At 46.5% G+C, this 144,179-nt stretch overlaps 1 protein-coding gene and 2 long non-coding RNA genes across 3 annotated transcripts; 1 reads left to right on the forward strand and 2 right to left on the reverse strand.

Annotated features, from left to right (window-relative positions):
* Positions 1-8,017: 8,017 nt before the first annotated feature.
* LOC125353496 lies at positions 8,018-88,613 on the reverse strand. The gene is made up of 3 exons (XR_007211340.1): positions 88,523-88,613; positions 8,457-8,594; positions 8,018-8,091 (listed from the first exon to the last, which is right to left on the reverse strand). It is a non-coding gene; the product is annotated as an uncharacterized LOC125353496 (long non-coding RNA).
* Mafb (MAF bZIP transcription factor B) lies at positions 59,498-65,152 on the reverse strand. Its single transcript, XM_048349200.1, has one exon. It carries the CDS (start codon positions 62,429-62,431, stop codon positions 61,460-61,462), a length of 972 nt encoding a protein of 323 aa, XP_048205157.1. The 5' UTR covers positions 62,432-65,152; the 3' UTR covers positions 59,498-61,459.
* A 36,524-nt stretch (positions 88,614-125,137) lies between the features above and the next one.
* LOC125353577 lies at positions 125,138-134,685 on the forward strand. The gene is made up of 4 exons (XR_007211342.1): positions 125,138-125,926; positions 126,181-126,244; positions 132,850-134,524; positions 134,561-134,685. It is a non-coding gene; the product is annotated as an uncharacterized LOC125353577 (long non-coding RNA).
* The last annotated feature ends 9,494 nt before the right edge of the window (positions 134,686-144,179 follow it).

Raw genomic sequence — 144,179 nt, forward strand, 5'->3', positions numbered from 1 at the left:
TAATTGAAAAACACCAAAAACAAAAACACAAGTAATGAGGAACTTCTATACATATGTCATACAAAATACTTTTACACAAATGTTCAGAGCAAAATGTATGTGTACACATGCAAATTTGTGTGTGTGCGTGCATGTGTGTACATCTGTAGTAGGCCTTGAACTCAAGGCTACCCATTCTTACTTGGCTTTTCCACTCTACCACTTGAGTAACAGCTCGACTTCTGACATTTTGCTGGTAAATTGGAGATAAGAGTCTCATAGGCACTTCTGCCTGGGCTAGCCTCAAAGGTGACCCTCAGCTCACAGCCTCCCAAGTAGCTCAAATTACAGGCATGAACCACCAGCACTCAAGCACAAAATCACAACACAAATATCCATCAACAGATGATGAGTAAAGAAGATGTGTAGCCATACAATGGAATATTCATTATTTAGCCCCAAGAAACGAATGAAATAATAATGTCATAACTTGGGTTGACAGTGCAAACAATCACAAAATGCCACCTAGGTATAATTATATTTGGATGCAATGGCCAAAATAGGCAAATCTAAAGAGATAGAAAGTATATTCACATTTGTGCAGGGCTGAGGTAAATGATAAGATGGGGGAACATTAGTCAAAAAAGTGCAGAGTTCCTTTCTGAGGCCATGAAAATGTTCTACAATTTATGATGGTGGGTGGACAGAGACAGAAAAAGAGAGAGAGAGAGAGAGAGAGAGAGAATCTGAGAACTACTGAGAGAGGTTGGTGGATATACTTAACAGCCACTGAGATTACATCTTGACAAATCCATCACAAACAGAAAATACAGTAATACACAGCTTTCTCCAACATTCGTAACAGATTTAACATTCTAATAGCACTATCATACACTGCGGGGTTTTGATGGTTCTCCCACAAGATGGTGTGGCTGACTGGAAGCAGAAACCCATATTTTGAGTTTTGACTTTTAATCTCTTCCCAGGCTAGTGATCTGTTGCTGAACTATATGTGTGGATTGTCCTGAAGCCTCAATCCTCTAGCTCTCAGCCTCCCAAGTAGCTCAGGTGACAGGCAGGAGCCACTAGTGCCCAGCTTCAATGAGCTGTTGTTGTTTATTTGAGTGTTTTGAATTACCTACTATGCCGGGCATTTCAACAAGATGCTGAACTAAAATCTAGTTCAACTCAATCATCGGAATGTCTCTTCTGTGTAACATTCTCCTTTGGTTTTTAGAAAATGAAAAAATCATGAGAACGAAGAAATGATCCAGAATCTTCTCCTTCCAGGGTTAGTCACTGTTTTGATGTTTGTGCATTTTCTGTCTTCTGCATTTGAAACGCTTTCAATGCCTCAGATACCAGTTCAACTATCTTACCTACCAAACTAAGGACTGAAATAATATCAACAGCTGGGCACAGGTGTCTGACACTTGTAATTTTACCTACTCAAGAGGCCAAGATCTGAAGATCGAAGTTCAAAGCCAGCCCAGACAGGAAAGACTATGAGACAATTATCTCCAATTGACCAGCAAAACAAAGTTGGAAGTAAAGCTGTGGCTCAAGCCATAGAGCATTAGCCTTGAATAAAAAGACTAAGGGACAGCTTCCAGGCTTTGAGTTCAAGCCCCAGGATTGGCACACACACACACACACACACACACACACACACACACACACACACACACATCAACAGAATGAAACACCACCATGTGTACCATTATCCTGAGAAACAATCAGAGATTATCAAATGCTTATGAAAATATTCACTACAATATTATATTCACTACAATATTATCTTCACCAGCAGAACAAGAGAAACTCAAAAGTATCTCCAAGATGTTTGGGGTTTCTTTTTTCTTTTATTTATGCTGTAACTATTTCACTCATTATGAAAGATTTTTACAAAGTTATTGTTTGGGTGTTTTAGTGAATTATATGTACAAGTCTTGTTAAACTATGAAAGCTTCCTACAAAATGAACCATTTAAATTCATTTTTAATTGTTGAATCTGCATCTAGTAAGGACACTAACCCCCCTGCCATATTTAGTGTAAATATTTTTTTTCTAGTTTGGGTGGTTTTATTTTATTGTTGCTTACAAGGTTTTTAAAGACACAGATTCTCTTTTTCCTATATCAAATACATGGTTGTTAAACCATGCCCTGAGCCCTTTGCTTTTAGTTTGTTTCCCAATTCGGAATCTCACATTCTTTGCCAGGCTGACCCGAGATGGATTGCAGTCTCCTTATCTTGATATCCCAAGTGTCTGGGACTACACAAATGTACCACCATACCCAGATGTTGCTCCTCAAAGGAATTTTTAAATATCACCAACTAAAGTTTCTTTGCTAGTATAAAGATAGCATCAATTTTTGCATAATTATGAGTATGTGTATGTTGGTGTGTGCTTATGTGTCAGTACTGGGGCTTGAACTCAGTGCCTGTGGTGACTTTTCCTCGCAGGGCATTGATATTAAGGCTGCAACTTTTTGTCCTGTCATTTTATCTGAAAACATATAGATGAGCCTAGTAAAACTTGGCTGCCCTAAAAAGCAATACTCACAAACTTGACAGAGAGCCATTCAGCTTTTTCACCGTAGCAGTCAGATGTCTCTAAGCCAATGCAAAGGGAAAGCGAGGGAAAGAGTGACTCTTCTTTTAGGCTGGTAGACCAGGCTGTTCCTAGGCCTTCATTAGAAAAGTTAATTGGAAATCATGAGAGGTTGTGTCTGGGGGCCTAACTATAGCTAGCCATATGCCTATGTAACCTTGAAGCTAACTGGGTAGTTTCTTTGAAAATCGACAGTGCTTTGCTCTGCAGAGGCATGCCGGAAGTCCCTGGCATATATGTGGCACATTGAGGTTCATGATTTTTCTGCTCCCCCCCCTCCCCTGACATTTTTCCCATCACTCTCCAACACAGACTCACACATCAGGGCTTATCATTCTTTCAAGACAAATTGTCTACATGTCCCACAGTGCAAACGGGAACCAGGTGATCACATTCAGATAGAGGGGACTCTCCTTAAGATGAGAAAGATTCAGCATGAATGGCCTCATAGTTTCAAAATCTTCTTCAGCTCCTAATTATTACAATTTTGTTTGGGGGTGGGTTTGTTTGCCTAAAAATAACAGGCTACTGAATTGCTTCTACCTCCTGTGCCCTATCAGGAGTCAATTAAATTCTGGATATGAAATGTCTATAAGACTAGAAAAGCATGGGCCCTGGACTGCTACAAGTAATATTCTCAAAGACATACAGTTATTGATTAGCAAAACAGTTTTTTAAACAGGTATGTTCCAAAGAGTCACAGATACCTCACCTGAACCAAGATGCTTGGTTCTTTCCTGTACTGACTGAGAGTCTCTTAGGTGTGAAGCAACCTGCTCATCACTCCATCGTATATAATCACCACAGGGGTATAAACTAGATGATAAACATATTACAGAATCTGATAAAGTTGGCATCGTTGCTATAGTACTTAATGTACAGAGATAGCATCCAAAGTCGCACAGGCAACAAACACGTGGTCGAGCAGGATTAAAAGTAGGTCTGCATGATTTATGAAACCTACGCTCAATTGCTGAGCTACAGCATATGCACAGATGCCCTGAGGAAAAGTGCTGGGGTAGCTAACAAGTTTGTAGATGACTTCCTGGTAGCCCAAGTTGGCTTTTGCCAACTGCTGAATTCTCCCCATAAGGTACTGTCTTGTCTCTTCTCCAAGAACAATGGCAAATCAGTACAAGAGGCCTGGCTGAAGTCAAGCTGTAAGGACCAGAAGGGGTCCCCCATTCAAACAAGGTATTCTCATAGGCTGCAGGAAAAGCAATTACCTCTGTAAGTCAGGAAGAAACTGAGCGAGCTGGATTGGCCAGTCTGGCACTGGGAAACAGACACATTTGGTTTAAACGGGGAAGTGAAGATCTTCTAAGACAGGTGAGACATAAGCTTAGAGCACGGAGGCCTGAAGCATGAGGCCCTTCCCTGTGAGCTTCTCACTATGATCTTACAGATTCAGTCTAATACCAGTGGGTAAAATGGGTAGCCGAAATTCCCAACTAGTCCTTTAAAGAACAACTAGGCCAATTATAGCTATAATGTCAACACCAAGACAAAATTGCCAGAAGTAATATTTTAAAGCAGGATGAATTTTGTGATCGTTTACAATGATTATGTAGTGTCAAAATAAAATAACAAACTCTTTTAAACAGATGTGCAGGAAGGAAAAGAATTCTCTACATTTCTGCTCTGCCGGGGATTAGCCACTAGCTAATACAAGCTTGAAATGCAGCTAAACCAACTTAACATTGGTCATCAGTATACAGTCAAGCCAGATTCCAAAGATGGAAAATAATTTATCAATAGCATCTCATCTGGATTGCATGTTAAAAATGCTCATAGTCTAGATTTATTGGATTGAATGCAATGCAATCATATTGTTACTTTTTCTCCTTTTTTAATGTGGCTATTAGAAAACTTCAAATTATATTTGTGGCTCATAGACTACGTCTACTACAGACAATTAAAATATGGCAAGGTAGGCAAAGTTCTTAAGCATGTATATTATTAGCTCACTAGAACTGCTGGACTCAGGTCTTACATGCCAAACGACTTAAACAACAGAAATGGTGGTAGTCAGTGGGATTGGTTCCTATTGATGTCCAGTCCTCTCTTGGGCTTGTAGATGCCCTTTCTGGGTATTCATGCCGTCTTCCCTCTGTATGTGTACGTGTGTTCTGATCTCTCTTCTTCTTTATAAGGGCACCCACTACATTGCATCAAGTTCCATTTTCATAATCTCATTTGAATTTAGTTACTGCAGTAAAGGGCTCCATTTCCAAATACAGTCACATTCTGAGGTACTAGGAGTTAGGACCTCAACATATGAATTTGAAAGTTGAAACTCAGTCCATAACAGAGTGACATGACCCTACATTTCAAACTCTGTTTGGCCTTAGCTGGCCATGTGGTCAGAACAAGAGATTTCCCCTCTGTGTATCTGAAATTTCTTTCTTTTAAAAAAGTGATTATTCATGGATCACACAAATATTCTTTGAGTTCTTCCTAGGTAATAAAGCAAATACTGGAACTTGAATACAATGACTATTAGTATAGCTTAAATACTCCAGATAGAGGAAATAGATAAGCAGTAACAATGTGATAGGACGACTCAATGAGATTGCAGGTTTGATATAAACAATCCGAACTCTTGAAAGCTTTGTGAGCCTTTGACCCTATCTAGATAGCTAGGTACTAGATTCATCTTTTTTCAAAAAAAATTGTTAGACACTTTTCCTACATAGGCCAGGCTGGCCTTGAATTCATGATCCTCCCAAGTGCAGGAATTACAGGTGAGCACCACCACACCCAGCTTCATTTACACCCATCAACTTGACAACCACAATAAAGAATAGTAATACCTAATTCTTACTAGTATATATAGGGGAAATGGATTTTTAACACTCACGTTGATAAACAGATATAAAAGTCTTTTAAGGTATATCTCCTTTGGCCAATCAATTCCACTTCTCAGAGTTTATTGAAGAAATAACCAGAATATAAATAAAGACCTATATTCGAAGTTATTCACTATATTAGCAATAGTGAAAATTAGAAATAATTTAATATGCCCTAGTAGTCCATCAGAAATATACATGTTGGTATATCTATCTATAAAAATGTAAAACATGTAACCCTTGAGATTCTTATTATAGTGAGATATTCAAAAGCTGGAGGAAATGCTCATGATAAAATGCTGAGCAAAACAAATATGATAAAACCATTACTCAGTATGATCTAGATTTCCGTAAAATATATGTGAAAGATTATTGGTTGTTATTTCTGAGTGCTAAGATGATAGCTGTTTTGTGTTTCTCCTTTGTATCTATTTTGAAGGAAGCAATATTTAAAAAAAAACTGGTAGCCTTTTCATAAAGACAGAAAGTAGAACTTAAGTAGTACTACAGTTTTTTTACTTTGAAATACTCTTTGCAGAGATTATAGTTTATCATTCTTTAGATAAAACTGCCTGGTACTCAGTATTCCACAAGGCCCTTAGCATCACACAGATACCACGCATAGACACACACACACACACACACGTACACACGCACACGCGCTCTGGCTCTGTGTATTTCAAACATGGTTTCTCAACCATACTTTAAGTACCACAGGGCACGTTCATGTCATGACACAGCTTCTCGACTCAAACCCACAAGTCACACTACTCCTTTGTCACGGGTGGGTCCTTACAGTAGGTGGTACCAGTGTTCTTGGAAGTGATTTCCACACCAAAGTGACTAGCAATGACTTAACTATACTTAAAAGCTACTCACTTAACCAGAAGCAAAAGTCACTAACCCTAAACCCAAACTAAGCATATACCCAACATAACTTTTTCTTAGCCAAGTCTCCAAAGACCCTGGGGCCCACAAGGACAGTGCAGCGGAGTAGGAACAAGACACACAGCAAAGAGGCCAAGAGAGTAGCCTTACCCTATCACAGCTTCAATACCTTTTTGTGAATTTTGAAGAACCAATTGACCATAGGGACACAATGGCAGACACCAAAGCTGCCTTGGAGAAAGGTGCTCATGGCTGGGTAATGTAGGGAAAATAGTCAAAACCAGACTGTAGAGGGCTTTGAAAGTCAGATGAAGAACCTTAGTCCTAAGTCTCCACCAAGGGACAGCTGTAACAGCCTTCTCTCTTACAAAGAGAACACCATTATTTTGTCTTAGGCGGGGATATTTCTTGCAACCATGATTGTTTGGGAGCCTATTGTTTATTTAAATAGTTATTTTAACTCATACCATTTCTTCTGTCCCCTTAAAAGGATTTACATTTTTACCTAAGGTTCTATAAATTGAGAAAACTATGTAGAAGATATTGAAGGTAATTTTGAAAAGAGGCCCAGCTCACACTTAATTAAGTCATTCAATTCTGTAAACCAATGCAGGGGTTCAGAACATGGATTGCACAGTAAAATTCTTCATCTCATGAGCTGGCTTCCCCACTTGCTAACTCTGTGACCCCGGGTAGATTATTTAAGCTCCGTGACCTCAGTATCCTCATCTGTAAAATAGGAGACATAATAGAAGCTGTGTGTGGAGTTATTGTACTTACTTCAAGCACATGGCACAGTTCCCAACTCAGTGTTAGCTGGGGTTATTATTTTTACCTGGTCCTTTCCCCAGACAGATATGTTTTATTGAATCCCCACCTTGGTAGGGTCCCTTTCATGGTCCCTTATCATTATGACAGTCATTAAAATATTCAGAGCCAAGCTAAACATTCCACTTGAAGCAGCAAGTTGTGTCGCAGCCTGTTTTGGAGAGGAGGACCCAGGGGGAACTATAAGGTGTCGGGAGATGAGTCACTCAGAAGGGACACAGAGAGAGAAAGAGAAGCCAAGACAAACTGCGTTAGTCAGGACTCTTTGGGTGTCAAGAGACAAAAGCCCAACTCAAACATAGTTAAGAACAAAGGGACAATATTGGCTCCTGCTCCCTAAGAAAGATGAGGGAGGTATGCCTCAGGCACAACTAGATCCAGGAGTTGAAATGAAATTGTCAAGTGTTGCAAGTTTCCTCTCGGTTTTATTTACTTCTATGTGTCCCCCCACTTCTCTTCTAGCTGTCATGATGCAAGGGAGATAGGCATGACACCTCTACCCCAAACCCCAGACTTACTTCATTCCCATTTAGCAATCCCAAAGCAAAAGAGAGGGTCCACACCTACCACAACTGAAGCAAAGGCTCTTGACTTGAGTCACATGGCTGAGGAATGGTAGTTCTCTGTCCTTGGCAACCCACCAGAAGCCAAAGATGAAAGAAAGGATGGGGGTGATGATGTTCTCAAGTAAAGGGGTGCCAGTATACAAAGCGGATGATGGTAGATGGCTGCTTTCACAAAGGTCATCAAAGTTAAGGTCAACCATTGGGTCTCCCATTTGTGACAGTCAACTTTTGGTTATTGTAACAAAATACTTCACATAATCAACTCCTAAAGAGAAAAGACTTATGAGGGCTCACCATTTTGGAAGCTCCGATCCATGATTGGTTGGCTCTGGTGGCACATTGTGGTAGGAGCTCATCATGGTGGAAGCCTGTGACAAAGCAAAACTATGCAACCCATCATAATCTAGGAGGAAAAAGAGTGAGGAGGAGGACAGAGACCCACATTCCCCTTCAAGGACAAGGCTTCAATGACCTAAAGACCTCCCACAAGGCTCCACCTCCTAAAGGCTTCATAACCTCCTAAGAATGCCACCTTGGGGGCCCAGCCCTTAATGAGCGGGCTTCAGGGGACATATCTACACCTCCAAAAATTTCAAGTCTAATTTCAGGCCTCACTTCCCATCCACAGGATGTGGTCTTCTTAGAAGCCACAGACATGGAAGTCTTTCTTCCTCCCTGCTATCCCTGCAAGAGGCCTGGCTTAGAGGTCTGGGCTGTTGCTGTAGCCACTAACCAGCCTAGGCAGGCACTGCCATGTGGTGGGAGGCTGCTGAGTCAAAGAGCCACAGGCCAAGGCTCAGGCTGCTCATCCTGCTCTCTCAGATGGGCGGTTATTGAAAGATGGCTCAGGGCTGCTGTGCTTGTTCAGTAACTGGAGATGGTGATGGTGAAACACTCAAGAGGAAATTCAGGTGTCAAATGCTTCTCCTAGAGGTGCATTAAAAGTGTCTGGTAATTGAGCAACTCAAATAGCAGACTTCTCTGGGGAGTTTCCCAGCAGGGCCTCAACAGATCGACTCCCTCCTCTCATGGGATAGAGAATCTTGGCACGCAGACACACCCAGATTTGCCTCCACCTCTTTGACCTGCAGACTCTTAGCCAGTTTTCTTTATCTCTCTGAGTATCCCTTTCCTTGCTCATAAAATAGGAAATTGTACATTTTATAAATTTAAACATATATAAATCTAATACATAAGCTTGTATATTATATAGTAGTATGTATTATTTATATTTAAATTTAAGTATATATTTAAGTATTTATGCTTAAATATATTTAAATGTATACATATATTTACAAAAGCACATGTATTATGTATAAAAATAGATATATTAAATGTTATATTAAATATCTATTATATTAAGTATTACATTTACAGTATTATATATACATACATATATAGTTTTTAAAGCTATTTTACTCATGGTGTATTCTTATTGTTCACTTAGAACAACTCATAGTAAATTATCAAAAATTATTGGAAAGTAGATGGATGCTGCTGGCTCACCCCTATAATCCTAGCTAATCGGAAAGCTAAGATCAGAGGATCATGGTTCAAAGCCAGTCGGGCATTGACACTCTTATATCCAATTAACCAGCAGAAAGCAAAAAGTAGAGCTGTGGCTCAAGTTGGTAGAGTGCCAGCCTTGACAAAAAAAAAAAAGCTAAAGCTAACCCAGGCCCTGAGTTTAAGCCCTAGTACTGGCACACACACACACACACACACACACACACACACACACACATACACACACACACACACACATACACACACACACACACACACGTTATTGAAAGGCAAATAGGAAGATAGAAGAAGGGGCTGATGGAGGGAAAGCTGAAGTTAGGGAACTCACCAAAGGAACCTTCAGTGGTTTAGCCACAAATTGAAAAAGGACAATTCTGCATCCAGTTAGAGTATCAGAGATGTAAAGCATGAAGCCATATCCCCAGCCCCAGTCTGAAATTCTCAGAGGAATTGTGGAAATATCTAAACCTTAGGCCTAGACCTGCTCCTCTGTGTTCTTCTTCCATACGTGCCAATCAAGTACCTATTGCCAGCTAAAAAAGGCAGCAGAATGTCCTGGCAGGTGCCTGAGCTCTCACTTGGAGATGGCAGGTTGGAGGTAAAGGAATAAGATGAGTGATCAGAGCAGAGTTTGGTAAGGTGTCTAAGTTTGGTCAGGTAAATGGACAAAATTGGCAACAAAACGGACTACCTTTCCCATCTGTATCCCCCTTAAACTGCTTACTCATACCAAAGAATCCAACATTCATTCTTCAGCCTCCATTTCCTGGCAATGGAGTGACAATGGCAGCCAGTATTCAACCTGGCTTGTTACATACAATGTACTCCACCCTCTGTCACGTTCTGATCCATGTGTCTGTTTCAGTGTTCCCAACAACCCTGAACCCTGAACCCTGAACCCTGAACCTGTCAGCTGACTATAAGGTTGAAGGTTCATTTGGTCCCCTTCCTTTCAACTACACTAGGATCTACACTTCCCAGAGTCCCTTCTCTGCTGATCTCCTGCTAGCTTCAACAAATGGGAAGCACTAGAGGAAGATGGGAAGGGAGAAACAGTGTCCTCCCACCCTTCTCTCTGCTACCCTCAGCACCTCTAGCAGAGATTATATCTCCTCCAGGGTGTTCCCTCCATTGGTCACAAACCACCATGGCTTTAACTTCTTGGGACCAGGATCTGGTTATAATACTTCCTTTCATGCTTATTCTAGCCTAAAGGGTAACAGTAGCTCCCTGCTCTTGCTAGAAGATGGGTTACCTCTCAGTTACTTCCATCACTTAAGTAAATTCCTGTGTTGAATTCCCTCCATTTGAAATACCTAGAGAAATTCATGGCTGGAAATTGACTAATGCAAACCTAATTTTATAGACTTCAGGGTCTCCTGAAGTGAAGTTCGGAGAAGTCAAGGAAGAAGATATGGAAATATCAATAAAGAAATTACTGGCACAATGCCTGGAGTCAGGTCCTACTCTAACATTTGCTAGCTCTAAGATCTGAGCCTCAGTTTCTCCACTGGCAGATGAGGATGATGGTAACAGCCACTGTAGGTAATACTTACTAAGGAAATCAGCCATCATGTCTAATATTTAAATTAAACAGGAAGCATAGCCCATAATCACAGAATTAAAGTTGGTCGAACTAGGATCCAAATTTCCTTTTCTATGCTCAGTGTCCTGTGCCAAGAAGCATAGCTCAAGTTGTTCATGAATTAGACTCCCACCCTCCCACTTCCTATCCTAACTTTGCAGAGTAGATTCTTTCCTTGGACATTTTCACCTAGAAGGTCTCTGTCTTCTCACACCACTATCTCCTTTAGCACTCTGGACAAGCCTAAATGGCTGTCAGGCTGGCTTGCCCTTCTCATTTCCCATGAAGGACCAGCCTTCAGCCATAGCTACAAAAGGTAATTCAGCTTCCCTGACTCTCAGACCTCAGGAGGGCTGGCAAAGAACCCAAAACCTAACCCAAAGCCCTTCCGCCTTCAGCAGCCACCTGAGCCAGCCAGAGATGTAATGAAGAGAGCTTTAAATGAGAAATCAGCCTGGAGTGGGCTCTTCTCACTTGCAACATGAAGGAGCCAATGTCCCTGTGAAGATCAGATTGGCCACTCACCAAGGAAGAAAAGACTAAGTATGGAGTTTTGAATCTGCCCTAGCTTCCTTGGGTGAGATACTCTGGGTCAAAGACTTTGAGCTTGGTTCCCACTGAGTGGCTTCTCTACATCTGTCCTCTGGGATAAACACTAGCCACCGGTGCAGAAACCCCTACCAAGCACTACTCAGTTTCAGGAATAAACTGCTGGCGTTTACCGATCTTCCACCCAAGAGGATTGTACTGATGGAAAACTCAGCTTTCTCCACCCAGGACATTGTGGCTCTCCTCCTGATGTATTTCTGTTTGGAAATTATAGATGGAATACAGATGGAGTATAGAGTATTGCTAAGTCAAAAGAAACATGGTCGCTGTCATGGACATTCATTCAGTCATCAAAACTGTCACAATTCACCAGTGGCTCACACTTGTAATCCTAGCTACGCAGGAGGCTGAGGTCTGAGGATCATTGTTCAAAGCCAACCTGGGCAGAAAAGTCCCCCTGTGAGGGATTTTTCCAATTAACCACTCAAAAAATGAAAGTGGTGCTCAAAGTGGCAGAGGGCTAGCTTTGTGCCAAAGAGCTCAGAGACAGTGCCCGAGCCCTGAGTTCAAGTCCCACCACCAACAAAAAAAAAGTTATCACAATTTCCACACCATTTCCCCTGTAGACTGAAAAAAATATACATAATTCTATATCTAGCAGGCAGGCAATAAGGAAGGCTCAAATTTGTCCTTCTGATCAGAATAGTTTTTATTATTTCTTGCATCTTAAAATTATTCTAACCATCACATCCTTGTAATGTAGCAATTTTATTAGAAGATGATAACACCCCTTAACTTGGCAAGTTACCTTTACATTAATATGCTATGAAATTTTCACTATATTTGTAAGACATGTATAAGACCTGAGGAAAAGCCTTGTTTTATTTTAGATAGGGTTTTCTATTGTCTTGCAAACTTCGTGGAATTATATCATATAAATGATTTGACAAATTTCTTTTCTCACTCAATAGATCATAGATAGCACTTTGGATAAATCCTTTTATATCTTTTTCTTCCCAAGAGTTATATCATATGCCATATGCCAATATGTTCAACCATTGCCCTATCAGTGAGTGAAAAAATCTCTTTCACAGGGAAGGAGGATTATTTGTTACAGCATTTGACACTGCCCTAACCCATTGGTTCTCAGAGTACGGCTCCTAGACAGGCCGTATAAGGACTACCCAGAAACATGTTACAAATGCAGTCTTGGCTTAGTTCCAGAAACTCTGGAGATGGGCCATAGTTACCAGTATTTTAACAAACCTATCAGTGATTCTGACGCACGTTCACGTTGGCGAACCACTGCCCTAACTTGCACAATGTCATCCACAGCCCACAAGGACCGTATCCATTTGATTTCCCTCCGCAAACAATTGCAATAATTGGAGCTGGGTGCCAACTTCTTTGCAGAAAGTGTTCTCTGTCTGTAGGAATCCAAGAATTTTCTAGATAGGGGCAGAGTTAGACTGAAGTGTTTGAGCAAGCTACAGTCACCAATTCCTTTATGAATCAGCTCATTCATTCATTCTTTCAGGATACTTGGAATTCAGAATCACAGACATACAGCAACACATACTCCTGTCTTACAGATTCATGAAATATGACTGATAACTTTTCCCTGAATAGCCTAGATGCCTGATGTAATTCTGTGGGGGAAGGGGTGTGCGTGTGCCACATGCGTGTGCCAGTATTAGGGCTTAGACTAGGGCCTGAGGTTTTGATTTGGTTTTTCCGGGGGGGGAGGGGTTCCCCACGCTAGCACTCTACCCACTTGAACCACAGCTGCACTTCTGGTTTGGGGGTGGCTAATAGGAGATAAGAGTCTCACACACTTTCCTGCCTGGGTTGGTGCAAGCCATAATCCTCATATCTTAGCCTCCTGAGCAATCTACTCTCAACATAATTATCCCATAGATGTGAAGAAGTTGCAACTGACAAGTTCTTTCTACAAAATACCAATTACCCGTAATTCCAGGAAGAGTAGAAGTATTGAGAATACAGCAAAAATGTGGATGATGGAAAGAGAGAGACTTGAGCTTATACCCTGCTGCCCCCCCGCCATCCCTTCTCATCACCCCTCTTTGAGCACAGTAACTAGCACAACCCTATATTGTAGCACTATTCACCATAGCCAAGGTATGGAATCAGCCTAGATGCCCCTCAATGAACAAATAGATCAAGAAAATATGGTGTATATATACACAATGGAACTTTACTCACTCATTAGAAAGAATGATATTGTACCATTTATAAAGAAATGAAAAGACCTGGAAAAAATTAGGCTACATGAAATAAGTCAGGCCCAGAGAGACAAGTAGAGATACATATTTTTTCCTTATATGTGGAAGCTAGATTTAACTTATAAGTGAATACACTGGGTATTATGGAAGCATATACAAATATAGTAACTGAAATCTGGTAGATTCAGGGGAGAACTCAAATAGCATAATTCCTTAGAAAGGCAAAATCATAGTTCAGCAAAATAAAACACCAGGCAGTATGTAACTGAAAGAGGTGGGGTAGGGTTAAGAAAAAAGAAGTAGACATATAATGAGGAGAAGAGGTGGGAAATGCAGTCAAGAATTCAATCTATATCCTACAAAATTAAGAAGAGTAAGAGAATGGGTGAGTAGAAGACAGATGAGTGAGAATGTGGAAAAGGCAATATTGACCAAGATACATTGCATTCACAAACTGCTTTGTTAAATGGCAACTCCTTTGTACAACTCCTTGAAGATAGTAATAAAAAATGTAAACTTAAAAAAACTATGATGATAATAAAACTGGCTTACAGGGCTGGCGATCCAAATTGTAACTCCTCTGGGGAAATCTGTTGCTCGGTGTGGCCTTAGTGCTTTCATTGTAACTTTCAAGAGAATGAAAAGGTGAGGAAGGAATTCATGAACTATTCCAGGCTACATTCATGTCAAGAAATAGTTAGGGGCTGGGAATATGGCCTAGTGGCAAGAGTGCTTGCCTCGCATACACGAAGCCCTGGGTTCAATTCGTCAGCACCAGATATATAGAAAACAGCCAGAAGTGGCGCTGTGACTCAAACGGTAGAGTGCTAGCCTTGAGCAAAAAGAAGCCAGGGACAGTGCTCAGGCCCTGAGTTCAGGGCCCAGGACAGAGAGAGAGAGAGAGACAGAGAGACAGAGACAGAAACAGAGAGACAGAGACAGAGACAAAGACAGAGGGAGAGAGGAAGGAAGGAAGGAAGGAAGAAAAGGAGGAGGAGGAAGGAGGAGGAGGGAGGGAGAGGAAGGAAGGAAGGAAGGAAGGAAGGAAGGAAGGAAGGAAGGAAGGAAGGAAGGAAGGAAGGAAGGAAGGAAGGAAGGAAGGAAGAAGGAAGGAGAGGAAGGAAGGAAGGAAGGAAGGAAGGAAGGAAGGAAGGAAGGAAGGAAGGAAGGAAGGAAGGAAAGACAGAGAGAGAGGAAGGAAGGAAGGAAGGAAAGAAAGAAAGAAGAAAGAAAGAGGCACTGGGCAAGGTGGTATAATCTAGTAACTCAAGCACTTGGCAGGCTGAAGCAGAGAATCACAGATGGAAGGCCAGCCTAGGCCACATAGCAAGATCTTATCTCATAAATATGAGTATGTATATGTGTATATGTACACATAAGTACATACATGCATACATACACACATAGGGAACAGGTATCCCTTCTGCCTTCTGCTGGAGACCTCTGGAAGATAATGGTGGGGCTGGGGATGAAGGTGGCTTTAGAGAAGAATAGGAATACATCTGGAGAGGTCCTGAGCCTGGTGCTCCATTCGGAAGTTATGAATGAATTAGTGATGAGGCTGGCAGAGGAGATTTCAAGCTTAAGTGTGCCCTGGAATCTTCTGGAGGTTGCTTAAGGCTCTAATAGATGTGCCTCCATAAAGACTTCACAAATCTGAAAGGTGCCTGAGAATCTGCATTTCTAACATATTCCCAGGGAGGGCAGACGCTCCTGGTCCAAGTGACTATACATGGAGTACTGTAGAATCAGGGTATTACCAGATTCTGCAGCACATAAACTCAGAACGGCCAGCGGCTTGTCCCAGTGAAGGTGATTTCCTCTCAAGTGCCTGTCCAATCCACAGGCTAATGGGAATGGAAGTTTCTGCTCTGCTGAGTCACTCAGATCCCACACTAGTGAGGCCTCTGCCATGGTCAGCACGTGTCAGACTTCCAGGATTCTAGTGAGCGCTGACATTCCTCCAGCAGATGAGAAAACACCTGGGGAAACTCTACGTGCTTCTTAAGCTCCATGGCTGGAAAACGAAGCCTATCACCTCCATATCTGCCCATGTGCATAAACCCTGACTCACGGGAAGGGAAGCGCAGTGCTCTAGTGGGAAGAGCCTTCAGCATGGCAAGACCCTCCTTCCCTGACACACAGAGGGAGCACAGATATTTAGTGTTAAGCTAACTGTCTGGCACACCTGAGGAGCCTTCACCCCATTCTACACCCCAAGTCTGGCTACTGGGAAGTAGGTTAGCCTGACAACAGCCCCGAACCAGATTCCTAGAGGCAAAAACCTACTTCCAGTAGAGCATGCTCTAGATGGAGCAGAAGGAGAAGCACAGTCTATGGAGGGATGGCTACCTGGGCCCAGACTCTACTTAGACCCATTCCCATGACACACATAGGCTTGCCTCCATATCTCCAGCACTAGATGTAGTATAGCAGAGAACCTGGGAATTCCACCTAGGTAGAAGAACCACTACTTACTAGAGAGAGGCAAAGAGGAGTAAGGGAGCAAGGGAAACTGACTCAAATGGAGAAAGTGGCAGGCAGAGAGGAAACAAGACAGTAAGAGAAAAGTAGCATGAGGAGAGGAGAGACAAAGGAGACAATGCATTAAAAAAGAGAAGACAACAGAGAACCAGAGACAGAAACAAATAGAAACAGAGTATAGGGGAGGCCAGGATACAAAGGAAGTGGATGCAATGGAATGATGAAAGAGACAAGGAAGGAGGGAAAGAAAGAGAAAAACTGTCAGGTTCTAACTCAATGCACAAATTTCCTCCTGGTACCAGCTCTCTGAGGTCAACCATAATGGGGCCCAAGTCAGCCTGTGGAGAGGGTAGTGCCCTGCTGAGCTGGACGCCAGCCACGTTTGACACACCACCAAAAGACAGACGTCCGCCTCTGAGTCAGCTCCTTTCTTCAGGGCTCTGCCTGCCCCTCCTCCTGGGCTACTGTTCCAGAGATAATTACAGAAAGCCTGCTGGACTGGAGATTTATGAGCCTAGGGAGAGCCTGACTCTGGAAGGGGGAGGAGAGAAGACATGAGGGGAGGCTGGTCACAACCACCCATGGGCTGGGCACTGAAAGTTTATGATACCTGTGCAGACGAATACCCAGACCACAATGCCAACTCTTCATTCAGGTAGCCTTCCTACCCCTCTACCAACCCTTCTTTCTTTCCACTAAGTGTTTTACCCACCTTTATCTTTTTAATTCTCTTTTCCCAGTGATGTAGCCACCTGCCTATACTTTCTGTTATCTGCTACCTCTTCCATTGGTCCTGACATTCTGCATTTACTATCTCTACTCATACATCAGTGCAACAGCTCACTCGTCTGTCCACCTGCCCCTCTACCCAGCTTCCACCTCCTCTTTATCCACCCATTCTTCCTCAAAGACCAGTTTCCTACCAATTCCTTTTGCCTCCTCCAAACCTTCAATATCCACCAGTTCCTCAACTCATCTACCAACCCTCTTCATCCATAAATCTGCCCCCATTTTTCACAGTCCTGTCCCCATCTGACATTCACTCCATCCAAACACCATTCTTCATTATCTTCCAAATACTTCCATCCATCCACCAACCCCTTCATACCCACCTGCCAACCTTTCTGTACATGCCTTTTCCCTTCCTCCAACTCCTCACCTGCAAGCCCCACGCCCTCACATCCTTTCCCAAATCCTCCATCTATCCACTCAACTCTCCCCACCTCCACTGATCCCCACACCTACACTTCCATTCCATGAGTCATGACTCCCCCACCCCCCATATATATATATATATATGGACAACTCTGTCAGCAGTCCTTCTGTTCATACCCAGCTTCTTCCTCCACTGTTAACAATTTGTTCCCTCCATGCACCTCACTCGCAACACTCCAACTACCTCTTAGTGTACTCACTCACTCCACAGCCCTCAGGGAGATTTCCTAATAGATTCGGAGAACTATACACCTGGGCGTGAGCTTGGTTCACAACACACTGGCAACGCAGTTGAATCCAGGGCTCCCTGGCCTGATCACCACTTTGGGAGGGTCCTCAAGGCCATGAAGGAAGCTGGACAGAGTAGAAAGGGAAGTAGAGAAAATGTCCTCTCACCTCTGTTCAGGACGCTGGTAAAGTTAATTACAGCCAGCTCTGTATCCTCCCAGCTAACTGGACAACACACAAGAAGCCTCACCCCGCTGATTTCTGCCCCAGCCTGTCCTGCCTGCCTTAATGGGCACATCCAATACAAAACATAGTCCCCTCCTTTGTGTGTACCCTGGGGTTCTGAACCATCTCCCCAAAAATAGTTTAAGCCACGTTAGACCAAGGCCTGGGCAAGTGTGTCCCGATAAGGTTGCAAATGACCCCAACTCAATCAACCCTATCTGGTCCTGTCCACCCTCTTAGGTATTAGAAAATCCCTTGAGTATTTACAGCCAGGTCAGCTCCAAGCCAGGTAGGTTGCAGGTAGCAGAAAGAGGAGAGAATGATATCAAACCCACTTATAGTCTGTGGAATCAACAAGAAGTGGCTGCCACCAAGAGATGTCTTCTCACTTAGACTGACTCTGGTGGCTAAGTCTGGTTTTCTCTATATATTAGGAAAAGAAAACATAGTTCTGCCCCAGCCCAAGAGGCAAGATGCCTGAATCCTCTCCTACCTCCTGAACCCCAAAGCTAAATCAGTATTTACACACACACACACACACACACACACACACACACACACACACACATGTTTTCAAGGAAGTTTAAATGCCTGCAAAATTTTCAAATGGACTGAAACTTGGCCAGAACCAGAAACACATTTCTTCTTCAAATCTCAACATTATCATTTAATATCCACCAGGCCCTGGCTCAAGCTGACAAATGAATGTGCAAGTTTCTGGGACTTACTTGAGTTTCCAAAGTGGCATTCAACAAGTGAGCCGTCTAATTGCTTTTGATATCTAGAAAAGCTAATTAAGGTAATAATACTTGGCACTTGTATAATAATAATAAAAATAATGACCCTTTATATGTAAAGAGCATCTTTCATCCAAGGATCACAAAGCCTTTACAAACATTAATTAATCCTCACAACTCACCTGTGAGGTGGCTGTAATTAGTCCCATTTTATGGCTGGATGAATTGAGGCACGGAGGGAGTAAGGGATGTGGTAGAGATCACACACTACATATCCTGCCAGGACAAAGGGGAGGTTCAGAAGGTTCCTGAAGCCACTCTCAGAGTTCTGGGGCCTCTCTATCTTCCTGCTTCCTGGATATCTCAGGAAATACTCCACACCAAAGAACCAGAGTTCCATGTTGCCCAGCCCCAGGGAAAAGCAGAATTGCTGGGCTTATCCTTGGCTGTTGGTCTTGAGCTCATCCCGTCTCTACTCTGAGCCTTTATTTCTTTCCTATAAACCTTACAGACTGGCTCTATAATACCCACATCCCCAGTACCAGACTCCATAGCCTGTCACTGATTTTTTTTTTTTTTTTTTTGCTTTACTGGAAGGTGATTTGAAGCCCACCAACTGAGATTCAGGCCCAGCAAATATCCCTGAACCAGGTAAGTTTATCAGGTTTCAATCTAAGAAGCAGTTAGTTTGAAAAAATAAACACCGTCATCATTTTTTAAGTATGTTGAATGCAATGTTTAGGACAGGCTTAGATTAAAACATAAATTGTTATTAAGCTGAAATGCAAATCTAACTGGGTGTATCTCACCCAGCGGCCTTGCTTATGAGCTATTCTGGACTGTACATAGAAGAGGCTCACATCCCAATGCCAAATCATCCTTCAACCCAGACCTGGAAGACAGGCACCATGAGTCCCCTTTTGCCACTGACAACTGACGTCTAGATCCTTTGAGTGACCTGCCCGGAGGCTCACATTCACTGTTTGCCTCGGTCTCCCTCAAGGCACTTCTGGCACCCCAACAATTCTGAAGGCCAAATCAAAACTCACACAACCAGTCTGTACCCAGCATCAACCTCAGGTCTCAACCCCTGGTGATTATTTCATTTGGAAGGAGGGTCTCCATCTTCTCTGAGAAGATGCCTACATGTCTCAGGTCTGGCTCAAGGTCACCTCCATAAGGAAGCCTCCTCCCAACCCCCGCCCCCAGCCCAAGAAGTCCCTCTGCAGTAGGACTTTAACCTCTTCTAGTCGTGTGTGTGTGTGTGTGTGTGTGTGTGTGTGTGTGTGTTCTCAGTGTTCTACCCTCTCATCACCAGCACAAGCACACCCAGTGCTGATCCTTGGCCCCAGGCCTTGGTACACACTATTCCCTCTTCCTGGAATTCCAACAAATTTGTTTTTCAGAATTCACCAAATCTTTCATTCCTTCAGCTCATGCTTATTAAATATGCAGTGTGTCCCAATTACTATGCCTCCCCCACCCTGATGAAATGACTTACCCAGTGTCAGGGTCATTCATTTTCCTATAAAGTTTCAGACAGTAAATCTTCTTAGGCCTTGAGGGTCACAGGGTCCGTGTCACAGCTCCTGGACTCTGCCACTCTGGTATAGGAAGTCACAGGAAGCGCATTCATACCTGGGTACCACTTGGTTCCAATAAAACTTTAGTTATGAAAACAAGCAGTGGGCACACAGATGGAGAGTAACTATAAATAACAAATTTCTATGGTCTTGGGGATCAACCCCAAGGCCTTGTATATCCTAGACAAGTGTTCTGGCAATGAGCCCTAGCCCTAGCTATTTTTCTTTTTTACTAGTCTTGGAGCTTGCACTCAGGGCCTGGGCTCTGTCCTTGAGCCTCTGTGCTCAAGGCTAGCGCTTTACCACTTGACCCACAGCGCCACTTCTAGCCTTTTCTGAGTAGTTTACTGGAGATAAGAGTCCCACAGACTTTCCTGCCTGAGCTGGCTTTGAAAAACAGTTCTCAGATCTCAGCCTCCTGAGTACCTAGGATTATAGATAGGCATGAGCCACTGGCACCCAGCATCCCCTTCTCTCGAGAGCTTTAAAATGCTATAAAACTGAAGATTCTAATTAAGCTCCTCCTCCCTGGGGTGGAGAGCCTGCATCAGAGACCCCTGGGTTTAGAACTCAGATTCAAGGCAAGGACTATCTTTCCAACTCGAGGCCTCAAGACCCACTGTTGATAGAGAACTTAATCACACAGGAGGCACTGCAACCGATGGGACTGAGATTCAGCAGGCCTGGCCTGCTGCCCAATGGGACCCCCCCCCCCCTTCCTGGCAGAGGGGAAGCTCTGCTCTCCCAGGAGCTGGTCTTATTGTCACTCCTTCCAGGTGCTCATCATTAATTACTAGCCAGGCTGAACTGGACTGAGAAGCATATTTAGTAGAGAATGAGTGCTACCATTTATATTTGAGTAGAGAGATGGCTTTTTTGGGGAGGGAGGGGGTCAAAGAGGAATAATAAAACCTTCTCTGGAGACCCCAAGGTCACCTAAAGAGCCAGATGGTTCCAGCATTGTGGGTTTCAATCCCCTTTCAGTAGCTTTAGCTTGCTGGGTTCCAAAATAGTTTTTCAGAGCTGGGTAACAATGGCTCATGCCTGCAACCCTAGCTACTCGGGAGGCTGAGAGCTGAAGATCAAAGCTATCGCAGCCAGGGAAGTTGGTGACAATCTTATCTCTACTTAACCAGCAAAAAGCCAGAAGTGAAAGCATGGCTCAGGTGGTAAAGTTCCAGCCTTGAGCAAAAACCTAAGGGCAGCACCCAGGTCCTGAGTTTAAGTCCCAGTACCAGCACACACATACAGACTCACACACATACACACATGCAAATTAAATTTTTAGGATATGTAATGCATACTGAAATTGTACCTCCTCTGCATCCATACACATGTGCTCAATACACAAGTTCCCATACACCTCAACCAGATGCATATTTACATACTAAGCACACACATACTAAGAGCATCTGCATCCACTCAGACAAACTTGGACAGGAACACAGATTCATAAGTCCCGTATTCTTGTTTTATGCTCATACATGTGTGTGTATGTTACGCACATCTGTGCACATGCCCACGTATTCTATACATTTATATACTGTGAAATTCAGTCCCACCACGTCTCGCAGGAGGAAGTGGCCCTGAAAATCCTCTTTTGGGTATTTCTGGACTCCCAGCTCGGACTGGTTCCTGCTACCAATCTCAGCTTTGAGGGCCACAGGAACTTCCCATTTCCCTAGCTGCCAAATTCCAATCACCTCTGACCCTAGAAAGACAGAAATCTCCCTAGCTTCCTGCAGCTGACCAAGTCATGTGTACCCAGCACATCTCGACAGTGGCATGTGGCATGAGAAGATAAAACAGGGCTTAGTGACCAACCAAAGGGGGGCCCACATTGTCAAGGCAGCTTCCTAGGCCTCCCCAGGGGCAGTGCTGGAATTCTGGGAAAAGACTCTAAAGGAGGACCTTGGGCCCCGCCCAAGGTCCAAAGTCCTCTTATCTTAAGGCCCTGACAACTTTCCTGCCTAGCTTCCCTTGGTTTCCACCACTGTAGCAGCCTTAAGAAGCTCACTGCCCCCCACACCCCCCACCCACAGCTCCTTTAACTCTTACTGTGCCTTCTGGCTCCAGGCCAGGCTGCTCTTTTGGTAGACAGCACTGGAGACTGAAGTAGCAAAGCCAAAAGTGACAGCACTTACAGTAACACAACCAGAAGTAACAGCGGCAGAGCTGGTGAGCTCTAACTCCTCGCTTCTCTGTGGGCTGATGGGCAGCATCCGGATACCCTGGAGATGTCCTCACCATGAACAATTCATTCATTCATTCATTAAAACACTTGTACTGAGGTTGGAGCCTGGTGTTGGGGGGATGGGGGCCAGTGGTTCAGACTAGAGTCACTGGTCTGAGTGGGTACAGGAAACCCAGGATGCCCTGTGGGTCTTCCTGCATGACATCTGCCTGGGATCTAGAAAGCCAGCAGGAAATGCAAGCCCTATATGACCAACAGCCAGCCCAAAGGGCCTGGTGCACAGGTAAGTGAACGGGAAAGTTCTAAAGGCTCTCCTGTGGCAGAAATGACATAAACTATGACTTACCAAGGGTCTCCCTTCCTGGTTGCTAGGATTCCACTTCTCAGTGAAGAGCTTCCTTGCCCAGCATGGGCTGGTCTTCTCCCACGGGCTTCATGATTTCCTGTATCCTGTCTCACCACACACCTACATGTAGACACAAAAATAGCCCCATGGACCACGGCTGCTGTAAATATGTGCTTATGGACACACCGTGCATATGTAAACCAACCATGCATCTACAATGTACAGTTCATGTCCACATGAGAATGTTATGATCCTGGGGCTTGAACTCAGGGCCTAAGCCTGGACACTGTCTGAGTTTCTTTTGCTTGAGGCTAGTTCTCTACCACTGAGGCACAGTTCCACTTCCAGATATTTTTTTTCTTGGTGTGTGGGGGGGAGGGAGGTATTTTATTGGAGATGAGTCTCATGAACTCTCTTGCCTGGGCAATCTTCAAACTGCAATCCTCCAATCTCAGCCTCCTGAGTAGCTAGAATGATAGGCTTGAGCCACCCACAACATGCTGACATCGAACAACTTTCATTGCCTTGCCCACAGGCTGGTTCTCTGCCTCTGTTAACTTACTCATTTCTGCCTTCTGAAGTAGGAGCTAATTTTACAAAGAAGAAAACCAAGATATGGAGATGTCCAAAGTCACAGTTATTAAGTAACAGAGCTGGGATCTTTAACTGAGCTATCAGAGCCCAGGGGCCATAAGCTTAACCAATCACAACACCATGGTCCCAGCCTCCTGCCCACCACCACCTTTCCACACCTTACCCAACACACTGGTAGTCCACCCACGCCCACACGGAGCTCTTAGGTCACCCACAAACTCACAGCTCCTGCCGCACTCCTCTCTGGCACACTCCCTCCTGTCTCCTTATAGTGCACATCTCTTTGTGGGATGTGATTTATTTGTTTGTTTTTGGTTTTTGCTTTTTGTGGCCAGTCCTGGGCCTTGAACTCAGGGCCTGAGCACTGTCCCTGGCTTCTTTTTGCTCAAGGCTAGCACTCTGCCACTTGAGCCACAGCGCCACTTCTGGCCGTTTTCTATGTATATGGTGCTGGAGAATCGAACCCAGGGCTTCATATATAGGAGGCAAGCGCTCTTGCCACTAGGCCATATTCCCAGCCCCGTGGGATGTGATTTATCACCTATTTACCAAACATGTGCTATGCCAGATGAGGGTATGAGGCTTGGTGTTATGCGTTTTACATGCATTTTCCCATTCTGCCCTCACTGAAGCCTTAAGGAATTTCTCTTGTTATTAGCCTCACTTCACGGATGAGCAAACAGAGGCAAAGGGTTCCTCAACTCTATAAGTACCTCACTCATCCGAGGCTACAAAGAGGCAGGGTTTGAAATCAACTCAGATTGTCTCTCCTTGTGGGCCTCAGGTTTTTCTCTCATCTTAGACTTTGTCCTGCTCAGGTGTGGCTGAGAGGAATGAATATCTTGGTGATGAGGGAACAGGAGAAGATGGAAAGAGAAAGAAACTACACACACACACACACACACACACACACACACACACACACACACACGCACGCACGCGTGTACATACACCGCGGCTGGTGACAGCTGTATATCCTACCTGTGGATGAGGTGGATAGCAGGATGTGTCCAGTGACCTTGCAAAGTTTTGAGCTTCATGCTCTTCAAAGTATTTTGAAAATATGGAAAAGATAAATGCAGTTTGTGGTAAGCACTTCCCTTGCCCTTGTTTGGCAATTAACATCTCCCATCCCTTCCTCTTGCCAGCCATGCCCCCATTTAAAATGGCAGACCATGGGCAGCTTGTGCAAATCTGAAGGGGTGATCAACTCAAGGGTCTTTGGGGGGAAATCACAGTGGGTGACCCAGGTATAGGGTTTTTACTGCGTCCAAAGAGCCCATATACACATACACATGTGAGTGCACACAAGCACACACACAAGAACACAATAGATTGGGGAAGCCCCAGGATCAGGAAGCGAGCCAGGGTCATTTGGTCACTGCTCTCCTCGCAGGAGCAGCCAGGCCCCATCAGCCCCATGGAGACCACTGGGTATACACCCCACCCCACCCCCAGCTTAGGGCCAAGCTGGGGGATTGGGTGTTCCCCTAATTGGCCTGCATGTCTTTCACCCAGCAGAGGAAACAGCAGCAGACTTCAGCCTCCAAATGACAGGAAACGCCATGGAGGGCTACTTGGGCAGTAATTACTACTTTGAGAAAAGAGAAGAAAAGCGGAGGGCGAAACAGTTCCAACTCAAATGAATCTGCTCACTGGGGGGATGTGGGGGGGGGCTGTTTCAAGGAAAAGACATTTTGAAAAGCTTTCAATCAATGTGACAAGCAATTATCTGCTTAGCTGCTGCTACAAATCCCCCATGAGGATAGTTGCCCCTCCTGGGCAAACAGAAACCCCAATCCCACCCTGTGCCCCCTTCTCTCTTCCCCTCCCCCAGGCCCATTATGACTCGCCTGGAAGACCTCAGCTTGGGCAGCCATGGTTGCCCAATTCTTCCCCTCCACTGTTCAAACACTCACATGTGTATACAATCTCTCTCTCTCTCTCTCTCTCTCTCTCTCTCTCTCTCTCTCTCTCTCTCTCTCTCTCTCTCTCTCTCTCTCTCTCTCTCTCTCTCTCTCTCCATGACAACCTGCCTGGTCCCATATATTGTAAAATAAGTCAATTTCAAGTAGTCTTCCCTTTCCTGGGTAACCATAGCACCTCTGTATTATTTATTCATTCAACAAACATTGTTCTTGGCTAAAGAGAATTAATTAGGATCAAGACAGGGCACACCCATGACCATCTGAATACAACTGAAGGAGGATGTCCTTGTCACCAGCTTTGTGTCTCCCAACCTCACTCAAGGCAGCAGCACAGGGGACTGGAGAGACACTGTCTAGAACAGGATGGAGCTGGATTCAGTCCTATAAACAAGGTCCAGGTTCTGGACCCATCAAAGCCTATAGGAAGCCAGGCTGGAGGTGGGAGTCTCTTCCCTCCTCTGCTTGTCCCAGCCTCAGCCTGCCTCTTCTGGCCACTTCTCCCAGGCTCTGAGCCTTGGTCTTGCTCAGAGAATCCTAGAACTGTCTCTGGTACCAACCACATAGATTAGAAAAGGGTACAGAGTTCTGGCCGGTCTCACTGGGGAGGAGTCTTACCCCTGCCTTGAAGTTCAGAGCAGAACTCAAGGGAGCATCTCACAGTGCAGAATGAGGCCTGACTGGCTAATGCCCCTGCTCATGGCCCCAAGCACCTCCTCTCTCCCCACCACCCCCACTGTTTCTCTCTATTTCTATCTCAATCTGTGTGTGTGTGTGTGTATATGTGTGTGTGTATCATACACATGGTCAGATTTCTGCCACAAACACCATCATTAACTTGCTTGAAGCCCCATGCACAGGCACCCCCAACACACGCAGAGACCATGAAGATGTCCCACTGTGGCTTCCATAGGTAATGTCAGTAGCAGCCTAGAGCCAGGGCCTTGCCCCAGTCCACATGTACAGTCATGCATCCTCACCCACACGTACCTTGACACAGAATGCTCTCTTTCTCTGTCTGTCTGTCTGTGTATATATCATGCAAATATCTGTGCCCACATGCATGCAGAGAAGACAGGAAGAAAGAATCCTCAGGCCTGGTAAAGCCTCCGAGAGGGAAATAAGTAAACACCCAAGTGTCCTGCCTTGGGCGGGTGCAGAGTCAAGTAAGTGTCAGGGAAAGCCCACCACAAATGGATCCCCTCAGCGTGAAAGATGGAAGCCCAGGTACAACAAGTGGTTGAGGAGGAAACTATGGAAAGGGCACCAGGGACTGAAGCTGAAGCAGCTAGACAGAAGCAGTAGAATGAGGGTAAGAAGGATCAGGGAAGGCTAGGGTACCTTCGAGGACATGGGGAATGACAAGCTTGGTGGAGTCTCACTCATCCCCCTGAGGGAGCCCCAGCAATATGCCTGCCCTGAGCAAAAGCACATTGTGTGGCTCCCCATTAACCTATATGGCACCAAGACTTGTCCTTACCCAGAAGGGTAAGCATGCTAAAGCTCAGACCAAAGCTCTATGGGTAAGCATGCTAAAGCTCAGACAAGTGAAGTAACTTGCCCCAGGGCACAGTTAGTAACTGAAGAGTTGCAGGGTAAACCCAGGTCCTGCTACCTCTAACATCCATGCATTTAACCACTGAGAAACAGCAACAGCTTGAAAGAGAGACCCCGTATGAAGGGCTGACACCCCAAGCAGATGCTCAGTCCTTCAGACCTCTTCTCTTTGCTATTATTGTCTTCTCTTAAGCCCCACACACAAGGGCATTGGCAGAGCTGAACCACTCTAATAAAGATAAAATGAGGAGGACAAAAATCAATGTTTGTGCAGTGTGCACTTGGACCTGGGACACTGATCAACACCTAAGGTCCAGGTACAGCCAGGCAGGTCCTGAAGACTGATCTTCGAGCAGAACGAATCCCGGTTCCTGATGCAAGGGCAGGAGGTGACAGGGCAGCCACACAGCCTCTTCCAGCACGGTGTGGGCAGCAAACGAGGACCCTGACAGGCCCCACTTGACACGGCAGCCCTGCTTCTCCTGGAGCCCGATGCCTTGAAAGACAGTCAACCCACTCCAGTCAGATGTTCGGCTCCCTCTAACCCCCACTGCATCCATAACAGCTACTCCCACACTCTGGGACACACAGCATGTTATCTCTCAAGGCCATCAGCTGGGAAGGCAGAAGAACGTGTGTGTAGACGGAGCAAAATGATCCTGCTCACCTGGTACAGGAGGGGAGGGAGGTGGCTGTTTGCTCTCTCAGGACATTTCATCTTGCCTTGTGTTTGGCAAGACATATCTGATGCACTGGTGGGCGGGCACATTCCTCGCTGTGTCCGCACAAGGACACACCTTGTGTTTTATGGCCAGAACAGCTCAGATGCAAGATCAACTTCAAGTTACACCCAACCTCCATCTCTTGACTTCACTAAACAATAGTAGAAGCTCCCCACTTGCAATAGAGCTGGGGTGAACATAGTCATCCGTCCTTCTACCCATCCATTCTACCATCCAACCATTCATCCATCCTACACTCATTCATTCCTCCAGCTATCCATTCTACCATCCATCCGACCATCAACCCATTCAAACAGCCTTCTATCTATCCATTCATCCAGCCAGCCATCTATCCATCTATGCATGCACGCATCCACCCATCCAACCATCTATCCATTCCTCTATTTACCTCTTCCATCTGCACTTGTTGATGCCTGCTTGTACCCAGCCCTGTGCTTGACAGTGAGCATTTAAGGACATATAATAAGAAAGATACTGCTCTTTCTCTTCAGAGTCAGAAGTCCAGAAGAAGACTAGAGAAGCAATTCCTTTAGGAGAAATAGCATGGCTAAGTAGGAACTTGAGCAACACCCAAAACTGGGGGAAGATTCCAGTGCTGTCCCTTCCCTGCAATGTGACCTTGATGAGTCACCTTGTCCTTCCCAAGCTTCAGACTCTTCCTGGTGGAATGAGGATCCCCTTGCACTACAAGGTTACATGGGATACTGCATGTCAAGCGCCAAGCCCGGGGGTTGACACACAGAGACTTGCAGCAAGTGTCAGGTATCACTATTGCCTTCTGTGAGATGGATATAATGAGACCCATCCAGCCTATCCACCTTGACAGGAAGGTCATATCCCAAGACAACTTGTGGTAAGACCATTTATAAACAGTCTTATTTATAAATGGGTAGTTCATCACTCACCCATTTGGCAAATGTTCTTTCATAGTCTGCAGCATGCCAAGGCCAGTGCTAGGAACAAGGTTATCCTGCGGCCAGGCCCGATAAAGGACACACAGACATGGCCACAGATGTGCCCTAGAGTTAGGCTCTAGGAAAGACAGCCACCTGTAAACAGATTAATCATCAGCCTGGTACCATAACAGCAGCAATAAAGTGTCCACAGAGGAGAGCAAAGGAGGGGTCAGGAGCCAGGGCTGGAGACATCAAAAAAGGCTTCCTGGAGGGAGAGAAATTAGTATGGGTCCCTCCAGGGATAAGTGGATATGGAGACATCACCATTTAAGTCTGAGTAAGGGGCTTGTAGTCGACGCAGAGAAGGAACCTGTAGTATCACCAAAGAGGAGTCCACAGGTAGAGTTTGCTTGCTCCCTCACCAGAGTACAGTCAAGTGTTCCAGGATCTCTGATGAGAGGAATCGGAGAAGCTCAGGAGCTGCCCTTGGAGTCAGCTTGGAACCAGGAGGAAGAAAGGCAGCCCAAGAGGCCATGCAAGCAGAAGCAAGGGGACAGGCTGTCAACTCTGATGGGCACAAAGACTGCAGCCTAGAGAGCCAGTCCAGGCCAGGAACCAAGGAGATGGGGCATGTGGCCTGGACTCCTGGCACAGCTCCCACAAACTTCAGCTGCTGGGATCAAGGTGAGAACCTGAGCCTAGTTGTTCTGGACACTCTGACACTTTATGTGAGAGACTGAGCAGGGGTGCTCACTTCAGGACTGAGCCCCTGCCATGCACCCCTGCATCAAAGCCTCTCAGTTAATGTCCTTTCCTGTGCCTCTGCCGATCCCTCTCTCACCCTGTGAAGTTGCTCAGAATCAGTCTTGCTACTGCTATAGAAAACCACACTCTTCCATCCAGAATCCCCCTCCTCCATCCCAGTTCTCACCCTTCTGCCCTCATCCCTCCCACCTTTACAGAACAAGTAGCCATTGTCTGACATCCACCTCAGGAAGCCACATTAGCCACTTCATTCATCAGGGTCCCTTTGGAGCTTTCATTGTGTGATGGAATCATCTGTTTATTTCAAGTTTGGAGGCAGCCCCAGTTTATTACAAGTATTACTGTCTGGCAGGGGAGAGGAAACACTTGTCCTTTAAAAGCACACCAATGGCAACTTTGCCATTGTTTCAAAGCATGAGATTTGTTTATTCATTACCACCAAAAATATCAGGAAATATTTTTAAAAGGGCTGAGCACTGGTGACTCATGCCTGTGAGATCTGACGATCATGATTCGAGCCAGCCCAGGCGGAGGAAACTGTGATAGGCTTATCTTCAATTAACCAGCAAAAAGACAGAAGTGATGGTGTGGCTCAAGTGGTAGGGCCAGCCTTCAGTGGAAAAGCCAAGTGAGAGCACACCAGGCCCTGAATTCAATCTGCAGTGCCAGCACAATATAGACAGAGAGACAGGTAGATAGATGATAGATAGCTACATTGAGATATATATAATGTGCATATATACATGTATATACATATATAACATGTATACATACTTCTTTTGAATATACAAATGATCAGAGAAAAATGAGTTACAACAAAATACAAAACAATAATACATAATGCTGGTAAGGCTGCTGCCAAAGTGTTAAAGGGGAGAGCTCTGCAGAAAGCAAAGGCAAGGGTAAATGAGCAGACCCTTTATGGAAAGTAAATTAGAAAACACTTCTCACACACTACAAAAATGTTCCTGTCCTGAGACCCACAGACTGACTTCTGGAAATAAATCAGTCCTAAGGAAATGAGACAAATAAAGAGAAACACTCTGGAGAAACAGAAAAAATAAAGCAGGTTCACTGAAACATTATTTTGAATGGGGCAGGGGAGAGGAGCTTGAAAGTAAAATTTAACAATGTGTGGCATCAATCTGATGAAGTCATAGGAAACCATGAATATGGTAATCAACACGTGTGGTACAGGATCTGAAAATGCTGTTGCATTACATTTGCCTCTCATGTTCATTGCTGAAACCAGCATGGTCAAACTCCATCTTAACATAAGAGTCATTGCCCTTGCAAAGCTAGGCTGATGACTTTGTGCGGAAGACTCTTTCTCCTATTTTCTAAACTTTCAGTTGGGTTTATATATTAGCTTTATAGTTTCTTTTAACTGGAGCTGACAAATGATCACACTTCACAGAAGAACCTCAAACAGAGCTTAATTAGACAGAGCAGCTTTCACAAGACCCTCTGTCTGTCTGGGCCTCATTTCCGTCTTCCTTAAGATCGTCTATCCCATAAATGTGTGGGAAGTAGACCTGGGAAGGCTTTTTAAGTCGTTAAGTCAAGTGCTATGCAAAAGAATGGGTTGGTCAAAATCCTGGCTAATAGTTGTCCAAAATTAATACTCATCTATTAAGTCTGGCCCTCCCAACAGTCCTAAGAATTAGATGGTGTAGGCCTATTTTACAGGTACAAAAACTGAGGGTTGTGAGATGAAGAGCCAGGATTCAAATCCATCTCTCCCCAGCTCCTGGCTCTGTAGTTGTCATGATTCTCAATCCATGAATATTTTTCTCAAATGGATATGTTTTAAAGGTTGATTCACTGAAAGAAGTTTGAAGCTGTGACCAGAAGGTAACTCAACTATCTGAGCAGTCTGCCTGTGAGGCCCTTCTGCCTTAGAAGAGAGTAGAGGGCCCAGATCTTGGCTAACTCTGTCTGCCTGAAAGAGAACAGACCCGGCCAAGGACTACAGAACCCACTAGATCCAAGTGACCCAAAAGAAAACATTCACTTTACCAAGAACATACCTCTCCTCAGCAACCACAGGAACAGGCTCCAAAAGAAGAAAGGAAAAAAGGGGGGGGGGGGGGACTGGGGAGCACTGATTGGCTCCTGGTGATGTAAGGCCCCAGCCCAGAATGCCTGTTAAAAGGGGGGGGGGGGGGCCTGCTGAAAACTTTATGGGGGCCCTGGTGTCTGCATGCTCGCTTGCTGGCCGCCAGGCCAGCATGACAGCTCCTGTCTACAGCACCCCACCCGCCCCCAACACATCCCCAGTCTCCTTGCCCTGAGCCTCTCCCAGCCTGTAATTACCCGCAGTGCCCAGCTTTTTATGGGCTCCAAACGGGGGGACTGGCGGCAAGTGGAAGTTCCATGAAAGGGACCCAAGAATCTTCTCCCACCCCGGCTGGCCTCTTCCTTCCTCTTTGTGCAGGGCTTTAAAAGCAGACTCAACCACATGAGCCTTGTCCTCCATCCGCGTCCTCTGGCTCCTGGGTCCTCCTCACTGACCCCATCAGCATGGCCTCTCCTGCTGACCCTTCCATCCATGTTTGGAACGAAATCCAAACTGTTCCCAGGGATCTCTGTGTCTCTGCATGGTCTGTGGATCTGCTTTCTCCTCCCACAATCCTTCACTCCACATTCACACAGGCACTGCACCTCTGGCCCTCCTCAAATCTTAGTCCCTCTCCTGGAGCACTTCTCTTTTCTCTCTCTCCCCCTCTCGCCTTCCCTTTCTGACTCTGTGATCTCCTCTCTCTCTCTCTCTCTCTCTCTCTCTCTCTCTCTCTCTCTCTCTCTCTCTCTCTCTCTCTCTCTCTTTCTCTCTCCCCTCTCTCTCCCTTCTTTTCTCTCCCTCCTCTCGCTCTCTCAAGCACACACACACACACACACACACACACACAGAGAGAGAGAGAGAGAGAGAGAGAGAGACTCCCCTTTAGCTGGCTGACTCTCACTTACCCTGAGCTCACCTCACTTTGTATTTTTCCTTCCTTCAAGGATCTTTCTAGCTCTTTACCCTGGTGGGCTCACAGAGGTCCCTGGGTTGGTCTGGAACCTCAGTTATTTGAGCTGCCCCCCTCTACTCCCCTGACCCAGGCAGATTCCATACCAAAGACTCAAGTGTAGTAAGTTCCCATAAAGAGCAGTGGAAGTGTTCAATGCCAGGGACACTGGGATTTCAACACACACCTGGGCTCCCTCCACCAGAAAAATCCACCCGTGAAGCCACCATGCCTGCCACTCACTGGCTACTCCTGATGGGTATCAGTTTTTTGTTTGTTTGGTTTTTTTTGCCAGTCTTGGGCCTTGGACTCAGGGCCTGAGCACTGTCCCTGGCTTATTTTTGCTCAAGGTTAGCACTCGGCCAACTTGAGCCATGGCACCCCTTCTGGCTTTTTCTATATATGTGTTGCTGAGGAATCAAACCTAGGGCTTCATGTATACGAGGCAAGCACTCTTGCCACTACGCCATATTCCCAGTCCCAGATATCAGTTTTCTTGCCTGTCATGAGCTCAGGCCCAGTGGCCTTAGGGAGGTAGAAGTCAGGGGATGAGCACTCAAGAGATGAGGCCCTGGGGTTGACATTGCCTACACCCAACACTACCCCTTGCATTACTGAGAGGCAGTGGCCTTTCCCTGCGGTCTCTGGAACAACCACAGGCTCGATGCATCCTCTCTGTCTCTGTCTTGTGTTATATTCACAGGGCCTACTTCTGGACATGAAGACTCATTTAATCAGTCAGAATTATGTCCTGTTAGGGGCAGGTCTCTGGGTCTATCAGGGGTCCAGGAGTCCTGTCAATGGCCCTCATTTTTCCAGATGGCAAATCTAAAGTCCAAGAGGCAGCAGGGCAGGAAGAAACTCAGAGTACCTCCCTTTGTCATGAGTGCTGACCACTCACCACAAGAACCACCTCACCTCTGGAAGATCCATAGGCAAGGACAACAGAGTCACAGCAAAGGCCTGCATTCACACCCCAGCTCTGCCAGCTCCTGAGTGTTCTCGGGAGTTTCTCCACCTCTCTGTGCTTTGGTTTCCCAACTATAGTAAAGTCAAAAAGTATGTACAATTATTATCATTATTTACAATGAAATCTTGGGTATACGTGATGCTAGGTTATCATTAAAATAATTCTTACCTTCTTAGCATATAAGAAGCAGCCTACACACACACACACACACACACACATTAGATTTTGCTGGACACTGGTGGCTCATGTCTGGGGTCACAGCTACTCAAGAAGCTGAAATCTGAGAATGTCAGTTCCAAGCCAGCCAGGACAGACTAGTCTGAGAGACTCTTATCTCTAACTAACCAGCCAAAACAAAAAGGCCAAAAATGGAGCTGTACCTCTGTAGCTCAATGGCAGAGCACCAACCTTGAATAAAAGGCTTTAGGGGCAGCTTCCAGGCCCTGAGTTCAAGGCTCAGTATGGGCACCAAAAAAAATTTACACAGTAGCCAGTCCTGAGCCTAAACCTTGAGGGTTATCTAGCACTGGCACAAACACCTATTCAATGCCAAGCTTTGGACTAGAGTTATTATGTAACCCCAGTAGCCCACCCACTAAGACCTACTAGCCTACAATAGAACTGCTGGAACTCGCACCCTCAATTACCACCAGCAACAGGAGACTCACCACACTGTAAGGGAACAGATGGCCTTTTGAGCAGCTCTAACTAGCTCATCCTGAGCCATGGGCTGCCTCTTACGAGCATGAAGCTCTTTGGGGCCTACAATAGCCCCTGAGAGATCTGAAGAGGAAGTCCTGCCCCCACTGGCATGCCCTCTCTCTCATGCTGGGTCAGTGTCCTCCTGTGACTTTAAGGTCTTAAGTCTTCAAGGTCTCTCTCCTTCCCTCTCCTGGATGGAGTCCAATGTCTGAGTTACATGAGAACCACCCCTAGGGTAATCCAACCAGCGCAGAACACAATGTGTGTCCCTACCCTGCTTGGGACACTGCGTCTGTGCATGCAGTCAGGAGTCGCTTTAGCATTTTGGCAGCTCTAACACCCCATGTGGCCTTGGGCAAGCCACTTAGCTTCTCTGAGTCTCAGTGTCCATCTATAAAATGGAGACAATACAGGGACCTAGCTCATAAAGCTATTAGTGTGATTAAATGGAATTACACATGAAAGCTCTTAGCACAGTACTGAATTCTATTAGGAGCCAGCAAAAAGCCATGGCTCTGCCTTGTTCATGTGAGGACATCTCCCACCTTTGGTTCTTCTGAACAAAGTCAGCAAGTTTTCATTGAATTGATATAGTGACATAGATATTGACAGAGTGATGTCTGCTGCCCAAGAACAGACCAGAGGAGATCTCTTAGTGTATCCATGCCTCCAGAATCCTTAACAAGTAACTAGCCCAAGGATTTCAAGCTCCAACACCAGCACACACACACACACAAAGAAATCCTATGCCCCTGGAACCCTACTTCCAGGAGGTCACAATGCCAGAGGCCACTGTAGGCTTCAGCTGCCATCCCATACGTGTCCAGCCTTAAGCCAGTCTAGGCCCCAGACACAGCAGAACAGAGAAGAGCTGTCCCTACCAGAGTTCTCTCCTAATTCCTGCCCTCAGAACCTACCAGTGTAGTGAAAGAGACATTGTTTGACACCAGCAAGATGTAGGAGGTTTGTTCCATAGCAACAGCTGCCACTGGAATAACTTCTGACAACAGAGTCCCTCCTGTCCCAATTTGTCTCTGAGTTTGACTGTGGAAATGGCACAGTAGCTTCCAAGGTCAGAAGCTCCATGTGGGCCAAAGTGCTAGCTCAGCCAGGGGTTTTGACTGAGTTAAGAGGCCAAGCCTTCAGTATCTTGAGAGTATGAGGCACGTTGCATTCAAAATGAAGATACAGGCTCAAGAACATTAAAATGTATCTGGAGAAAGGAACAGGCCCGTGATCTACAAGTGAGGGCCCGTGGGGCATAGAAGACAGAGAACTGCAGGCAGGAAAAAAACAAACAAACAAACAGAAGAGCCACAGCAAAGGCTAGGCTGAGAGAGATCAGAGCATTCAAGAGACAAGTGGCCAGCCATCATGGCAGAAGTAAAGACCATGAGACAAGTATGAGAAGATACACTGGGAATAGGGACTGAATGGTGAATCCTTCCAGCCTGTGTCTTCACCTAGTCCCAACTCCCAAGCTCTGGGCCTTCTCACAGCCCTGGGTGCCCTTCTGGGGTTCCCTGGCTTGCCTCCTGCTTCCGACTCTTCCTTTCCTGTATCTTGGTCATCTCTTTCTCTAGTCATTGCCAGAGTATGAGCCTTTCCTGTTCATAAGGCATTAGCAATTCTCAGCTGCCTGTACACTCTTCAGATAACCCCAAAATATTAGGCCAAACCATATTAATTAACCATAATTGCAATATTAAGCCACATTTGGATTAAAATTAAAACACCAGTAATTTCAAAGACCCAATTTAATTTTAGGTCATTGTCATTTGAAGAAATCTTGCAAAGTCACAATCTTAAAACATTCCTGAACACTTACTATTTTCTGAAGTTTGTCATTCTAAAACATTATCAAATTGTATCATTTCAGATAAAACCATGTGTAAGGCACACTTTGTATTTCGATCTACTCTTTTACCTGTCCCTACAGAGACCCTAATATGCCATCTCTTAAATATGAAACTCATCCGACTTTTTTTAACCAGTTGTGGAGCTTGAACTCAGAACTTGGGTGCTGTCCCTGAGCTCTTTTGCTCAAAGCTAGTGCTCTACCACTTTGAACCACTTCCAGTTTTCTTAATTGGAGATAATAGTCTCATGGCCTTTCCTGCCTGTGGCTTTAAACCATGATAACAGCTCTCAGCCTCCTGAGTAGCTAGGATTACAGGCATAAGCCAGCAGCACCCAGCTCAGATGTGTGTGTGTGTGTGTGTGTGTGTGTGTGTGTGTGTGTGTGTGTTGTTTTTAAGTTCTCACCCTACTCATCTCTTCATACTCCTCCTCATAACCTTGGCTTCCAAGGGTACTGAACATCATAGCCAGAACTAACAGGTCACAATGACAGAAACTCCAAATGAAATGAAGATCCAGATAATTCCAAGCATTGCTACGAATGACCTATGACAAGTACACAAGAAAATGTCTGAAAAGCCATTAATGGGGTCCATCAATGAAGGGTAGGTGACTTCTCTCCTCAGGAGACTTACATTCAAGAACAGATAGTCTCCCAGACAGAGAACTCAGCACCAAGCAGAACAAAGAGGTGTGCCCTGGAGAGGAAAAATATAGGGGCTCCTTGGCGGGGTGAGAGTCCGGGAGAAGCCACTGAGGAGACCACGATCCAGAAAGTTCTGAATGCCTTGAGTGGGATGAGCAGAGGGAAAGGCTTGAGAATTGGCCACACGTATTGAGAGGACGAGAGAACCATGTTAACAACTCCCTGGCCTAACCAACCAGCTATGTTATGGTTAGGGTTGCACATTTATTTGTGTTTTCCTTCTATTTTAAGCCATAGATTCAAACACTCAAAAATGTGGGACTCCCGAAACAAGTTGTGGAGTACTTGCTCTTGAGAAGAGAAATTATTTTTCCCTTTGCTCATTATTCATCTTTTCATATCTTCTTATTGATTTGGGCATTGAAAAATATTTATTTCCACATTTAAAGTCAGAATCTTTATGTCAGGTATCCAGGCACCAGCATGGGTAGTTAAGTTGCTTATAAAATATGTGACATGTTTTAATTTCCTTAAATCAATCAATCAATCCATCATTCGTGATGGCTTTGGCAGGGAAAAGATAGAAAACAGGCTTTTATTTTATTAAGAAGCTGAGCTTGTCAACATATCAAATGGGAGGTCGCCTGGCCCCCATTCATGCAGATTGTTTGGGGGGGGCTGTTACAGTTGCTAGCTCCAGAGCTGAGCCTGGATGTGGGTGTGAAGGAGGGGGGGAGAGAGAGAGAGAGAGAAAGAGAGAGAGAGATGGCTCTTCTATCCACAGGAGGTACCTTGGCCATGGGGCTGTGGGGAATGGAGAATGGGGCAGCCCATGCTTTGGTGAGCCCAGATGTGGATGTCTGGCCATCAGATTGCAAGGACCCAGTGACAGATAAGGACATGGAAGGGAAAGAAGGGAAGGGGCTTAGGGAACCCACCGGGTCTCTATAAAGCAACATTGGGGAGTTGGGGTGATAAGGAAACAAAGTGAAGCGAGGAAAGAAGTCTGTGGAAACTCAGGGCCATGGTGCCCAGGACAGAGCCTGACCTTGCTAGGTGCTCTGTAAGGACCTGCAAAGTGAGTAGGCTTGAACATGAATGAGGAGGCTCATCCTCCTTATTTCATTGAGAGCACCGGCTGCCCTGGAATTCTCAATCCTCCGCCTTCGTTTCCCAGGTCCTGGGACACGCACCACTGCACCAGACTCCACACTGGATTCTTTTCCTGTGTTCAGTGGTGGCCTTGTTGAAGTTGTTTCATGAATTCATTCAACAGGCAATGCAACTGAGGAAGGTGAAGCCACGGAGACAGTGTCACCAAACTGGTGGGCAAGACTGGTGGGTAGAATTAGGGTTCGAGCTCAACTGCATAGGAACTCACCGAAATTCTTTGTCTCTTGGGATCTTGTCTCAGAGGAAAGAAGTGCATCCCACTGGTTGTCTAATTTATGGATGTTGATAATATAAAGGCAAAAGTAATATGGGATTATAGTCACTCTCTTGCTTCTAGTCTTAAAGAAATTACATGTCGGGGCTGGGAATATGGCATAGTGGTCCAAGTGCTTGCCTCATATACATGAAGCTCTGAGTTTGATTCCTCAGCACCACATATATAGAAAACGGCCAGAAGTGGAGCTGTGGCTCAAGTGGTAGAGTGCTAGCCTTGAGCAAAAGGAAGCCAGGGACAGTGCTCAGGCCCTGAGTTCAAGGTCCAGGACTTGCAAAAAAAGAAAGAAAGAAATTACATGTCTGTGGGCCTCTAAAATACTATGGGCCTGGTGAGTAAAGCCCTATGCCTTCTGGGTGTCAACCCTGGTCACAGGAGCCTTGGGAAATAATCTCCGCGTCTAAGAAGGCAGTGAGGCTGCCTTCCAATTAAGCAAAGCTATTCTGGGGGTGTCACCCTTGAGGGTAAGGGGTTTACCCCCAGCACACACCAAGACTTCCTGTAGGTCACTCCCCAGACCCTGTCACATCTTCTTCAGACATTTTCATCCTCAACAGAATAAGGGGAAAGGCCCATTGGCTATGAGACTCAATCCAGGCCAAGTTCCTGCACACATAGGAAAAGCAGGGAAATGGAGCTTGCCCCAGCCCCAACTCTTGTCCTTTCTCAGCATAGTGGGTGGGCACAGGCTCCTCAGCTTTATCTCCCCCTGTGGGAGCTCTAGGGAGAGGCCAGACCTGGTGGGTGACCCTTGGAATTTCTATTTCATCTCTCCACCTCCCCCCACACACACCCATCACTCAGGAGCTCTTTCTTCAGGACAGTGGACGTGGGGGGAGGGGAGGGAGACAGCCTGGCTCAGCCCCTCTCTATTTCCCTGTTGACAGCATTCTGAAAGAAAGCATGAATATTGTCAACCCTGATTGTGTGCCCTGCTCAGAGCTGAACACTACACTTACCTAATACATATAACAGCTCCATAATGCAGATACTATTGCAGCCTTAAAGCCACAATATGAAGTCAACAAAAGAGTTAACTCCTGGTCACAGAGCTGCAAGTGGCCATGTCAGGATTCAAACCATGACTGCTGCTCCAAGCACCAGACAGACCATTCTGCCCCTCAGGCTGCTGCAACCTTCCAAAATAAATTTTTCCACGTGTCTAAGCCATCATGTGCTTTGGTTTTGTTTTTTTAATTTGTTTTTGTTTTTATCCTTGTTCTTGTCCTCCTGGACTTTTCTCTCACCTTTCCCTCAGCCTGGTACACCATTCCCAATTGGCATGTGTTCCGGTAGACTGGGCTTTGAGTTTCCATTCCATCTGACTGGGGTCTGGTTTGCTGTGACAAGTAGCCCAGACCCTGGGTGAGAGGTCTGCAACTCCTCAGACTCCTCCCCGGCCCACAGCTGAACAGATGCCCTGGGAAGGAAGAGAGCTTCAGACAGAGGAGAGAATCAGAATGGATCAGAAGTCAGGTGTGAGGTGATGGATGTGATGGAGTTGAAGAGTGGAGGGTAATCATAGAAGACAATTCAGGCTTCAACTGTTTCCATCATTAGCCTCGAAGTGGCTGCGCCAAGAAGAGTGGATGCCTTCAGCCAGATGGCTTTGTAGGTAGGTTTAGCAGTCACGGGATGCGGGGGGCGGGGGGGGGGGGAGGGTCGGGGGGGGGGCTCCTTTGCTCATTCCCCTCAAGGCACCTGTAGCTCAATAAGTGTCCCCAGTTACTCTAACTGGATCCAGTAAGGAACTTCAGGACGTAAGCCCCTGCACCCCCACCATGTGAGCTGCCTGGACTTCTCAAAGTAGAGTTTCTTCCCCATTCTGAGCCAGGGATCAGACTGGGTCCTTGCCTAAGACTTGGAGGTAGAAGAGGGGACCCCAGCGGGATCCAGGCCAAGCCCTGTTCCTCCTCTCCCCTTCCCCTTCCCTGGATTCCCAGCTACATTCCTGCCCTCTGGCCATCCTCACACCCTTTCTCCCTACTCCTCCCCATTCACCCCTCTACCCTACCCTTTCCTGGGGTCTTTCCCTCCTCCTCTTCCACCGGGTCTCCATTCTCCCCTCCCCCCCCAAACAAAACACAGGCACCAGCACCACCACCAGTAATAATAGCTTCCAAACCGGCCTGACAGGTTCCAGAAGCCCAGCCCAGCCCAGCCCTGCAGGCTGGTAAGGAGCTGGGTGTGAACCCCAGGCTGGGCTCCCTGAAAGCAGACAGCACCCCTGCAGTCCATCCCCAGACCTGCCCAGTGCAGAGAGGGGGAAGGGGCCTGGAGTCACCCAAATGCAGTCTGGGGACCAACCAGCTGGGGTGCCCCCCACTTCTGCAAGCTGAAGAATTCCCTCAAGCCTGACACATTGACTCTCATTTAATTACACATCTAATAAATCATCTGGTTGCAAGGGGTGGCATTTCATAAATGGAGATGTAAACTTTTTAAAAAGGGAACGTTGCAACCTTTTTTTTTCTATGATGGCTCTATTATTTGAAGTTTTGGTAAGACCCACCAGCAAAAAAAATAACCATAATAATAATTCCTTTTAGAGCCAAAGTTTCCAAGCTCAACTCTACCCACCTATCTGGTCTTCTTGGACTTAGTTAGTGATAAATAGGGCCTGGTGAGGGGAAGGGAAGAGGGCTAGGAGGAAGAAACACTGTTCAGAACTGTGTGAAGTGGGTATTAGAGTTGGGGGGAGGGGATGTGTGTCTCTAAAGTGTATGGATCAATCACTTTGACCGGGATGGCCTAGCTTCTAATTCTAGTTCTACTTTTTAGCTGTGTGACCTTGGGAGGTTATTCACCTACCTTTGCAGTTTCCCCCACTTGTGAAATGGGCAAAGGAAGAGCAACTTGCCTCCTAGTATTGTTCTGAAGCCTTATGAGTTAGAAAGGGCACGTGGTTGAAGTGTTCACTATCGTTAGCATCGGTACTAATAAGCTGGCATTCATTGTATTCTTGTTGTTATCATCATGAAAATCCATGCCCTGCCTGATAAGACATTCACCCTGGGTTCACTAACAACCTGGCCTGTGTGCAGACACACGTGCCTGAGATGACTTGCAGAAGGGGCCTGTGGATGAACACTTGCAGCTTCCTGGCTGGGTGGCAGGTCTATAGTACAGTCTTAATTGCAGTTCTGTAAGTTGAACGTTCCACACAGATCTCACTAAGTTCAAGTAGGATTCCATTGGTGCTACCTTGCCATTCTGGGGACTTTAGGGAAGAAACCAGTTGTTCCTTGCCTCTTCCAGCTTAGAAAAACACCCCTTTGGCTAAAGCTACCTCCCTTTGCCTGCAAAGCCAGCAGTATTGCCTTTCTCTAGCATGGCTTGCCTACTCTCACTTGCCTTGGATCCAACCACAGATAGGAAAAGTTCTCTACCAGTAAGAACCAGTGTAATGACACGCCCAGATAATCCAGGGTACTCCCCCTCCTCAGTCATTAACTTTGATCATACCTGCAAAGTCCTTGTTGCCACAATGAGAAAACATATTCCCAGGTTCCAGGGATTGATTGCAATGTAGATGTTTTTTGTGAGACCATTTTTCTGCCAATAGCCCAAAGGGATGATGGGAAAAGGTTCTCCTGGTTCTAAGTCTGTGGTAATTGGATGGCATCAGGAAGTTATCCATCCTTGGGCTCTAGGTACTGGGAGAAGCTAGGTCAACAAACCTGAAGGCCAAGAGGCTGGTTTAGGGAAGGTCAAAGACAGCTTAGGGTCACTGGACCCAGAGCTAGCCAGGTCCAAAGGGGCCTCAAGGTGCCCACCAGGGTCTGCCACTAACTTGATATGGATCCCTGGGGACAACTCTCCTTGTCTGAGTCTCAATATGTCCTCATCTGAAAAGCGCTCAGAGAACCACAGGCACAGACACGTGAGGTTCCAGTGACAGCACTGGGCATGCAGAGAGGCAGAATGGGTGTCTCAACCTGCCCTCCCCTCTGGTCTACAGCAGTAGGTGGGGTCTGTGGCAGGGAAGGCTCTCCTGGGTTCTGGGGTAGGAGCCTATAGGAAAGAGTATACATGTGTGAGAAGGAGAGTGGAAATCAGCATCTAGAATGGTAGTTTCCAGAACAGAAAACCCGGCTGTGTGCTCTTCTCCACCACCCAGAACCTCCAATCCAAGTTCTCTTGAAGGCTAAGGCCAATGTCAGCAGGCCCTGAGGTTCTGGGAGCCTGACTCCTGACCCCAGTGAGTTGCCTATAGAACATATTGTTTTAGGCCAGAAGGTGTTTCCTTTTGTCTTATCAGAAACGCAATGCTTCAAATTGCCAATCCCTGGGACATTGTGCAGTGGTTGAAAAGTGTGAGGTCCAGTTGTACAGGAAATGCAAATCAAGATGATACTGAGATTTCATCTCACCTAGGATGGTCATCATCAAAAATGCAAACGAGATGGGCTGGGGATATAGCCTAGTGGCAAGAGTGCCTGCCTCGGATACACGAGGCCCTAGGTTCGATTCCCCAGCACCACATATACAGAAAACGGCCAGAAGCGGCGCTGTGGCTCAAGTGGCAGAGCGCTAGCCTTGAGCGGGAAGAAGCCAGGGACAGTGCTCAGGCCCTGAGTCCAAGGTCCAGTACTGGCCAAAAAAAAAAAATGCAAACGAGGACTGAGGGGAATGCAGGAAAAAGGAACACCGTAGATGGGAATGCCATCCAATGCAACCACGATGGAAATCAGTATGGAGGTGCCTTAAAAAAACTAAAAATATATCTACCTAATAATCCAGTGGTACTGCTCTTGGGCATTGATCTGAAGAAACTTCAGTCCGGTTACAAGAGAAGCATTTGCACACCCACGTTCATTATAGCACTATTTGAAATGTCCAAGCTATGGAACCCGCTCATGTGTCCTACAGCTGATAAATGGATCAAGAAAATGTGAGATATAGATAGATGATAGATAGATAGATAGATGCATGCATACATACATGCATACATGCATACACAGACATATATACATACATACAGTGTGGTTTTTATTCATCCATAAAGAATAGAATTATGTCATTTGCAGGGATTGTGGGACTGCTTGAGGTTATTAAAGATGGAGGAGGAAAAGAGAATGTTGAGGATGAGCAGTACAGAAATATAGTTCACCTCTGAATGGAGAGGGCAAAATGGAATTCACCAGAAGCTGTTGAATAATAGAGGAGGGCATGGGGATGGGGAAAATGAGAGTAAGCACAGAGGTCAATCAGGTTGAAATACAGCATTTCCATGTGTGAATACCAAAGTGAAACCCTTTAAACAATAAGACACAAAAAAAGATGAATGACAATGGTTCCAGAAGTGAGGAGAGAGGGAATGAGAGAGAGTGGCGGAGAAAGGTGAGTCTGATCAAGGTACACTGTACAAATATATAAACATGTCAAAGTGAAACTCCCATGTACAAGTAATTGATGCTAATAAAAAATGTAATTTTTTAAAACAAAAGCCAAGAGATGGTGCCTCACAGCTGTAATCCTAGCTACCCAGGAGACTGAGGTCTGAGAGTCGCAATTCAAAGCCAGCCCAGGCAGGAAAATCCATGAGACTCTTATCTCCAATTAATCACCAGAAAACCAGAAGTAACACTGTGGCTCAAAGTGGTAGCGTGCTAGCCTTGAGCAAAAGAGCTTAGAGACAGCACCCAGGCCCTGAGTTCAAGCCCTAGGACCTCTAGGAACACACACACACACACACACACACACACACACACACACACACACACACATCAGCTATCAAACAAATAAGATGTCTAAAACACACTGCTAAACAAAAAAAAGAGAGAATTTCAAAACACCAGGTATAGACTGGACCCATTTTCCTTTAAAAACAAAGTACAGACCTTGCCAGGTTTCAGAAAAGGAATGTTTTCAAGGCACTGTGTGGGAAGTAGATGCCTGTTGGTCTCCAGGGAGGCCTTAGGGCTGTGTATACGCCTGCATAAAAACATACAGGTGCCAAGGTTCAAAGCATGCAGTTGGCCTTTGGTTTCTGCAATCTTTGGAAGGAGAATGGAAGGATGGGTGGAAGTGGGGGGCGGGGAGTGAGTCTGAAGTCTGTATATGTTGTACATATTGGATTGAGTTTGGCATTTGTGTGCAGGGAGCATGTATACATTCATGATGGCTTTTCAGTGGCACAGTAGAGTTTCACAGGCTCTGAATGCTTGTTTAGTGCTGTTTACATTGTCCAATCCCTTCATTTTTATAAGATTATCCAGGTCTTACTGCAGGTTTTTGTTTGTTTGTTTTTATTTTGTTTTGTTTTGTTTTGTTTTCCCACCAGTCCTGGAGCTTGAACTCAGGGACTAGGCACTGTCCCAGAGCTTCTTTTGCTCAAGGCTATCCCTACCACTTAAGCCACAGCACCACTTCTAGCCTTTTCTGTTCTGTGGTACTGAAGAATTGAATCCAGGGCTTCATGCATGCTAGATAAGCACTCTACCACTAAGCCACATTCCCAGCCTAGGTCTTCCTGCCATTTTAAGCTTTAAAACTATTATTGTTCTGACCTTAAAGTGAAAGATAATCTATGTGAACCACAGTGGTACCTCCAGAACAAAGGTACTGTTTGTCTCATGGTTCTAATATTGCTGAGTTTGCCTTGACACTGGCCTTATCAGGCAGGCTAGAAATCCCTGCTACCTCCAGCCCTAAGGACACAGCAGGGATGGCTAGATAGGCACTGATCTGTTCTGGCCTTAGAGAAAATCTAAAGCTAAAACTATGGGTGTTTTCAGGAGTTCTGCACACGGAGTTCTGGGAACAAATCTGCTTTCCTGTGCACTTGTTCATGTCACACCAGCATCTAGCCTCAGAGCAGCCTTCCTGATGCCACCAGCTCATTGTGACCTGCCACTTTTCCTCTCTGACTTGGTTTTCTCTCTCCATCTGCAAAGTAAAGGAAAAGTAAACGAGATGGTACATGTAAAGTACACACTTTGGTGCCTGACTTGTGATAGGTGCATACTAAATAGGGTTTAGAAAGAAGACAAACTGGATTATTAATACACACACACACACACACACACACACACACGCACACACACACCAGGACATGATAAATTATACAGGTCTCTAGGCATTCACACGCAGTGAGACCAAAGGAGATATTCTTAGGAGAGGAACACAAAGGTGGAATACCTCAGTGCATCTGATCATTTAAAATAATATTTATCTAAGTGAACTCTAGGAAATGGAAACAAGAGGGCTTTTTTTTCTTTGTTGCTGTTTCTGTTTTCTTTGCTTTTTGTCCTGGTTGTTCACTTATCTGTCTTTGGGAGGATAGGGAGAGGCAGAGAAATGGAGGGACAAAGGGTGAACAAATGTGACCGTGGTACTTACTAGACCTTAGGCTGAAAATGAACTCTACAACTTGTGGGTGGAGGCAGGAGAGAAAACCTGGGAGAGAGTGAGAGAAGGGGTGCCACTGTTCAAGAAGAAATGTGCTCTTTATCTGACCTATATAACTGTGATCCCCTCTGTACATCACCTTTGCAGTAACAATTTTTTTAAAAAATACACTAAAGAAACAAAGAGAGGAAGGGAGGAAGGGAAAGAGGGAGGGAAGGAGGAAGGGAGGGAGGGAGGGAGGGAGGGAAGGGAAGGGAAGGGAAGGGAAGGGAAGGGAAGGGAAGGGAAAGGAAGGGAAAGAAAGGAAAGGAAAGGAAAGGAAAGGAAAGGAAAGGAAAGGAAAGGAAAGGAAAGGAAATGAAAGGAAAGGAAAGGAAAGGAAAGGAAAGGAAAAAGGAAAGGAAAGGAAAGACTCACAATCCCTTCCCTGGGCTTCTGCCAGGTCAAAGAACGTCACCAGAGGCTCTCTGGCTGCCTGGAGAGAGCAGAGTCCACCAGCCTTATCAGGCTGGCCTCCCTCTACCCTAGGCCTCTGGCCTCTGCCCACTTAGATCTGAGTTCCAGGACGTGTGCCACTTGATCTAGTGGCCCTGAGGCTCAATAGGTCCTCACAGCTGGCCTGGGGAGGAAGCAAGATATTCCTTTTGTGCCAATGGGACCATTCAAGGTTTTGTAACTTCTGTTTGCCTATGTGCTTTTATTCATTCACTTGCTTACCTCACACTTAAATGGGATGCTAATGAGATGGGACATTGTCTGAGGCTTGGGGCTAGGGGAAACTCCAGTAAACCAGATCTCCTTCTGTGTCCCCATTGCCACTCCAGATCTTGCAATGGGAAAGGTGGTGCCCATCTGAACTTTCTCAGCAATTTTTGTTTTCATGACAGAGTCTCATTAGGTAGGCCAGACTGGCCTGGCACTGGGATTTCAGGAAGACACCACACACTTAGCCCTCACTAATTTTAAGTCAGAGGGTTTACATTTACATTTTATACTGTGCCTTGAAAAATTAAAAATGGCGGTTAGGAGTTGAAGATCCTGAAACAAAACAGTTCCCAGTGAACCAAGTAATCAGAAGGGGTAGGTAGGGTAAAGAGAGGTGAGGGAGAACAATAGAACAGGTGAGATTTGAGATTCATTGTACTCATAAACGGGCACATGGAATTGAAACTCCTCGGGCCAACTACTTAAAAGATGATTAAAATAAAAATAAAAGCCAAACAGTTCCCAGGGGATGGACTATGGGGGAAAGGCAATCTGAGCCAACTTTGGAGATGTGGGCACTAATGATGGCACAGAGAAAACGAGGGTCATTGTCCCAGGCTAGAAGCTTAGAAGCCACCTGCCTAGCAAAATCATACCTGAGCAATTACTAAAAAGAAAGGATAAGGACAAAATTCAAAGTCTATTTTTTAACTGTAAAATAGAGATGGATCGTGACCCTAACAAGACAAAACACTAATGAGTTTTATTCAATCATCCCATTCATTCACTGGCCATCAGACCAACATCTTGTCTACCCACTTTGTAGCAGGTGCCTGGCAGGCCTTGTAGCCTCACCTGACAGTACAGAATAAAACATCCCATACCCTTAGGATACACAAGTTCTAGCTGAGAGACAGATGTTAAACTAACTGCTTGTATTGTCAAGTGAATATCTGTTCCTGGGACTTGGGAGGGAAGGGGGAGTGCTGGGGCAGAGCTGGGTTGTGAGGGCAGAGATCTGAGCCCCACCCAAGGCCCAGATAGAAAGTAGCCTGGCAGAGCCTGGCTCTGTGGAGAAGGTCAGCTGCGGACAGAGTGGCAAGCCCAGTGGAGAAGCTGGGAGCCCTGTTGATTTCAGCTGGCATCCTGACAGCAGCTTGGCTGTGCCCTGTTCCCAGGGGCAAGGGGAGGAGCTGGCCCAAGGCAGGAGAGGGCAGAAGAGCAATAAAAGCGTTTAATTAAAAGGAGGCAGCTTTTGAAGGAAAGGAGGGGAGCAGGCTAGTCTTCCTGATCAGTTACTGGGTGTCTAGTACTGCATGGTCTCTGTCGGGATCACCTTCCTAACCCTGTAAAGCAAGTGGCCCCAAGTAACAAAAGAGGAAACTGAGACTCAGCCCAGTGAAGCAACCTTCCTAAGGTAACCCTTGAAGTTGAAACCAGTGTGACTCCCAGAAGGCACTGCTGCCTCCCCTTATCTCCTTTCCCAGCAAAAATATGCCCAGATACTTGACATACATTATGATTGACAGGGAATGGTCCAGATGCAAGTCTACTGGAAAATGATGGAGACACTGTCTCCATCCAGGGACATGTCTTTCCTACTTTGCAACCAGCAATGTTTATGTCTTTCTGAGCAATGGGATTCATTTGCCTTGAGAAATCCCTTGGACCTAAAAATTGACCTTTCCCTAACCCAGCCCCTCTTCTCACTGACTTCCAGGAGACCCACAGTCAACTTCCTTGGACCCCTCTCGACAGAGACTTCATTGAGGCCTCTTTTGCCTCAGTCTTTACTCATCTACTTTGCTTTTATTTCCGCTCTCTCTCATTTTTATGTTATTTTGCTTTTTATTTGTTGTTTTTACATACTTTTTGCATAATCTGACCCACTCCGATAGAGATTTGGCTTCATTAAAACTTCATCTTCAACTTCTAAAGCATCCTGTTTCATCACACACCTGCTTCATGGGCCCTTTCTTCAGAGCAGCTTTTTCTCTGGCTCTTCATACACAAGGTGGGATGAAGTTGCTTGCCCTGGCTCCTCATTTAAGCTCCTACCATAACCTGACTAGCACCCAGATACCAAAGCCTAGTCACTCAGGATGGTTGCTCAGCTCTGTCCTAGGAGCTGTGTGATGGGTGGGAGACCACAGCAGAAGCAGGGCTGCAGGTTTCTTCAGTCCAGAGCAATGCCAATCTCTTTATCCTAGCACCCAAGGCTCCCAGAGGATCGATGTGCAGCTACCCTTCCCGGATCCCTAGAGGACCCTTGCATATTAGGACATTTGACTGGCCCTCTTTGTGTTCTGGATGCTGCCTCAGTGGGTTTTCCCCTCAATACTTCTCCTCCTATCCCCTTTGTCTTTAGTAATGGCATACTGTCTACCTTCCTGATCATGTACCGTAAGGTCCCCTTGGCTCTAACGTCCTTCCCAAAAGTCCAGATTCTAGGACGGGAGAGGGACTTTGGAACCTGGACCCAACTAGGTGTCTTGAGGCAAGAGAATGTAAGTGTAAACCCTCCTGCAGTCACTGAGCAGGAGGACCCAGGCTCATCTCTGTCCATGGGAGTATCCGCTCTCAGTCCCCCGAAAGGACTCCGTGGGCTACCCGGAGGTCAGTGAGGTCAGGAGTGTGACTGGGCTGAGCATGAGCAGGTGCTGAGTGTGGCGTGAATGCAGAATGGCTAGTGGTGTACAAATTCTCACTAACCCACATTTATACTCCACTCTGAGAGGGGAGGACCTGACCAAGTCTTTTTGGCTCCCACAGGCATGGCTTTTCACCAGGGAAGAGCCTTTTTTTTTTGTGGCTATGCACACATGGTCTTCCAAGAGCTCATGTGGACAGGTACACGCATGTGCCATGATATGTCCGCAACAACTCACAGGAACACAAATGCCAAAAACAGCCTGTTACTGCCAGGTGAGAGGCCCAAGTCTGCAATGGAAGGACCCGGATGTTCTCTCTAGCAAGTTTGCATTGTAACTTTGGGACTGTGCCTCCCCCATAAAATGCTGGCACGCTGTCAGTCAAGGCTCCAGGGCCTGAGCATCTGGAGAAAGCCTGTGGGGGTGAGAATATTCGCACTCAGGGCTGAAACTCCGTGTTAGTTCCTTTGCAGCTGTAAAATCCCACTTCCCAGGAGCTCCTGCTGGGGTATTGCACCCCGCCTTCCAGGGCTTTCCCTGCTAATCAGCGTTAGAAGGAGATCCTGGCCAGAGGAGAACCGGTTTGACCTGCTTGGTGGCCTCAGCAGCTGCAATGGGGAGTCTGGGTTTTCAAGGTAATTCCTTCTAGATTGCTGCTGGGAGGATTTCCTGAGTTTGCACTCCTCCTTGGCAAGGCCTGGTCCTGGACACTGCGAGGGACCAGAAATGATTCAGACTGAGGAAGAATTCTGAGGAGACACAGGTATGCCCACTCATGTCAACCTTAGTCATTGTTGCCACCATTTATACACACACACACACACACACACACACACACACGTCCCAGACATCTCTGAAAGGCTCTTGCTGAAAAGATTCCTCCAGAAACCATAAATGGGTCAATAATTCACCATTTTATGAAAAGGCAAAGGTAGTTGGGGTTCGGAGAGGTGTCCTGACTTGCAAGGTGCCCTCAGCCAGAGAGGAGGGGCTGGGTTTCAACATCTGAATCTCCCGCCCCTCCAAGAAGATTTCAGGGAAGGAAGGAAGATACCCTCCCCTAGGAGAGTAATTTCTGGAGATGACCTAAAAACACAAGAATTGTAAGCGGCAGCAGCAGGAAAAGCTCAGGAGCTATGGAGGCCAGTGAACCCCAAGAGGGCACGCCTTTCACCCCAAATGTGGAGTGGAAAATGAAAGGGAAGGGGTTCGTGCCCCAGAACCTTGAAGGTTAAGCTAACAAATCAGGAATTGGGTGCTAGTGACTCCCGTGCCTGCAATCCTAGCTACTTGGGAGGCTGAGATCTGAGGATTGAGGTTTAAAGCCAGCATGGGTAGGAAAATCCATGAGACTCTTATCTCCAATTAAGCACACACACACACACACACACACACACACACACACACACACACACACGAATCAGGAAAGTGTCCTAGAGGCAATGAGCAGCTATAGATGACTTCAGAGCACTGCCAGTTGCCAACCTCTCTGAAGAAAAAATAAATTAAGGAAGTAAGTAATTAAAAAGCAGTGTTCCCCCAAAGGAGCGCATACAGCTTAAGAGGAAGATCCCTGAGGAGTCACTCTCTTCAGAGTCAGAGCCCACAGAAGATAATCCCAGAAACAATTTTTAGCAAGTTACAAATTTGCTCTACATCTCCCATCTGGACTCAGAAAAAAAAAAAAGGTTGAAAACAGACTCTACATTCGGATTGCCAGGACTTGAATTCCAGTACTATATTGCCACTTACAAGCTGTGCATCTTTAGGACACTTGCTTAGCCTCTCTGTCTCTCTCTCTCTCTTTCTCTCTCCTCCCTCTCTCTTCTTTCTCTCTCCTCTTCCCCTCACCCCCATTGGTTATTGTGAGGGTTTTGCAAGTTAGTGATTGTAAAGCATTTACAATAGTACCAGGCAAGTAGCAAGTATCTGTCAAATAAAGATCTTTGAATCCACAGTCCTAATCTACCAAAAATGCAAACAGGATGGGTGACACTGTTGAAGAGGGTGACATTGATCAAGAGGTACTGTATTCACAAACTGCTTTGTTGAATGGCACCCCCTCCTTACAACTACTTAAAAATAAAATAATTTTAAGAAGACATAGAACATTTTATGATCTTGAGAGAGTGGGAGAGAGAGGGAGAGAACAGGACAACCCTGATTGAGTGTTTGTAAAGATCTCTTAATAGATGCATTAATAGTCATAGGGTCCATTGCTATCTATAAACCATGCCTTTAGTAATATACCCTAGAATTTTCTGGCTCATTCATCCACAGAATGAATCTATGACCTATCAATAATCCCATGCATCTACATTTTGAAAGCTGGACTTTGGGGCACTTTGGTGTTCTGTGATCCTTTCTTGCCTCATGCAAACAGGGGTGGGGGGGGGCAGGGGCGGTGGTTACCACCAAGGGATGCAGCAGAGTCATCCTTTTCAGAGATCTCAAATAGAAAAAAAAAAAAAAAGAAGAAGAAGGTTTTTAGACACATGATACCTACAGTCCACATGATACATAACTATCCCACACTTCAAGGTGACCCTGCTGTTCTGGAAGGAGGCACTGTGGACAGGCCAACAAGCAGGCAAATCTGGGTCCTTTTCAGAAGTCATCTGAAGGCCAGAGAATCCTCCAGGGGCCTCTGCACTTAGCTTCTGCCCTTCTACCTTCCCCAAGTCACCAGGGTTTGATTGAGCTCAGCGAGTGCCAAAAGCACTGTTTAGGCAGAACTGAAATCAGGAGCATTGCTCTCCTCTGGGGTAAAGGCAGACCAATGCTGTTGATTTGCAAACAGAGCAGTGACTTGATTAGAGGTAAGGTTCTGAAAAAGGATCTCGCAGTGGGGAGACTTTCTTCTCAGCTCAGAAAGCAATTGGTTGGGGGGGGGGGGGAGTTTCGCTGTTTTTTGGTTTGTTTTTTTTGCCTGAAGTTAGAGCTGGAAGAAGGATTCATTGGGGGAGGGGACAGAGGGAAAATATAAGGGATGCTGCTTACCTGTGAGCCCTCAAAATCCCCAAGAGACCTTTCTCTCATCACCCCTTCGTCCGCTTGTATCAGACATCAGTCTCTCTCTCTCTTCACAGACATCAGAGTGTGTCCCACAGTGCACTCTAATAAGGTATGAGATTTCAGAGGACAGTGCACAAACCTATTTTCTAAACATTTTTAGTAATATGTATTCTTAAAGAGTTCTGCCAAACAGGATGGATAGATGTGACAGATGACAGATAGATGATAGATAGATAATAGATAGATAGATAGATAGATAATAAATTGATGATTGATAGATGACAGAAGGCCTGACCTCAATCCTAGACTTTCATTGACGTCACCTTTTCCTCTTTAAGTACATTTTATTCAGCATATTTTCATTCAACCAGCTATGAGGTTATTTTGGTCCTACTAAGTGTTAGGTACCATTCATGCTGCTAAGGTACATTTGTGAACAAAACAATTATCAGACCCTGACCTCACAGAGTTTGTATGTTGGAAGGTAGAAGTGTAAACTGAGAAACAAATGAATAAAGAATCCAGTATTCTAAGGTAATTAGTGCTATGGAAATAGAGAAGGGAGAGAAAAAGGAATGGAAAGACAAGAGTAAAGAGGAATCACACAGGCCAGGGGCCAAGAGCTATACTGGAGGAGGAAGAACAGATAAAAATCCATGGTCAGAATGACCTGGTGGAGCAGATGAGATATGAGCAGGCACAGGAAGTAGGAGAGGGAGTTGGCAACAGGATTGCTTGGGGAAAGGGGTTCAGCCAGAGGAAGCAGCTCCCGCCCATGACTTCAACAAGAGTAGTAACCAGTATGATCCAGAAATAGCAAGGCAGCCTGTATGGTTGGACAAGAAGGAGATGAGAACTCAGAGAAAGTCAGGAAGACCACAGAAGCCCTGATCACTTATCTGAAAGTGAATGGACACTGAATAAAACTTAAAATCCATATTCTCAGTGGCATGAGCCACATTTCAAAGGCTCAATGGCCACTCAGCATCAGGGCTACCTAATTGGATGGCATGAAGACAGACAATGTCTGTCGTCACAGAAATGTCCACTGGATGGATGATGCTTTTCTAGAATGTTTCCTGCTACCCATTAGACTGGGATCATTTCTATTCAGACTTTCGTTGCATCCATTCAAACATCACTTCCCCCACAAAGCCATCCTTGGCTGTTCCGTCTCCTGTGCAGCTTCATTGTCCTGTAACAGACAATGTTGTAGCAGGCATCTTTTTTTTTTGACACTGTATGCTCATCAATGGGCCCTGTGGGACCATTAGACTGCAAACTCCTCGAAGTCTGAGATGGTTTCTGCCTTTGCTGCTTTTGCTCGTGGCTGGACTGTCATTCCCTTAGAACAACACGTGGCACATGAAAAACCCCACCATACATATTTGCTTGGTGGTTGCACACGCTGTTTTAGGCAGCAGTGAGACTAGAAACAGATTCCTCAAAGCAGCTGTGGACTCTGCCATCCAGTGGGCACCCGCCACCATACCGATGAAGGAGAGAATCTGGGGGAGCTAGAGGCCCCATTGCACCAAACCTGGACTCCACCAGAACCCCACCTTATTCTGGCAACCCCACCATCCCTTCCCACCCAGGCCTTAGGTGCTATCTCTGCAGAATGTCTTCCTGAGTCTCACAAAGTCACTAAATGCCTCCCCCCTCTTCCTCCACCCCAAGTCCTTCCAACCTCAGCAGCCCTGAAACACTTCCTCCTGCTGCTTGGAGAGGAAGGTTGGCAACAGGGATTAACCTTAGCCCCATGGAGAGCACCATGGGCTCCAACACATTTGTATCTCCATCACAGAGCTCATCCTGGACCACACAGCCCCCAAGCTGACAGGTAGCACACAGCAGTGGCGTGATTTACAGGAGCTTGTGGGGAGAGGGTTCTGTCTCCCACTTTGAGAGCTTGAGTGCTTCGTATAAATATTTATGGGAGTCTAGAGACTCCATTAACTCTGCCGGTGCCACATCTTGCTTGGTAGTGCTGATATATAGATGGGTGTGAAGGCCAGTGTTCACTTACACACACGTGTGCATGTGAGCCTGTACACATGTACAGGGGGCTGCTATACATTTTGCAAGCTCACGTAAGCATATGTGATCAATGGCTTTGATATGGGTGTACACCCACAGAGTTGTGAGCAGTGTGTGTGACTCTGTAAAGACTCTGCACATGTGTGGACATGGGTACATGCCTGTGGTGGTTACCTATAGCACATATGTAAACCCAGATAATGAACACACATGGATTCTGTGCTGGAACATGTGTGCTCATGCATAACCACATCTGTGTAGTATGTAAGTGGGAATTTGTACATGTGTGTTCACTGGCTCGGCCCGTCTGAGAAACAAAAGCATATCCACATACAGATTCAAAGCTTAGATCATCCTCAAAACAGCTTCTGCTCGCTCGTGGATGTGTCCATCAAGATCACCTCGCCTGCAGGCTGCTTCTGCTAGGAACACTCAGCCATTCTGGGCCATCGATTAGAAAGTTCAATTGAGAGCTGATGGAGGGGGAAGGGGCCTCTCATTCATTCCAAGCAGCACCAAAGCAAGGCAACAGTGCCCCCCACCCTTTCCACCTGCACACTCTTCTGCAAAGTGAAATGAATGCCTGCTGAGCTCCCACAGGCCATCACAATGCCCGGCTGCATCCCCAAGTCCCCAGGGTTTTGTCCTGCCCACCCTTGCATACTTCACCTCAACTCACAGGTTTCAGATAAAAGTAGTGGATTGGTATTTGGTGGCAAAAATACAAATTTGCACGTGAGTTAGCTAGGTGTTTACATTTCATATCCTCTACTGGGTCCTCCCAAGCAAAAGACAGACAGGTTTTTGCTGATCCACCCTGACCTACAGGAATCGGCCCACACTCAGAAAGAACTAAGAGAAATGTCCAAAGGATGCTAATCCTGGGTTTAGCCACATCTCTTCAACGCTGTACCATGCCTGGCTCTTGTCTATGAAAAGGCACAGGGCACCAGGCCCCTGCTCCCAGGACACAAAGTAGGGCAGGGGCCAAGCCCTGCATTGGGAAGCGTAGGCCTGCTCTGCCCCCGCGGGACTGTCCAGAACTGACTTCTTGCCAGTGACTCCCCAGAGCCAATCATGTGTAGGGCTCAGGGACCTGTAAACTGGCAGAGTCTGGGCAGCCACAGTGACAGAAGAGAAGAAACAAGGAATCTTGGAAATGAGCCAAGCACCAGCCTGAATCTGAGGTAGTCATAGAGCAGGACCAATGTCCAACCTCACATTCCAAATGCAGAGATGGGCACACTCTCTAGCCTTCCACCCCTATTCAATTATTCGGAAAAGTCCAAGCCCTGGTAAGATGATCAGAGCTTCAAAAAGGGGGGGGGGGGTGAACCAAACCACAACAACATAAATATTGGATTTGTAGACCTTAGTTCCTTTCTCATGCCATAAGCAACTAGCTTGCTTCTTCCAGAAAGTTCCAGCCTTCCTCCTACTGTCTCTGTAGCTGCCCTTCCAGTCCCAATATGTCATCCGGTCTTTTTATACAAAGAAAACAGAATTTGTAATGACAGGGCTGTCATTACATGAAAGTAACTTCACATGCAACAATGCTGAGAAGCCACAGAACCAAATGCTGCTTTGGAGCAAATCCTTATTATTAATTTAGGTGGGTTTTTTTTTTGGGGGGGGGGGTATTGGAGAAAGCAACTTTCCTTGGTATTTAATTTCTTCCAAGTAAGAACTTGGAAGAAAACTCTGATCTTCTTACCTAACTTCATCATTGAAGAAAACATGTGTAGGAGGATGGAGGAAAAGTATTAAGAAGTGAAAAGCACCAAAACTCACATAGAACAGGTAAAGATACCTGGATGGAGGCAAAGGGACCCCTAGGATGTAAGAGAGGTCTTGGGAGGGGGGGCAAGGTGTGTGGAAAGAGATCTTCCCATGATCTGGACACCTGCTCTGGGCTGGTGGGAAGGATGGCTTTCTAGCTTTTTCTTCAAAAGGGGGCTAGCGCTCCCACCTTGTCAGTGCTGTGATGGCCGCTTCCCCAGCTGGCCCCGTATGCTATGGACACGGGACATTCCCTCCAGTGAGGCAGCATTGTTTTCCCAGTGTGCTGTGCCAGGCACAGTGCTGAGCAGCATTTCTAACCAGACTAGCTTCTTCGCAGAGGACTGTGGCTGGTACAGATGCATTGCCTAGGGGATGCACTGCCAGGGACTTTTACTTTGGTGAGGGGAGATGCGGTCCTTTACATAACAAATCTACACCCAACTGTCTCTAGGACAGAAGGCCAGCTGGCTAGCCTGCATGCAGGCTGCTGGACCTGTTATACAGTTCAGGGTTTCCTTTCCAAAGATTGCAGGGCCCAGGATGGAGTTATGCATCTGAAAGCCTGCGAGAGAATGTTTTCAAAGTTAACCAGTGCTCTCCAGAGTCCCTACTGAGTAGGGAGGGGAGAAAAAGAAGGGTGGGCCATGCAAGGCAGAAGCTGTCGTCCAGGTCTCAGAGAAGGCCAAGTGCCCAGCCTGGGTGTCTCTCTGGTGTGGTTCCTGGACGATCTCACTGTATGTGTGGGTGCAGGAGGCCAAGGCAAGCACAAACTAGGGTGCTGGGTATGAAGGGAGGGCCACGGGAGCGACCAGAGCCCAGGGACAGATGGAAGTCTGATTGTCACAGGACCAGCCTCACCTACCCCAGAGATCTTTTGTTGTTGTTGCTGTTGTTGAGGTCTGTCCTGGGCCGCCAGCAGGACTCTGCTAGGGTCAGTCCCACACCACCCTGGCACTGGTGGCCGAATGGAAGCAGCGCACCGAGTGTGGGCAGAGCTGAGGCCGGGTCCCAGTGCCCGAGCTCCGTGGTGGCTCCGAGGGCTGCAGACAGACCTATCTCTCTCTCCATCCTCCCATTCCTCGGGCTTGCTTCAGCAACCGGGACCTGCTCTGCAAGCCCAAGTGTGCCAGTCAGCACTGGTAGAAAAGGCGCAAGAGAAAACAAAACAGAAGGAGACCATTTTCCGAAATGCAAAACATTAAGAAGAAAGGCTACAAAGGAAGGAGAAATTGGGAGTGAGGGAGTGAAGAAAGAGGGAAGAGAGAGAGTAGAAGATGGAGTGGGGAGAAGAGACTGGAGGAAGAGGAGGAAGAGGGGTGGAGGGGAGGGAAGGAGAAAGGGAAAGGGAAAAGGAAGAGAGAAAAAAAGATAGGGTTACAAAGGGAAGGGAAGGGAAGGAAGGAAAGAAGGAAGGAAAGAAGGAAGGAAGGAAGGAAGGAAGGAAGGAAGGAAGGAAGGAAGGAAGGAAGGAAGGAAGGAAGGAAGGAAGGAAGGAAGGAAGGAAGGAAGGAAGGAAGGAAGGAAGGAAGGGAGAGGCCGGGGAGGATGGCGATGCCCCTTGAGCTCGGCTGGAGCGGGTAGAGCTCCTTCCTCGGAGCGGGGACACCAGGCTCCTGGGGAGCCACCTTTGTTCGACCTGGCCGAAGACGGCTGCGGGCGGCGCAGGGGCAGCCCAGCGGGGCGGTGAGACGCTGGGGCGCGCGCAGGTAGGGGACTTTGCCCTCTGAAGCGAGGCCTCCCCAGCAAGGCGCGCAGCCGGTGCGGAGCCGCATTCCCGGGCCCGGGCGGCGTGTGTCCCCTGCGTGCGTCCCGGTGTCTGTCTCCGTGCGCGTCTCTGGATGCCGGCGCCAGCCTGTCTAGAGGACCAGCTCTGGCTAGGAAGCCTCCCCCTACCCTGCGGGGACGTGCAGGATCCTGAGAAGGAGGGTGGGGGTTGCAGAGTGCCCTGGGGAGGGGACGCCGAGGTCCTCGAGATGGGGCGCTGGGCACTGGGGCACCTCCGCGGTGGGTCAGGACGGCAGCAGCGGTGGAGTCGAAGCCCGGGCTTGCCTGCCTTGTGAATCCGACTCCAACAATCCAGAAACCCGGGCTGTCTTCCAGGAGAGGCAGGCTCTGCGGGTTCTCACCCGCTGGTGTCCGGGGCTGCTTAGTGGGTAGCTCGGTGGCGGGACCGACGGTGCGAGAGGCTGGAGGTAAGAGCACCCGGGGCGTCAGCCCCAGTAGAGTGTGGGAACTGTCATCTTCTCCAGGTTGCAGTTTGTCACTCAGAACCGGCGGGAAACACCCTGCTGTTTCTGGAGGCAACGTGACCTAGTCTGCTGTTGGGTCCGTCCCGTGTGTCTGCGCCTCCTAAGGCAGTAAAGGCCAATGTTTGGAAGCGGGCGGCCCTCCCCAGCGTGCCAGCGCCCAGGCTTTCCTCAAGATCTATGTGACTAGGGGTGGCCAGTGCTAGTTGTTCGCGATGATTCCCCCAAAGCACTCGGACGTGTCCCTCCGGATCCCTGATGGCCTCCCCGGGAGCAGGCGAACCCCTTGGGCCTCCGCGGAGCGGGAGCTGCCCTGTGACATCCCGCAGGTGCTCGCCTAACCCGGGCCTGGACCAAAGCCTCTTTAACCCTAAAAAGGTGCACCTGCGCGCTGGGTGTGCCGGTGCCGCGTGCAAGATCACTTGCCTGTGTAATTAGGAAACGGTCGGTGCCCCTTGTTCCAGGATCTGGGTACCCCAGGGCAAAGTTACCACCACCGTGGCTCCGTTGCTTTCTCCACCAGGTTGGCAACCAAAGCCGGGCACAACTTTTGGTTGGGGAAAGGGACTGTGTTTGACAATTCATTTCGAGCTGGGATCCCAAGCTTTTCTCCTACTAGACAACATCAAGGCTCTACCTCTGTACAGTACTCTCAAGCCTGTTTGTAACTTTCATGTGTAAGGTCCTAGAGGTCGGCCACCAAGACCATCTGCCCCCTGCAGTGTCGGGGATAGGGTGGGGATGGGGGATGAGGGGAGGGATCCAGGCCCAAATCTGATCATCCTGGTGAGCTTTAATGGACCTTTCTTTCTCCTAGGCACTCACTGCTCAGCTCAGGCGCCTAGAAGATTCCAGGGCTTGGGCCTCCTATAGTTCTCCACCAGGGTCCAGAATTCCAGATGAAGAACTCTCAGCCAGAGAGCCTCGATGCTTAGGAATATTTTTGAACTAATCAAAGGATAGGGATGTCTTCTGAAATTTGGGAATCCGGATTCCACTTCCCAGAGGTGTCCGAGGTCAGCCCTGGTGACAGACGAGGTAACAAGGAGGGTAGGAGTTTGGAGCCACCTCGGTGAGCACTGCTTGTCTAAGAATCCAGGAAAAGAAAGGATGGGGGGGCCATAACAAGATGGGGGAATCTTCCGGCTACAGTGGAAGCTGCTACCCTAGAAAGACCCTCAACTCTCCAACCCCTAATTCATAGAATTGCAGCAAGCCTGGTTCCAGGGTGTAGCAGGGCTGAGGGCTCCCAGATAAACCCTTTGCACACCCTGGAGCATCCTGAAAGACATTTTAAGGACTTTTCTTGTAATGCACTGAAAGGTTAGGCACTAGGTATCACCAGCTTCTACCAGGTTGGGTGGGATGGTGGGGGGGCCTCCATTCAAAGCAGGAATTCTAACCCTGGGAAGATTCTAGTGCCCAGCAGAAGAAAGCCAGGAGATTCAAAAGAAACCCAGGCAGCAAAGGCAGCAGAGGTGGGGGTCAGCCGGACTTGAGTACCAAAAAGACCTGGTGTACTCGTCCGGGCAGCTATCCCTGGCTTTCTGATCTCTGCACGCCACTACTTCACAGCAGGCTGGCTAACAAGCCAGTCAGGATCCTCAGCCTCAAACGCTGAAAAAGTGGCTTGCACGCACTGCTTGGGGACACCAAGGCCTTTCTGACCAGCACTATCTCATTTCCCAGACTCTTGCCCAGGGTTTGGAAATAGGATAAGAAGCAGGGAACATGGTTGTGGCTCACATACACCCATGCCGTCCCACACTCTAGGTGAGGTCTGCCCAGCCTTGGTTTGACAAAGAGGAATTATGCCCCCAAAGTTGGTACAAAGGAAGAAAAATCAAAGTCATGCAAACTCCGAGTCCTCTAAATAAACACCATCTCCATGGTTTTAATAAGCAAAATAGGAAACCATTTTAATAACCAAAAAACAGAAACCAGTCTGAATTAAAACTACAATAGACTAGGTTTTAATATTTTCATATCATAAGCAGGGTTTGAAATTGATCCCTTATTTTACATGAAATAAAAACAATTTCTGTTGCGGCAAGTTTGATTTCAACACAGTTGAATCTGTAAAAAACCAAAGCTCGTTTCTGATGCAGGACAAATATCCACAATATTTAAAACTGCAAGCACCATGCGGTTCATACAATCTTGTTATTACTGTTAATTTATCAACTAATACAAACTCAAAAATAAAATGCATCTGGCCAGCAGCGCCAGCAATTTCAAATGGGAACTAAAAAATACATTTTTTTTTTGTCAGTGCAACTTAAATCCTTTTACTGACCTGCAGGAAAAAAAAAAGTAATAAGAAATAAAACACCCAGATCTTCCCTATAAGCACTATATAGCTGAAGGGGTTGGGGCGGGGAGGAGGGGGAAATATCACTAATTAACTCTTCCTGCTATCTCAAAAGCAGGGAAAGAAACACATAATGAATGCATTGGTCTACAGAACGCACTTGAAAGCTGCAGAATTGCAGCCCGTGTTTGGCTTTCTGGTACATTCTGAGCATGGCAGTTGACGTGGTGTGAGCTCTGATTGTTGTTGACCAGTGTCAGCGGAAGAGTGGACTCTCTCACAGGAGGGACGCTCGGCCTCTGGGATGAATGTGTGCCTGGAGGATTTCGGGAGGGGGGGGAGGTGCTGTCCTGAAATAATTCTGGCTACTACAATGTAAAGCAAAGATCTGTTTTCCTTCCCTCTACTTATGATGGGTGTGAATGTGACCACCAGACAAGGCAGATAGAGGACACAAACTCTGGTCTCTATGGTGTGGAATTGTGTGCAACTGTTTGAACTTGCTTTCTTTCAACACCAACAGAATTTAAAAAAATAATAATAATAAAGCAGGAGAGGAAAAAGGGGGACCCAACACGGACACAGAGGGGAAGAAAACACTTAACTTTTCAGGGCACCCCTCCAAGACAAAGATGTTTCGTGATGCTAAATGCCTACAACGTTTCTTTCTTTGTTCTTAAAAAAAACCTTACAAACAAAAAAATGCCATAATAATAAAACCCAAACAGACACTCAGCTTGCTGCCATGTTCTATGAGGCAAGCGGATATTTACAAGCCGGACCAGGATTGAAACCCCGGCTGGCAGCCTCCGGAGTTTCAGAACTGCGATTCCCTTCTCACTCAAAGAAACAAGGGGGTTATGACATGATCAACAAACAACATGCTAAAGTTAAACAAGAAAAATGGTACAAAATAGAAATTATTACCATACATGTCCAGCATGCAGGATTAATATTTTAATGCAGATTTTCGTATTTTTTCTATATAATCGAGCAGGCAATAAAATGGATGAGATTTGCGCGGCGAGCGCCAAACGTCCTGAGACCCGCGTCTCCCGGGCTGAGAGCCAGTGTTCTCCGGACTCCGGACAGACAGCTCCGTCTGTTCTTCCTCCCTTTTCGCTCAGCCTTGCTTTGTGCCTGCCGGGACTCCTGGGTCCCTCTCCTCTCCTCTGCTCTCTTCCTTGGAGCGACTGAGCTCCGGACTGCGGAAACAGCAGCCCTTGGCACAAAGTTCAGAAAGCCAGGAGTCTCTAGGCGGCCTTGGCAAACTCCTTGGTACTGTGCTGCCTGCGCCGCCAGCCAGCTTGGAGAAAAGTTGCTCCGGGACCTCCCACCCCCTGGTCTGGCTGTGCCCGAGTCTAGGAGGTGGCGCTGGCGTGCGCGACTCTCGCCTTAGCCAAGGTCCCCTGCCCGCCCTGCGCTCTTGTCGGTCGCCCGCGGCCCGAGCGTCCTTCCTCCCTCTCCCTGAAGTCAAACAGGTCAAAGTTGGAGCCATGGCGGGGACAAGGTCCAGGGGAGTCCAGGGCTGGGGACACAAGAGGGCAGGGAGTCCGGGACAGGGCAAGGGGTGGGGGTGGGGGGCCGGGACCCGCCACGACTCACAGAAAGAACTCGGGAGAGGAGGGGCTGTCGCTGGTGGAGCCCGCCTCCCTGAAGCCGGAGTTGGCGAGTTTCTCGCACTTGACCTTGTAGGCGTCTCTCTCGCGGGCCAGCCTGGACACCTCCTGCTTAAGCTGCTCCACCTGCTGAATGAGCTGCGTCTTCTCGTTCTCCAGGTGGTGTTTCTGCTGGACGCGTTTATACCTGCACGACTGGGCGTAGCCCCGGTTCTTCAGGGTCCGCCGCTTCTGCTTCAGGCGGATCACCTCGTCCTTGGTGAAGCCCCGCAGGTGGCGGTTCAGCTCACGCACTGACATGGACACAAGCTGGTCGTCGGAGAAGCGGTCCTCCACGCTACCGTTACCACCCGCTGCTGTGGCTGCGGCCGCTGCATGCGGCCCGGGCCCGGGGTGGCTGGTGGGCAGCTGTTGCGCCGGGCTGGCGGCGCTGGACGGCGGCGGAGACGCTTGGTGATGGTGGTGATGGTGCGGGTGCGCGTGCGGACCCAGCTCGTCGTGGGCCACTCCGGCGCCGGGGTACCCGTGGTGCGGGTGAGGGTGGTGGTGATGGTGGTGGTGGTGAGCGCCACGGAAACCATCGAAGGTCTGCAGAGGTTGAGGCACTGGGTGCGAGCCGATGAGCGCCTCCACCGCGTCCTCGGGCGTCAGGTTGAGCGCCTCGGGGTTCATCTGCTGGTAGCTGCTCGCCATCCAGTACAGGTCCTCGAGATGGGTTTTCTGTTCAGTGGGGCTGAAGCTGGGCGACGAGGGCACCGAGCTACAGGGTGTGCTGAGCGGTGTGGATGACACGGAGCCAGCTGGCTGCAGGCGCGTGCAGGGCCGGCCGGGACGCTCCGCGCGCCCCAGGGGCTCCTTCTTCACGTCGAACTTGAGCAGGTCGAAATCATTCACGTACTCCATGGCCAGCGGGCTGGTGGGCAGCTCTGGCCCCATGCTCAGCTCCGCGGCCATCGCTAACGCGAGGCTCCTCCGTCGCAGCTGCCGCAGGGGGGAAAACTTTGCTCGGCCGGCCGGAGCGCACCGAGCCAAGCGCGGGGGCGAAGAGCAGAGAGAGCCCGGGGAGGCGGGAGATCGGAGGGCGTAGCGGGCCGGGGACGCTGGCCAAGCCTTTGTCTGGGGACGCGGCGGCGCGCTGGAGAGTCCCGAGGCTGCCTGCGATGCCCCAGAGCTCAGGGCTGTGGCCGGGCGGGGATCAAGTCAGGTCAAGCCAAGCCGGGCGGAGGAGCAGCAAGCGAGGCGCACGGTGGGGCGGCCGGGAGGCGCGGGGCGGACGCCCGCTGCTCGCTCTCTCTAGCTCCCTTGGCTCTAGTGCTTTTCTCGCTCGCAGCCGCTCGCAGCCCAGCGGTGCAGCTGTGCTGGGTCGCGAGCTGCCGCAGCCTTTTATCGCCTTCCTGATGTCACTGGGGCGCGGGGGCCCAGGCAGCCCAGCGCTCTGGCCAATAGCTGCCCGGCCCTGGCGGCCCGGTGGCGCTGGGCGGGGCGTGTCTGACAGCTCCCCCGCCCCCTGCGTCAGCTGACGAGCGGCCGGAGCAGCCCCGGAGCCAGCGAGGCCTGGCAGAGGGCTGGAGCCAGTGGGGCTGCCGGCCCGGGCCCAACCCCCCACACCCTCCGGGTTCTGGCTCCCACAAGCTCGCCTTCCGTGCGCACCCCACCTCCGGGCCAAGTCCCCGTTTCCACCCCGCACCCCCACCCCTCTCACTACCCTTTGCACTCCTATCCTCAGCCCGTGTCATCCACCAGGAGGCTCCGACTGATCGCCGGGCTGACGCCTCTCTCCCGGGCCCTTTGTTCCCAAGCGGCCCCCGCCCAAGTGGGCGACTGCTCTCGGTGTCCTCTCCAGACTGCGGGCTGCAGGAATGTATGCGGTGCCTGCCTGGGTCTCTGCAGGTCTGCACATTATTTGAATGTTAGGGGTGGGGGGCGGGGAAGAGAAGGGCTGGGACTCCCAGAGTTGGGTTCAGACCGAACTCAGCCTTCCCCGGGAGCTTTCTCGTGCCAGAAAGGTTCCTTCCCAGCGAGTACGCGTCCTACCTTAGGACTCCTCCACGGGCCTCCCCGTCCCCCACCCCCAGATGCCCACGATGATTGGCCACCAATTTTTAACTCGATCAGAATCCCTTTCCCCAGTCAGACGCACGGAAAGCTGCGCGATCCGGTCCGAGCCACCCGGCTGTGGCGTGCACGGGACAGTGGCTCTCCGCGCAGGAGAATCGGCCCTGTTTTTGTTTGAACGTTTTGTAACCATTAAGCAGATCCCAGCGTCGGCGGGCCGCCGAGAGGCTCAAACAGGCATAAAGTGCGACCCCAAGTGGCCACGACGTGAGAAGACGCTCCGATGCGCGCAGTCCATTACCCAATATTGCCCCATTACCGGGTAGTCCTGGAAGGCACTGGGGACCCCACACGGCATCCCTACCTGCCCCCAGCCCGAGCCAACTCAACACGCCGGGGGGGGGGGGAGGGTGGCGCGCAACCAAGACCAAAATAAGTGGCCCTGGAGCCACGCACAGGTACTCTGGGTTCCATCTCGGTATTCAGTCACGACTCCGGCACGCCGGTCGCCCCTACGGAAATCCCTTGCCCCTCACCTCCTGGGTGTCATCTCAGACTGTTCCCCAAGGGCGAAGGTCCTGAGTGGAGGGTGAAATCTGCCGACTGAAAGTGGAAACACCACTGCCGGGGGACCCAGGGCTGGGGTGGGGGCGGGAGTCGTCCCTGGAGTACGGATGGGGAGCCGAGAGCGCAACCTACCAGGCGTTCAGCCTCCTCACCCTCCTTGCCCTGGGCCAGGGTGAGAGGACATATGGATTTTTCCCAGAGCCCCTGGCCCCAGCTCTGAAAGCGGAGAAATTGCGAATTCGCTGTAGCGGGAGCTCGGACCCGCCTCCCACGTCGCCTTCTGCTTCCCAGCTTTGGATGTGCGCGCCCGCACTGAAGGCCAGAGAGAAAGTGCCCTGGGTGAGTGCATGCGGGCTGGTATTTGTGGACTAGGGGGTAAGGGTCCAATCGGCCCCACCAGTGCCGAGGCGGCACGACTTTTTATTTTTAACTATTAGAAAATAAAATAGTTGCCTCCAATGTACTCTGAAAACCCTCTCATCACTTGCGCATTTGGAAAGGCTGTGCTAGGGTGTGGTCCCGGTCGCCTATTTTAACGCAAATGAATGTACTTAAAGTAAAAAAATAATAAGAATGAACTAAAAGGTTTAGGTTAGTAACTGATAATCCTGGGAGAATTAAGCCTTTCAGAGAAGCGTGCTCTCTGCATAAATGATCCGACTGCCTGGAGAGCCAGCTTGGGGAATTAGGCTGCGCTCTCACCCCAGTTTGAAGTTGGGCAAAGGGGGGCACACACTCGCCCTGTAAGTGTCCGGTTGTGTTGGAACAAGTAACGAGAGTGAGCGGCAGCGCATGCTCTCAGACTTCGGCTTTGCTCTTCGCTCCTCGGAGGAGAACAGTTGCGGCCAGTTTGTGCCCCAGCTCTCCAAGACCTGGGGTCTGTTTAGGCTAGTATTTGGACCTTTACAACCACACCGGGGGTTCACTCCAGCGGGCAGCTCCCTCCCTCCAGTTATAAGAGACCCAAGGGTCTAGAGCCCGCTGTCCGCCCTTTGCTCAGCCCTCCGTGTGGGCGCCGGGCAAGGAGGGAGTCTTCCCCAGGCATAAACACACACATAGGATGGAGTTTGGAGGACTGAGACTGGCTCTCCAAAGTGTGATCTGTTGAGACCCCGGGGGACTCCCCGTATGCCTGGCCAGAAGTTGCCAAACCTCCCAGGGCCCCCCTTGCCATCCCCACGTCTGAAGGACTTAGGGCTATAATCTGATCCTGTTCACCCTCTTTGTCCCTGTGCCTCGCTCTCTTTGCTCCTGAGGTTTGACTGAAGGGTGTCTATCTATGGGTTCCTAAGTTCTCCTCCACCCCAAATCCATTTCTTTGGTTCCTAGAGTAGCTACTGCTCCCCCCAACCACCATTACCTCCCCAAAGCTGGAAACAGCCCACCCCTGCAAGCTGAGTGTAGGATGAAACATAATGGTTCCTTGCCCCCCCCACGGAGGGGCAGAGCAGCAGACCCCCACTTCAAGGCCCAGGCTCCCCTCCCCTCTCCCAACTCTTGCTTCCTTCTGCCGCTGGAGCAGGGGTGGCTTTGTGCCCTCTTGCTTGGGACTGCCACCTCAGGCCGTGTCAGCACACAGAACCCGAAGCTGTACCCATCTCCAAAAGACAGGCAGGATGGAGGGGTGCTGCCTTCCCACCCTCAAGAAGTCGAAAGAATGACCAAGGGTGGAGGAAAAGGAAAAGAATCCGCCCGGAAGCCACCAGAAGGAAGCCGGAGGAGACTCAGCAGCAGCGCACCAAGTCCCAAGCCTTGTTGAGAGAGAAATCCCCAGGGGTTGGCAGAGGCCAGAGCTCCTCTACTAAACAACCAACTCACCAAAGGCTTCCATGTGGAGTTTTCACCCCAAAGCAACCCCTTCTCTGCTCATTTCACTTGGGCCACAGAATTTCCTCCTATGGCTAAGGAGGGACCCTTACAGGGTTCCCTGCCCCCACCCCTCCCTGCTGAGTTTACTTAGCCAACTTTGCGCCTTCTTTGTGCCGCCAGACCTGAGCAGCACCTGCCCTCCGCACTCGGGTGTGCGTTCACACAGGGCTTTGATGAGGGCTGCTGGTGTGCTCGAGCAGGTTTCTCGACACAGTCCTGCAGCTGGAGATACATGGGGGGGGGGGCGGTGCAAGGAGATGGGGGAGAGAGGGGGAGAGAACGCGTGTATGTGCTCAGCATGCCAGTGGGTTCTATAGCCCTGTGGATGCACGAGCCCCGAGGGCTATAGGATCATATTATTTGGGGTTGCCCAGCAGCGACTGGTGGTCCCCAGGGCCCCCCGGGCTGAGTTCTGCTAGGGAGGGGCCAGAATCACAGGACCCCCTCCTTCCCCAGAAGTCTGCCTTCTGCGTTTTCATCCTTACTACGTTAGTGTCCAGGTCTCTTGCGAGAGCTCCCTGGGCTCGGGTGCCTCTCTCCGAAGCCCAGCGGGAAGCAACTCTGTCCTCTCACTTCCTGAAAACCTCCTGGCCCCAGGCTTCCAACAGACAGATTTTTCTGCCCTTCCTCTTTCCCAAAGACAGCTGCCGTTTTCACTTTCCCCCACAGAACCCCCATCAGACTCCAACTCAGTACTTCCAAAAAGGTTTCTCTTGGAGGACTGGATCTTGGTAGGTTTTCGGCAGAAAAAGGGATTAGCAGTTCCCCGTAGGATGCTGAGTGCCCCAGACTACAGAGCCGGCCCCCTGGCTGCCTGCCCTCCTGGGGAGGAGGTGGGAACTTGTCAGCCCACCTGATTCCTTAGAGTTCTAGATTACATTGCTCAGTGCTCAGCCACCCCAGAGCAGAATCAGCCCCAGTATAGATGGGGCCAGTCTACATTACTATGGCCAGTACTCCATTTGCCCAGGGATTTGCAAGGCCTTTTGCTGTTCACGTGGCCACCCAAGTCTCGTGATCCTAAGAAGCAGCAGTTCTTATATTCCCTATTTTACAGAGCTGGGGTCTCTATTCTGAGTGCTTCCTTGTTGGTATGGTTCTCTAGTTGCTATCTGGGTCAGGCTTTCCAATGCTCCGTGGGGCTGGTGACTGTTCAGGTAGCTGCTGAGCCTCAACCCAGTGCCAAGAGGCTCCCAAGGGTGCCACTCTAGGGGACATGGTTTTTGTGGTTTTTTAAAAAAATTATTGTAAAGGTGGTGTACAGGGGGTTATAGTTACATAAGTCAGTTAATGAGTACATTTCTTTTTTGAACAGTGTCACCCCTTCCTCATTCTTTCACAGTTTTCCCCTCCCGACTTTCCTCCCTCCCCAAGTTGTATAGTTCATTTCCCACATAGTGTCTAGTGGGTTTCACTACCGAATTGGCTCTCCTTTTGTCCCACCATTTTTGTGCTTCCCCTTCCCCTCCCCAAATCAGATAAACTTATATACAAGGCATAGGGTACAGAAATCAAAAACAGTGACAGAAGGGAGTAAACCAAAGAAAAAAGGAAAGAAGGAGGAGGAGGAAGAAGAGGAAGAGGAGGAAGAGGAGGAGGAGGAGGAAGAGGATGAAAATGAAGGAAGGAGGAGGAAGGAAGGAGGAGGAAGGAAGGAGGAAGATGAAAAGAGGAAAGAAAGAGAGAAAGAAAGAAAGAAAGAAAGAAAGAAAGAAAGAAAGAAAGAAAGAACCACATATAGTACAACAAAACAACTTTTGCTTCCATTTCCATTTCTTGGAGTTCATTTCAATAAGGATCATTTCATATGGTTATATGCACATAGATATTGAGCCTTTGTGATCCTCTCCTAAGAATATCCTCCTTTGTTCTCACTGTGTGAATGTTTAGATTGATGTTTAATTAATCATATCCAGGTATAATTATTTGCCTTTCATTCTCCGTTGGGTTTACTTGTAGATGTGTCTGCCAGAAACATCCTCAGCCCCTTCTCTTTTCCCTTTCCTCTGCCCTGACTGTGTGTATCTGGAGAAAAACCCAGGTAGGATGGGAGGCAAAGGAGAGAGACTTTTCAGAGCCCCTGACCCTGTCAACCTCAGTGCTTGGCCCTTAGTCCTGCCTCTGCCTGAGCTTGATCTTCATGCTAATTAACCTATCCCTGAGATATCAGAGGAGAAAGAGAGTGAGAAGAATAGGAAGAAGAGAGGAGAAGGGAGAAAAGAATGAGGGGTGGGGGGAAGGAAGGAGGGAGATGCTGCATGGCCATGAGAAGCTCACTACCACTCAAAGCCACTGTTGCGGAGGGGTGGGGATAACCAAGACCACTCCCCTCCATCTTCACCTGCTCCAGGACCACCATTGGAGATTCTGAAAGCTCAGCTGCCATAGTGCAGTCACCACCTCCAGAGCCCTCCGCTTCTCCCTGCAGTGTCCTCTTCTGGGGCTTAGAGGACAGTGGAGGCATAGAATGTCTGTGTTATGTGAACCCATGAACCCCATCCTTCTACCTCTGCCCCTTTGCATCCTGGCTGATATAAAAATCCCTCTCACTCTTAGGAAAGGAACCAGAACTCTTTAGCACAGCCTTTAAGTAGGCCTTCACCATCTCTGCCTCTGCCAACTTCTCCACCTCGTTTTGTCATTGTATTTACCACCTAATAAGTGCTTCAGGCACACCAACTTCTTGACATTTTTCCACACTTCAAGCTGCATTCTGTCACAGGGCCATTGCATATGCCACCACCAGCACCCCCCCCCCCCACACACACAACTGCCAAGAATGAGTTGGTCTCTTGACTGTGAAGGACTTAGATAAAAGAGGTGGGGTATGTTTCTTTCCAGGTATAAGAAGGGTTTTTCTGGAAAGTGGGGAGGGGTGAGGAAAAGAGCCCATTAGGATAAGGTTCTTGTCATTCTAGGGAAATCAGTTGGAGACACTTAGCCAGGCTTGTACCTCTATCCCTTCCTTCTCCCAGTGGGAGCTGGGTGGCATCCTGTTTGGGATACAGAAAAGTTCAGAAAAAAATGCTTTGGTCAGCTAGTTCAAAGAAAAAATTTTTTGCGGAGGGGGGGAGGTACTCACTGCCTTCATATGAAACTGTAACCCCTCTGTACATCACGTTGACAATAAAAATGTATTAAAAAGAGATTCCCAAACCATGGTATGATTTTACAGGTGTAAGTAGAGCCTAAAATGTGCACTTTCAGAAGTTCTCCAGTAATTCTGATGCCTTGGGGAATAAAAAAATATATAGACTCGATGACTGTGACTCCCCTGGGTGAAGTTTCTGTGTCACCCGACAGTCACCGTGATCATGCATACCAGGAGGAATGAATTACAGTTGTGGAATGAATAGAAAAAGGAAGGAAGGATAGATGGAAGAGAGGGAGGGAAGGAAAAGGGAGGGAGGGAGGGAGGGAGGGAGGGAGGGACTGAATTAAGGTTGTAGAATGAATAGAGGAACAAATGAATGAATGAAGTCAAACTAGGCAAACACTGAGACTTCCTTATGCACACTGTCTTAGAACCCTAAGGTTTTCCCTGCATATCCTTTATTCACAATCATTCCTCTCCTCAGAGATCAAAGACCAGCTCAGGGAATGTGGATGACCAGTCCCACCCACCCAGCTGGCCTGCTCCCTTTCCATTTCCTTTATCCCAATGCCCAGCCTTCTTCCTGGGACTGACAGAGGTCATTAATATGATCTGGCTGTGCCCAAAGCCCAAGCTTTAGCCAGGAGCTTCAGTGGTCACTCAACCTCCTTTTCCCTTTCTTCTTTTTAAGAGGAAATATATAAGAGGTCCAAGACTGCTTTCTCAAAACACAGCAGCATAGGTTTCAACATCTCTGTCTAAAGGTACGGCTTGCTTTTTAAGCTTTTCCTCAGCAACTTCTGCATTAATACATGGAAAGCTGCTTCTTTCTCCTGAACTGAAGCACAGCTTTCCCTTCAATGGATATCGTGTAGGTTTTGTTTCTTTTTTGTTGGTTTGCTTGTTTGTTTCTTAAAATCTAGCCCTTTCCTGATGGACTTTAAGCTATCCCTAATTTTGACTTTGGCAAACAGTGTTGTAACTAAAAGCTCTGTGTGTGTGTGTGTGTGTGTGTGTGTGTGTGTGTGTGTGTGTGTGTGTGTGTCCTGGGGCTTGAACTCAGGACCTGAGCACTGCCCCTTAGCATTTTAGCTCACAGTTAGCACTCTCCCACTTAAGTCACAGCTTCACTTCCAGCTTTTTGGTGGTTAGTTGGAAAGAAAAGTCTTAAGACTTTTGTGCTCAGGCTGTCTTTGAACTGAGATCCTTAGATCTCAGCCTCCTGAGTAGCTAGGACTATAGATATGAGCCACCAGCGCCCAGCCCCAATTCTTCTCACATGCTCCCTTTAGCATATGTGCAAGCATTTCTGCCCAACAATAACAAACTGCAAGAGGAAAAATATCAACCTCTAACAAGATTGTAGCATGTATTTCCCATAAGAAACTAGGGGTACTCTGTTTCCCCAGGTCCACACCAACAATAGATTTTCTCACAGGTTTTTCACTTTTGTGTCAATTCTAGAAAGAGGGCAATGAGGGGTCTGGATGCATACAGCTTCTCTCCTCCCCTCCAGGAAACCACAGCCCTAGCACTGTGGCTGGGAAGGTGATACTAGGATGAGGCATTAAAAAAATGCCGGTAGAATGCTGGATGCCGGCATGACAATCCATGTTCATGTCTGCAATCCCAGCTCTTCAAGAGGCTGAGATCTGGGCTTCTTATCTCCAACTAACCATCAAAAAGTCACAAGTGGAGCTGTGATTCAAGTGGCAGACTGCCACCTTCAAATGAGAAAGCTCAGGGCAGCACCTGGTTCCTGTGTTCAAGCCTCAGTACTAGTGCATGTGCAGGTACACACACACACATACACACACACACACACACACACATTGGTGAACTTAGGCAGAGAAGGCTAAAGAGAGGAGATGATTCTGGACTAAGGCTGTGATGATTATGTGGGACACGAATATGGTAGGACCAGTCCCTCAGGCACTTAGGGAGCTGTTCCTACAAAATTGGAGACAGAGCTGCAGACTTCTGTAGCCGCCAATATTTAAGAAGTCTCAAAAGCCATGCATGCCAAGGAGTTGGAGCTCCATCCTGAGTGCTAGAGAATCATCTCTGCTTTGGGGGTCCCTGCCAAGTACACAATAGGTGCAGAATAAATACTATAGAAAGGCAGAAGAGTTTCTTAGAGGCGATGAAGCAGTTATCTTTGTTCTCTTTCACATCGGTGTCAGAAGCAGGAATCCTGCCTCCATCCTGAAGGCTGGAGAGACAGCACAGGGAAGTGAGCTCAGGAACCCTTTCCTGGGTTTCAGCCCCCATCCGGCCCTGTGCCAACTCCCTTTCACCTCTGTCTGTTAGAGATTGCTTTTGGTTTCTGTGTTGACAACCCCTGTTTCTGTGTTTGGAGCGGCTGTTCAGTGCCATTTCCTGATTTAATATCAGCCCCAGCACCGAGCAAGGATGCACAGTTAGCAGTTTTTGCTCCAAGTATTTTTCAAGTTCCTTTTTGATGTAAGAGTTGGGTTTACAGCTTCCCTGATCTCGCTGAGCAGGGAGAGAGAGAGGGGAGGAGAGACTGGGGGAGGGAGGAGCTGGTGGCAAGAGGTGGGAGGAAAGAAAGTAAGAACCCCCCCACCCCCAACAGATTCATCTTGTCTACCTCAACCCTCAAATTCCAAGGTCATCCTCCTCTTCCTTCTCTTCTCTCTTCTTCCTTTTTCTCAATTCTCAGTGCTGGAGATCAAATCACCTAGAGCCCAGGCCCTCACTTACACTAGACAGGCGTGAGTGCCTACATTGCCAGGCAGTGAAACTCACAGCAGTGTCTCAGTGAGGGTCTCCTACATGTGAGCTACAATCAGTATTTCTCACCTCACTTAATCCTTCCCATAACCACATAGACAGGTACTCTTATCCTTTGTCACCCCACTTTACCAGACTCCAATCAACTAAATCCCACACAAGAGGCCAAAGCTAGTAAGTGACAAAGAACCAGGCTCGCTAGCTATTGTACTAGACTTCCTTGGCCAAGAGACAACTCGGGGAGGGGGCGTGCAAGATTCCTTTCTCTGTGCGTAGCCATCTCTGTGATTTATCCCTGACATGTTTTAACCACTTATTCCAAGAAGGCCCTCTAGTTTCATTGGGATGCGTGTCAGCCCATTTCTAGGTTGGCTTGCTGGTCAACTCCAAGCAGAAGGCCAGAACTTTGGAGGCCATGCACCCATCTTCTTCTTGGAGAGCTTCTCCAGGAATCCCCCTATCCCTGATTGATGTTCCCGTAGTCTTGCACTGTGTCCAAAGCTTCTTTTATATGTGTCCACTGCCAAACTCAGGCTCCCTAGGATCCAAACCATGTCTAGATCATGTTGGGAATGGTGGCCTGGGCCCAGCACGCAGAATGACCCTTGCACAGCATCTCAGTGAAAATCTGGGGCCTTGGGCCCTTCCAAGTGCACTCCCAAGCATGGCCACTAGGGGCCTCATGAGCCCCCTACCCTCCACCTCCCAACCCCCACCCCAGGCTGTACTAAAGCTAGGCTGAGTGCTTCTCTGCCCAGAGTCAGTGTCTGCAGCCCTAACTTTTGTAGCTTGCCAGGCCCAGGTTTTTACCCTAGCTTTCTAATGCCTCAGCATCTGCTCAGCTGCCAGGGGCCCAGTGGGTAGCCCCAGCCAAGGAGGAGAGTTATTTTTATTTATTTCTTCTTAATCATGAACTTAATTTAGCTGCTAATCAGGTTACCATGGTGACTTGCACTGGATTTATAGCAGCTTCCTAAAGCGCCTTTTTCTCACTCTTGGAGTAAATGAGTAAAATTCGGGTGATGCAACGAATACAATTTGGAAGATGCGCAAAGCATACGAATCTAGAATGTCCTAGAGAAAGGTCAGATGAATCAGTTTTACATTTGCCTTTCACCCTGCCTGGAGTCATGGCTCTGGGCAGACCCAAATGCCCCTCTTCTGATCTCCCTTCAAACCTCCAACAACTCCTTATTGCCCTCTTGCTAACTAGATAGGGTTGGGATTTGCGCAGTACTTTCAAGATCTGCTCCTTTAGCCTCTTCTCCCTAAGGCTCTTCCAGCCTCCTCCCCATGCAATTTCCCATGCTATTTGTGCTTTAGTTCTTTGCTTCTGTTAAGACTTAGGCCTCAAAGGTTCTTCTAAGAGCTGGGAAAGGGCTTTGGGGGATTTCCCCCTTCCCCCAGAAGTGTTCATTTGTCTCCTCTGTCCTGAGTGTTAATAGTGGCCTAGCTTCTTTGGGGGTTACTCCCACCCCAATCTGGAGCACTCGCTCTGGCCTTACTACCACTTTGGCCAGTCGTATGGAGCTGGTGACCCAGAAAAGCAGAGCAAGGAAAGAGAAGGGGATATAGGAAGAGTGATACTTTGATGGCTTGCTGCATTTCACTGTCTGAGATCCTTGCCTCTTACTCTGTCCCAGGGGCTGGGGGCACAGGGGTTTCAATTTATCTCCTCTCTGTGTCTTACCCTGGAGTTCAGAATCGCTCCTGCCTTGGACCAACTTGAAGCCTTCCCTATGGCATCTAGAAGGGAGAGTGTCTCTCGATTGGAGACCATAGCTTCCAGGATTTCCCTGAGGACTAAGGGGGCTGACTGCCAATCAGTCCCAGGATCAGCCACAGTCCATTAGTGGATGCCCAGGGCTGGAGGCGCCCACAGAGCTCCCCCCACCCCCAGGCTTTGGCGCCAGGTCCTGCCTGCTGAGGGAACTCGAAGCCACCTTCAATTACTGTCTTTGGCCTTTGTAATCAGAGGAACTGGACCACAAACACATGGGCTGATTCCCTAGTCTCAGCAACCCCACCACCACCCAGCTCTCAGCCCTGATGATGCCCTGATGCCCTGAAGCCCCGAGCTCCCTAGGTACCTTCTAGTTTGGATAAGTGTGGGCCTCACAGGCTGCTACTCTCTGAGTCTCTCCAGTCACAACAAGAGCAGCCCGTCCCTATGTCACTGTCCCTGCGGTTGACCTCCTTCATCTGGAAGACAGAGCCATAGGAGCGCATGCTCAGCCGTCACTAATTACGGGCATACCTTGACTCCTGGTCCTTTGGAACTTGGACTCAGAAGAACTGGGTTCAAGTCATGGCTCTCTAATTCTATCTGATTTTGCTTCCAGACTGAGACCACAAGACAGGAAGGTCCATTCTCAGACTGCCATGGAGGGTGAGATGGGCAGGCCCAATCATCTATGACAGCCACCAATGTCTCTGCTATGCCAGGCAAGTCTCAATGGCTTCAGCAACTTCAGTGAGCCTCTTTGTTCATTAGCCCCCAAGAGGAGTTCTCACCAAAATGAGCATGCCTGGCAGTGTGTGTGTGTGTGTGTGTGTGTGTGTGTGTGTGTGTGTGTGTGCCATAGGAGTGGGAGGCAGAGCAACACAACCTCAAGCTCAAGCATGAGGCTTGAGTGAGTAAATGGTTCTCATCCTAGCTCCGCTGCAAATTTACTGTATGATCCTGGGTGAGTCTCTTGACTTCTCTGGGACTCAGCAGAGTCTCCTCCCCACCACCACGGGAAGAATTATTTTACCCAAATGAGAATGAACTCTTATGTTGTCTGGACCCCTTGTAGCACACAAGCCCATCTAACAGCAGAGGGAAGTGGAGAAGGGGAAAAGAAATGATGACTTTGTGAAACCTCCAAGTCAGTGAAGTGCAGTACCCTCTCTGCCCACTGGAGGCTGTCTTACTCCACCCGGGGCCTACCTTAGGAGGGGACTAACAGGTACCCATTGCCCATTATGACTCAACAAGCCTCCCACATGGGAGAGAGCAGGAAAGTCCTTTGGGCTTGATGTGTTGCACCACACAGTATACATACAGAGCACAGGCTCAGCCTGGAGCCTGGGTCCAAATCTCAACCCTACCCTTTATAGCTAGGTGGCCTTGGGCACATTATCTGTACCCTGCCCATGATTCCTCTTCCTCATATGCCTGGAGGAAACTAGAAGTAGCAAATGTCTCATCAGACTGTTCATAGGATTAAGGGAGTGACTACATACTAAGTACCAAACACTTCCACAACCTGGGAGTTCTCAATGCTGCTCCAAGAAGCCCTGTGTTACATTCAAGAGGACGGAGAAGGAGGCAGAGAGACTAAACCTCTCACCTAGACCTGGTGCCTGAAATCAGCGCACCTGCCTCCTGCCCTCGCTGCTCCCACTTCTCAACACGATCAATGTTCTCAACTGACTTGTTTTGCCAAACAAGTTCATACCACGATAGAATAGAGATGGGAGTGGGAGTTAATTAAGGGCAGGGGTGAGCCACAGATCGATCTTAACATCGTTACAGGGGAGACGACTAGACATTAGGATGTGATTCAACAAGGAGAACACAACACTGTCTACGAAGGCTTCCAGCCAAGGTGGAATATGACTCTGGTTGGGCCCTGGGATCTAGCCACTGGCTTCCAGGAAGCACAGGGGATGGAAGAGCATGCTCAGAAGCACCACACGGAGCCCATCGCCACCTCCACAATGGGAGCCAGGCTCAGAGTACCATACCCAGAGTCACTCAGAAGTAGACAGCAGCTCCCAAGGGGGGGAAAAAAAAGTCGATTTTCAAACAGAAAAACAAATGGCGTTTTGAAATGTGAGCAGAAAAGAAGGGGATGTGGACAAGATGCTTAAGACACACAGCAGTTAGATGCAATGCTTATGACCTGCCACAAATGCAATGTAAAAGTGCCTTTTGGGGGGGAAACGACCAGCAATACTTGAAGACTGATCAAATATTAGATACTAAAGGATTTGGGTTTTTAATTTCATTAAACATGATGTTGCTATTGTGGTTACATTCAAAGAAACTTTTAAGTCTTTATCATTAGCAGTAACCTCTAAAATGTATGTAGGACATCAGCTGATGCCTGGGATACACACACAAACTCACATACGCATATGCACACACACACATATGATTCTCTGTGCCAGTATTGAAGTTTAAACTCAGGGCCTGAGCACTGTCTCTTAGTTTTGTCACTCAAGGCTGGTGATCTATCACTTGAGCAACAGCTCTACTTGGGTTTTTGTTTGGAGTTGTTTTTTTGTTTTTTTTTTTTTGCCAGTCCTGGGGCTTGAACTCAGGGCCTTAGCACTGTCCCTAGCTTCTTTTTGCTCAAGGTTAGCACTCTACCACTTGAGCCACAGCGCCACTTCCGGCTTTTTCTATGTATGTGGTGCTGAGGAATCGAACCCAGGGCTTCATGTGTACGAGGTGAGGATTTTACCACTAGGCCATATTCCCAGCCCCTACTTGTTTTTGTTTTTTTTTTTCATGGTTAATTCATAACTTTTCTGCTCAGGCTGGCTTTGAACTTCAGTACTCAGATCTCAGTCTCCTGAGTAGCTAGGCTCACAGACTTGAGGCACCAGTGCCAGGCTGATGATGTCTGCTTTCTTTTAAATACCTCAAAATGAGGGGTGGAGCCAAGGGTAAGTGAGATAGTGAAATTCTTCCCTCTTCTTTGCTAGAAAAATTCTTGTATGTTTTTATAAGGGAAAAGGCTGGAGGTAGGCCACTAAGTAAGAGGACTTAAAAACACAGGAGCATTGGAAATGACTACAACTTAGCTCCATAGAGGCAGGAGGGACTGGGAAGGCTTCTCAACCCCATGGCCATCAGAGAAACCGTATGTCCCTTGTCCATTCTAAAGCCACTGAGAGGAAACAAGCTCTTGTATGCCACCCTGTAAACCATTCATTCATCCATTCATCACTCAATCCATCCATCCATCCATCCGTCCATCCATTGTTTGTTCAGTCAATACAGCCACTTGCTGAGAGTCTACAAACTCTCCCAGACACAGAGAAAGGCATTGAGGCTACAAAGGTAACCATCCTGTCTTCGTGGCACTCATAGTCAGGTAAAGGAAAAGTTGCACCCTTATGAAATCAGCCACTACACGAATATATCTTCACAAGCCCAAAGAAGTCTGAGAAAGGGAGACTGCATGTCATGAAGGACTTCAGTATGGGGGTGCCATGCCAGTCTGACCTGATGCACACTTTCCCTGAGAAATTTAAGAGGACACTTGAATGGTGAGAAGGGAACCCAGAGAAGTGCATGCAGGCAAATAAAAGCAGCAGCGAATCTCCTGGGGTAGTAAGGATCCAGGGGTTTCCAGGAATGTCCAGTAGAGGGAAGTAGCTAGATCAGATGCTGGTGCAAAGGGTCCAGACAGGCATTGGATGAGTCTGCGTCCCTGTTACCTAGGGGGGGGGGGGGGGGAGAAGCTCTACTTCCTTAAATAATTTTAATTTGGGAACAGGGTAGAGAAAGGCTGCCCCCGGGCAGATAAGAGGCAGCTACAAAGGAACCCACTGGAATCGCTGAGTAAGTAATACTCCCCATCAAGGATTTAAAAACCAGTGGGGAATAACAGGCCCCACCTCCCCTCAGTGTCCTCTCCCTTCCTGCAGCCAGTTCAGGGAAGGACATCCAAGCCAACCATGGGACCGTTGTCCAGTGATTTATGGCCCTGAGACAAAGGCTCACAAGGAAAGGGCCTGTGAAACTCCAGCAGTGTTGCTGGGACAATTAGAGCCCATCCATCTATTGAAGTCAGCACAACATCCAGAAAGTGGGTCTGGGCTGGAGCTGGCCTGGGCTGAACGCCAGTGCTACCCTTGTGACTTGACTGACATATGGAATGAGCACAAAAACATCAGCAGTTGGGAGAAGCAGCCCCATTTTTCAGATGAGGAAAATGAAGGCCAACCAGCTAGAAGGTACAACCTGAGACCTCCATGAGTTCCAAGGCCATACTCCCTGGTGTCACATCTTATCACGTCCCAGGAAGTTTGAGCAGCTGCCTAGTATAGATGGCTCCTTGGAGCTCTTAGGGGCTTTTTCCATTTTCCAAGAAAGAAATGCTGAAGTCCCTGTGAGGGTCAACAGGTGGCTTGCAGTCCGCAATTCACTCTACACACAAGGCTGGTGTGTCCAGAGCTTGCATGCATCCTCCTTTGGAACTCTGATTCTACAGGGAAGGGGTAGGGGTGGCAGGCCCCAACCTATAAGCCACATGAAGTGTTCTAGGGCTTTGTGAAGTGTATATGAGGGGAACCCCACAGGACACAGGTGTTCAGTCCTGATCTGAACTGCTCTATTTCAGGATTGCCATGCCTAATTCAGCTCTGTGGTCCCAGCACTGTGATCAGTGCTGCACCTGCACCTGCACAGGTTTGCTGAATTAAAGAATGCACCTTTGGCACTGAAGATGTGATAAGGAACTGAACTTGAGAAGAAAAAAGAGAAAGAAGAGGAGGAGGAGGAGGAGATGGAGAAATATTAAGGGGACAATGTTCCTTGTAAAAAGCAGACACAAAAATAGATAGCAAAAAAAATCCACTAAATTCCAGAGGAATCTAATCACATAAAATAGCACATGTATATCTGTGCAGAGCAAAAGTTCTAGATAAAAAAGATGTAAAGCAAAATATTAAGCCATGTCGCTGTGCAGTTAGCTTCAATTGGCTCTTTGAAAATGTTTTTTTTCCCCCTCCCAAATCTGCAATTCTCCAGCTCATAGGAAAAAGGTCATAACCATTTCACTTAGTAACATAGTTGTTGTGGTTTTTAATAATAACGTTTAGGGTATCACCAGCCTCTGTAAACCCAAAGCTGCCCGCCAGATGCCAGCCCCAGTCCTGCTGTTCTGTGAGTGGAGAAAGAAGCAAACCCCAGGGCCCACAGCGCTCACGCCAGGGTGCCAGGGCCTTCACGTACAGAGTCCTGCCGCCAGACCTAACAGCCATCTGCCAAACCTTTGGCACCACCAAGTACATTTCCGTGACTCTTTTCTTCACTGCAAGTCAGGAAATCAAAGCACATCTTGTACGCAAGGTGGACCCTTTCTGGTAAAACACACACAAAAAAACTTAATCTCTGGTCCAGAGGCAGTAGATTGCGGCGGCAAGGCTGCAGCCAAAACCATTAATCTTTGCCGCCTTCCCCAACTGGCCCGAATAGTAAAGAAGATAATACCCCAGCAGAATCAGTGACCCACTACAAATTGGTCCTGAAAGGTCCACCAGCATAAATAGACTTTTGCTGATCCAACACTTGTTAGGAACCCCAACAAAGAGACTATTGGCTCATCTGATGAGCCGCTTGCAATGGGCCCTTGCAATGGCTGGTGATGGATGACCACCCTCCCTTAGAGGGGAAGATACAGCTCCTGGTATGGGGCCCTTTCTCATCTTAAATTTGTCCTCAATAAATCACAGGTGCAGAGAAGCCGGCATCAGTTTCATTACACCTACATGCTCCGGTATCAATCACACCACCATGGCGGCCTGTCTGGGTGCAGTTCATTTCAAGTGGCTTTTTCAGTCCTGATTCTGTTTCTACGGTGACGCATGCCTCCCAGGGACTGGGACCCAGAGGGCGGGAGGAGAAGCTTCCGTCTGGAGGTCTCTGTTCACTTGGTCCTCAGCACTTATTCCTTCCTCTGGCTACCTCCACTAAGTTCCAAGAATGGGTGGTGTCCTTCTGAGCTCAGCACCCAGTGTCTTTGCAAATGGCCTCAAGCCTGAGAGTCATAAACACTAGTCTTTTAGATAATGGCTCTGATAGTCTCCAGCTAAGAGAGAGTCACTGGGCTTTGCCTGGGCTCAGTTTCTGCATCTGGAAAATGGTTCAATGCTACCTCCCTGTGTGCAGAATAAACATGGTAAGATGTGAACAGCCGGTATACATACTAAGCAGATCTGAGATTTAGTCCTGGTTCCTGGGGGGCCTGCACTTGGCTTCCCACTGGAGAGAAAATATGGCAGAGATGGCTGATCTTAGGTAGCCAGACCCATGGAAGTATGAGAAACACACTGTTCCTCTTTCTGTCCACCTGCCTGGGACCATTCTCGGTGCCAAAAGTGTTGGTTATGGCTCAAAATTTATGAAGAGGCTATTATAGCTCTATTTTTCCCTCTTGTTCCTTGTATTTCAGGCAGTTAAAACACACTTAAAGCTAAGGACGCCAGTGGGTTCTCGGACCTCTTCTTAATGCACATAATCTAATACTTCAGTGTCATTAAATGCACGTGTGAGGCTCATCATAAAAGTCATAAACTTCTTTCAAAAAAAATCACGAGCAGGAATAAATGGTTTCTTTGGAGGCTGGATCCATAAACCCCTCCAATCCCACCATAGGCCTCCTGACAGCCCAGCTGCCCCTCCTGTGGGGAGGAGAGCTCCCAGCCCAGATTAGCTCTGCTAATCATTAACCAGATGAGCAGGTCTTTGGGCAGAAGAGAGGGGAATGCAAAGGACCCTGCCCTGGAGCTGGTCAAAATGTCAGACAGAACAAGCTTTTCAAAAAGACACTTGCCTTCGCTCTAAACCTACAAGAGAGCTAGAGTGACAGGGTCATTTATCTGCAGAAGAGCTGAGGAGAGGGTGGGGAAAGAGGAGACTGAGAAGCAGAAGCAAGGAGCAAGGTAAAGGAAGGAGAGACAGAAGGAGAATCCAAAGAAAGGTTTGGAAAGCAGACAGAGAAAAGCATAAAGGAAGAGGAGACAGATTTTTCCCCAGGGTGCCAAGGTTTATCAGTACCGCCTACTGGCTTAGAATCTAGAAACAGATCCTACAGATTTACACAGGTATGCAAGATATCACAACAAACAGAATAGAGTAGCGGCAGCGACCATGATGGTGATGATGTGTCCACTCCGTCTGTTTATGCTCCTTACATGCAATGACCTCATTGAACTAAGGTAACGTAAGGGAGCTACTTTTCACTGACTCCAAAATGTATGCTATCTAAGGCCCATTTTAACATCTCTGACACTGACATGCTCTTTGCTATCAGTGTGAGCCAGCAGCAGGCAATCCTGCCGTCGTCGTTGCCCTATCTGGGAATGTGCACCCAGACTTGAAGATCAGGCAGCCAGCTGCAGCTTAAAATCCTGAGAATAACAAAGGCGCAGTCTGTAGAGAAAGTTACCACTAGCATTTGCTGGGACCTAAGATGGCAGTGTGTTGCTAAACATGGGCAAAGACAATGACGAATCCTGGCTCTGGTGTGATCTGGAAAAGGTGCCATGGCCAGCTCATGTTTATAATTCTGGCTGCTTGGGAGGCTAAGATCTGAGGATTGTAGTTGGAAGCCAGCCCAGGCAAGAAAGTCTATGAAACTCTTATCTGTCATGAAGCACCAGGAAGCTGGAAGGGGAGCTGTGGACCAAGTGGTAGAGCCCCAGCCTTGAGCAAAAAAAAAAAAAAAAAGCTCAAGGACAGTGCCCAGATCCTGAGTTCAAGCTCCAGTGACCAGCACAAAAAGAAAAAAAAAAAAAGACAATGTTGAGCTACTCTCTGTATATGGAGTTTGAGGAATACCGTAAGGGAATGATTTTACTAGGTTGAAAGGCCTTATGATAAAAATTCATGTTGAAAAAAACTCCAAGAGTACATTTCATAAGTATAAAATTAGAATTCTAAGTATTATATCACAAATGAAAATATGACATCAGTTTCACTGGCAGTAGGGTTCTATACTCCTTAGTGTAAAATAATGATATGATATACAAGCATGATAAGTTACATCTTTAGGCAAGGAAACCGAGACAGCTTCATTCCCCTCTCAAAGGCAGGAAGAGAGCCTAAACATCAGGACTTTCACACTCCTAGAGCTTATGTCCTTGTCACCCATCATTTTCCCTGACAGGCCTGAAGCCCACTCAACACCAGTTCCAATCCCAGTGCTTTGTGACCCAGGAGAGCGATATCCAGTCTCACAGACGCTCAGAAAACCCACTTCTCCACGTCGCAAGTGGTACAGTCCATAGGAGAGACGGTTTCGCGTGGCAGTGACCATCAGGAGGAGCTAAACCATAGTTAGTGGCCAAGTGAGGATCTGCACACAGGCCCCCACAAGCCTTCTCCGCCTCTGCAGTGACAGCATGAAGACCTGGATGGCACCAGGAGCTCAGAGCCACCCTGAAACTGTGAATGTCAGTAGAAGTTGCCTCTGTCCCAACTCAGGACCAAACAGTCTCTATCTGCTTCCCAGAACCCACTGACTGCTCAGCCTTCTTCCCTATTAATCAAACAGCAGGCACTGAAATCATATTAGGGCATTGCCGTGGTTATTATTGTCTACATCTGAGTGCCCGCACTGTGTGCTGAACTGGACTAGCCCTCTTCCAAGGCTTCACAGGTATTTTATCCTCACAGCCAGCACCAGCAGGCATGTTACAGACAAGGGGAGCCTAGTGAAGAATATGCCCTCAGGGACCCTGGGCCCATCCCCAGAACAAATATACCCAGTGTTTCAGGTTAATTTGGTATTCAAGGGGGGCAGAGGAGAGGAGTAACTTACTATATCTCCATTCGATCCTAGGCTTGAGCCAGGAACAAACAGCACATGCCTGTAATCCTAGCTACTCAGGAGGCTGAGATCTGAGGATTGTGGTCGGAAGCCAGCCCAATCAAGCAGCAAAAAGCCAGATCAAGTGGCAGAACACTAGCCTTGAGCAAAAAAGCTAAGAAATAGTGCCCAAGCCCTGCGTTCAAGCCCCAGGAGTCACTCATACACACACACACACACACACACACACACACACACACACACACTTACAAATAGCACAAAGGATACCTTCTTCTTTGCTTCCCTGATGAAAAATAAAATACATTTACTTTGGAAAATACTACTAAGAAGACATGGCCATATAGAGTCCCCACACACGGACAGCATCTGCTATGGGTTGGGTATGGTTTAAATGTGCTTCCCAAAGCTTCATGTGGTGAAGGGTGGCAATGATGGTGTGGGCCCTTTAAGAGGCAGAGCCCAATGGGAGGTCCTTAGATTAATTGGGAACATATTCTTGAAAGGGATTTTTGCCCCACCCCCCCATTCAGAGATGCAAACTCTTCTTCCCAAACCATCACAAGGCCCTTCCCAGATCTGAGCTGATCCCAGTACCAAGCCCTTGACCTTCCAAGATTGTGAACCAAATAACCCTTTTATTCTTTGTAAATTTTGCCTGCCTCTGGGCTTTTGTAATAGTAACAAGAAGTAGACTTGCACAACCCAAGTTCATATTTTTTTGTTTCTTTCTATGCTTCTTTTCTAGCCACGTTTGCAGTATATATTATATGTGCAATTTTATATGTTGCTTAAAAAAAACAGCATAAGCATTTCTCCACATTTTTTAGGAACTCTCTGACAGCTTCATTTTTACTGTTAGCAATAGCATTAAGTGAGTGGACCATAATGTATTTAACTGCCCTCCTAGAGGAAGGAGGTTCAACCATGGCCAGTGCCCTGCCTAAAAGCTTTGCCTACATTGTCTTTCCTTGGGATAAATTATTTACAGTAGCATTAACTGAGTCAAATGACTTATACATTTTCAAGACTTAGATACGTATTATTATCAAGACTTAGATACATATTATTATGCAATTTCTTTTTGAGAATGCCTAGTTGAACCCATTCTGCTAAACACTGAATACAAGCATTTTTTAAAGATTCTCTGTTCATGTGCAAAGTAAAAGTTTTTTGGATTGTTTAGGTAAGTAACAAGTAAACATGAACTCTCTGTAACTTTATCACATGATTACATCTGTAAATGTTTAGGATGAGAGCACAAGGAAGGGTACCCACTACAAGGCACAGAATGCAGGCTATTAAAAAAAAAAAAAACAGCAGGGAAGGGGTGATACTGTCCAAAAAGAAATGTACTCTTTACCTGACTTATGTAACTGTCACCACTTTGTACACCTTTATTATACAAATAAAAGATTAAGTATAAAAAAAAGAAAAAATAGAAAGGAGGGACAACAGGGAAAAGACAGAGCAATAGAGATGGCTAATCCAATCAATGGATAATATATGTATGTGTGAAATACTACAGTGGAACACCTTTGGGCAATTAGTATGCACCAATTTTTAAGTCACTGTTAGATCAAGCTGCTTTATTTTGAAACCCGATTCCCCACTTATAATATGTGTGAGCTGGGGAAAAAAAATGAGTGTCATGGTGGTTCACATCTCTAATGCTAACTACTTTAGGAAGCTGAGACCTGGAGATTACAGTTCAAAGCCAGTTTGGGTTAAAAAGTCTTTAAGACTCTATGTCTAATTAACCAGCAAAATGCCAGGACTGGAAATGTGACTCATGTGGCAGTGTGCCAGCTATGCGCAAAAAACAACAACAAGAAGTAAGCGTGTGAGATCATGAGTTCAAGCTCCAGTACTAACACACACATACACAAAATAATACATGCTTGCTCTAGGAATGATTATATAACTTCTCAAACCCGTGAGCTTGCTAAGCAAGCACTGTGCCACTCGAGCCACACTCCTAGGTGCCTGTTCTTCCTCCTCTTTTATTTTAAACAGAGTTGAAATTCTGTTAAACATATAAGGCCTTTGTAAATAATATGGGAGACCTTATGTAAATTACACTCTCATACCATTGTGTTGAATAAATACTAGCTACTTGAATTCTTCCTGTTGTAAATTATTTTCCGTACACTTTTAAGAGTCTTAAAAGCGTTTCAAATTTTTTTTATCAGTTTGAAAGAGCTCTTTTATATATAGCATATTAACTCTGGATCTTATTGGTTGTAATTTTTTCCAAATCAGCAGTGTGGGTGCGCGCGCATGCGCGCACGTGTGTGTGTGTGTGTGTGTGTGTGTGTGTGTGTAACTCTACCACTTGAGCCACAGCTCCACCTGGTCTTTGTGTGTGTGTGTCTGTGGTTAATTAGACATGCGAGTTACACAGACTTTCCTACTTTCCTGCTTGGGCTGGCTTTGAACCTCCATACTCAGATCTCAGCATCCTGAGTAGCTGGGACCACAGGTGGGAGCCATCTGCATCCAGCTTAAACCAGCTCTTAGCTACTCTCTTTCTGTCTTGATAGACTTTGAAATGATTTAATTTGAAATAAAATAATTTTATTTTCTTTTTGCCTTTCATGTCCGGTAAGGCTTCAGGGAGGAGTTCTTTTAGATAGAGTTAGAAATAGGAAAGGGTTTTAATTTCCAAATATACAACTCAGAATATACGGCTTTCTTTGCTGTGCTGCATTTCTAATAGGCAAAGCAGGTTCTGACACTGTCTTCATGTTTCCAAGGACATTTTGATAACAAAAACAAACAAAAATACCCCCCCAAACAAACAAAAATGACCCAAAACATTAAAATCCTCCTGGTCCAGAATCTCCACTTTGTTTGAGTATTCCATACGTTTCCATCAAAACAAGTTCTAAGGAATGAGAAAGCCTCCGTGTTTGGTTTTCATTTTTTATGTCTATTAAAAATAAACATGCTGAGAAGATACCTTTTAGTCTCTTTATCAAGCCCCAAATGATGCGTGGTCTTTGTCAACTCCGCATTGACAAAAGCAACCAGCACCATTTGCGAGACATCCTGAGCAGACTGGGCGAGGAGCAGTCTCCCAGCCGATGATCAAAACGGTTTCAACCATGCGATAGGGGTGGCCAGAAAGTCCCTCCTCTTACCGGGGCACCCAGGAGGCGGAATGTGGTCTCCAGCTCACCCACCTACGCTCAGCCCACAGGACACTCAGCGGACTCTTCTGCTAGGAAACGTGGAGAAGCTCACTGCTTCAGAGGCGCACAAACAAGTCACCTTTCATGCTGAGTCAATTTAATCAATACTTGAATTGCCTCCGAAACTCAGGACATTGAGATAGAGCAAAGCCACACTACCCAGTGAAGCAGCTTTCAATTCTAATGAGCTTCTATGTGCTAATTAGTGACTTTGCTAACTGGAAGCTTTCTTTGTTAGAAAACACTCCCCCCACCCACCCACACACACACATACACTTGCCTTGGCGTGATACAAAATGCCAGGTGGCTTACAATTTTTGTTTTGCATCCTCAAGTGTATCTCCTTCCATCTTTTATCATCAATTATAAAGGGAAGAAACTTTGATCCTTTTGCCCTGCTAAATAAACTTAACTGATTTTTTTTTCATTATTGTCCTTCAGTGACTAGCATTGCATTCTGTGTTGTAAAATCCAGAAAAGTACAAGAGCTTAATTTCTCCTAAATCCTACCTTTCACCCCACCTGGCAGGAACTGAAACTCTAGAGGACAGACACAGCCTCTGTGGAAGAGAGACAGGACAGAGAGCCTGCCCTTTTCCATTGTACTGTGAGATTTGATAATTTGCAAATTGAGCAGCCATCGTTATTTCTGAGGAGCAAGCCCAGTCTCTTCTATTTTCTAGCAGGATGTGGGCCAATTATTTGTCTCCGAAACACACAAATGCTTAGAGCACTTGAGAATTTTTAGCCGTAAATCTGATTGCTAACAGGAATGGTTATAAAGAAAAATCCTTTTTAATCTGAGCAGGAGGGGAGGGGAAGATGAAGGAAGGAAGAAAATGCTACCTAGAGCTCACTACAGCTGGGAGTTGTTTTTTTTTTCTTTTTCTGTGAATGAGGATTTATAACTAGGATGCCTGAGTGGAATTCTCCCTCTCCCTTTTCTGCCTTCTATCTTTGCTCTCTGTCTTGGATCTGTCTGTCACTTGCTGTGGGTCTACTCTACTGTTCTCTCTCTTGAGTACTTCATGAAGCTACCCTGCCTGAAAGAAATAGCATTCAGACCCCTGAGTCCCGCGTAAAAGTCTTTGGGACTGATAGAGATAAATCCCATCAGGCTTTTGTTTCTACTCAAAGTGCACCCCCCCCACCCTTGGTCATTTATTAGACGAATTAAAGTATCAATTTCTGTTTAAACATTAACAGGGTGATGCCAAATATTAGTCAGTTCCTAATAATTTTGAGGGATTAAAAAGATAATAAAAGTAATAGTCCATTACATTATCTACTTCAGCAAGATTGTAATGAACGTAATAAATTCTGGATCAGGGTTATAACAACTTCCATCTATTTAAAATGAATTTGTAGGGTTACTTTCATTAACTATGTATATGGGGGAAAATGATCTGACATATTACTTTAAAAGAGCCGTAAAACCGATTAGGAGAAAATATGCTTTCCAGATAGAGACTCTGGCCACAGGGGGACAATTTTATCCCTGGGAACAGGGGAGAGAATGGTAGACGAGGCCGTCCGATTCCTGTCCTTCCATGAACATCATGAGAGTGTCCACTTTAGTAGACACAAGTAAAAAGAACCTTCTTTTTCCTTCTTTCTATTTTTTTTTCTCCTCCCCAGGCATACTCCCACTAATGAACCAAGGTTGGCTCTGGGAACTTTGGTAAGGAAATCAACCCTAAGCCTGCAGCCCAACCTGGCCTTTGGGACCCCCAGGGAAAGCTGCCATATTAAAGGGGCCCCTGCCCTCATTGCTAGAGGAGACAAGGGAGCAAGCACTTGACTGCACCACAGAAATTACTGCTGTACCTCGAATGCCCGCTTCATTTATCAATTTCATAGCAGAAAAACCCATATGACTGCCTTGTTCAGTCGTACGCTAAATCTAGTCACAGAAAGCTCCCCACTGCCAGTCAAGTGTGTTATGCATGAGCCAGGATCCAGTAACTTGAAACACCACTAATGATTTATACTTAATTGAACTTCTTAGTGATTAAAGTGGCAGTAATGAATGAATAACGCCCTCCTCATTGCCAGGCCGCCTCTCCGGGGCGGACCAGTGTGGCACACAAACCTCTCTGTCTCTGGAAGCCAGGAAGGAAGACCAGCCCAAGCCGTTCCCCCAAGCTACCCATCTGGGTCCTGGCTAAATTGCTCTCGCTTGCAGTAAATGACTCCATAAGCACCGAATCAGACCATTGATCCTTTTTATTAGATTACCCAATTGGAAGGTTAATGCATTTGCATTTGGCAAACGGGAGTCGGGTCAGCCCAAATCCCACATGGGGATGGGTGTTTAAATGGACACACACGGAGAGCAGCTCTGTCAACATATTGATTTGTTGGCAGCAAAAACCAGATCTGATGTCCCTCTGGCTGCCAAAGAGGCCTGCCCTGGAAAAGCAGTTCCAGGGGTGCATCTTTATCAGCAGGAGGCCAAAGCTGATACCCTGCCCCCATTCTTCTGCTCCCGGAAGGAGGGAGGGAAGAAGAGAGGTGCTGGAAAGATATTCAGTCAGCTCAGGCAAGACTAAAGGTGGATGGTTCAACCAGGAACTCCACTGCCTTCTCTAAATGAAGGAAAATCGAGACAAAACTTGGTGACAGGACCTAGGCTTTGGAAACTAAAAATATATTTTTTTTCTGACAATCACTAGGTCAGATTGTCTATACCCAGTTGTCTAGGTATGATATAAAGCTATTCTTCAATGTTCTAAATGTATTCACCCAACTCTGTATATGGAGTTAACTTTACTAGAATTCTCTACTAAGGAAATTCACAAGTCAGAAAAACATTTTGTTGCTCTCACACCTGCCCTGCATTGGACAATACAAATGGGATTGATTGGAAAGAATTAGAAGTTACTCCGAGAAATCACTTTACAGAAAACCACATCCTCTTATAGATAAGGAAACTGAGACTCAACAAGGGAAGAGAACTTACCAGAAGCCCTCCAGTGAATTCAAGGAAAATTTCCCCAATCTTCTACCTTCCAGATCAGTTCAATGTCTCATTCTTGAGCAAAAAGAGGTAGCACTCCCAGCACAGGTAGCTTAGAGACTGTGATGGGAAAGAAATAGGCATGTTATACAAAGGTCCTGAGAGCTGTATTTCTCATTCAGCTGCAAAAACTAGGTCTTTGTCTGACTTGTTCAGTGGAATACAATGTGCTTTAAGTACTGCTTACAGGACGATCTGTTTAGCATCTTGCCTCGGCAGGCAAGGGACAGGCTTTGTGTTTCCAATTCAGTTCCCTTATTCCTGCTGCTCAACTTTGCAAGGGTAGCTGGGAGGCTGGGACTGAGCCAGACATGTGAAGTCAAACGTTGAGGGTTTTATTCAGGAGGCTGAGATCTGAAGAGCATGGTTCAAAGCCAACCTGGGCAGGAATGTCCGCTAAGTATCTTATCTCCAATTAAGCAGAAAAAATAAATCCAGAAGTGAAGTTGTGGTTCATGTGGTAGAGATCCAGTCTTGAAGTGGAAAAAAAAAATTAAACCTAATGGACAGTGCCCAGGCTCTGAGTTCAAGCTCCAGTACTGACACAGAAATACACACACAAAATTGAGGGTTGACGTCCCAGCTCAGTCACTGAGAGGCCAGGTTCACTTTTGGAGACTTGGCTTCCTTTAATAGAAATAAATCCTCCCTGGGTTGTACTATGTGCAAAAACGACTGGCTTGGATGTGGCCTTTTTCCATGAGTCCTCACTCCCTCTCAGTTTCACAGCAAAGGGGAGGAGATAGGTAGCCAGGTTCTACATGTACTGACTGACTGATGTCGGATAGCACCCAGGAAGCTATTTCCTTTCCTTGCTCTCTCATGCTTTGCAAGAGAGACCCCAGACCCCTGATTAGCCTCTCACCTCCGTCCCCTGATGGAACCTGAAGACTTGAGCCATCTAGGTATGTCCACTCAGACCCTGGCTAAGTATGGGGGTGTTTGACAGGAGAGATCTAAGAGGCCATGAAAACTTGGGTATGGATTGCTATGGTAACAGTGGTATTCATTGATAGGTCTAGAGCACCCTCCTTTAAATACTTTTTTTTCTTACATGTGTCTTAACATCCCCATAAAGTTCACATGACAGCCAAATAAAGTTCAGTGTTATTCTTTACAGAAGCAGAAATGGGCTTCCAGAAGCCAAAGGGAAATAGCTTGGTAGGGCCTACGCTGAGGTTTGAGCCCAAGTTCCTCAGGCCCCAGGATCCATGTTTTGTCACTATGCTCCCTCCCAGAACTCACAGTATCTTTGAGGCAGAAGACAAGTCAAAGTCCAGGAGGGACCTTGAGCTTCTCTATGTAGCCTGCCAATGTCCTGGGACAACACACCCTGGGCAGGCAAGGATACAAGGTGTCTGCCTGGAAGAAGCAGAGCACCAGTGGGAAGGGCAAAACCACTGAGTGAGCAACAGTTGACCTTCAGGAGTCATTGAGAGAGTGCTGAGGTGGCATGGTGTGATGTGATAGGGGCCCACAGGAGGGATGGCTATCTGATTGGGAGTGCGATGTGGGCAGATTCTTCCTAGAGATAGTCACAGCTGAGCGATCTGGGGAAAGGCGGGCAAGGAGGGGCCCTGCTGGAGAAGACAATTCGTTCAGATAGAAATCCCCAGTGTTGATAGCCAATGAGCTTCAGGCTTGAGCAGTCCACGTGCCAAGTCCTCAGAGGCCAAACAGTCAGCCAAGGCCCAGGAAGGACACAAAGACTCTCAGGTGTCAGAAACACATGTTATTGAAAAGTTGCATGGATGTTAATAGATATGAACAGACTCTGTGTCTCTAAATGGACCTGATTGTCAACAGTGTGTGTGCGCAAGATTGTGACTAGGACTTGTGACAGTGTTTCTGTGTGTCTGACCTCTGTGAGGATGAGGGTGTGTGTGTGTGTGTGTGTGTGTGTGTGTGTGTGTGTGTGTGTGTGTGTGTGTGTGTGAAGATTGGCATGTGATTTTCTGCCTCTATGTATACACAGAGGGTAAGGGGCAGAGGGACTGTGAGCCCACTGAGGGAGCTTCTGTTTTTGTCTTGGAAACACTGAGAAGGCTACCTGGAAGAGGAGATCTTTGTTACATGGGACCTTCTTCCTGACTTTCTATGGGATGATCCTAAATCAGAACTTTGGAGACTCACTTTTACTAACCACTCCTACACAGTATGCTATCTCTAGAGAAGCTTGGAATGGACTGAGAAGCATAGAAAGCTAAGGCTGATTTCCAGCCTTCTCCTGGAGATATGTACATCAGCTCCTACTCATATGCGGAGAGGAGAGTAGTCAGGACACTCCCACCCATAGCTATCTCCTGAACTTGGGGCTCTTGAGTACCTTCCAGTGGGTGTTTCCCTGCCCAGATTGAGCTGGCTTTTCATGCACAGCCCAGAGGTGCATCAAGCCTGTTTGGAGAGCTGGACATTGCCCTAGTAACCAGGCTGCTGGGGGCCATGGAACACAGCTCTGTATCTCTGACCTGGATGCGAGGCTGCCTGGATCCCACTTTTAGCACCCTCCCTTCTTAAGGCTATGTGGTTCAGGACAAGCTGTTTCAGCTTCCGTTTTCTCCTCTGTCCTTTAAGGCATCTCCCCCATACCTCGACTCAATGGTGAAGATTCGAAGGTCGACCCGTGGTAGTTGGGCTGCTGTTGTCAAGCAACTTTGTGAGACTGCTGAAGTCCAATTTGCTCATCTGTAAAACAGGAACAAAAACAGCAAGTGAGACCACGTAGAGGAAAGAGCTTTAAACTTTAAAACATAGAGAACATTTGAGAGAGGCCACCTCAGATGAGAGGCCTCAGCCAGATCCTCACTTCTCATCTCCTCTGCCTCCTCTCACTGGACATTTCTTGGAGGAGCTGAGCCTCTGGGTTATGGCTTCAGGCAACAAAGAAACCCAGACAGAGGGCTCTGGGACCCCAAGGACAAGAAACACCCTCCCTCCCCCTGCCCAGGGCAGAGTCTGCCGGTCAGCAGGCACTGGCCCATGGCTCCCTGGAGCTGTGCAGCAATGATTCAGGAAAAGGCTGACAAGGATATTAGCAGTGTGGTTTTTTTTTTTTTTTTAATCCGGAGTCCAGAGAAAATGCACGGTCAGGAATAAAGGAGCCCAAGAGAGCAAGGAGAAAAAGAAATAATCAGAATTAGCCAGCAGGCAGGCAGCAGGAGCAGGGCAATGCAGCCCACAGAGGGCCAGAAGCCTCTCCAGGACCCCAGGCTGGGGAGGTGGCTAGAGAGTGAGCAGGCCAGGCCAGGCCAGGAGCACAAGGGAACTTGGGGCCCCCTGGAGCCCAGCAAGCAGGCAGAAGGGAAGACGAAACAGGAAGCCACTCTCAGGTGAGTCTGGCATGCTCTGGGACTGCCATACACCCCTTTGGGCCCCTCCAGCCCCAAGGCAGTGGGAAAGACTGTCACCCAAGGGCTTGAGATCTCTGCTCCCCATTGTCCACAGGGCTCTGGGTGTGGACACTGAGGCTGGGGGACAGCCAAGAGGCTGCTGCGATGCTGCAGAAGACACTGCAGACAGGGGCACCCACGCTGCCCCTCAAGGATGAACGTGGGACCAAGAGGACCAGAGGCCGAGGCCAGGAAATTCACCAGGGCTCTGGTTGTTAGACAGGATGAATGACAGTGGTCCAGGAGGTGGTCCCTTTCGCCTTTAGTAAGAACAAGAAATGACTGGATCAGGGAAATCCACTGACAGGATCATTGGCGCTGCCTGAAACCTGCATCGTACTAATCATTTATCTTATCAGATTGCTTAAGAAGCAGCCCTATCGCCCCGCATGTGGGTCAAGCTGCGCACGTGTGCTTGGGTGCATGTGGATGTGTGTTGGGTGAGGGCAGAATGAATACATCAGCCTCCGATTCCATGCAGATTCCAAATTAATGGAGTATAAATTAATGACAAATGAAACGCGTGCCGAAAGCCCAGTGTTTCTCCAACAACCTCTGCCTCTGAGTCCTCAGGCGAAGTGCTTCCCTGGGCTGCTGTCCTGCAAAATGGATGGAGATGCATGGAATTGTGTGTCCCCCGGTTACTCTGGCCTGGTGAGGACCCGAGGGCCCATTCGATCCACTTTTTCTACTGCAATGCTTTGACAGTGTCTGCGTTAATAGCCACAATTAGACAGAATTAAACTGTGGATGTGTTCAAAGTATTTGCTTACTGCATGGAATGTTTATTGCACCCCAATTTTGGTTAAGCCCACGCTGGCCTTCTTATTCCTTATATTTTTAATACACCGGGAACTTTGAACAAATAAAATCATCGGGGTCTATCTTGTCCCCTGACCTCTACACTTCATTCCTGTCTCCCTCTATGGGAGGTAAATCGGGATGTGAAGGAGTCACGATGAAGTGGGGAAGAGGAAGCAGGTTGCTTCCCCCAGGCTTTGCTGATGGTCCAACTCTCTCTGTGCAAGACTCTAAATTACACTTATGGAAAGACACAGGGAGCCTGGCAATTGCAGGAACCACAACGCAAATGTCTCTCTCTCTCTCTCTCTCTCTCTCTCTCTCTCTCTCTCTCTCTCTCTCTCTCTCTCTCTCTCTCTCTCCCTCCCCATCAGTAGCACTTGGGCAGGGCAGTGACTGAGCAAACATCCACTTGCCTCTGTGGTCCAGGATCATTTGGGGTGCTAGCTCAAGGCTGGGATCTCCCCAGACCTCTTACCTGCCCAACCCACTCCCTTAAGATAGGTCACTTCTTACGTGAATATCAAACCCAAATCACAACCCCTCCCCAAATTTAATTTATTTCTACCTAAACAAGTTCTTTTATCATAAAGCAATAAATTTGTCTTGGTGCTAGCAATTTGTTGCGGGTGACATAACATTGCAAATTGATTAATCGCTACTGTACAGGGCAAAATGAGAAAAGCAAGGAATTATTATGAATAGCGTCCGTCCTTTGCGGGAGGGATTCATTATTCAAAAGTGCTCCGCTGGTGCTTACATGTGCCCTCCGTACAGATTACATCCATTTGCAGACTTCCCAGATCATGCTTACACAAATCAACAAACGTGCATTTATTAAGACATAGAATGAAAGCTATTTAAAAGTGAAAAATGGGCCTTTTGCATTACTTTTCTTCCAGGAGGGCAAATATAAGGGGCATGCTCCCAGGGAGCAATCCCACCGCTGTCCCATGAGGGTCTTTACGTTCTGTGCCTGCTGCTGGCTCATGCAGACACCAACCATTCTGCCTTCCCCATCGCTGACAATCCCAGTTATCAGAAATATCCTGCCTAGCAATTCTCACTCTGGCTCCAGTGAGTTAAGCAATCAGCTCTTACTGCCTATCAGCCTACAGCAGTGGAGAACAGTTCTCAGCTCTCTGAAAATGAGCTTCCTTACATTCCCCTGGGGGGAGGGGGAACAAATATTAATTGAGTACTTGCTTTGCACCAGACACACTCCTGAAGGCTTTCCTTGAATGACTGGCACAGTCTAATACCCCCCAACTCCCCAAGCCTTATAGTGTTCATGTAAAGAGCAAGTGAAATAACCTGCACATAAAGTACAAAGGGTCCAAATATGTTAGGTATTATCCCCATTCACATTTCATTTCATTATAGATATGCTCAGTAGTATTGCTGTCTCTTTACAAATGGGGGAAACTGAGGTTTGGTGAGGTTATACTATTTCCCAAATCAAACAGCGAGTAAGTGAGCAGGGCCTATTTCCACATAGAACCTAGCTTTAAAAAAAAAAAATAGCATGTAGTTTTTTTTCACTACATCTAGTCTCAGAACAATTTGGTGGTCAAAAAGAGGGGGATTTTCTCCCTCCAATATGACCTATTGGAACACAAATCAGTCACCTACTCTTACCCTTTAGAGTCTCTGATGAGATCTTTGAATGAGTCTGAAGATGTAATGACCGGCACCTGCCCATTCCCATATGCTCAGTATAGCCCCATCTAGCTCTACATGATCCTTTCCGTACTCTTGCCCTATTAGGGAGGACTCTTCCTGAAGGAGGTTCATTAGGGAGGACTCTTCCTGAAGGACGCTCGTCGCTGGCCCCAGTGAAGGCTGGAAGGTAGCTTAACAGCTCCAATATTGATTATTCCTGCTGAACTCATAAAAAAGTAAAAATAGGCTGGGATCTCAACTTTCATATTTTAATTAGATTTCAAAGCCACTTTTATAAAATGAGAAAGCCTTCGTTATTTCTCTGCTATACAGAGGACCATTAGTCACTCCCCAGCTGTACTACAGTCCCTTCTGATCCCTGCTACTACCCTTCAGAGGAAAGGAATTGATCATCTTCCTCTGAGAAAACTATGCCTGAACCACACGCCTGTCTACAGGTACCCAGAAACCCGAGATGGTCCAATGATAAGCCTGACCTATGCCTGGAACCAAGAGTTGTTCTGTGAGCTCATCTCATAAGACAGCATCTGTCAAGGAGTTGTTGATCAAACTGCCCACACTAAAATCACCCTGGGGCTTGTATATTGTGCCAATCCTAGGCCTCCCCCGACCCTACCCCTGCTACAGAATCATCTCCCAGGTATGGTCTGGCAGTGCAAATGCCGGATATACTTTGTGTGTAACATTTTTGCACACAATCATTTGCAAACTTTGAATACTTTTCACACTCCCTGCCCAATGTATGCCACCAGATTGAATCACTGTTTGCAGCAAATCTCAACTGACTCACTGCCATACCTCATTTAATGAAAGGGAGACAACTAATAATCTAAGAAGCTATTGGCTCACAGACAATTTCAGCTGTCCCCATTGATGCCTTACAGGGCATCTCTGCACACCCAAGGCAACCAAGGTTCCCAGATGAAGCTAGGCCAGAGGTTACTTCCGTGGATACCTCATGAAGTGATTCAGAAAATAGACTCTTAGATGGAATGGATGTTACTGGAACATCTCTACACAGTCCTGAGCCCTGTTTACAATAGCCAAAGCCCCAAAGTTGTTTGGCACCTCTCTCCCTGTCATCACACCTGTCATTATTTTACAAGGGCAGCAGTTCTCAAACTTTACTTAGCATGCCATCAGAACTACCTGGAAAGCTTGCTGAAACCCAAGTTGCTAGGCTCTACTTCCTGGAGCTTCTAACTCAATAGGTCTGAGCAGGGCCTTAGACTTTACATTTCTAAAAAGTTCTTAGGGAATGCTATTGGTCCAGGAACAAGATTTTTAATCTCTAGGCTTGTAAGCTCTATGTTATATTCCCAGAGTGTAATATACAGTAGATGCTCAATTTATGTCTGCACAACAAACAAGTCAATGACTAAGTATATTGTGTTAACTGCCTTATGAAGCTCTTTAACTGGGACTCCTTCCATTTTGTCTGTGGTTACTCAGCATCTGCCAGACATCAATAAGCAACCAGGAGTATGTGTCCCAGGATAAGGCAGGGTCTGTGGCTGCTCACACTCATAAAAACAGGACTGGCCCACTTAGGAAGGAGGGAGCAAGAAGGCCCATTTAGGCCTTGATGATGAAGGACAAGGTGATTCTTCCCACATCCAAACACTGGCCTATCCTTCCTAACTGGGCAGCCTTTAGGTCCCAGAGGAGCTCAGTTTTTTCAGGTAAAAATTGTCTCAGAAGTCACTGAAAAAATTCACAGAGGCTGTGCACAAAAAGGGCCCAGCAGTGTGTGGTACATTTGGGGTTGAAGTGGATGTCTGTTGCTTCAGCCCCTACGACTCCTGTCCCCTTGTGCAGGGAGTCCAAGAGATGTTTCGAGAGTAATGAATTCCCTCATTTCAGCTAAACCACCCATGGTCCTGGTTTTGTAGAAATGTACGATAGAACATGATAAATTATTGTTCTAAGCAGAAGCTTCATTCAAACATGCATTTCCCTGTCAATTTAATTTTGTTTGGATGTATTTTCCAGTGGGTTTTGACTGGGAGCATAGATAGTACATAAAGAGAAGAACATGGTGTCTTGGGTTTCTGATCTGAGTCATATTGAGCCTGTGGTGTGGGGTGGTGGGGAAGCTGGGGGATTATTATGCACCAGAACCCCAACATCACAGTCACGCCCAGGTGGTTACATATGTCTGAGGGTTCTCTTCAGTCTTTCCACAGGCTATAGCAATACTTCATCTCTCCTCAGATGGCTGAGTTTCTCTATCCTAGGCCATCTTTTGCATGAACCCCCAAGAAAGCAGTCTTGTGTGCACTCTCCAGTATGCGTGAAGCCAAGATCTCCAGCATTTCCTTTTTCCTCTTAACACCTAAGGACTTCATATGCATTTCTAAGAACAAAGACACACCCTTGCATGCTACAGTGCAGTAACTTAGGTCAGGAAATGAACCCCCCAAAATGCAATACTGTTATTGAGTTCCTGGTCTATGTTCTAATTTTGCCAATTCTCCCAAAGATGTTCTTGCTAGCTATGTCTCAGTTCAAGTCCCAATTCAGAATGGCACTTTGCACATCTCTGATTCCTTTGATCTCAAAGTACTCCCTAGCTTCTCTTGGTGCTTTATTTCCTTGACATTTTTTTTTTTTTTTTTTTTTTTGGCCAGTCCTGGGGCTTGGACTCAGGGCCTGAGCACTGTCCCTGGCTTCTTTTTGCTCAAGGCTAGCACTCTGCCACTTGAGCCACAGCGCCACTTCTGGCCGTTTTCTGTATATGTGGTGCTGGGGAATTAATTGAACCCAGGGCCTCATGTATATGAGGCAAGCACTCTTGCCACTAGGCCATATCCCCAGCCCCTCCTTGACATTTTTGATGAGTTACTTTGTAGACAATAACTCCATTCGTATTTGTCTAATGATGCCTCATGATTGGATTCTAGTTTTTCTTTTATTTTGAACAACTGGCCACAGAAGTTGAGGGCTTCTCAATATGCCCCATCTGCCCTATTATTGATGAATTGACAATGGTCACTTGGTGGAGTGGGTTGTCCTAGGTCTCACAACTGTAAAGATGCTATTTTCTCTCAATAATCCATAAGTAAATTATGGGGTGATGTTTGAGACAGGTACAAAAATTTCAGTCTCGGGCTGGGGATATAGCCTAGTGGCAAGAGTGCCTGCCTTGGATACACGAGGCCCTAGGTTCGATTCCCCAGCACCACATATACAGAAAACGGCCAGAAGCGGCGCTGTGGCTCAAGTGGCAGAGTGCTAGCCTTGAGCGGGAAGAAGCCAGGGACAGTGCTCAGGCCCTGAGTCCAAGGCCCACGACTGGCCAAAAAAAAAAAAAAAAAAATTTCAGTCTCCATGGATGATTCTTATCCAAATCAGTTATTACTGTATGGTTGCAACATGATAATTTTTTTTCCTCTCTCCAAATCTGTCATGCCTTCTACATTTTCCTCTTGGCACCATGCTATAGAGTGTTTCTTTCCCTCTTCCCATTTGCTTGTGCATTGACTTATTCATTGTCAGATTCCTCTTCTATTCAATACACTACAGTGCACTGTCACTGTGATTATTATCAGATACCCAAATCACATGACATCATGGAATCCTCATGACACTTGGGCAAATAAAACCACTATTATCAGAAATGTAGACTTCCACCGTAGGTCCTATACCTTCATCAGTCATGTAGTAGGACTTTGCTTCCTGATTCCCAGCACTAGGATCTGTCCCAGAAGTGCTACTTTCCTGTAGCACTTGGTGATCACAAAGTCCTGGCTAAAAGATAGGAGCCCTCACATTGTAGCAACAAGCCCCAGGGCTTTGGTCCAGAGTGTGGGAAAAGCCTGGCTTCCCCAACATCTCTTGCTCTTTCTGAAGTGTCTCAGCCGTGGTTGGTGGGCAGTTGATTGGGATGTCCATTGATAGGATGTCCCCAAGAACTGGTAGTACTTTTGAAATTAGTAAGACAGACTGAATAAGCTCAGCCAGTTCCAAGTTCATCATTCAACAAATATTTGTGGAGCACATACTACCATGTGCCAAGCTTAGACTAGTGTGTACTTCATGGAGCTAAAAGAAGAGTAGACTACAATCAAACCACCCCCAACTTCATATCTGATGCTCATGAGGATGAAGCTCTTAGGGAAAAGGAATTAATGATCATCATCTCCAATGGGGAAACATGACTTTGTCAAAGATGGCAGGGAAGCAGCTTAACCAATGATTTACAAGATGTGTTTTGTTAGACCATTACTCAAGGTAAGACTCAGAGATGCAGAAAGACTCAAGAACATACCCAAGGTTGCAGAGTGAAGCAATCCAGACTCAAATTCTAGGTGTTTGGACTCCCCGATCTAGCACTGATGCAGCTTTTGTATCAGAGTGATTCCCTAAACAGCACTGGTGATTCTGGGCACAAGGTTTGGCCCATCTGTTCCGTTTAGCACATTTTGTTCCCACTGTGACACTGAAAGTCCCTGGCAAGTACAGGCCAGAAGGAAATAGCTTACTGAGAAGATAGAGCCCTCTCTCAGTTGGGATCTTTTCTTCCTTCCTTCCTTCCTTCCTTCCTTCCTTCCTTCCTTCCTTCCTTCTTTCCTTCCTTCCTTCCTTGCTTCTTTCCTTCCTTCCTTCCTTCCTTCCTTCCTTCCTTCCTTCCTTCCTTCCTTCCTTCCTTTCCTTCTTTCTTTCTTTTTGGAACTAAAGCCAGTCATGATGATGCATAACTGTAAATCCCACCATTTGGGACATGGAGGCAGGAGAAACTCAAGTTTGAAGGCAGTCTGGGCTACATAGCAAAGCTCTGTCTCAAAAAGGACAAAAAAAAAAAAAAAGAGAAAAAAAACAACAGAGTGTCACCCAGGAGTTTAAGACCAGCACTTATGTTCTTAATCATAGCATATTCTGAAGATGTCTGTCTACCCATCTGTCTGTCTTTCTATTTGAGAGGCTGCAGGCAAGGCCTCAACCCTGGGAGCCACCGGGTAAATTCCAAGAGAGAGGAAGGATGTCCACAGCTGGCCCATGACTCAAGGCAAAGTCAAGGGTGGTGAATTAACTCAAGCTCATACCCATGCCCTGATACAGGCCCACATCAATACCCCTGGCCTCCAGGTCTCCTCTGGCTGGCCTTGGCCACTTCCAGCTTGACACCTGATCCCTGTGGAAGATGACACCTCAGCAGGAGAGGGATGAGGGCAGACACAACTGCCGCCACTGGAGCCTCTCCATAGCTGCAGCGAAAGACTCTGAGGACTCTGTCCTGAGCACTGTCCCCAGCTCCCTTTTCCAGCCAATGGCCACGGAGGGTAGATTCTCAGAGATAACAATCTTGATAGATAGAGACCGAGAGACAGAGAGAGAGAGAGAGACCTTTAAGTGACTTGTCTGCATTGCCACAAATAGAAAACTGATTCATACTCAAAGCCAGTGGCTTGGGAGCTTATTCAGTTAACCTTTTTTTTTGTTTTTGTTTTTGTTTTTTGTTTTTTTTGGTAATCTACTTCTTTCTTATATAATCAGCATATACATGCCCAGGCCTTGGTACCCTCATAGGTTTTCCACAAACACTTGTTTAATAACTAAATGCAAGTAGGTGTCTATCTGTGCAGGTGTCTGAGTGAGGGTGTTAATACCTGTGTGTGTGCATGCAAGATTTCACAGCAGGCAGGCATCTGGACTCCTGAGCTGTTAACTGCAGGAGATTCAGTGAGAGAAGGTACCAGAATGGATAGGGTGCCAGAACACATAGCTCTCCCTGACTTTCAGCTCTAGTTTAACTCATGTTTGCCTCTGGGCTCAGGGAAGAGGATCAGCATTGCGCAATCCAGGTTTTGGGCCAGGAAGTGATAACTCAAACTTAACTATAAGGTCTGGCATTGTTGGCACCTTTAAGGAAATGGAAAGACAACAGGATTTGAAGAGAGATTTGCCACATTTCCTGGTCCCAGCATAGACTTGGGTCTTAATCACCATGGGGGAAATCATTTTGCTCCTCCAATCTACAGATTCCTCACCTGAAACGGCAATGCTAATATACCTACATTACAACTTACAGTATTGTAAACATTCGATATAGGAGAAAACCAGCACAAAGTCCAAAGTGCAATAGGTTCTCTGTGGACATTAGCTCCCTCCTCAGTCCTTATAGAGAACATTCTAGTGCTTGTCTAAGCTCATGTTGCTAGAACATATACCTGAGGCCATATAATAATAGATAAAAATAATGCATTTATTTTCTCACTATTCTAAAGGCTAGGAAACCCAAAGTGAAGCTCCAGAAGGTTCAGTGTCTGCACTCGAGAGGGCTGCTCTTGGCTTCTAAGATGGCGCCTTGGTACTCCTTCTTCTGGAGGGAAGGACACTATTTCTTGGCCAAGGGTAGAAGGCAAGTAGATCAAACTCTTCTCAAAGCTTCTGACGTAGGGATTGGTTCCCATTCAGGAGGGAAGAACCTTTGAGATCCCATCAGTTCTTAAAGGCCCCTGTTCATTCTTATCACATTGTCATTGCATATCTGTGGCTGAATGTGGGAAGGCATCACTTGTTCAAACTGTAGCTGTAGGTAGTGGTCATGGAATGATTCTCATGGGGGAAATGTAAAAGAGTAACTACAGGTTCTTAGCACCAGAAGGATGGTTCTCAACCTCAGCTGCTAGAGGCCCTGGGAAGATTGTACAAGTCAAACCCCGCCCCCCCCATGCCAGCCTCCCCAGCCCCAACCCTCCCCACCCCACCCCAAGTTGGTTGGCCCTGGAGAAATCTAGACTTCTAAAAATTTCCCAGGTGATCCTAATGAGCAACCAAGGTGAAACTATTTTATCCCAGGACCTCCCTGTTGTTCTCTGTGGTGCCAGAGCCTGCTTTGTAGCCATCTTGCCGAGTCTCTGCTCTGCCCACTTAAAACAGAGAAAAGAGTAAGGGGAAGGAGAGACATTAAAACTATCCCAAGGGGCTGGGGATATGGCCTAGTGGCAAGAGTGCTTGCCTCGTATACATGAGGCCCTGGGTTCAATTCCCCAGCACCACATATACAGAAAATGGCCAGAAGCGGCACTGTGGCTCAAGTGGCAGAGTGCTAGCCTTGAGCAAAAAGAAGCCAGGGACAGTGCTCAGGCCCTGAGTCCAAGCCCCAGGACTGGCAAAAAAAAAAAATAATAATAATAAAAAAATTTTAAAAAAAAACTATCCCAAGCCAAAAGCCTTCACACTTAGAGCCTGAATTTTGAAATTAAATCTGGAGACTCAAACAGATGAATGAAAGTGCTAGAGAGCTGCTGTGCAACATCGTATCTCTAGTAGATCCCATCTTAAATATTATTAACCATAATAGATGGTTTTAAGTCTTTTTTTAATCCTCAAGACATTCAGTACAACCATTTCTTTAAATATGTAAATTGTATTGACTTACAAGGCCTTTTAAGATGTACATTAGATATACATTAAGCAAACTGAATTTTCTGAAAACTAATAAAAAGCATTACATTAATTTAATATTTAGTGTCTGGTACATTCCAGACACTCCCCTGACAATCAATAATTATTCTCAGAACATGGACAGAGTGTCCTGGGACCTCTGTGGATGGTGATGAAAAATGTAGGGTAATTCTCACATCTAAGACTGAAAGTCTTAAGTCTTTTATACCTAGGCCTTTCTTGCAGATTTCTGAGTTGTTTTGGAATTTGCATGCAAAATAAAAGCTTCCTACATAATTGAAATTATGGCCAATTGACCGTGAAATAGAAGTGTCCGTGACCAATGATGTGTGGGGTAGGGGGAGGTGTTGTGCTTGGAAATGGAGCCTCCAGAGCCCCAGGGCTCATTTCCTGGCTCTTAGGGAGAAACCTACCTACACACTCCATCCTGTTGCCCCCAGCCAGCCCACCAGCCTTTCCTCGCTCCTTCTCCCTGGTGAAAACACTTTGGCGTAGCTCTTAAGGAATACATCCATCTTTCCTGTCTTGGTAAAGGAGAGCTGTTGGAGCAGGAATTAAATGCCCATCCAAGGACTGGGCACAGTGGCACATACCTATAATTCCTGTTCTTAAGAAATGTAGGTAGGAAGATCACAATACGAAGTCAGTCCAGACAAAACAAGCTGGAAATGGTGGCGCACACCTGTAATCTCCGCTACATGGGAGATACAGGTAGGAAGAATGTAGTCCAACGCCAATTGCAGGTAAAAAACATAAGACCATATCCCCCAAAATAACTAAAAGTAAAAGAGGGCTAGGGGCATGGCTCTGGTGGCAATGTACCTGCCAAGTAAGTGTGAAGCTCTGAATTCAAACCCCATTACTGTCAAAAAATAAAAGTAACAATAAAAATAAAAAAAGAATAAAGGAAGAGAGAGAGAAGGAAGGGAGGGAGAGAGGAAGAGAGGAAGGAAAGAAGGCTGGAAAAGAAGAAGGGAGGAAGAGATGAAAGGAGGAAGGAAGGAAGGAAGGAAGGAAGGAAGGAAGGAAGGAAGGAAGGAAGGAAGGAAGGAAGGAAGGAGGGAGGGGGGGAGGGAGGGGGGAGGGAGGGAGGAAGGGAGGGAGGGAAAGAAGGAAGGAAGGAAGGAAGGAAGGAAGGAAGGAAGGAAGGAAGGAAGGAAGGAAGGAAGGAAGGAAGGAAGGAAAGAAGGAAGGAAGGAAGGAAGGGGAAGGGAGGGAGGGAAGGAGGGAAGGAAGGAAGGAAGGAAGGAAGGAAGGAAGGAAGAAAGGAAGGAAGGAAGGCCCACTTGTATTTGTGTTAATGAATAGATGAGTAACATTAAGATGCAGAGATGAAGGAAGTGATCAAACTTTGCTCTCATCAGACCACACTGAAAATATCTCTCTGTCTTCAATTCTATGATAGGGTGATCATTGTGCTGAAAACTGAAAGGATATGTCCCAGCCATCCCAGGGGACCTTATGGAATAGTCACGGACAGGAGAAGAAGGTTTATAAGGAGGTTTATTAGTGGAGCCATTTCTCCCACAGGAGAGAGAGCAACATGGCAGCTGGCTTCTGCACCTTATCCAGGTGATAGCTTCTCTGGGGCTAGAGGGGAAGTAGGTAGGTTTTAATGGTGAGTGGGATTGGCCCATTATTCCAGGGCAGGGAGTTTAGGTATGGATGGATCTGGGGGCTAATGGGAGGAGTTGAGGACCTGAGGTAGGGGAAATGCTAACAAAAACTATGCTAGACTGTTAGATGAGATACATGTTCTAGGACAGCAGGTGACACCATATTCAAGTGTCCTGGTCCCCTAGAGCCCTGGAAGTGAGCAGGAGCAAACCTCTGCTAGACATCAAAAGAAGCCAAAGACAGCATGTTATGGATTCAGGTCTTTGACCTGAAGGCAGTGGGAAGCTACCCACAGAGTGAAGCAATTAATAGCATGCTACCATTTTTAAAAGTTCATTCTAGAGGTAGGCCTGAGACTATCTATCTTCATTTACTCTGTTTCCTTTGTATGTATTTTTGGTTTATGATGCAAAATTTTCTAATTTTTTGCTATTGAAATAAAACATTTTAGTTCCCTACATTTTCTACTTGATTGTGGTTGACACTTTGGATAATTTTTGTGCATTTATTCCCTACCTGGCTACTTTTAAAAGTTCCTTTTTGTGATTCCCAATAAGTTGTCAATTCTTATAAGTTGTCTAGGATACAAACCAAATCTGGCAATTTTATGAATTCCAAGTACTTGTTTCATTCCTTTTCACTAGAATTTCTAAAACAGATTCTCAAGTAGGGTTGACTTTCTACCTTAGATAATGTCTTTCTACCTCCAACAATGTCTGGAGATATTTTTGGTTACCACAGCTGGGGAAAAGTGACTGACATCTAAGAAAGGGACTTTCCTTATTTCACTAAAACCATCTTTTGCATTTTATCATTATGTATGGACTTCACTATTGGTTTAAAGGAGAAATTTTGTGGAGTAAAAAGTCTAAAGTAAGATTTATTGTGTGTGTGTGTGTGTGTGTGTGTGTGTGTGTGTGTGTGTGTGTGTGTGTCAGTAATGGGGCTTGAACTGAAGCTCGAGCACTATCCCTGAGCTCTTTTTGCTCAAGGCTAGTGCTCCACCACGTTGAGCCACAGCTCCACTTCCTGTTTTCTGGTGGTTAATTGCAAATAAGAATCTCACAGACTTTCCTGCCCAGGTTGGGTTGGAACCATGATCCTCAGATCTCATCCTCCTGAGTAGCTAGGAATACAGGCATGAGACACCAGTGCCTGACTTAAACTAAGTTTTATCAAGTCAGCAATAGACATGGAGTCTTAGCAAATTCATGTACAGTCTTGGTCATGATGGTAATATTGCCTTTTGTGGTTGTTGTCCTATATTGATTTGCTCAAGCTATGTCTCCATTCCTGCTCTTTGCTGGACATGTTGGAGATAATGGTTAGCAAATCTTTCTATCCAGGCTGGCTTCAAATCACAATCCTCCAGTTCTCAGCTGTCTGAGTAGCTGTGTTTACAGGTGCAAGCCACCAGTGACCAGCTATTTGTCCTATTTTAACACCGTAATAATTGACTTCTTGGTTCCACTGACTTTACTTGAGAAAATTATTGACCATTGTTAAATAAACATGTCCCTGCTGCTTCCCCCCTCTGTAGCACGCCAGAAGGAATTGCCCATGTGCGAAGCAGCTTGATTACAAATCAATGCCAGCAATTTGGAGTGTCTGCCCTTGTGACTTTGTGGAGGGACTCACGTAGGAGCCACTGCTTGTTTGCCCTGAGTTATCCTAGCTAAATACCAGAATACCAGGAACGTTTCACTGCCCTCGCGGTTCTAAAGAATGATTGCTAACTTCCTTTAGGCCTCTCAGGGTTCATAGTCCCCAAACACCACTATCTCACAGAACACAGAGATGAACTATACTAGGACAGAGATTCTCAAATACGCCCTCCAAACTGAGAAGCAAGTCACGCAGGTATTTTCACATGACACAGTAACAGACAGGAATTTGACCTTTTAATAGAGACTTGCTAATATTAAGCACTCCTGGTAGTCCCGAAATAATCCGGAGCTCACACAATGCTACTCACGATTAGACCCAATTTCTGTATTTTTGTCACACCATCTAAAGGAAAACTTGACCTCCCCTTTTCTGCCTTTGCGTAATTTTGCTTTCCATCTTCTGTTCTAAAGCAGTTTAGCATGACATTAAAAAGTTTCTGCTTATAAAGCAGAAAAGAGGAACGGATGAAATCACCTAAGTCTGCTGATGAACTTACCTTTCTTTAAAAAACTCTCTTTAGGAATTTAATAAACTTTTTTTCATTTTTCATGTTTTATAGCTGTATTTTGACCACCTTCCAGTTGTGCAAGGGGTTTTATTGATATCACTAGAACTTTTCTCGGGTTTGGTTACCAGTTTTATGTCCTTGTAGTTTCTAAATTACTCATTTATTTTGTTTCTTGGGTTTTGTCATTAGTTTACTTTTTTTGCCATTCCTAAATTATTTCTCTCTTTTGTCTTTGAATAACACTTTTCGCTTATTTTCAAAAAGACATTTCCAAGATGGGTTTTGATGGCTAACACCTGTAATCTTAGCTATTCAGGAGGCTGAGATCTGAGGATCAATGTTTGAAGCAAGCCCAGAGAGAAAAGTCTGTAGGGTTCTTTCCCCCCAATTAACCACCAAAAAGCTGGAAATGGAGGTGAGGCTCAGTAGTAGAGCAGTAGCCTTGAGTGAAAAAGATAAGGGAGAGTGCCCAGGCCCTGAGTTCAAGCCCAGTACCAGAAAACAACATGCATTTCCCCTAATTTCTGTTAGTTTTATTTCTTTGATTTTTTCACTGTTTTAATAGTTCTTTAGCTTAAGGAAATGCATTTGACTTTGACTAAAGCTCTAGAAATATTCCATTCATTTTTTTAAATAATGCCCTCATTTCTTTTATCTAAATAGCCCATAACTGCTAGTTTAGGTTCTTTCTAAACCAAAAGTATTGGTTTCTTTCCATTAATTAAAGTTTTCCCTCTAATACTTTCTTAGTTCCTAGTTTTATTGTATTGTGTTCACAGAATTAGACATATGGCTTGCATTTGGAGGAAGTTATTAGTACTTTTTTATCTGGCAAACGTAGGAGCAATTTGTCTTAATATGCCAGGATTTCTTAAGAAGATATTCGTGCAGAACATAGTCTCTACTTTGTATAGAATTATTTGACAGGGTATAAGAAACAATTAGAACTTACATTTAATATTTAGTTTTAATTTGTGCCCTCTAGCCTTTATTTTTATATATTTCCATATTTTATACGGCATTCGAGAAGATGAGTATTAATAGTATGCACATATTTGGAATATATTCTCTGGAAGGTTTTAAGCATAAAGGTGCATAGCAAATGGATACAGATATAATCAGTTCAAAAAACACAAGTTCAGTATTTTAGTGGTTTGTGCAATTAACAAGTACAGTTATGCTGAAACTATGTGCTCACAAATGTTTTACATTTTTTTTTACATTCACAAGTTTGGAGGTAAAACGTATTATCAATAGCAATAATTTTCTAAAGTGGCATAGGGGTTTTGTTTAGTAGAATTCAAAGAAAGGTAAGGAAAATAACTTGGATTTCTGATCTGGGCTGGGGTGGGGGGCTGCTAGCCTGAAAAGAACACGTAAAACTCAAGGAGGTCAGACTCTACTTTCCAGGCTCACCTCCTCTATGGGCAGCATAGGCTTGTGGAGAAAAAATTAAAATTAAAAGTGAGGAGCTGGACGGGGCAGGACAGTAAGCTACATGGCTCTTCCATGGAACGCATCCGGAGTCTTTCATAGAGTTACTCAGCCCATACATACTTGGGGTAAGTGGATTTTCATGGGGCCTGTGCCCAAACCACACAGATCTAGGGTAAGGAAGTCAAGAGAGGCAGGAAGAGAGCCAGGCATCAATAGCTCCCACCTGTAATGCTCAGGAAACTGAGATCTGAGGATCGTGGTTCAAAGCCAGGCCAGGCAAACAATTCTGTGAGGCTTTTATCTCCAATAAACTTGAGTCAGAAAAATCTGGAAGTGGTGCTGTGCTCAAGTGGTGGAGCTCTAGAAGAGATGGGGAAATGGGTCAGAGAGCATTTCCCTACTCTCACATATTGAAGTGGGAAGGAACCAGAAAAATGGTGTCTAAGTCTCTAAGGATCAAGCTTCCATGTCAGCTAGGGAAAACTAAAGTTATTCAACACATAGTAATGTCTATTAACATTTTATCTTCAAGATCTACATCAAATTCCTCTGCAAATACTGTGGTTCATTGCTTTCCCCTCTATTCTCACACTGTTAATTCTGTAAACTTGAATGTTTTGTATTGTATTAGCACATCAACATGGGTGACTATAGCTGAGTGCACACTACATTCTTCTGATTCCCCCAACTTCCCTCTTTAACTGAGATAAGGGACTCACTTCTCTGCTCAGATTATAGTACTGCTGTAGAGGTGTTCAATAAAACACCTCACCAAAGGCTTCCTAATGGCCCTTTTAAAATTGTCACATGTCTAGCTCCCTATCCTTTCTCAGTTCTGTTCACCTTCCTAGCATGAGTCACCACCAGAAATGCTATTATTTATTTGTTCATTTTGTTTGTCATCTACTACCCCCAGCACATCAGGTCCGTGAAGGCAGGGCTTTCTCTCTGTTCCATTCATTACTGTATCTAGTTGTGCATTTGCACACAGAAGGTGCTTGTCCAGCATTTGTTGAATGTGTGGAATAACAAATGCATGAACTTTATACACAGAAGATCAAACTGCTTTCAGACTTCACTACAATTCTGAAAGCCAAGAGATAGTCTATGGGGTTTTTGAGATGAAAAAGTTATGACTCCAAAATTCGCAATCAAGTTTTAAAGGCAAAAGAAAGATCAAAATAAGTGAACCTTTGGGTGTTTTTTTTTTTTTTTTTTAATCCTGGTACTGGGGCTTGAGCTCAGGACCTGGGCACTATCCCTTAATTTTTTTCACTCAAGGCTAGTACTCTACCACTTAAGCTATGGCTTTTGGGGGGTGTGTGTGTGTGTGTGTGTGTGTGTGTGTGTGTGTGTGTGGCGATAAGAGTCTCATGGACCATGGACTTTCCTACCTCAGCTGGCTTTGAACTACTATCTTCAGATGTCAGCTTTCTGAGTAATTAAGACTTACAAGTGAGAGCTACCACCACCCAGTTCCCATCGAGTTATAGAACTTACCCACTATAAAGTGGATAAGTGATGTCATACTTGAGAGTCACTTACCAGAGTATCAGGCATATAGCAAGATGTACCTGGTTGACTGATTGATGGATTGATGCTCGATTGATTAACACTGGTAAGCCATGAACATCTAGGCATGCAGAGTCTATCCTCTTGAGCCACATCCTTGATTTCCTTTGCTGGAATGGAGCTCAGTTCAAGAGCACCTAGAACACACAGGCGAATTCAATGGTTGAAACATGAAATTACTGTTCGCGTGCCTGGTTCTGACCCCCAGCAAAGCTCAGATCTTGAGTTCTGAGTTATCTCAAGAACTCTCAGGATCCTTCATGAGATATTGTTCATGGAAAAAAAAAAAGCATCACCACACACAAAAGGCTTTCTGTGAGCCAGAGTTCAGTACTTGTATGACCGTTAGTTCTCACAGGAGCAGCCATCTCCCCATTGTTCAGATGAAGAATCTCATCAGGGCCATGGAGCCCAAGCTTAGGGAGCTGGGCTTCAACCCCAGGAACCTGAGAGGCAAACCCACCTTGCTTAAAGAAACAAGGGACCGAGAATGGAGAAAAGGCCCTCCTCTGTTACAAAAAATCTGGTCATTTCAAGGGCCTAGAACCCAGCACTGATCAGATAGTCTGCACATTTATACTCCAAAGTCTGTAGGATGAAAGTTTTGCCTACATCCACGATTCTCAACTGGGCTTAATTTGTCACTGGCACCGCATGGGCATTTGGTAGTATCTAGAGATACATTCGGTTCTCACAGCTGGTAGGGGAATGCTGCTGGCGTCTAGTGGGCACTGAGCAGGCGTGTGTTACATGGCATGAAAAGCACAAGACAGATCCTCCATGGTTTAAAAAAAAATCCCCCAGCCCCAAGGGTGCAGAGTTGAGAGACACAGTGCTTTGCAATCAAGTCAGGGCTGTTCAACTTCTTCTTACGTCCTTGACACAATTCAAGAAACTAGACACCCCAAATGACACAGAACTCCATGCCTGTCATTTACCTCTGTGTGCCTCTCATCCCCTGAGGCAGTCACCCCACACTGTTCCTTATTTGGGAGAGCAATCCCCAGAACTGCCTTAGAAGATAAGAAGTTATGACTTTCAGAAAGAGGTGGGGGGATCCTGGCCTTTCGGAAAGTTGACTTGCTGAATAAAAAATAAAATAAAATCTCACTGCTGGAAGGTGACAGAGAATAAAGCATAGACTGTGTTTAGATTTCAGAGGTTGTCAGAGAGAAAGCCACTCTGCTCCTTCGGTTCAGGAGCTTGTGTTTTGCATTTAAATGACAAGGGAGCTGGTTGGGGGAAAGCCTGGGCTGGCCTTCTATGAGGAGGGAAGTTGCTGTCCCTCTGAAGTGGCTCCGTTAATGTCATGTCATTACACTGTATTGCTGCACAGGTTAATATAATTGGGTGTCTATGTGTGAGCAATGATCCGTGCCGTGTTACAGCTCTGAAACAAATGACATTTAACCAGCCGGCCTAGAAGGCTCCTTGTTATCTACATGGTGAGCAATTGGAACGGAGAAGGAGTCCTCTCGGTGAGCAACTGATGAATTAGTTGTTGGGTTTCCTCGACAGCCTGGATTTATAAGAGCACAATTCTAACATAATTTATTAGATCTATAAACAGACAGATCCGATGTTTTTACTGGGATTACATCTTGTCACCCTCCCAGATTGTGTCACTTGACAACCCTCTTATAATTTAATTTTATTATTCTGATAAGGTGTTGTTTCTAAGGGTTTATTTATGTATTTGTTTTATGTTCTCTTTTTCCCCCCACCTTCTGAAAAGATATTGTCATGCTTAGCTGGGAAAGACTGGGACACTTTGGGGCTCTCTGGTAGCCATCCAGATGGCTTTTCTGGGCTTAACTATTGAGCTTCTCTGGGGACAGGGACAAAGTTTGAATAGGAATTGGTGTGTAGCCCTGGATTCAGGGTGTGATAGAAAAAGCACTCAGAAAATGTGTGCAATGGCATGGGGGCCTGGGAGAGGACCTTCCTCTTACAGAAAGCTCTGCCAGTGACTGATCACCTTATCTAGAGCGCCCCAACTCTGCAGGCTGCCCACTCTGTTTCCTGCCCATCTGCCACCCATGAAGACCTGGAGACATAGAAGGACAGGAGAGCATCCATCTTAGTTGGGTTCAGAGCCTGCAACTGGGGCTTCTACCTGCCTAGCCAGAGGATATCCCACAGAGCTATTCTGAGCCAACTGCTCTGGCCATGTAAAAATAATGGGGATACCCGTCCACTTTCAAAAGCCCTTCTTGAAAAAGTGCCATAGGTCTGGGTCACCAACATGTATCAGAAAAGAAATATCACCTCCTCTAAGAACTACATGGGAAGAGGATGCTAGAGCTATGTCTCCAGTTCAAACAGCACAAAACAGTGGAGAACTTCCAGTCAGAGGCGATCAGATGAGGTTTACATTCTCCAGCTGGGTATGACTTCAGGCATCCAATTTCCTGTCTGTGAGCTATCGTCCAGGTAAAACTAGGCATAATCACATCTACCTGATTGCTCCTAATGAGAGCAAAATGACACAATGAACACAGGGAGCTGTTTTGTAAGCTAAAGTACTGAGCAAATAAAGAGGACATTGATAAACACAACATTTTAAAACTCTAACATATTTTTCACATTGGGAAAGGATATGAATTTTTATTATGGTTTTTCTTTTATGATAGTCTGCATATAGCTTTAAAATTTAGTAGGTACTTGTATATGATATACACACACACACACACACATAGTGTGTGTGTGTGCACTCACTCTGCTACTAAAGCTTGAACTCAGAGCCTGGGCACTGTCACTTAACTTTTTTGCTCAAGAGTGGCACTCTACCACTTGAACCACACCTTCACTTCCCACTTTTTTTTTTGCTGGATAACTGGAAATAAGAGACTTGCAGTCTTTCCTCTGTGGGTTGGCTCCATACCAGTGTCCTCAGATCTCATCCTCCCAAGTAGCTAGGATTAGAGGTGTGAGCCACCAGTCCACAGTTCGTATGATATAATGTCACATTTTAACCTACCTATAACCTGGTGAGAGTAAACAACTTTTTTTTTTTTTTTTTTTTTTTGCCAGTCCTGGGGCTTGGACTCAGGGCCTGAGCACTGTCCCTGGCTTCTTTTTTGCTCAAGGCTAGCACTCTGCCACTTGAGCCACAGCACCCCTTCTGGCCGTTTTCTGTATATGTGGTGCTAGGGAATCGAACCCAGGGCCTCATGTATACGAGGCAAGCACTCTTGCCACTAGGCCATATCCCTAGCCCGAGAGTAAACAACTTTAACTTCCCCATTGTATAGATAAACTGAGGCTTATAGTGGTTATTCCAAACTGCTTGACTGGGTTAACTCACCACAGAGCAATGCCCATCCTCGCCCAATTGCACCTCTGGGTAAAGCTAGGACTTTCTCTGCTCAGGATTCAGTGAAGCCGAGACTGGCTCTGAGGATGCTCAGAATGAAAGTTTTGTTTGCCAGCTCACTGTTCTCACCAGCCACAGCTTGCTCAGAAGAGAAAAGATTTGGGTCAAGTCACCCAAAGCCTGGGGTAACGGGTGCTCTGGGGATTTCGCTCCATTTGCTTTCAGAGCTAGCTTCATTCCTGAGGCTGGAGGCAATTCTTGGAGTCATTCATAAAGCCCTCGATGCTTCATGGAGGAGAGAAGAAATTAATATCAGCTGTGGCAGTGTTGAGCGACAGCTCCATAACAGGCTTGAACCCTGACCTCTTGGCTATAGCTGCGAACAGCTCAGCCAAGCACGTCATTGACTCCCGGAGTCCTGGAACCCGAGATGTGCACGTAGGCCTGGAGGTCACCCTGTCCAGCCCCTTATTTTACAGATGAGGAGGCTACATTCCAGAGAGGGGAGGGCACTTCCCAAGGTCACATAGTGGGTCAGGGGACCAACAAAAGGGTTGGAAACAGGTCTCCAGGTTCAGGGCTCTTTCCAGCGGTTGGCACCCCATCACGCATACCCTGTCACTGGATTTTTTTTTCTTTTTTGAAATCTAATTAAACAGGGGGGGCTATCAAAACAGCAACTATTCAATGCAAGACTGGGCCCAGATCTGGGAAATTGTTGTTCAGCAGCAGGAGAGTCATTCAGGAAGGAGGCACAAACCTCAATCTTCTTAGCCTTGAACCTCCTGCCTCTGGCCACCATGAATTCTAGCCCATGTTCCTTCACCCAGCTGCAATCTTGTCTTACTGTTAAGACTCAATGCCAGGGCTGGGCTGGTTTCTAGATCCCTTCTTCTTTCATCCTACTCCAATTCTTTCAGGCAACTTTGCCTCCGGCCACACTGGTAAAGGTTTTCTCTGTCTCACCTCCTCCTGAGACCCACTTCTAGGGAGTTTTACTCCAGTGTGTTAAGAGGAGCTGACTGGAAAGAGAGACAATGCTTTTAAAATCCAATCATTTCTCAGCTCCAACATCACATTCCTCTAGAGAGCCTTCCTCCATCATCCAAAGACGGGAGCATCCTTTTTACCAAGTATCTGTTGTGATGTGTAACAAAACCCTGGTGACTCTATTCTCCTCTGACAATGCTGAGCAATCATACAGTAGGTGCTCAGTAAACAGCGACTCACCAAGGGAGGAATGCAGACTTGAACGCATTCTCATCCAGGCTTAGCACCTTCTCATCAAAGACTCATCTTGCCGTAGACAATGGGAAACACTCAGAGAGAAACACACAAAGAGAATGCACCTGTGAGTAAAAGGGCAGATCCATCTTCAGACTGGCCTTGGGCCGCAATGCAGAGCAGAAAGACTCCCAGCCCCGCCCCCCCCCACCATCATCCCACCAAACCTAGGGATATCTTCCATTGCCTAACAGCTGGAAAAGCATCCCTTGTCATACGGAACTAGAAAGACATACACACACATAAACCTGCTTCCCAAGGCTGCCACAGTTTGTAGATGCCTGTCTGCAAACTGTAGGTAGATATAAAACAAGGTAGAGAAGATAGAAAATAAGCAACAGGTCAACCAGGCACAAGCAGCAAGAGAAGACCGTGGATGCTGCCATGGGTCCATGGGTCCAGAGGGAGCAGCCATGATCCTAGAGATCTACTACAAGGACTGTGCATAGGCACAGGCACTAAGTGCTCAAAACAGCCCAAGCACCTGCTGCAGCCCCCACACTTGAGAAATAGCTGAGGGTCACTGAAGTCCCTGCTTCGTTCCCCCTCAGTCAGGAGAGGCAGGAAGGGCTCCTGTCTCCAGGATCTGGTGGTGTTTTGCAATAAGGGCTTAGGGGCCTGGGGACAGAAGCACAAAGTCACTTGAAGATGATGTTTTCCCTCTAGCATAGCACCACCCCAAAGGAATGGAGTGTGAGCCCTCCATATCATTTTCAGTTTGCTAATAGACATACATTTAAAAAGGAAAAGGAAACAAGGAAAACTATTTTGATAGCATGTTGAAGGTAACCCAAGATATCCAAAATATCATTTCAACATGTAATCAGTGGAAACTATAATTGAGGTATTTCGCATTCTCTTTTGAAACCAGTGAGAATGTGTGTGGGGGGGGGGTGCGTATACGCGCACACGTGTGTGTATGCATGTGTTGGTACTGGAGCTTGAACTCAACTCAGGGCTATGACATTCTCTCTTAGTTTTCTCCCTCAAGTCTAGTGCTTTACTACTTGAGCCACACCTCTACTTCTAGCTTTTTGCTGGTTAACTGGAGATAAGAGTCTCTCAGATTTGTCTGGCCTGGGATGGCTTCAAACTACAATCCTTAGATGTTGTCCCCCTGGGTAGCTAGAAGTACAGGTGTGAGCCACAGGCACCTTGCTAGACACCAGCATCCAGCTTTTTTGGTTTTGTTTTTTAAACTTATTGTCTATCTCAGTCTGTACTAGTATCATTTCAAAAATCCTCAAAAAATGCAGTAAATATTGTACACTTACCATCTATAGCAGTCAAGGACTAGCACTTTAGACCTCATGGCTCTAGAAAATGAAGTCAGCCTTCAACCTGACAATCCTCCAGTTATCAGATGTCTAAAGGTGAAAGCTACAAGGGCAGGTGCAGAGAGGAGGGGTTTTGTTGTTTTGTTTTGTTTTTTTTTATAAACCAGAGAATGTTCACTTGGCTCCACAATTCCCTAACAACAAATCTGGACTTTTTTGTTTTTATGAAGGGGGGTGGTTCTGGTAAAAAAACATTTTGTAGCTGGAGGAACCCTAGAGATGCTGGCATTATGGCTGCCCTCCGGAAATGCTCTGCGTGGAGCCTAGGAAATAGAGCAGTTTGAAATGAATCCAGATTTTCAGCTGCCTGGTTCCCGTACCCCATCTGCCAAGCACCAGCAGCAAGGCAGATGCTGGAAACACATCTGTCAACCTGCCCTGATGGTTTCTGGCACTTCCCCCAGCCTCTCTGAGCTGCTGTGCCCCACCCTGAAAGAAGCAGTCTCTGGCTTTGTAATTCCTAGCCCTGCTGGAGGGCGGTATAGGGCATCCCTAGAGGTGATACTCAGGAGCACTCTTTTCAGAGTCAGATTGCTCCTCTGCTCAGCTGATGTGCTACCCTCACCTCTCTGACAAAGCCTTACTCTGACATGGAAGTGGGGCAAAGACCCCAGCAGTCCCCCCAGGGCCTTGAGTGGCTGTCAATCAAATCTCCAAATGGAGCAGGAAGCAACCAAACCTGCTTTGCTCTGATGATTGGAGAAGGATATGTAAAGCTCCTTACAAGCAGTATATAATAACTCAAACAAGACTGAGGGCTAAAGTGGGGGAGGGGATCTGTCAGCCTGGAGAGGGCAAGGTAGGACTCTGGGTAAGATCCCACTGCCCCTTCTCCTGGCCAGCGTGGGCCTTGAGCCCCCGAGAGTTCAAGGGGGCGTCAAGTGACTTTAATGTTATGCATACAAAAGGGGAAATGCTGGGCGCGGGGGTCAGCATGCATGGTAGTACATGTAGGGGTATGTTCTAGATGCCAAAAACACAATTTAGATGGGAGAAGCTTCCAGTGTCTGACTCTCTGTTCTTGCGCCGGTGTCCAAGGTTAATAGGAGATAAGAACCACTTCAGGTGCTATGTAAATACAGTGAATCAAACAGGTAAAGGAAAGGAGAGAAGGCAGGAGAAGTGCAAAGAATGGGGTGAGCAACAAGGAGACAGAATAAATACTAGGAGAAAACAATGGACCAGGATAGGAGCTCCGTGCTGCCCCCAGCCCTGGGTGTATGTCTCTGGTTAGCTCCTTTCTCTTAAGGCATCTCAGTGGCCTGGGCACCATGAGTTAGGAAAGAAAGCTTTCTGCCAATTCTCCAGTTTTCCTTTTTTATACCATTTTAAGGCGTTTATACATCAACAAACACAGGACACCATATGTAGAAATCTTCACTCTGATACTGTTTTTTTTTTCCTTGTGAAAGCACATTGTTTTATGTGTGGGTGGAGGAACTCTCTATAAACTGTTAAAGATGATGTAAATGCTAATTTCTCTGCATCGCCCTGTAAAGAAACCCCCTGGAAAGTGCATCTTGTGGAAGGCCATAAAAGAAACCAGTTTAAAAAAAAAATAAATGAGGGAGAAATGCGGGTGGCAGCAGACGGTGTCTGTTTTGTCAACACGCAGTCCCCCTCTCCAAATTCCAGGCCCCAACAGGAGGGGATTTGCATAACTTCAGCGACAGATGCCACCACTTCCCAACGGCCACCCGGCCTTGACAACTTACGGGGAAACAGTCTGCCAGGGTTTTGCTTGAAATAAAAACAATTTTTTTTTAAACCACTAAGCATTTCTTCCTTTTGCAATGTTCAGTCAGATTCTGTTCTTTAGGGTTTGGAATTGAATCTTGAAAAGAAAAAGAAATGCTATGAAACAGTGAAGGTATGTCTCAAAAACTATGCTTGGTTTTGGATTATCCACCCCTGCTTGCTTGCAAAGATAATAACTTTCTCTAAAAAAAAAAATCTCAAATGCATTTTGGCCGTGTACAGGAAGAGCCCAGCAGGTGTCTTGCAAACCCAAGCCATTTCCTCTGTCAGTATCTTTGCCTGTTCTGTGACACTTCCCTTCACCCAATGCTAGATTTTTACCACAACTTGATTCCATCACACACACACACACACACACACACACACACACACACACACACACACACACACAAATTAGAATCCCAGTGGGTCACAAGGCTATTTGTGGAATGAATGGTCCTACATTCCTTGCAAATGCATGATGTATGAACTGTTTTTATTTCTTTGATAAATTGTTTTTAAATATTTCCTCCTTTTTATTAATTGAAGAGGGGCCTCATGTATCACTGCCATTTTTTCCTGTTTTTCACATAAATTATTTTCTCGCAATGTTCGTTTGTATTATTATTGCCGATATTAAGGCAAAGACTATTTTTGCCTTGTAAACAAGATTTTGCTTACAGCTAAATGAAAAGAAGTGAAGTTAATCACATTGAAATAATAGGTTTAAAAAGGTAATTCAGTGGTATTGGAATGAAGTTTAATCTTCAGCAATAGAAGCCGTGCTGAAAGAAATGGCAGAAAAGCTTGTTCGGTAATTAAATGGTATTTATCATTGGCAGGTCAGCTCTGTGGGGTGAGAACTCGGGACTCCACAGAGAAGGAAACAGAAAGGGCCTTGAGCGGAGCCTGGAGGTTGCCTGAGTGGGCTGGGGAGGAAGAGAGGAGGGTAGTGACTCCTTCTGGGGTCAGGCAGTGTGACCCCATCTCAGCTTACAAAAATGACTTCAGCAAAAATATCAAGAACATCCTCCACAATACTCTGGAAGGGACCCAACTCAAATTATACCATATGCACTTAAAGGTAGTCTGCTCTGGGATCAAATCACATTTACTCTCTGCATTTGTAAAATGAGAATCATGCACCTTCTCTTGAAGCTGTGACAAGTAGTGACGCGGGATGTAATGTATCAGGTATTATGCCTTCTTCCTTCACCCCGATGACACGCTGCATTCAGAACTTAAGCAGAGCCAATCTAGATTGGGCATCTCTAGCCCAAAGAAAAGGTTTCTCCTACAGAATCGCTCTCAGGCAGCCTTCTGCAAACGTAGCAAGTTCATCCTTCAAGGATCAATTCTAATGGAAGTGGATGGCATACGCCCGCAGCAGAGAGGCCCGAGGGGTGATTTCAAGAGCATGCATACATGGCTCTCCACAAACATGATCGAGTTCAACAACAACGCCAAGTTATTCAGCTGAGCCTCATTCCAGGTTTCGCTTTTTAGGTCCCTGATTCTCTCCTGGAGTCGAAGACCATGTATCCCTTATAGCTCAGCCAGACTAAAACTGGTCTGGGTTCAAGTCTTAGGTCTTGCATATATATGCAAGGGAGAAGCCAAAAGTGGGAATATCGTGATGGGACTTGAAAGTGATAAGAATGAAGCTAGATAGTTCAGGTGAGACACTGATCTTGCAGAGGCTAAGCTCTTTCCTTCATCCCACACTGCCTTGCTAGCTGTGGCTGCTTCCTTAGAGGCTTGCAGTTTTTCTTGACTCACACATGAATTCTTCGTGGAGATCCTCACAGCCCTGCCCATGCCCAGCAACCAAAAAACATGTGGAGGACGGTCTGACATTAGGAAGGACTTCCTTATTTTAACTATGACCTGTCTATCTATCTGGGCTAGCAGGAAATTCAAGCATCTCAGACGTCCCTTCCAATGAGTCTCACTTCAGTAGGGCCTGCTTGTCATCTGCAGGACCACAAGCTCCCATGCTATTCGAAGATGCCTTCTACTGGGCCTAGTTCTCAACTAGCCCAAACTAGCAAACGCATACCAGGGCATTCTCCAACATCAGGGGAAGCGGGGGTCTGGCCTCATGCCAGCCTTCATCTCTGCAGAGCTCAAATTGGGGCCCTTTATTGGCTTTCCCATTTTTATTAGTGTTCCGGAGCGAAGTGTCTGCAGCTAAAGTTATTGAATTTTCACTAAAATCTAAATACATGCATGACCCTTTTGTACTTTCATGTTCAAAAAGGTACAGACTTCCAACTGCCATCTCCTGCCTCTTTCCATATCTTTTCTCATTATAGGCTGTGGTCCAAAACCAATATGAATTAAATAAACACCCCACTGAGAGCTGCTCTTTGGAGAATTGTCTCATCGCCATAGAGATGTGGGCTATCTCTAAACAGCACCAACATCTTGTATTTTATATTTAAAAGGAAAAAAAAAAACGACTAGAAATTAAAAATCCAAAGAGTATCCAGGAAGGAAGTGTTTGCACGGGTGACTGTTTGATTTCATTTTTCTCCCAGCATGCTCTCCTCTTTCATCCTCTAATGGCTCTTCTCAGTTAATCTGTCCTAAAACCCGCAGGTAGAGATGTTTATTGATATAAAGCTGATGTGTAACTCAGTTTCCAGAAACCATGAAAAGTGCATAAATGGTAAATTTCGCTTGATGTCTACTTATTAATGCAATTCCACTCTGAGTATTTCTACTGAAAGAGGCTTTGCCAGATGGAAGATAAGTCTTATGTTATGGATATATAAGGAAGAAAACATTTGGTTTCCATTCTAAATGACTGACACAGGCTGTCCCGATGATTGCATTTTTTAGGGAAAATCCCCAACATCCAACATTAATTACTTTGCCTTTTAGCTATTTAAGAAAAAAAAAAGACTTTGCTTTTCTTTAAAAAAAAATCACTGAAATCTTGAAACATTTCAGTCCTCCTTTTCCTACAAACACAGCAAGTTACTTTCATAATTTTACAAGAGCAACTTGTAAGACAATATGGTTTGCACAGAATCATCCTGTGCCTAAAGGCATAAATTGGACTCCCAGGAGATGGTAAGTTTGAATCCTGCCCTTCATAGCCACAGGTACTTGCTCCTTTAGACGCACCCAGGATCTGATGCAGATGAACAGAGAAGCAAGGTAGAAGGACTCACATTTCCTTTATGCAGATCATAGAGAAATAAAGCAGGAGGCGATATGCACGCTACAAGGCTTTATGGTCCATCTATAGAGCTGGAATAGGAAATCAATGGCTAAGTTCAGACTAGGGTGCTGAATTCTCCCAAGTAATCGCTTTTTCCTTCCTCCAGGTCCCCAGCCCCTCCTCTATGGAAGGCTTAACATTGCCTTGCTCATTTAGAGCATAATTGAGACTCCACTTTTATTTCATCATCCTTCCCCTTTCATTGATCACTGCTAATTTTCTGGCTCAGTGCCATCTGGGGAATGGGTTTCTGAATCCCCCAGCATAGGTGCAATTGGAGTCACTGGAAAAATCAGAGGAATTGGGGTGAGAAGGGGGAGGGTCATACTTTATCTCATGAACCAAGCCCAACGTGGGAAGCTGATTTCTTTCCCTATTCCAGAAGCCAGCCTGCTTATCTCTGACAGAGAACATGACCTAAATGTCTTCCTTCATGCTGACAAAGTCACCAGCACAATGAAGGAAGTGATCCCTTCCCCCACAGGTGCAAAAAAGAAAAGGGAAAAAAAAAAAGAGTACGTGGCCAACTGCAGCTGCAAGTAGCCAGATGTGAGAACAGTACATCTGTCTGCAGTTTCTCTGCTCAAACAGAATCACCGACTCTTTGCTCATTCCAGAGAATATGTACTAAAGAGAGATTCAGAGCCACCAAGGCCAGTCTTCCCTTTCCCAAATGAACCAGGGTGGGTGCAGAGAAATTTTATAAGATGCTATGTCAAAACCTAGTGGTAGGTGAGGGCAAACCCAGAAAGAAAGGAGAAAGGATCAGAAAGGCACAGCTCCCAACACAGTATCCCAACAGAATACTATGCCATCCAGTTATATTAAAAAAAATTATAACTGTGAGAAATGGGATATAACTATCAAAATCGTGTAAAATCAGCTTCAGAGATTATGAACTGAAAATCACACTTCTCTTTGTTCTGTAACAGAGAAAAATGGCAACATTTTTGGTACGATCTAAACAGAAGTAATTTGATCGCAGGGAAAGACCAACCAGGATGATGTCCAAGTTTTCTGGATGTTCCCAACCACCATGCATTCCACCTACCCCTAAACTTAAGCCTGTAGTTTTCTAACTGACATCAGTTGGTACCTTGCATTTCCATAACTGCCTAAGGATCGGTGGGGAAAGGAGACAGGGAATAGAATGAGCTTTACCAGATCACCTTGGCTCTGAGCTGTTAAAAGTAGAGCTCCACTTTAGGTTCCCATTGGTCAGAGTTCTGCTTCTCTAAAAATTTAGCTTAACCCTAGGACCACATTGTGGACATCCATGTATTTTATTCTTCAGAGACAGGTGATGCATGCAAGGTCACTTGATAAATCCACAAGGCTAGAAGACAAAGACTCTGTATCCTAGACTCTACTCACTGTAGAGTCACATGACCTTAGACAAGTTAGTTTCTCTTGATCTCTGGTGAAGGGAGAGATGGGTTTCTGCTTCAAAGGGTGCTACTGACTAAAGTCTTGACATTCATCTCTGAGTCTTTGGCCTAAATGGACTCTTGTGACATATAAAGAATTTTTAAAATTGTAAGAATTTAAAAACTTAGAAGATGAGTTTTTAAATTTAAAAAGGTAAGTTTGAAAATGCGATCCAGTTTCCCAACAGGAAACACAGAACCATAATCTTGGACTTCTGCTGGGTCTAAAGATCTTATTTTTCTGGATGATCCATAAGCCTGTTGGAAAAGAACACTAGGAATCCATTGGATTGTACAGGAATCACCCAACCAGACCATGAGTTGGGGGTAGCTGAGTGACACAGACCAGGATTCAAATTCCATATTCCCTACCTGTGGGCTACATGATGATGCAAAATCTTATTTCACCTCTCTGATCTTTGGTTTTGTGGAGTGTAATAATGCCCACTATACAAGATTTCTGTAAGCATTAAACAAGATAGAACACAGGAAGCACTTAGTATCATACTAGTCTAGACTAAGCAGCCAACAAACAGCAGCGAGTCATATTGTTTCCTCACATGGTAGAATTAAGTTGACAGACCAAGAGAATGAATCAAACTTGAAATTTTCAATCTCCACTAGGACCAAAGTTCAGTCCACATTTAGGGCTGAGTTATACTTCGGTCTTCTAAGACATAGTGTGGAGTCAACTGGCTCTGAAAGAAAATTTAGGGGATACACAAGCCAGAAAGTTGATTTTATACAAGTCAGTGCAAATTGAGATCAGACAATGCTCTTGGGATTGGAAGGAAAGAAGCACAAACAAATATAACCTAGGTCACAATGGGCTGTTCACTTTCTGGGCCTGAGCCAGGAACTCATGCTAAGGTCCCCTAGACTCTCTCTAGGAAGAAGCTGTTGAGGCAGAATTTATTTTAAAAAAAAATCCTTGATGAGAGCTGGGTGCCAGTGGCTCATGCCTGTAATCCTAGCTACTCAGCAGGGTGAGATCTGAGGATCACAGTTCAAAGCTAGCTCAGGCAGGAAAGTCCATGAGACTCTTTATCTCCAATCAACCACCAGAAAACCGGAAGTGGTGCTGTAGTTCAACGTGGTAGATAGAATGCTAGCCTTGAGCACAAGAGCTTAGGGACAATGCCCAGGCCCAAAGTTCAATCTCCACAAGCAACAACTACAACAACAAAAGAAAAGAGTTGATGAGCACTAGTGAACAAACAAGCATGACCCCAAGAGAGGAAGGTCCGACTCCTCTTCACGTTTCTATTAGAGTCAATGCAACTTTAACCAATGTGAAAGAATGGGGCCAGTGAGTGGGGTATTGCCCATTGGACATAGGTATTTGCGTTCTGGCAAGGAACACTAACAGGTGGAAGTTTCAAGATGCTCTATCACAATTTATGGAACAGTAGGTACCAACATAAAAGAAGGAGCTATAAAGAACCTACAAACTCCATTATTTGGAGAGCAAAACTACTCCCTAAACATATAAGGGATTCCCCAACAAAGCTGAGAGGATTTTTCAGAAGCACTTAAATGGGGCCAGCATTACTTAAACATGGGTTATTTTATTACCTGAGTTTAACTTCAATCTGGAACGACCTAGGTAAGCTTGACTTTGATATCTCATATCTGGAATGAAGTAAGAGTCCATTTAATAAATGCTTTTGAGATGTCCTTGTGGGCAGGTGGGTATATATAAACAGGTTGTGGGTGCTGTGAGGTGAGTCTATAACTAGCTGAATGTACCTAAAAGGAGTGTCTTACCCTGGTTGCATAACTAGAATCAACTCAGAGCTTCAATAAACTCACAGGTGCATTCCCCCACCTTTGGAAACTTTTATCTAATAAATCCAGAACAAGGCCTGAACATTGTATTATGTTATCATCCCTCACAATCTGTATAAGCAGCCAGAGGAGAGACCCCATGGCCTATAAGAAAGTTCTCAGGGGAGGCCACAAACCTCTGTCATGGACTATTTTCTTTCTGGTCAGTATTCAGTCAATGACTTTGACACAGCTGTCAAGTTTTAAGACTCTTTTGTTAGATGACCTGAAGTTAGAAGAGAGTTCTAACAGGCCAACACTATCCCCATCAACCAAGTCTCAACAGTCAGTTGTTTAAAGGGGTTGTGTTCCCCATTGCTGGATGTGTTTCGCTAGAAGTGAATATGAAGTTCCTGTTCACAAAGCACCTATCAAATCTGTCCTTACCAGAATACATGCATAACATGTTACAATGTGCACGTACAAATTAGGTTCAAAGCAGACAGCTCACTTGAAGTCACTCAAATGTTCAGCATCCTCAATGTCCAGCCCTTCAAGAATGTTAGGCTTTCCATCAGATCCTGACTAGTAAGTCAGAATCATGGCTGAGTCACAGCATGCTCCAGGGAACACACTGTATAACAAATGTGCCACAGTGACCTTGAAGGACACTCTGCCAGCTTTGAATACTTGTACTGCCTCACTGACAGGTCTCCCCAGGGCCAGGCTCCCACCAAGGTATGCCTACTTCCTGGGGCCTTCTCTTAGGAAGGAAATCCCAGTCATCGTAAAAGGAAAATAAGGAAATAAAATCTTAATAGGATTTCATAGATGATATAAAATCTCTACAACTCTGGGTGACAGACACTAAAAAAGATCATTTAGAGAGAAAAAGCTTTCTAAGACTTCCTGTGGAATTGGATGTCTGAAGACTCTCCGACTCTTGTATATAACGTTGTCAATGAGAGGTAGTGCCACCAGGCCTGGGCCGAGTGGGATGTGGGACCCGGGGAGAGTAACTTGCCTCACCAAGGAAGCTCAGAGTCATGAGATGACACCAAGACACACAGTCTTCTTTTCCTGACTGTCTCCTCCACATCCTTCAGGCCTTGACTCAGCCACTGTTTATCCCAGAACCTTGCCTGACACTCCAATCAGACTTTACTCTCTCTGGCAACCCTAGTACTTCCATGACAAACGTCTCTTAAGCAAAGTTTCTCAGAATGTGTCCACAGAACCTTAGCAATGAATGGTATCAACTCTGGAACAAAGCTCCTGAGACCCACCTCTAGACCTTCCATGTTAGAACTTGGAGGGGAGAGCCCAGGTGTGTGCATTGTGAAATCTGATATGAAAAGAATACTATCTGTCATGTGAAGATCCTTATGTGTACCGCATAAAGTCCAATGCAAAGATCCTGAGGTGGGAAAATGATTTGGAAATGTCTGGGGGAAATAGTCTAGAACACAGCATGGCTAGAAATAGGTAAGGGAACATGTAGTAAGGAATTGCGAGTATCTCTCAGGAATGAAGTCCTGAAGTGGGAGCGGAGTGTAGACCTTAATCCCAATTCAAAGGAGAACCATTAAAGGCCTTTCTTGGAGAATGAGTTATTGGTCTCAATTCTTTATTTCACTATAATAAGTTACATACCCACATCTTAGCTATGGTTTTTTTTCTTATAAAGACCTTATTGGCAACTGTCAAAGACCAATATGAAACAGAAAACTGAATTCCAAGCCCATTGGTAGTTGTCTGAGCAGAACCTCCCAGTGGGTTAGGCTACGGAATTGTGGTGGAGATGGAGATAGAAGCAAATGACTGCAAGGGGCACTTGGGAGAGAAGATCAGGAAGGACATGAGGACATGAGGACCTCATGGGGATATGAGGTCAGAAGATAACATCCCACAACTCCAGGAAGATGCTCCCACAAGGAGTGGTGAGGAGAAAAAGGGTGAAATCAAAAACAGATGCATGGATGGTGATGACCATTCACCGAGACCAGGGAGACTTGGGAGGAAGAAGGCTGACATCATGTAAGAATGGAAAGGGATGAGAGGACTATAGTAGCTCTGACCATAATGAATTTGAAGCATCCTCTCAACATCACCCACCTGTGTGTCAAATGGGCAGTTGGACCTGCAGGTTCCCAAGCTCGGTAGAGCATCGGGGATGGAGTTATCAATGAACAAAGCAAGACTGGATGCCATGGCTTTGCCTAGGCTGTTCCCTCACTCATTCTTCACTGGCCACTTTGCACCTACTTCTCCTTGAACGCCCAGTCCAGATGTTACCTCCATGCACAGTCAGTCACTCTTGTTGCTGTATTCCCAGAGTTTGAGAACAAACTCACACGAGCTAGGTGCCGTGGCACACTCCTGTAATCCCAACACTCAGGAAACTGAGAGAGGAGACTCGAGAGTTCAAGGCCAGCCTGGCCTATATAGCAAGACCTTATCTCAAGAACAAATCCAAACCCAAACACATGCATATTACAAAATAGCCTGTCTGGACCACTAGACTGTCAACATTGGGAATCTTCACATTCCCAGCACCTAACTGAATGCTTGGCATGGGGAAGAATGGCGGCCAGCACCAGCTTCCCTTCCTTCTGGGCGCTGAGCTGGGTACTTAGGCTTCCCAGCAGTGTGCAACGGGCATACCGCCATTCCCTTTTAAAATCACTCACACAGAGGCCCTGAGGAGCTAACGTCCCAAGGTTCTGCATATGGGATCGCCTGGATCTGTCTGATATCACTGCTGGGGCTCTTTGTTCTTTCCCGTTGCCTCTACCCCAGTCCTGCCTCTTCATCCCTCCCTCCCTCCGCCCCCTGGCAGCCCTCCTCCTCTCTGGCAGGGCTCCCACGCTGCCTGCGCCTCCACACAGGATGTGCTTCCTGAAGTTCCTGGTCCAGATGGCCCACGGAAGCTGCTCCTCATAAATCACTGGGCCTCGCCGAGCTGCGCTCAGCCACTTTCTCCTCTCAATCTCCCCAGGTCCCGGTGCGTGGGCCCCATCCGCCCAGTCAGCACAACTGGCTCCTCCAACCAGGGGAACGTGGGGAACGTGGCTGTGGGCCCCCTCCGCATCAGGAACCAGAGCCATAGAGCAGATTTCTGGGAGCCCGAAGAGGGGGCTCACAGAGCATCTTTGCCACTTGCAGGTGACACCATGGAACAGGTGGGAGACGGAAGGGGCAATGCTTAAAAATTCACCCTATTAGAGGTGTAGAGTTACCCCTGGAACCTCAGATTCCATTGCACCCTAAGATATCAGGCCACATGCAAATGAAAGCTTGGTACCACCAAGTACCTAAATACAGTTCCAAACAGAGCTTCAAGGACAGCCCACTCAAGCCCCAGCACACTGCAGGCAAGTCAGGTTTCTTCTTCTTGTTGTTTTATTTGCAAATTGCAGATAACAGTACCTGGCTCAAAGCATTGCTAAGGAACCAATAGGTAGTGTTCCAAAAAGACAGATGGTGAGTTCTTAGTACACAATATGCATATAAACCCCAAAGTTCCTCAGGATACTGCACCTTTCTAAAACAGAGGCAAAGTGGAGAAAGAAGAGACCTGGGTTCGTGTGTGTGTGTGTGTGTGTGTGTGTGCTCATGCATACACATGCATATGCATGCATGCATGCTTGTATGCTCACTTACCTGTACTAGGGACTATGGTTTGAATTCAGGGCCTGGGCACTGTCCCTTAGCTTCTACACCCAAGGCTGGTGCCCTACCTCTTGAGCCACAGCTCAATGTTCAGCTTTTTGATGGTTAATTGGAGATGAGAGTCTCACAGACTTTCCTGCCTGGGCTGGCTTTGAACAGTGATCCTCAGATCTCAGTTTCCTGAAGAGCTCCGGGTTACAGGTGTGAGCTCCTGGTAACCAGCTGAAACAACAGCCCTGACCCTTCTACTAAATCTGTCCCTTTGCATTCTGTTACATGACCTATGCATCCACTGGTAGCATTAGTCTGATGGGCAGTAATGCTGGCTCTCTCTCTCTCTCTCTCTCTCTCTCTCTCTCTCTCTCTCTCTCTCTCTCTCTGGTATTATTCCAACAACAGTGGCAGAGGATCCAAGCTGGGCCAAAGTTTCTGGCATAAATTAGTCCAGGAGAGAGGACATATAACCTATAGAAGTAGAACCATCTATCTCAATAAATATTAAGATTGAGTATGCTGGGTCTTTTCTCTAGACCCAGAGCATTTCCCTGGTTTACTTTTGTTCATGCTACTTAGGAAGATGCTGATAACCATCTTAACAGCTACAAGAGGAGAGAGAGCTTAAGAGACAATATTGCCAATCTGGCAAAAGGCAAGACCTAAAGAGATAGAGGGAACAAGTCCTGATAACAACTGAGCCAGGCTCTTTACTTATGTAAATCAATAAATTCCTTTCCATTCCTAACTCCAATTTAGAATGGATTTTATGACCCTGGCAACCAAACAGTTCTCACTGGAGCTGAGCAGGTCCACCCCTTGCCAGGACCACTCTGAAGAACAGGAAGCTCCCCAGGGAGGAGGTTGGGGTGCTCTGGCTTGCACGTGGCCATTTACACCCCAGGTCCTGTACACCCCCAGATCCTTCCCTCTCTCCTCCATTCTTTTATCCTCCACACCTTCATCCTGATCTCCACAACAACTATGCTGAATTCCCAGTAAGCAAAGAGCCATCTCAGACCCCTCCTCTCTGAGATTTCTGTTTCCTTACCCACCAATGTTGCCCACCTATCCTCCACCATCTTTTCAGCTTCCTTCAGACTTCACTTCCTCTATAAGTTCTTCTCTGAACATATTTTGTGTGTGCTTGTTCTGGGACTTGAACTCAGGGCCTGGGCACTGTTTCTGGGCTTTTTTGGGCTCAAGGCTAGTGCTCTACCACTTGAGACACAGCTCCACTTCTGGCTCTTTTAGTACTTAATTGAAGATAAGAGAGTCTTACAGACTTTCCTACCCAGGGCTAGTTTCAAACTGAGATCTACAGATCTCAGCATCTTGAGTAGCTAGGATTACAGGCATGAGCCACCACATCTGGCTTGAATGAGGATTTTTTAATAATAAAATTCCACCTCTTCCCTTCTTCCCTCTACTTCCCTCCTCCTCCTCTCTGTGTTAGTTTTCTACCAAAATAGATCTACCCCTTAGAAAACATGCCCAAAAAGGCATTGGCCCAGTTTCAGCATGTGGTCTTATTGAAACTCCTTCAGGAAGGGTAATACAACCACAGAGTCTCTGGGAAGAGGATATTTAAACCCACCTCAGAAGACCAGAGGAGTAAAGAAAATGAACATCACTAACTCATTCCCAAGGTCTGGGCCTGAGGGAAAAAAAAACTCAGGAGAGCCAATTCTTAAAAAATAATAATAAAACTCACAGAAAGGAAGCCTTTCCTTCAGAAGGAAATTGACTCAAATCTCTGCCTTCCTGTTCTCACCCTCCTATTCTCCACTCCTGTTACACTGCCTCCTTGTTGATCCTTGAGCAACCAGGGCAGGCTTCTACCTCAACCCCTGTATTAGATACAGATTGCTACATAACAGATAATCCAACTTAAAGTTCCAGAGTCCTTGAGAACAGGAACTCTGGGAGTAGCTTCACTAGACAGTTCTGCTCACAGGGTTTTTCATCAATTGTAGTCAAGGTGTCAGTGCGACCCTAAGTCATCTGAAGGCCGAGGGATCTCCCGAAGTTACACACTCACATACATACCTCACAAGATAGTGATGGCTATTGGCAGAAGGCCTTGGCTGCTCCACGGGTAGATCTCTCCACTGAACTTCTTGGGCATCCTTACAACATGGCGGCTGGCTTCCCAAAGCACAAGTGATACAGGAGACAGTATCTCTTGAATGATGCTTCCACAATATCCTATTGGCTACTCCTTCCCTCTGTATTCACTGGTGAAATGCAGGTTGTGAATTCCAGGGTCCCTGGGGCCTTCTTAGAGGCTTAGTACCATGTCACTTCACACTTCATCGTGTCCTCTCATACTCCTTCCTCCCTTTATCCCCCATGGCTTCATCATTTATATCTTAAAATCTTTCTTAAAAAATTAAACACAAAAAAACTACATCTCTTTCTCCTAGCCCCAGAGTATTCCCTGATTTCCTTTCCTAGTTTACTTTCCTTTATAGCTCTTATCATCAAGAAAAGCAAGAGAAGACTCTATCTGGGCCCTACTTACCAGCATTTCCATTGCTCTCCAATAATTCTATCAAATTAAGTCCATCAATGGATTAATCCATTCATGAAGATGGACCCAGTCATGACCCAGTCACTTCTTAAAAGCCCTTCCTCAGACCACTGCTTTCATTGGGGACCAAGCTGCCAATAAATACATAATAAGCTTTTTGGGGGGTACATCTCTTCAAAACCAAAACCTACTCCCTTACATATTCCAAACCAGAAATGGCAGGTTGAGTCCTGTCATGCAATCTCTCTGACACTGATCTTTCTTCCATTATTTAAGGGCTCCTGTGACTCCAATAAATCCATTCAGATAATCCAGGAGATTCTCCTTATTTGAAGGTCACATATCTATTAACCTGAATCCCCCCTTTGCCTTGTCATCTAGCATGGTTACTATGTCAGCACATCCAGATGTCTTATAGAGGAACACCATTATTGTTCTTACCATCCCCACAGTCCCATATGCTTAAGCAGGGAGCAGGAAATAGCCTAGCCATGGGGTTTAGGGCTCTTTCTTTGGGATCTCTAAAAGAACTTTCTGTTGCCTCGTGTTTGCCCTTGTCTGTGCTTTGACTCCCAGGCTCCCCATTTAGGCTCAGTTCTCAGCTCCTGAGTCACCCCACAGCACCCAGGTCTTCTGCTTCATCTCTCACAGCCCTGGGTTAAGGGAGGTGTTTTTTTTTTTTTAAGATATTTGATAGGCAGAGCAAAAAGTATCTAGAACTTTCCTATATTCACCCATCCTTCCTAAGAAGCCCAACCTCCATCTACTTGTCAACATCCAAATCTAGAGTGGTACTGTCCTTACAAGCAACAATCCTACATCAACACAACCTGACCCAGAGCCTATGGTTGACACCAGCACCAGGGCTGGCTCTTGACGTTGGACATTCTATTATACTCTTTGACCTGTATCCACCATTATAGTCTCATATAGAGTAGTTTCATTGCCCTAAAAACCCTCTGTGATACTCCTATTCATCCTTCCTTCACACCTAACTCCTGGCTACCATTGGTCTTTTTACTCTCTCTATGGTTTCTGCTTTTTCTGAGAGTCACCTATGGAATCATAAAGTATATAGACAACCTCTTCAGACTGTGTTGTTCTGAAATATGGACACTAGGTCTAAGTGGCACCATCTGGGCATCTTGGCGGATGATAGGGACTTTCTGAAAACTCTAGAGGTAAGATTCTACTTTCCTACCCCTTCCCCTGGTGATAGGCACCTAAACTCCTAGAAGCAGATGGGATGAGGATTTGAACAATAGGTTCCCTAGACCGTGAACTCGTGAAATTCTCAAGCTCCCTGTGACGACGCTGTCCCCTAACCATGACCCTATTTAGGCCCCTCGACCTCTACTGCCATTGCAGCATGTCTCAGGTCTCCTGACTCTCCTCAGGTCACCATGATGTTCTTCAAGTTTCCATCAGAGTTCATCTGGTTTGTTGAGCTTGTTTTCTGCTCTTTCTCTACTACCCTCATGACTCAGTTTCCTAACAGTTTTAAGCACAGTGGAGGCGGCGAGTTTTGGGGAGGTGACTTGGGTCTGCTTGCAGCCATTGGCTTTCTAATAAAAACTCCCAACTCAACCCTGTCAAAATATGGCTTCTCTGTATCTCCTGATGGAATTCCCATCTAACAGTTTCACTTAGTGATACAGGCTGAAGAGCCTTCCATGCCCTCTCATCGCTCAAATGCTCGTTTTGGGCACTGCATAATATTCTGTTGTCTGGTTGTGTCGTGACTTATTTATCCATTCACCTACTGAAGGACACATGGGCTCTTCCCAGGTTTTAAGCAATTACAAACAAAACAATTTTTTCAAATCTTTTTAATCATTTACTATCGTCACCATCATTCTTACTGTTGTTATTGCAAGTTTAACAATGTTGGTTAAATAAGAGGAGAAAGCTCTCTTAATCTCTGCTTAGCCCCCCAAGGACTGTTTTTATCCCCTTTTTTTCCTGAAACTGAGACTATAATATACACTTCATTCTCTAATAGTCTGTTTCCTACTTAACCTGTGTGGAATATTCCATCTGCCTAGAAGACATGGTCTAACTCACGTGCGACAGCTGTAGCGGTTTACATGATGGATGGATGGGGTCTATTCAACCAAGTCCCTTGTGCTGAACATCACTCCCACCTGCAAATGCTTGAAATGAGGAATGTGCCCACTCCCCACATGCAGACCCCACCACCATTCCTCTTCATGGAGGCTAGAGGTTAAGGGAAGAGGTAGTTCCTAGGACCCAGGGAATCAACACTGTGGCCATTACTGATGCCCATAGGACAAAGACTTATCAGAAATGACCTGGAGTTAGCCCTCAATGCCCACACCTGACCTTGGTGCCTTCAGTCACAGAGGTAACAACCAAAAAACCTAAGAATCACCCACACTCCCTCTTACTCACTATGAACATGGTTCCCCTACACCCACCCATTCTCCATCCCCCTAGTACAGCCATCAAATAGCTCACTGCTCTATTTTACACACAAGGGAACTGAGGCTCAAAGTGATTTACCCATTTTAGGGCTGGTAAATCACTCAGCACAGGTCAAACCTAGTAGCTTAGGGCTCAAAGCTGGGTCTACTGCCCCAGCTAGCAGTGTGGTCCAGCCAGCCCACCCTGAAGGCTAATAACTCAGAATAGTGTTTGAGAGTCAGAACCCACGATCTCAATCTACCACTCAACCCACAAAACCACATTGTGTTTTGTTTTCTTTGATACCTTTTTAGGATTAGAAAATAAATAAATAAACAATACAAGTCCCTGATTTTAAAGCCAGTCATACTGGTGAGAACAGAAGACACCCTGAGACCCATTTTTTACTTATGTGACCAGTTTCTGGGGTTGTCACTAACATTATCTGTTTACACTGTGTGTTTTTCCTACTGAGGCTCAGAGTGGCTAAGCTACTTGCTTAGACTCTCACAGCTAGCAACGAACCAGATTAGAATTGAGAAGCTCTGCTTTTCAAAGTATTCTGTGCCTACAAAAGAAGGATGGCAAAGTAAACTAGTCTACGTCCTTGACACCAAAGGCGTGGGTCACCTGGGGTCAGGGCAAAAAGTCATCCTTCAATGTCTAACCAATATGCAGTACCTTCTATGTTCCAGTCAGTGTGTCCCCTAGCACAACGGGGCCATCCTGAGCAAGAGTCATCTCCTGGGATTCCCCCTTGGCTGGGAAGGTGGTGTCAATGGTGGTGACAGGGCACTGAGAGAAGAGGAACACTGCTTGCTCCAGTAGACATTGTCCCCTTCCCAGTGGACCAGGGATGAGAGCCTGGAAGGTGGCTGCCCTTCCGAGTATTTCTTCCTTTCAAGCTCTCCTGAAAGTGCTCAGAGTATGTACATCTATCTGGGTCACAGGACTGAAATAAACATCATTTGAATAATCCCCAGCTTCCAGCCTTGGGAAATGGACAGGAAAATGATGCCCCTTGAAAGAGGCAGATCTAAGCCTGTCACCCAAGGCATCAGAGTCTGTTGGTCTCCATGGTTCCTGGGAAAGCTCACTCTCACCCAAGGCCTTGGCTCCATGCTGGAGAAAAGGAGACCAAAAAAAAATGCCGAGGGGCTGGGGATATAGCCTAGTGGCAAGAGTGCCTGCCTCGGATACACAAGGCCCTAGGTTCGATTCCCCAGCACCACATATACAGAAAACGGCCAGAAGCGGCGCTGTGGCTCAAGTGGCAGAGTGCTAGCCTTGAGCGGGAAGAAGCCAGGGACAGTGCTCAGGCCCTGAGTCCAAGGCCCAGGACTGGCCAAAAAAAAAAAAAAAAAAAAATGCCGAGGAGACGACAGGGAGCCACAAGCCTATGTATCAGTGGCTTCACTGTTGGAGGTTTGAACCTCTCCGACTTCACTGCTTTCTCCTTCCTTAGAAGATCCATTGGAGCTGGGAGAACCATCTCAGAAGGAGCCTGGTGGTACACTTGGAATTGCCATGGCAACCAGTAACTCATCTCCAGTAGCAGGATGGCTCAGTTGAGTCAGCCACACTCTGGTCAACTCCCTGTTTGGCTGTCATCAAACACTAGGTTACTTTGCAGGACCCAGGGCACAGCAGTGGGCAAGAGGCAGAAAGCAGCCAGCCTCTGAACAAGACAACCAACCAACGCTTTCTTACCACACCTATGATCATTCCTCTGGGCACTTGCTGTCTACCAGTCTATGTTCAATGCCTTCCATGCAATATTCTTTTATCCCCACGAACTAATGGGTGCTATTACTTCCCCCATTTTACAGATGAGAAAACCAAGACTCAGAAGAGCTGATGTGAAAAGTCTAAGGATTCAGCCAGGAAGAGACTTAAACTTAGGTCTTCCTGCCTCAAACATGCACACCATGTACCTATCACTGATAGGTGATATTGCTGTTGGACAAATGGGCCAGCAGGCAATACATTCTGCCCCTGGAGAGGTTCATGCAATCAGGCAATCTGATTTCCCTGAGCCTCCTTCTGATCCTTCCTCTAAAAACGAAGTGACAGTAACCTCTGCCTCATGGACTGCCTGGAGGGTGAGTGGAGATGAACGTGAATGGGACCCTCACCACAGGCACAGACCCTAACACCTGTCCATCCAGGCCACTGAGCCTCTACCCCTCCCACGCTGGCTGGGCGGGAGCTTGTGCTGCTCCAATGCAATAGGCGTGGGCATCTTCCCTCTTGCTGAGCACTGCGGATCATGCCAAGCATTCTCTTGCCTTTTGTGTGTGTTTTTCATGACCCGCTACCAGCAGCTCTTCCCTGGGCGGCTGCCACCATCTACCCAGCGCAAGAAAACTGCCTTTCTTCCCTCATTTAGGGTCTGGTTTTCATTTCTACAGTATTCTCTTTAATAACAATGCCTAATTAAAACATCTGTTAAAAAGTCTGTAACATTAACTTTACAGGGAGAATTTAATAGAATTATATTGGAATTGCAGGCATTTAACGGGCTTCCTAATTAGGGTTTTCTTAAAAAAAAAAAGGAAGAAGAAAGAAAGAAACATTCTACAAATTAAAAAATCCAGCCTCTTTTTTTTTTATATGATAATGCAGGCTGATGGTCCAGTGTCTGGAAAGGACAGGCTGAAAGAGAACAGGGAGATGAGCTGTGCAGAAGGAACCTGCATTTAACAGCGAGCATCAAGCTAGGATCGCTGTGATCTGTGATCTCAAATATATCCTGCCAAGACTAGCCAAGACTAGCACTTCTGGCCCATTTGCCTGATGAAGAAACTGAGACAGAGACAGATATGATTTGTTCCAAATCATACATGTACACAGTCAGTAGCAGAGCCTTCCATCTGCTCTTTCCCCTGCTCACACAGGCTCCAAGGTTTGCATCAGAAGCTTTCTAGAGGCTTCTGTGACCAGAGCCTCTTCCTCCCAACCTGTCACTTCTCAACAGTGGGCATCATGGTTGGCTTCCATAACCCACAACCACCACTGCTTTTCTCTTAAGTCCTCATCAGCTTAGTGCCCCAACCTGAGCTGCCAGGGCAGCTGACCTGAGTGGTCACCCCCAAAGGCCACGGTCACTTAGCTAGGGCATGGGATGGAGTAGGAACTCAGTCTACTAACCCCATCCAGAGTCATATCTCCCCAAGGGGATATCCAGAATAATCATCAAAGCCACTGCCCTGGACCTATAGAGCCCAGCATCACCTGAGCCTAGGACAGTTAACAGGCAGGTACTCAGGCCTCACCCACACCTACCCAATGAGACCCTGAGGGTGGGCCATGAAATCCATATTTGATATTATTTTATTTTTTTCTGTACCAATCCTGGGACTTGAATTCAGGGCCTGGTTACTATCCCTGAGTTTGTTTGTTGTCTCACAGATTTTTCCTAATGGGGCTGGCTTTGAATCGCGCTCCTCAGATCTCAGCCTCCTGAGTAGCTAGGATGGCAGGTGTGAGCCACCGGCCTCCAGCTCAGCAGTCCATCTTTTACATAAGATTGTCAGGGATCCTAATGCTACTAAAGTTTGAGAGCCATAACCAGAGACACTGGGGAACCCTTCTGTCCTCTGACAGGCGTACTTACCCCTCCCAGTGAAACCCCAGACTTGAGCACTCAAGGCAGGGCAAGGGAGGCGAGGCAGGGGGGATGCCTTGGGCCTAGCACAATCCCTGATCAAATGCCACAAGGTAAACTCTCCAAGGAACACTTATGAGCTGGCCTTCTAGCTATCAGATACTGAGCGGTGACTGTCACTTCCCAATAACAGGAAAGGCCAAACCCAACAATTTCACTGCCATTTAGTAAAATGAGTCCCTGTCCCTTCTTAGCCAAATCATAAGTAGTCTCCAGGTGGGGTTGGGAAAGTGAAGGACTAGTCCAGACTATTCAACAGGAGGTTGAGTCTCCCCTAGGATGGACCTAAGTAGAAACTCGCAGATCCCAGGAAAGAGCATTGTCTCCGGATATAGGTTTTCAGATTCCAGCAGGTCCATATGTTTCAAGCTCATCCCAGACATACTAGCAGACATGGGTTTAGAGAGAATGCATACCTAACCCAAGCCCTCACAAAGCTCCCAGCTTGAGCAGGGGCCAACAGACAATTTCCAGGCAGGCTGTGACATGCTCACACATGGCATCATGGAGTTCTTCTCCAAGGGCTATGTGAAGGGCTCATCTTTGACCTGATGATGTGGGCAGAGTCCTGCTAGAAGCATGACTCAGCCACTGAATGACTATGTAATATTGGACAAATGTGCCTCTGTTTGCCCATGTGAAGAAAGGCACACAGCTGGTACCCAGATTCTAAATATACAATGGAATCAAAATGAGGGAAGGCAGAGATGTTTACCATTCTTCCCCGCTGTAGGGCTCAGAGAGGGCACAGACACCACACAGTCCTTTCTGAACTTGGTGACTGGGATGCGGACAGAGTCTCTGGATTCTGCAGAGTGGCTCCCAGACTACATGTTCCATCTCTATCCCCGGGGGTCTCCACCTTCATAGGAATTCTGCTGACACACCGGCTCCCTCACTGAGCATTTTCCAGGTTCTCTTGTCTCCTCTCCTTTGTCACTCCAGGCTAGAAGGGGCCAGACCTCTCAGCTCATCCAGTTAACACAGGAACTCTTCAAAAGCGTTCTTAAGCACCAAGGAGGACAGTAAAAGAGAACCAGAAAGTGAGGAGCAAAACTCTGGAGTCCCATGACTCTACCATTTATGGACCTTGAAATTGTTATCTGACCTCTGTGAGCCTCGGTTTCCTCCCCCATCTAACAGCAACAGTGACTAACAGATGACTAAAGGGTTGCTGTGAGAACTAAGGAAGGCACTATTCACAGTGCATTAGAGGCACAGCCAGAGCACAGGAAATATTGTGAAAGTACGTGTTCAATACATCATACACCAAGGCACAACATCAGCTCCCAATGCTGGAATAGCAGACCTTATGGGTTTATAGGCTTGGAGTTACCATAGTTCCCTATCATCATCTTAGACCCACCACACCGGTGGTGCCTAGACAGAGGCCTCTCCCATCACCTTCCTTGCCATGTACAGCTGATGCCTTGCATGGACCTGAGCAAGACCCCATAGGAGGGAAGTAGGAAATGCCCACCACCCGCACAGGGCTCCTGTGACCGCTGGAGAAAGGCTGAAATCCACAGTTCAGCGCGTGGGCACATTCAATAGGGGCAATTTCCCTGGCGAAGGCTTCCTCTGTTCAATTACTACTAAAATTCATCACACGGAACGGAGAGGTTTTAACGGCGCTAATTGTGGTACAGAATGTTCTGTAATTGGTCTCACAAATGAAGGGGGGAGGGATGCCGTGGAAAATGAAGCCTCCTTGTCCTGTAACAGTTCAAGAGGGGTGACTCTGATGGGATCCCCAGAAATCAGATGGGTCTCCCCCTCCTACACCTGAGACCCCACCCACTGGGTATCCCCAGATGGGGGAACTAGTTACTAAGACCAGTAGTTGGATAAGCATTTGACTCCAGTAGGATCTTGTTGCATGGCAGATTCTAGTTGAGCCACGTCTGAAGTGAAGCCTGGGAGAGTCCATTTCTACACAAGCTCCCAGACCAGCCACCTCAAAGATGGGGGTGCATTCCATACATGTGACCCACCCAGTTTTGCTGGGCTGCACTTGTCAGGGGAGGCCTGGGACCTTGCAAATACCCAGTAATGAGTAAAAGCAAGAAGAGGGAGATGTGAAATGGGCAGCCTTCCCTTCTCGCATCCCTTCCTCATCCCTGAATGGATATTCATAATTCCCTTTGTGGCCACCACCCCTGCTGTGGCCGGAGCCCCAAAGAGGTAAGAACTGATCAGAGGGCCTACAGCCAGACCATCCTCCCAACACCAGTCCTGTCCTCCTGCTCTGGAGGATGCGTGGTACCAGATTCTCATCCCTCCCTGTGTCCTGGGCAGGGCTGGGAACTGTGGAAGGACACTCCAGGAAATGTGTGGTTTCCATTGCCCCCACATACACACACATACCCCGTCATGACCTTCCATGGACCACAGCCTGCTCTTCCCTTAGCTCTGAGTCTCAACTTCTCCACACATAGGGCAGCCCAGATGGTCTGTGGCTAGCCAGGCTGAGCCAGCAGAGGGCCCATGCCAGGTGAAGGGGGTATATGGACTCTCTCTCTCTCTCTCTCTCTCTCTCTCTCTCTGGCAAACACACACACACACACACACACACACACACACACACACACGTGCTTTCCCATGGGAATCTAGCCTAGCCACTTGACAGCTCCACCCAGGAATCTCAGCACCAGTTTCCCCAAGAAACCTAGATGGCCAAGGACTCCAGACTTGATGTGAGAGGCAATCAGAGGCCTTCAAGGTGGGAAAGGAAAGCACAGTTGTTATTTTGTGGACAGAGTGTGAGACTTTTGCTGATTCCTGGCAAAGCAGCACCTATGGTCCCAGAACAGAGCCCAGAGAGGAACCTGGCAGGAATTGACAACTGGGAACAGAATCAGAGCCAAAAACAGCAGAGGAAAGGAAGGCCTTCACACACACACACACACACACACACACACACACACACACACACACACACACACAGAATCAAGGAAGCACAGGCCAAGTAGGACTTGTGAAGATGAGTCAGAAATATCATGGGGAGGAAAATCAAGGCAGAGGGACTTGTGAGGCTAAGGCTCCAGTTACTTTCTGCACTTTTTTTTGGCAGGTGCCAAGTTTCTGGCCCATCCCTTGGGGTAATTAATACCTTGCAATGACTCAAGCCCAATGAGCCATGTGTCAATTAGGTAGCACTATTGATAGAGCCAGGGAGCTGGTATGCAGCTAGCTGGCATTGCTGTTGGTGTTTTCTCAGGAAATGGCTCATGTCTACAGCCCCAAGGAATAAAACCCCTGCACTTGGTGTTCTGGTCGAGTCAGACAGAGAGAACAGTCCAGTCAGTGCTGAGACTCAAGCTCCTTCCATCAGAACCCATACTCACCTCTTCCCCTCTCCAGGCCCTTGGCCCTGCCTGCACCACCCAGGCCTGGGAGACTGTGGCCACCCTCGGAGCAGAGGCAGAGGATGAGGACCCTTCCTCAGGAAACGAGGCTCTAGGACTTTTCAGTGCAATCAGATGTGACCCAGTCTATGATGAGGCCTGAGGGGAGCTGTCTTCTGAACTCTGGATCATGCCCCCACCCATCATCCACTATCAACTGTGGCGAGGACATTCGAGGATGTTTACCCACCCACCCTGCCTCCCCAAATCAGCCCTGCCAAGCACCATGCTGTGTGAAGATGGGAGAAGCCAGGGTCCTCTGTGGTAACAAAAGACCCCCTATAGCCACTTACCTGTTTCAAAAGAGTTGGTCTAACAACACACGAAATATTTTAGATAATAATTCACACCTGCCCAGTTTAAACAAATCACAACAATCCAGAGTTTTCTGGCCAGCAAAGTGACCCTATCAAGAGCTGGTATTATTTCTACTCTAGGGCCAGAGTTGTGTTTTAGGCAACTTGGGTGGCCTGCGGGCAGCTTGTTGAAATATTAAATATAGCATGAGAATGCTTCCTGACCGGTCTGTGACCAGATCTGCCTTGTTCAGGGCTATTTCCCCCAGGAAGCCTGGGACACAATACATTTCAACAAGTATTGGTGAGATGAATGAATGAATGAATGAATGAATGAATGAACAAATGAATAAAATGCCTCTGAAGATGTTCAGTGTCATCTCAGGATTGGGTAGGTCCAGGTCTTTGTTCCTGCCAATATGACCTCTTCCTCAGCTCCAAAAGAATCCCTCTTCCTCACTCAGGGTTCTCTGTAAATCATGGGTCTTCAGGGACATTTAGTCCACCATGGCTACAGAGGACACATGGACAAACACACACACACACACACACACACACACACACACACACACACACACACCAGGCTGAGGGAATAAGGGCCACAAGACCAACAGCAGCTAGCCCTTGCTCCCAATTAAAATTAGAGCACAAAAGAGAAGAGAATTTATCTACAAAACCACAAGGCCACAGAAAGGTCACTGGAAAAGCTTCCAAGCTTATTTACAAAAATATGCAATTATGTATTAACTGTTCTGCCATAATTGCACTTAGCACTTATTTTTAATCTACTGGCTGTTAACCATTTCCTTAGTAGAAAGGACACTGGTGGGGAGGTGAGGACAAGGTCATTGGTTAAATGCTGCCACTTAGCTCACTGCAGACATGGGGATCACACCTCGGGCACCCCTATAAAACACAGGGTTCTTTCTGCTGGTAGAGTGATATGGCTGTCACATGAGAAGATGCTTCTAGCATGGACTCTGGCATGGGGTAGTCTATAGTCTCATAGTTCAGGACTTAATCGGACTCCTCTCTGTGAGCAGCAGGTCCTGTTGACACACGGATGGGGGACAACTTTGCAGTGGGTAAGGGACTTGGTGTGTCCATCTGTACACCTTAATACCCCCATTAGCCCCAGGGAAGGAGGCTCCCAAAAGGTGGAGTCTAAGGTGTGCAGAGAAAACACCTCTAAAATGTCAGCTTTAGCTAACTCTGGGCTAAGGAGCTCTTTAAAAAGAAAAACAAGCTGGGTGTCAGTAGCTCATGCCTGTAATCCTAGAAATTCATTGAGGCTGAAATGTGAGAACTGCAATTCAAAGCCAGCCTGGACAAGAAAGTCCATGAGACTCTGATCTCCAATTAACCAGCAAAAAGCTGGAAATGGAGGTGGGGCTCAAGTGGCAGAGTACCAGACTTGAGAGAAAAAGCTAAGGGACAGTTTCCTAGGCTCTGAGTTCAAGCCCTAGTACTGGCAAGAAAGGAAAGGGAAGGGGAGGGGAGGGGAGGAGAGGGGAGGAGAGGAGAAGACAGAAGAGGAAACAAAAGGAAAGGAAAGGAAACCAAAGAAAAGGAAAGGAAGAGAAAAAACAATACCTTGCTCCTTTTTTTTTTTTCCTTTTTCTATATTCCCATTTCCTGCCTCCTTTCTTGGCTCTATTTGGGGAGATGCTTAGGAATTATAAACTCACGCCAGAAAGAATAAAAAATAAAACCTTTTAAGTTTCTACTATTTCTCAAGAAGTATGATCTATATGTAGCATTAAAACTTTGAAGCCTTAACTTTTAAGCAAGCAGAACTAAAGTAACTTTCTCATAGGATAGTTAGGGAAATTATGCATGGGAAGCCATTCATACAACACCCAGCACAATTCTCACAATAAATATATAATTCTTATTCATAATTCTCACAACATCAAAAGTAGTATGTAAGGGCTCAAAGAGGTTAGGCATCTTGCTCAAGGTTGTATGGCTTGTAAATGGCAGAGCTGGAATACAAACACAGACTGCCAGAGTCAGGGTCAGCACCCTATGTTGCTTCTACCTAATCAGTGTTCAAATCATCAACTTCCTTTTCCACCCCAGAGACCAGAGCCCAGGCAAGAGGCCTAGCAGCCATGTCTAGAGACTTTTCCATGGTTAAAATCTGAAAGCACACAGATGCATATATAGATGATTGATAGATAGATGATACATAAATGATAGATGATAGATGATTTATACATGATAGATAATGATAGATGATTAATAGACAGATAGTAGATAGATAGATGGATAGATAGATAGATAGAGTGAACAGACAGACAGAGTGAACAGACCCTGGCAGAATCTTAAGGATGATGTTTTACTGAGCAGAGACTTTTCAGAGCTGATTAGGAAGTGTAGACTCACAAATGTCCCAAACTCAACTAATGAAATCGTGGTTGCTGGTCTGTGGTACGACAGAGGGTGAACCAGAAACTACATGGTAGCTAGCTGAACGATCTTAGGTGGCTTCCTTAACCACTCTGTGCCTCAGTTAACCTAACTATGCGTACAATGGGAACAAAAGGAAATTTGGTAGGTTATCATTAGAAATTAGCCACATCTAGGAGAGCCACACAGGGCCATTTAGTTTAGCTTAGGTAGGTGGGGAGCTGGAGGCCAGGAAGATAACTTGTGTTTTATTTCCTTATCAGGCAACACAAACCTACATGATGCAGATTCTGGCCCGTGCAGATGATTAATGGATATCTAGGACACTGCTTGAGTCTGTGTTGGGCCTTCTTGTCTGCCCTTTCCACTTTCCTCCTTGCTTGCTTTCTTGCTTCCCACTTGCCGCCCCATTTTTCTCAGCAGCAAAGACCTTTTCTCTCCAGGCCCACGGCACAGACCCTGCACTTCCGAAGGAAGCAAGCACTGAATAGATTTAGCAGGTTCTGATAAATGTCACGTTTATTTTGGTGCCAATAGAGTCACTGCATCTTAATGAAGACCCCCCGCCCCCACCCTGCCCCAGATGTTGGTGTTGGTACGAATGCCACACGCTCCCCTGCCACCCCACAAACGAGGCTCCAGGAAGCTGGCACTGGCAGGTGCCGCTAGGCTTGCACCCTCAGACTCCCTCTTTGACACAGAGCCACCGGTTTGTAAGTAGCTAGTTCTGTCTACCAAGACCATTTTCTTTTAATACCTCTTTTCCAACCTCAGTTTCCTCATCTCATCTCCAGAAAAAAAAAAAAAAAAAGAAAGAAAGAATCATCTCTTTCTGCATCCTGAGAGATAGTGCCTGCCAGGGTTTCCCAGCTGGGGGCTGAGCCGGGAGGAGAGAGGTCCCATGGCTGATTGTTGATTCTAATTGATTCCAAATGCGCAGTCCCTAGGGAGCAGGCTAGGGAGCAGTTGGATGGGAGGGCTGAGCTCCTGCGTGGGCAGAGCTGAACCGGATGGCTGAGCCAGCAATTTCCCCAGGCCAGAAAGTGAGAGCCACAGACTGAACCCCTTGTCCAAAGGCCTCACCCTGGGGTCTGGGGGGGGGGAGGGGAGGAGAGCCCGGTCTCTGGAGGGAGGGTACTGGGAGAGGTAGACACATAAGCTCTCCTTTCATCCCGCTTGAAGTGAAGGACTTGGGGGGAATAACAAAGGGCACATAGATCAGGCTTCTAGTATGTTCCCTGGCCCCACAGCAATCAGTTTCAAATGCCTCTAGGCCAGAGAACACAGGAGGTGATGGAGAATCCCCACCACCACCACCACCACACACATATGCTGTAAAATAAAATCCACACCCTCTTTGCATTTTGCTGAGCCTAGGTGTTTTGGGTTCCTATTGTCTGTGGGTTTTTATGCTCCAGAAACAGTGTGTGTGTGTGTGTGTGTGTGTGTGTGTGTGTGTGTGTGTGTGTGTGTGTGTGTGTGTGATAATCTACATAAAAACTCTGTATGGTTAAAGGAAGCTTGAGAGCAGAAAGAAGTGTCAGGGAGACTGGGTACACAAAGCCTGACATTGCCACAGTAGAACCTAAGAGAAGGATTCCAGGACAGCCAGTGTATTCAGAGAGTAATCCCAGGAAACACCGGTAGGGGGCAGAGAAAGTAAGATAGTCAGGAGAAAGAAGCAGGTCAAGGAGATTAGGGCTAGTAAGATTGCCACCATGGGCCAGTGGAAGTTCTGCTGAGGAGCTCCAAGAGCCAGCATAGCTGTCCACCAAAGGGGAGAGACAGCTGGGGTACTGATACATCCAACTCCCATCTGCCAATGGCCAAGCATCCCTCTTAGAAGTCTTAACTCCAGTTCAAGCTCTCTTGTCTACCCAGCTCTAGGGTAGAGTCACATGTACTGGGATAGGAAGTATCCAGGAAGAAATATGAATAGTATCTTTTACATAGGTAATCTAACCAGGGGCTGGGGTGTGACGAGGCCAGGGTGTGAGTCATGATGTCCATTTTAGAAGTGAAGTCACTGAAGCTCAGAGAAGCCATGACTTTGGTCCCCTCTTGTATACCCAGGGAGTTGTAGGGGGTTTTGTTTGCTTGTTTTTGTTGGTCCTAGGGCTTGAACTCAGGGCCTGGGTACTATCTCTGAGCTTTTATTGCTCAAGGCTAGCACTCTACCATTTAAACCACAGGTCCACTTCTAGCTTTTTGGTGATTAATTGTAGATAAGATTCTCATGGACTTTCCTGCACAGGCTGGCTTTGAATAGGGATCCTCAGAGCTCAGCCTCCTGAGTAACTAGGAGTATAGACATGAGCTACCAGCACTCAGCTCAAGTAGCTGTTTTTAAATGAATACTATCTGTCTTCTAGGATCTAACTTGAACTGGTTTCCTTGAGGCTTCCACTGCTCACCCAATCCCAGGAGAAATCATAACACCCTGTCTACACTTTGGCTAGGGTGTTTGGCATGCTGCATTATAACAACTCCTTTACCCATCAATCTGCTCAGATGCACTGAAGTCCATTCATAAAGTACCTGGTATGTTGTAGAACCTGGAATGTGCACACTGCCACTACATTCTCAAGTCACCAAGGGCCAGCACAGAATCTAAGATGTGTGAAAGCTATATTAGGTTCTACTGAGCAAGAGCCACTCTAGAAATAAAACATAAAATATAGTCCTTAGTGTCCTCACTAGAGAGGAAGGAAGAGTTAGTCTAGATCTTAGAACACAAGCAAGAGAGAGGAAGGAAGTCCGTGCAGGAACAGCATTCCAGACAGAGGCACTGGTTGTGCAAAGGCAAGGAGGTAGGCTTGGAGGAAACCCCAAGTCTGTATGTGGGGTAGTGGAGAGAGATGAAGCAAGAGAAGGAGAGGAATCTGTTGGAAGACCATGCACGTTTCCCAGCCAAGACATTGCATTGCATTCTGCACAGAGGGGACTTTTCCAAGAGCTCTGGTAGATACAGAATAGCCAACAGGTCTTTGGTGGGGGCCAGTACCTCCATCTA

This window comes from Perognathus longimembris, chromosome 6, assembly GCF_023159225.1.
Source record: "Perognathus longimembris pacificus isolate PPM17 chromosome 6, ASM2315922v1, whole genome shotgun sequence".
In the NCBI taxonomy this organism is placed as follows: Eukaryota; Metazoa; Chordata; class Mammalia; order Rodentia; family Heteromyidae; genus Perognathus; species Perognathus longimembris.

Excerpts from the sequence above, each read along its gene's own strand:
- Mafb (XM_048349200.1), bottom strand. The coding sequence starts at position 62,431 with ATGGCCGCGGAGCTGAGCATGGGGCCAGAGCTGCCCACCAGCCCGCTG.